At 45.1% G+C, this 144179-nt stretch overlaps 1 protein-coding gene across 2 annotated transcripts; it reads right to left on the reverse strand.

Moving 5' to 3' along the window:
* Nucleotides 1-30632: 30632 nt before the first annotated feature.
* On the reverse strand, nucleotides 30633-111746 carry LOC143928259 (dimethylaniline monooxygenase [N-oxide-forming] 2-like). 2 transcript variants are annotated; one of them, XM_077453021.1, is made up of 9 exons: nucleotides 111592-111746; nucleotides 102735-102872; nucleotides 60953-61141; nucleotides 59382-59544; nucleotides 56280-56422; nucleotides 52944-53143; nucleotides 48877-49229; nucleotides 46411-46483; nucleotides 30633-34284 (listed from the first exon to the last, which is right to left on the reverse strand). In XM_077453021.1, the coding sequence occupies exons 2-9, from the start codon at nucleotides 102858-102860 to the stop codon at nucleotides 33942-33944; spliced, it is 1590 nt and encodes a 529-aa protein (XP_077309147.1). In that variant the 5' UTR covers nucleotides 102861-102872; nucleotides 111592-111746; the 3' UTR covers nucleotides 30633-33941. The 2 variants fall into 2 exon arrangements, with proteins under 2 accessions (XP_077309147.1, XP_077309148.1); XM_077453022.1 differs by having other exon boundaries at nucleotides 102735-102888; nucleotides 111592-111737.
* Nucleotides 111747-144179: the final 32433 nt, after the last annotated feature.

Here is a 144179-nt window from a genome sequence, read left to right on the forward strand (position 1 = left end):
AAATGAAAGTACCCCACATTTTCATCAATTGACAAAAACTATGATGAAAATCAATTCCATTTTCATCAACAAATGAAAACGAGACAAAAATGTAAGGGAGGGATGTTTAGCCATGTGGGCTTCCGGTTTCCTTGGAGCTCCGCCTGTAGAGTCCGTAAGTGCACCATCACAGGCCTTCTCAGATGACTGTCCAGAGCATTGTGCATTACAGGCATCCTCAGACCACCCAAAGCACTATGCGCATTACAAGCTTCTCCTCAGACCACCATCCAGAGCACTGTGCAGCATTACAGGCCTCTCAGATCACCATCCAGTCCAGAGCATTGTCTGTGGAGCATTACGGGCCTCTCAGACCACTGTTTCAGAGCACTGTGCATTACAGGCCTCCTCAGACCACACAGATCACTGTAAGTGTGCACATTATAGGGCCTCCCCTCAGACCACCATCCAGAGCAATGTGCACAGTACTGTCACTACTCCACCATCTGCAGCACAATCTGCTTGGAGCACTGCAATTGCTTACAGTATTCCAATGAATGACTACTACTCCAGTCCAACCTGATTCAATGCTTGCTGATCCAGTCCAATCTGATCCAATGCCTACTGTCTCAACCAGCCTGTTGAGCGTTTCCTGCGATTATTGCCGGTGGCTATAGCCGATAGCAATAATCACTGTTTGGTTTATTTACTAAAGCTAGAGAGTGCAAAATCAGGCATACTTCTGCATAGAAACTAATCAGCTGCTTGGTTTTTTGCCAAAGCTTAAAATGATTGTAAAGGCTTGTTTTTTTTTAATAAATAACAAACATGTTATACTTCCCTCCTCTATGCAGTTGGTTTTTTCACAGAGCAGTTTGGATCCTCCTCTTCTCGTGTCCTTCTTCGCTGCTCCTGGCCCCTCCATCCTTTGAGTGGCCCTCAGCCAGCAGCTTGCTATAGGGGGCACCCACGCTGAGTCAAAGCTCTGTGTATCCATTCATACACGAAGCCCCGACCTGGCCCCGCCCTCTCTCTGCTGATGGTCTGACTGACCTTGATTGACAGCCACGGGAGCCAATGGAACCGCTCAGGCAATCAGGTAGGTAATTAGGGGGGTGCTGGGGGGGCTACCACACACAGAAGGTTTTTTATCTTAATGCATTAATATAAAAAAAACTTCTGCTTTTACAAATCCTTTAATTGAACACGCTGAGGTTAAAAGCTGATTGGCTACCATGCACAGCTATGCCGTGTGTTCTCCTGGCCAGAAAAGCACCTCCGCCAGGGGAAAACCCATGGTTACAGGAAAGAAAATTTTACCAACTATGGGCAGCTTTACCTATTCAATGTGTAGTATTTTAAAATACCAGCTCCTGCCCCCATCACCTCCTGCCCCAACTAGCTCCTGCCACCACCAGCCCCCTCCAGCTCCTGCCACCACTGTCACCTCCTGCCACTGCTAGTTCCTCCTGTCACCTCCTGCCACCATCACCAGCTCCTGCCACAAGCTCCTCCTGCCACCTCCGTCACCTCCTACCCCAACCAGCTCCTGCCACCACTAGCTCCTACCACCACTACCAGCTCCTGCCACAAGCTCCTCCTGCCACCATCAGCTCCTCCTGCCCCCACTAGCTCCTGCCACCAACTCTTCTTGCCCCTACTAGCTCCCACCACCATCAATAGCTCCTGCCACAAGCTCCTCCTGCCCCCATCACTTAATTTAGGTTTTTCACCTTAAAGCAAGGAAGTCTGAGAATGCAATCTTGACCTGAGCTGGTCCTTTTGTGCTGTGGATGCCTGGGCAGCTGCTGGGCTGTTAACGAATTGTCTGGGCAGACCACCGCAGGCACCACGAAGGCAAGACTAATACATTCCGCCTGCTTAGCTACTGTATTTTTAAAGGCTGGCACGCCTGGCGGGATGTGCCATGACATCACACGCATTGCCGGCCAGTAGTGCACCACACAGCTTCTGTCAAATCCACCATGCTGGAATTTTGTAACCTCTATGTAAGTTTATCTATATAAGTTTTTCAATAAAATTGCCTGATTTACACTATATGGCTTCTTCCTTTTTATATATGATCTTTAAACATATGGAGCTCATCCCTGCAAGTGTATCAAGACATGTTGTTTGAAATCTCCACACCTGTGATCATTCTGGCACAAGCGTCCTTGATCTCGGTAATAAGGATCCATCAGATCTGGTAAGAGGCCACTCTCTTTTCTTGTGGATGGAACACTTTGCCATTTTTCTTGAACACTGGTAGTTACAGAGTGGAACATCATTTTTACTTGTCACACTGTTTACTAAGTATATGTGTTCACTTATGGATTTGAATGTTTCAATATAATTAATATTTTTTTTGCATATGGAATTTTTGCATATTGACATTTTGAATAATGCATTTGTTATGATAATCTGTTAATTTGTATCACCAGTTTGTTATTATAATTTGTTCACACACACACACACACACACATTCTATGTTTGAACACTCAGGTAGAATTCTTGATTTATTTACTTTATTTTGTTCATCATCCCATCAGTTCACCATTTAAAGGAACAGCACACCAATAGCCATTTTCTATTACTTTATCCCTTCCAAGATTTGAGTTGCAGCAGTTCCATACCAGACTAGCGCAGAAATATATATTACCTTCACCTTATCTTCATGACATTATATTGTTTCTAATAGACTGCCGTTTTTTCAGTTTTGACTTTTCATTGATAAGGTCTTGCATATATATACATGCATTAATGAATTCATAAATAATATTGTATTCAGTGTCTTTTTTGCATATATATTCATGAGGGTATTATTGGACTAATAAGAACATTCCAATAGATAATTTTAACTTAAATCATTTTATGTTTTATTATAGTCAGGAACAGGTGAATGGCTTATATGTCTATTGGTTGTCTATACATTAACTGTTGTCAGAATCTTTTGCAATTATTAATGATAATTTGTTTCATATTATTTATAACCACATCATGATTTTGCATATTTGCATTAGGATCTTTATTATGTTATATATGTTATATGTTCTTTCATCATTATTCATTATTATTCCATTCCATGCTCATGAATGGACTCTGTATGGGGGGCACATTAAGACAGCAACCATATGTTTCATTTACATTTTTCTTTTATATTGATAGTCTCATTGGACTTCATATATTGGTGTGCTCTCTGTTCCTCCCCCTCCTTTTTTTATCAGGTTTGATCATATGGGGAAGTTCGTTCCAAGACAACTCCATTTTCTGATTGGTTGTTTATTTTTGTTTTTGTTATATATACACATGATCAAACCCTGTTCATTTAGCTATGATTAAGCACCATCACATGGTGTGAAACGCGTTAGCTGCTTCTCCCTGTTTCTTTTGGATATGAAGTGACTGTATTGGATGCCCTCAGGGGTGTGCAGCTGTCCAGGACTTTTTTCTTTCTTCCAAATTTGTGCAGAGCCAGCACCTGCGAGTTCACAATAGGGTGGGTGTTTCTAACGGTCTGGAGCTTTTGGAGCGGCAATCTTTTCATATATTCTCTTTGCTGGATATGGGTCTGTCTCTTTGCTAGATATGGGTCTGTCTCTTTGCTGGATATGAGGGATGTCTCTTTGCTGGATATGAGGGATGTCTCTTTGCTGGATATGAGGGATGTCGCTTTGCTGGATATGGGTCTGTCTCTTTGCTGGATATGGGTCTGTCTCTTTGCTGGATATGAGGGATGTCTCTTTGCTGGATATGAGGGATGTCTCTTTGCTGGATATGAGGGATGTCGCTTTGCTGAATATGGGTCTGTCTCTTTGCTGGATATGGGTCTGTCTCTTTGCTGGATTTGGGTCTGTCTCTTTGCTGGATATGAGGGATGTCTCTTGCTGGATATGCATATGTCTCTTGCAAGGTATGGGGATGTTTTTTCTATTGGATATGGGGCTCTCCCTTTGTGGAATATGGATCTGTCTCTTAGCAGGATATGGGCCTGTTGAAATCACAAGGAAGTGCCTCTAAGCTTACTATGGTAAATGCTGGATATTTGTAATGTTTTGTGTATTTTACTATAATGCTTTTTATTAACAAATTACATACAAATTACTTGTATAGCCCCCTAAATTATACTTGGTTACCTTTTTCTCGAAATGGGGCGGTGCTAGGAGGTGTGTGGGGCTGGGGACAAGGGGTGGTCCTATGGGTGGGTAGGGGGTGGAGATGGGAGTGGCCTAGGGGAGGGGGCGTGAGTTCCTGCACCCTTTCTCAGAGAAAAAAAAGCCCTGCCTACAATTTGTTCAGGGCCCCAATGCAGACTCATGAGCTCACCAACAGACACATTTAGGACTTAAAAAAACAAACTGACTTGCCCACACACAAACGGACTAAAGTCCGTTTGAAAGTCAGTTCGTTTTGAGCGTAATGACGTACAACGGGACTAGAAAAGGAAGTTCAATAGCCAGTAGCCAATAGCTGCCCTTGCATCGTGCTGACAAAGCTTTTCCACATTTCGGCCATGCTAACCCTGCCTTCTGAGGTGCTAGCCATGCCCCGGCTGCGTTGGTGACCTCTTCCTCCTCCTCTGCCTTTGCCTTGTGCTTCCACTGTGCCCCCGCTGTCAGGTGGGAATGCCACCAGCAGCGCGTCTACCAGCATGCACTTGTACTTGCGCATCTTACGATCATGTTCCAGTGAGGGAATTAAGGATGGTACGTTGTCCTTGTAACAGGGATCCAGCAGCGTGGCCACCCAGTAATCAGCACCAGTTAGAATGTGGCCAACTCAGTGGCCGTTGCAGAGACACTGCAGCATGTAATCGCACATGTGTGCCAGGCTGCCCAGAGGCAACGAAAAGCTGTCCTCTGTGGGATGTGTATCGTCTGTGTCCTCTGTATCCCCCCAGCCATGCACTAGTGATGGCCATGAGCTGGTCTGGGTGCCACCCTGCTGTGAACATGGTTCGTCCTCCTCCATTTCCTCCTCCTCATCCTCCACCTCGTCATACTCCAGAACTGTGCCCTTGCTGGACAATTGTGTACCTGGCGTAGGTGCAGGAACCCACCCTCAGAGCCACTTGTGAATGACTGCCCTAAAAGCTTTGGAAATGATCCCTCTTTCTCCTCCTCCTGTGCCACATCCTCTTCCATCATTGCCCGAAGCATTTTTTCAAGGAGGCATAGAACTGGGATAGCAACGCTGAGAACTGCATCATCGGCACTGGCCATGTTTGTGGAGTACTCGAAACAGTGCACCAAGGCACACAGGTCTCGCATGGAGGCCCGTTATTGGTGAAGTGGTGCTGTTCCGCAGAGTGACTCATGTATGTGTGCTGCAGCTGAAACTCCACTATTGCCCGCTGCTGCTTGCACAGTCTGGCCAGCATATGCAAGGTGGAGTTCCACCTTGTGGGCACGACACATATGAGGCGGTGAGCGGGAAGGCCGAAGTTATGCTGCAACACTGACAGGTGAGCAGCAACAGGGTGAGAATGCCGAAAGTGCGCACAGATGGCCCGCACTTTCTGCAGCAGCTCTGGCATATCAGGGTAATTTTTAAGGAACCTCTGCACAACCAAATTCAGCACATGCAGCACATGCACCAGGCAAGGGATATGCATCAAACCGGCTAGGCCCAGAACTGCTATGAGATTTCGCCCATTATCGCACACCACCAGGCCGGGCTTGAGGCTCACTGCCACCAACCACTCATCGTTCTGTTGTTCCATGTCCCTCCACAACTCCTGCGTGGTGTGGGGTTTTTCCCCCAAACAGGAAAGTTTTAAAACTGCCTGCTGTTGTTTACCACTGGCTGTGCTGAAGTTGGTGGTGAAGGTGTTATGCTGACCGGATGAGGAGGCGGTAGAGGATAAGGAAGCGGAGTAGAAGGAGTTAGCAATAGTGATGAACGAACTTCCGACGGGACGTTACGCGAACCGCAAATGCGGCCAAAAGTTTGCGAACCACAATGTTTTCGGCGGACCCCATTGACTTTAATGGCAGGTGAACCTTAAAAACCTACAGGTCATATTTTCAGCCACAAAATACTTACTAGCTGTGCACACATAGTCCCACCACATGGACACTGACATAACAAAAGTATTAAGTGAATCTGGGATCGACAACGACAAGCATTCTTTTTTTATCTATGAAATTTTGACAATTCAGGAGCACATGAAGGCCATGGAGGAGAGGCAAGGTCAGGGCAGGCTATGAAGGGGGTGCAGGAGATGATCAGTGCTACAGTCAGGGCAGCGCAGTCCTGTGCTAGTGTCCCAGTGTGCCAACCTGTGCTTGAGCCCCTCCCTCTGCCCGGCCCTTACCCCCACCTATGCAGGGCTCCACTGAGGAGGTCCGGAGGTGCCAGTCCAGTGCTGATCCTCAGCCATGGTGCTGGCACTGTCTGCTGATTGGCTTCTCTGCTGCTATCTCCCTCACTGTCTGAAACCAGCACCGCGATAGAGACTGAGCACTGACACCAGCACCGTGATAGAGAGCACTGACACCAGCACCGTGATAGAGAGCACTGACACCAGCACCGAGATAGAGAGCACTGACACCAGCACCGAGATAGAGAACACTGACACCAGCACCGTGATAGAGAGCACTGACACCAGCACCAAGATAGAGAGCACTGACACCAGCACCGTGATAGAGAGCACTGACACCAGCACCGAGATAGAGAGCACTGACACCAGCACCATGATAGAGAGCACTGACACCAGCACTGAGATAGAGAGCACTGACACCACACCAGCACCGTGTTAGAGAGCACTGACACCAGCACCATGATAGAGAGCACTGACACCAGCACCATGATAGAGAGCACTGACACCAGCATCGTGATAGAGAGCACTGAGACCACACCAGCACCGTGATAGAGAGCACTGACACCAGAACCGTGATAGAGAGCACTGACACCAGCACCGAGATAGAGAGCACTGACACCAGCACCGTGATAGAGAGCACTGACACCAGCACCGTGATAGAGAGCCCTGACACCACACCAGCACTGTGATAGAGAGCACTGACACCAGCACCGAGATAGAGAGCACTGACACCACACCAGAAAAGAAAGTATATTATACGTGTAGAACCCGTACTACTGTACACCTATACCAGTCCTTAAAAGGACCTTTGTGGACCTAGTAGCTAGTGATTTGCAGACTGTCCCTCAGTCCCTACACTGATAAAAGACAGCTGCAGAATCAATCAGCAGTCAAGTATAATAGGCTTTCTATATTTGAAAGAAAGTATATTATACGTGTACAACCCTATATTCTGTACACCTATACCAGTCCTTTAAAGGACCTGTGTGGACCTAATAGTAATAACTAGTGATTAAACTGACTGTCCCTGCTCCACACAGCGTCCTGTCCCTACACTGACAAAAGACAGCTGCAGAATCGGTCAGCAGTGCACTCAGCTATCAGCAGCACAGCAGTCAGCAGTAGTGCACCAGAACCCTACATACTGTACACCTATAGCAGTCCTTAAAAGACTTTTGTGCACCTAATAGCTAGTGATTTGTGTCACTACAGTCTGTCACTGGTCCACACAGCAACCTCTCCCTATACTGACAAAAGACAGAATGTAAAAGGGCCGCCAGATCAGGTCTATTTATAAGGTAGGGGGAATGTCCAATTGTCCATGTGCTGAAATGTCTCAATTGGCTGTCCTGTACCCCATGATGGATGTGTCATCATGGGTCAAAGTTCTTTCACATTGTAAACGCATATGTCCGCCGCATGAACAGCACCAGAAGTCCGCCGGTTTGGCAAATCGCGAACACGCAAAATTTGCCGCGAACCGACCGCCGGGCGAACCACAAGGCCATCCCTAGTTAGCAACAAGAGGCAAACTGAAGAGCCCTGGAATCCTTGGTGGTGGAAAGACATGCGACAAACTGCCATCTGCCTCAGGTCCAGCTACCACTGCATTTACCCAGTGTGCTGTTAGGGAGATATAATGTCCCTGACCGTGCTTACTGGTCCACGTATCCTTAGTTAGGTGGACCTTGCCACAGATGGCGTTGCGCAATGCACACCTGATTTTGTCCCCCACTTGGTTGTGCAGGGAAGGGATGGCTTGCCTGGAAAAGTAGTGGCGGCTGGGCATGACATACTGTGGGACAGCCAATGCCATCAGGCTTTTAAAACTCTGCGTCTCCACCAGACGGAATGACAGCATTTCAAAGGCCAGGAATTTTGAAATGCTGGAATTCAGGGTCAGGGATCGCGGGTGGGTAGGGGGGTACTTCCTCTTCCGCTCCAGTGTTTGGGAGATAGAGAGCTGAACGCTTCCATGGGACATTGTGGAGATGGTTGGTGACCCAGGTGGTAGTGTTGCTGGCAGATCATATGCTTGTGGGGTGGCAGGTGCCACTGTAACTACAGAGGTGGATGAAGAGGTTGAGACTGCAGCAGAAGAGGAAGCAGGAGGAGCCAGAAACCTTTCTTGGTTTTTGAGGTGTCTACTCCACTGCAGCTCGTGCTTTGCACTTAGATGCCTGGTCATGCAGTTGTGCTCAGGTTGAGAATGTTTATGCCTCGCTTCAGGCTCTGATTGCAAAGCATGCAAACTACTAGTGCCTTGTCATCAGCACATTGTCTGAAGAACTGCCACTCTAGGGAACTCCTTGGACCTGGCTTTGGTGTGCTCGGTCCCTTGCTGCATTAGGCAGTAGTAGGCGTATTGTCTAGGGGACGGACACTACGCTTTGCACCCTGCTCCCTCTTCTGCTGTGCTGGTGGCTCTGTGTGACCAATGCCTCTTCCTCCGAGCTACACAGGTCACCTGCATGACGTTGATTCCATGTGGGGTCGAGGACCTCGTCGTCCTCCACATCATCTTACACCCAGTCTTCACACCTGCCCTCCTTGTTGGTATGCACAATTGCGAAAGCAGCAGCAGTTGGCACCTGTGTTTCGTCATCATCCGAGACATGCTGCGATGGTCCTCCCATGTACTCATCTTGAAACATAAGTGGTTGGGCATCAGTGCACTCAATCTCTTCCACTTCTGGGGCAGGGCTTGGTGGATGGCCCTGGGAAACCATACTAACAGAGTCATCAAAAAGTAGAAGAGACTGCTGCATGATTTGGGGCTCAGACTGCTTGGCTGATTTCCAAGGGGGTGAGGTGAAAGACTGATGGACATCGGCTGCAGGTGCCAACTCTGATTTTTCAGCAGGAGACTGGGTGGGAGACAATGTGAAGGAACTGGAGGCACTGTCAGCAATCCAATCTACTATCGCCTGTACTTGTCCTGGCCTCAACATTTGTAGAGCTGCATTAGGCCCGACCAAATACCGCTGCAGGCTCTGTTGGAGCTCTGTCTGAGGAAGGTGTTTCACTTGTGAGTGTAGCTGGCACAGATCAACCACATCCTCTCCCTGCAACAGGAGCTCCACCAGCAGCACCACCACCGGGGCCACGTCCCTTATTTGACATTCTCCTCATATTTCTCAAATTTAGGATCTTGCCCTAAATGGGTGTTTTTTGAATAGCAGAATAGAACAACAGTATCTAAAGGGTGTATCTCACATGTACAGATATGGAGCAAACGCACCAAAAATGTTTTTTTGACCTAAATTATTATTTTTTGAATAGCAGAATAAAACAACAGTATCTGAAGTTTGTATCTCACACGTACAGATATGCAGGAAACACTGCAAAATATTTTTTTTTGCCCTAAATGGGTGTTTTTAGAATAGCAGAATAGAACAACAGTATCTAAAGGGTGTATCTCGCATGTACAGATATGCAGAAAATGCACAAAATGTTTTTTTTTTGCCATAAATTATTATTATTTTGAATAGCAGAATAGAAGAACAGTATCTAAAGTGTGTATCTATACAGATATGAAGCAAACGCTGCAAAATTATATTTTTTTGCCCTAAATGGGTGTTTTTAGAATAGCAGAATAGAACAACAGTATCTAAAGGGCATATCTCACATGTACAGATACAGACTAGGCCACAATTTAAGATTTTTTACCTAAATGTGTTTTTTTGAATAGCAAAATAGAGCAACAGTATCTAAAGTGTGTATCTCACAGGTACAGATATGCAGAAAACTCACCCAAATTTTTTTTTTGCCCTAAATTATTATTTTTTGAATAGCAGAATAAAACAACAGTATCTAAAGGGTGTACCTCACATGTACAGATACAGAGTAGGCCGCAATTTAAGATTTTTCCCCTAAATGTGTTTTTTTTTGAATAGCAGAATAGAGTAAAAGTATCTAAAGGGTGTATCTCATAGGTACAGATATGCAGAAAACGCACCAAATTTTTTTTTTGCCATAAATTATTATTTTTTTGAATAGCAGAATAGAAGAACAGTATCTAAAGTGTGTATCTCACACGTACAGATATGCAGAAAACGCTGCAAATTATTATTTTTTGCCCTAAATGTGTTTTTTTTTAATACCAGAATAGAGTAGCAGTATCTAAAGGGTGTACCTCACATGTACAGATACAGACTATGCCGCAATTTAAGATTTTTGCCCTAAATGTGTTTTTTTTGAATACCAGAATAGACCAACAGTATCTAAAGGGTGTATCTCACAGGTACAGATATGCAGAAAACTCACCCAAAATTTTTTTTTTTGCCCTAAATTATTATTTTTTGAATAGCAGAATAAAACAACAGTATCTAAAAGGTGTACCTCACATGTACAGATACAGACTAGCCCGCAATTTAAGATTTTTCCCCTAAATGTGTTTTTTTTTTTAATAGCAGAATAGAACAATAGTATCTAAAGGGTGTATCTCACAGGTACCGATATGCAGAAAACTCACCCAAAAAAGTTTTTTTGCCCTAAATTATTATTTTTTGAATAGCAGAATAAAACAACAGTATCTAAAGTGTGTATCTCACACATACAGATATGCAGAAAAAGAACCCAAAAAATGTTTGCCCTAAATTATTATTTTTTGAATAGCAGAATAGAAGAACAGTATCTAAAGTTTGTATCTCACACATACAGGTATGCAGAAAACGTTGTCAAAAAATTTTTTTTGCCCTAAATTTTTTTTTTTTGGAATAGCAGAATAACACAACAGTATCTAAAGTGTGTATCTCACACGTACAGATATGCAGGAAACGCAGAAAAATATTTTTTATAGTTTTTAGAATAGCAGAATGACCAACAGTATCTAAAGGGTGTATCTCACAGTAACATATGCAGTGCTAGCACACTGAACTTGCATAAAATGCCCGCCGACGCCAACCTAACTAACAGACGGGTAAGTTATCTTTTCTCTGGCACTGGGCTCAGGGCAGGGTAAAAAGATTGTGCACTGCACCCACACAACAAAATCAAGGTAGATTGCTCAGTAATTTGATTTCTGAATCAGGACTCCTATCTAATTCTCTCCCTCAAAGCAGCAGCAGCAACCTTTCCCTACACTATCTAAAGCAGAGTGACGTGTTGTGCTATGTGCCTCTAGCTTATAAAGAGGCTGAGTCACATGCTGCACTGGCCAATCACAGCCATGCCATTAGTAGGCATGGCTGTGATGGCTTCTAAGGGCACACAAGTTAAACGAATGTTGATTGGCTGCCATGCAGCATTTTAAAATGCCATTACATTGCCGAACACCGAACTCAAACCCGAACATACAGTAAATTGTTCAGGTTCGGGTCCGGGTACCAAAAACCCAAAAGTCCAGTAAGAACCCAAACTTTACAGTTCGGGTTCCCTCAACCCTAGTAATGATGTGCTATACTCAGGGCTTTTTTTCTCAAACAATAGGTGCTGGAACTCAACCACAACCCCCCAAACCCCCTTCCTAACACACCTTATAAATCACATAAAATAGTGGGTGTGGTCATATTTCACAAACAGTAGAAGGATCTTAAAGGGGCATTAAATATCAGGATTGCATTACACACAGAGTGCAGAGCTGTCACTTGTAAACACAGAAACCAGACTTCTGTGTTTACAAGTGATTGTGGTGAGCAGACACCAAAGGGTCTGAGCCAGAGGTGGTGGAACTGAGTTCCACCAAGTTCCCCCTGAAAAAAAGCCCTGGCTATACTAAGCTAAGTGAACATTTCCTTTTTTTTTTTTAAATGAACAACCTCTAGTCCTTAAAGTGGGGTACCCCCTAAAAAAAAAAAATTAAAAGTCAGCAGCTACAAATACTGCAGCTGCTGGCTTTTAATAATCGGACACTTACCTGTCCCGGGTTCCAGCGATGCGGGGGAACGAAGCCCCCCCCTCGCTCCCCGCTCCGCTTGCGGCGCCGTCATGCATACTGTGGGCACCCGGCTGTGGCTTCACAGCCGGGCACCCACTGCGCATGCGCGAGCGGCGCAGGGCACCGTGATACGCCGTACAGTCACCTGGGACACGTGACAGGTCCCAGGTGAATGTGCGGCGCGAGGGGAAGTGATGTCACCAGCCCGGGCAATGAAGAAGGCAGACTACGAGGGACCCCCTAGCAACCGGTATTTAGAGGTGAGTAAAAATTTTATTTTTTGCCAATTATTTTTTTTTGATTTTTTTTAAGAATTTTAAGTAGTTTTATTTTTTGGGGGGCAACTCCACTTTAAGTAAATAAATTCAAAATGGGGGCGTGGCTTGGTGCCTGAAGAAGATGGACGCTTAACTCTCTTCTCCCGTTCCCAAAGGTCCAGCTATCTTGCGCTACGACTCCCTAACCGCCTAAACATGGGGAGCACACAGCAAAATATTCCCCCGGCGAGCTCCAGACCGTCCAGGGGTCAAGAACTCTCACCGGCTCAGCACATACCGGAGATATTCAGAGCCAGACCCCGTGGCACCGCGCCAGAATCACAGGCCGCAATGCACGAGGCCCCACCAGCAAGCAGGCCCGCACGCAGGTCACGGAGCCGCAGCCCTCCGACTCCCGCCGCCGCTACCCCACCGACCTCTCAGGCTTTGAGTATTGCAGACCTACGAGCAGTGGCGGCTGACATCAAATCCACGCTCTCTGCAGCCATCTCCGAACTCAGAGAAGACCTCCACACGATGGCGATTCGGGTAGAAGAGGTTGAGGAAGCTCAGGCCCGACAAGAATCCGCGCTTTGCCACGTTCAGCAGGTCTCGGAGTCACATGCGGTCCACCTCAGGGACATCAACCGCCACCTGGAGGACCTCGATAACCGAGGGAGACGCCGCAACTTACGGGTGAGAGGCCTCCCCGAATCTTTTGAGGCACAACAGTTGTCCCGCGAAGTGTCCCTCATCCTTAACGATCTGCTCGACAGACCACCGGATACAGTGATTTCTTTTGAACGCATTCACAGAGCACTCCGTCCCAGAGGTAGAGAAGCAGACCCGCCGAGAGACGTGATATGCTGCCTCACGGACTTTCTAGTGAAAGAGGAGATTATGAGAAAAGCAAGGGAGAGAGGTAGAATCTTACACCATGGTGCCGAAATCAAAATCTTTCAGGACTTGTCCGCTATCACGCTCCAACGGAGGCGGGAATTGAAGCCATTACTGGACGTCCTTCGGGCTCGTGCTATACCGTACCGTTGGAAATATCCTTTTTGCTTGTCAGCATCAGCCAACGGCCATACCGTTAATCTTCGTGTACCCGAAGATCTGGATCACTTCTGTACCGTCCTCAACCTGCCCTCAGTGGATGTCTCGGACTGGTACAGTGATTTTCGCTTACCTACCATGCACAGGGCTACCTCCATGGATGGTGTAAATGAAGCTGGCAACTTTAACATCGGCCGCCGCCGAAGAGCACACCCGCTCCCAACCTCTCCACGTCCGTCGGGCAATCTCCGAAACCAAAGCCCTTCGGCCTCTCCAGATTACAGGAGACAAAGGCGTTCGTAGGATGTGTTCGTAAGATGTTGTCGAAGGATTCCGCACATGACGCCTATCTACCTTGCTCTACCTGATCTACAGCTCTCCGGACATTCGTTGATCGTCTCATCAGAACGGATCATCCCCATCCCCTGTTCCGAGGGCCCCCACGACTACTTCCCGCCTGCGAAAACAAAACTTACACGCTGATCAATCGCCTCCCACTTGCACATCAACGTGCTGTCTATCCGATCTATCTTCACAGTGAATTCCACGACGGGATCGGTGAGTAGACGTTTTTCTTGCTCCCCACCAGTATCCTGCCTACCCCGACCGGACCACATATACGCCGAAGAACGTAATATCTATCTAACTATGAACGATCGGACGGCCGTCCGATAGTCGAACTAGACACTTCCGAAAATCTTGGGTATTCATCCATCGATCGCCTGTGGATGCCGGTTCGGTCGGATGTACTGTCGTTTTGACCATCACACTCTACGCTTGACTGTTCCATCCCCATTTTTTTTTTTTTTTTTTTTTTTTTTTTTTTTTTTTTTTTTTTTTTTTTTTGTCTCCAGCCTTGAGGTACTCGGTCTCTCTCCTCTCCACACACTGTTGAACCCGGTGTGTCCTCTAAAACACATATGATTGATCTACCCTCCATTGGGCCATTTGCATTGCCATCAGACGCCCAACACCACAACACTTTCCCCAGGAACCTCAGTTGTCCAGCTCCCTCATTTTGGAGTGAGCCTTAATTTCTCATCCCCCTTCCCCTTACAAGAGACCGACTGCCTCTGAACTACATATTAATCAGGCTGTGTTGAATGCTCCCTTCCCCTTCTCTGCATACACGCGCTTCCTTCATTTTACGAAGCCCTGTCTGTATGTTTACGCCCTCAGTATTGCACAAATGAGAAACAGGTGTGGTGGGCAGATTTCAGTTTCTTGTTACTGTTACTGTTACTGTTACTGTTACTGGTTAATTTCGTTTTTGTTCTTTGCCGTTACTATTCACTAATGTTTTCCTCTGAAGCAGCTTTCACTGTGGGCCCTCGATTGCCTTACTATGCTCAAATTGTTGGTTCCATGACACCCTCCCTTGAGCCTATGGTACAGTATTGCTTTCTGTCCAGCTGCACAACAAACGGGGACATTCCCCCCCCCCCTACACACATTCACATCTTCATCTAACTCACCCGTCTACCCAGAACACATGCTGGCTCTCTGGTCCTGTTGGAACGTTCCCAGATGTGTTTCCCCCTACCGCCATTCCTCCCTCAGCTTTGCTAGCACACTAGAGGCCATTCCCCCCGGTACCCCCTGATGTCTGCAATCTAACAAAGACTTACCGAACTTTAGTACTCTAATCCCCTGATTATTTTTCCCTACTATGGTACAATACTATTTTCCTCACCTCAGCTCTCTCTATAACTGGCTGACAAGATTATCACCAAGTCCTCCTCCATGTTACACACCTGGTTTACATTAGATAGTCACATATATTACCACCTTGACCTCATGGGAACTCGATCACTGAACTGATTCGACTTCGACACCAAACACCCCCCACCCACAAGGCTCTTTCATTAAGAAATCCTTGACCCAACCTGGTATAATATTTCTGTCGGGTGTAGCTAGTCCAGCTACCCCGACCCCAGTTTTTTGTTTCTTTTTCTCCAGCTGTGTACTTCCCCGAGTGCACAGTTGGGACCACTCTAGCTCCCGCGGAGCTCCCTTTTACAACCCTTCCTCTTCCTCCTTCCTCATCTCTCCCTCAACCCCTCCCCTCCCCCCCCTTCAAGCCGCTCGCCGCTGTTCTCCGATACCTTTGGTATACCCACTAATACTGGTGCCCCCCTGTAGAGGTCATCTTTGGCTTTAAACGATGGCCTCTTCCCACACCACCTCCAACCATCCTAAGCTAAAAATAGTCTCTTTAAACATAAAGGGCCTTAATATCCCGGAAAAAAGAAAGCAGACGCTAATCCACATGAAAAGCCTGAAGGCAGATATAGTATTTCTACAGGAGACGCACTTCAGCACCCGAAACACACCGAAATTCTCCAATGATTTCTATCCACATAGCTATCATGCAACAACGCCAAACTCTAAATCTAAAGGCGTATCAATACTACTTTCAAAACATGTCCCCATACAAATCTCGGATACCTTAGTAGATGACCAGGGCAGATTTCTCTTCCTCAAAGGCACGTGGCACACAAAGCCAATAACTTTAGCTAATATTTACAGCCCCAACAAAGCACAAGTGCCTTTCTTTAGAAAGGTCCTCAATACTCTGCTTGACTTTCAGCATGGAATGCTACTGCTAGGAGGAGACTTTAACGCCCCGCTAAACCCACTCGTAGACACGTCCACAGGCACGTCCCACCTCCCATATAGCGCCCTCCGACAAATCAAACTGATTCTCCAAAAACTCTCCTTACATGATACCTGGCGCACTTTACATCCTAAAGAGAAAGACTACACCTTTTTTTCTACCCCCCACAACCGTTACTCGCGACTAGACTACCTCTTTCTGACTCAGCCTGACCTCTCTTACCTGACGACTTCCAGTATAGAACCAATGACACTATCAGACCACCACCCTATCTCAGTCACGCTAACACTCCCAGACTTACAGACGTTCACACGAATCTGGCGTCTGGACCCCTCTCTTCTCACGGACACGATACACGTGACAGAACTTAGGAAGTGTCTAGTAGATTACTTTAAGGAAAATGGCACCCCAGACGTATCGAACATGACCCAATGGGCCGCTCACAAATGCGTAATAAGAGGGAAATTAATCTCGTTGACCGCCAAAATTAGAAAGGGGAAAAAAATTCACCTTCAGAAACTCTTTGACAGATTAGCACTCCTGGAAGCGACCCACAAACGAACTTTAGCTTCACAGACCCTCCAGGAGCTCCTGGATACCAGAGCTTCCATCCAGGAAGCACTGGGCAAATCTATCCGGAAGAACTATATGCTTTCCCAAAAGCAATTCTATGAATTCGGTAACAAAAGCAGTCGCCTCATGGCTAGGGCCCTCCACACTAGACACGCGAAATATACCGTACACAACCTGCACTCCTCCTCTGGTGATGTCTACACACAGAACACGGAGATTGCCAGGGAATTCGAAAAGTTCTACACTAAACTGTACAACCTTGACGGTCCAATTGCTCCTCACCACCCTCCCCAAACCAGGTCCCAAGATATCGCGACCTTCCTACACAAGTACTGTCCTCAACTTCCACCAACAGAAACACTTCAGGAACTTGACGGCCCTATCTCACAACTGGAATGGGATACCGCACTCAAGCAAACTAAATCTGGTAAAAGCCCCGGCCCGGATGGTCTTTCATCGATTTATTACAAAACATTCTCTGACATTCTACAACTCCCTTTTAGGAAAGCCTTCAACTCCCTCTCCAACTCCAGTGTCCTCAATGCTGATATGCTTGAAGCTCACATCGTGGTGATCCCCAAGGAGGATAAAGACCCCACACAAGCGGCCAATTATAGACCGATTTCCCTATTGAATGCAGACATCAAAATTTTTGCGAAAATATTAGCCAATAGACTCCTTCCCCTGTTACCTGTCCTCATTAAAAACGACCAGGTAGGGTTTGTCCCTGGCCGTGAAGCCAGGGACAATACCATCAAAGCCATTAACCTACATCACCACATCTCAAGTTCTAAACAAAAGGGTTTCTTCCTGTCCTTAGATGCGGAGAAGGCATTCGACAGGGTGGCATGGGATTACATGCAGGCTGTCCTTCAAACCATAGGCCTCGGACCTAGATTAACTGCTTTCATTCACTCACTCTACCTCAATCCCACGGCCAAAGTTAGGGTTAATAACACCCTGTCGGATGCCTTCCCTATTCGCAATGGAACCAGACAGGGATGCCCATTATCCCCTATCCTCTTCGTACTGACCTTAGAACCACTTTTAAATAGTATAAGACTAAACCCTGACATAAAAGGTATCCAAAATAAAGTTAAAGAATATAAATTGGCCGCATTTGCTGACGACATCCTCCTATTCCTCACACAACCTCATACCACAATTCCTATCCTCCTGCAAGAATTCCGCAATTTCAACCACTTATCCAATCTTAAAATAAATTTTACCAAGTCATATGCCCTTAATATTTCCCTCCCTCCTGATGACGTCACCCTCTGCAAAGCCAATTTCCCATTTCACTGGCAGGAAGACCACATCACCTACTTAGGTATAAAGATCACAACAGATCTGTCAGATCTTTATGCACGGAACTATTTACCCCTGATTAGACAACTTTCGCTGGACTTGAAACGTTGGGACAAGCCGACGTTTTCCTGGTTTGGTAGAGCCGCAATATTAAAAATGAATGTGCTTCCAAGAATCCTCTACACCCTTCAGGCTTTGCCGATACATCTCCCCCAAACTCTTTTCAAATCCTACAGAAGCATGTGTACCAGATTTCTCTGGAGTTCCCACAAGCCCCGAATCAAGTACGACCAACTGGCCCTACCCAAACACCTTGGCGGCATAGGACTCCCAGATCTATCTAACTACCACAAAGCAGTACATTTGACTAGGATAATAGACTGGAATGTCCACACACATAATAAAGACTGGGTCTCCCTAGAATCCTCATTCACGTCCCTCCCACTTAGATCTTTACCATGGCTTCGGTCCTCTCTTCGTTTCAAAGAAATCAAACTGCACCCCTTACTAGCCCCAACATTACATTGCTTCCGGAAACAGTGTGCACACTCCTCCCTCTCCACCATCCCGGGACCATTAACGCCACTGACCCTGAATCCAGACTTCCTACCGGGATCACATCGAACTTTCCTACAAGCCTATTGGTCACAACCACAAACCCTGATACAACACTTCTACCAGAATGGACACCCGCTGACACGAGACCAAATCGCTAATATTATGCAAAAACCTCGTATCCCAACCTGGACATTTCTACAAATTACCCACTACCTACAGTCGATGAGGAAAAAAATTGACTGCTCCCGCGCACTTACGCCGTTCGAATCCCTATGCTCTTCAACTGCACCCTTAACACATCTTATTTCCCAGACGCATTCCCTGCTATTTCAAGATCATGACATCACGACCTCCAAGTTTTGCTCCTCCTGGGAGAAAGACCTGGATGTCCACCTCACGCCGGCAGACTGGGAAACAGCTTTTTTGAATATCCACAAAGGATCTGTAAACGTTTCCACTCAGGAAAACAGTTACAAAATATTAGCAAGATGGTATAGAACGCCAGACAGACTACACAAATGGGATCCTTCTGTCTCGGACGGCTGTTGGCGATGTCACCAACATAGAGGTACATTTCTTCACGTCTGGTGGTCTTGCCCCCTGCTCCAACCCTTCTGGAGGTCTATCCATAAACTGATTCAGGACATTACAACCTACGAATTACCTTACACTCCGGCCCAATTCCTATTACATCACACTACTCTACCACAGACGTCCTATCGTAAATCAATAATTATCCACTTGATTGATGCTGCTAAACAGTGCATCCCAACCCTCTGGAAATCACAGAAAGTTCCCTCTCTTAAAGACTGGTTCCACAGAATAAACAGAATTTCAGAAATGGAGGAACTGATTCACATAGCAAAAGACACCCCTGCCAAATATAACACGAGATGGGCGTGCTGGAAACACTTCAAAACTACACCGGGTTATAACCACACTCAAAGTCTCTTAGTTTAATTCATCGATCCTTGTTCCACCCTCCTCTGCATATTCGGGCGCTGCCACTGTAGTCCATGCGCTTCTACTCCAACCTGTCTTTCTTGCCCAGATTGATTGCTTTTTGTATCTGTCCTCTATATCTTAGTCGCATATTTGGCCTGACCCTGGGCCACAACAGATACTACAGCTCACATATCACTGTGGGTTTCTAAAAACCCAGTATATGCCATGGAGAACATCGGTGAACGGACTCCACTCCCCCCCTCTCCCTCCCACCCTTACTACCCCTCTGTCTTACCACTTCCCACCCTCCCCATCCCCATCTTTCTTCTGGGTACTACTTTATGCTCCAAGCATTGAACACGGGGGGCTCACCCCCCCCCCTCACCTCAACCTCGGCCCTTACACCTGAGTTCTCCTTATTGAGAACCATCACAAGTAGTCTATCTTTGGTAGCTATTTCTTTTCCCGACTAGCCTTCCTAACACGACCCTGACTGTTTTATCTCATCTATGTGTTGTTGCTCATGCATTAATATATTTCTTCTTGCATTGTTTTGTATCCCAAGTGCTCTTTGTTATATATGGGCCATACGAATTTCTTCTTTGTATTTCCTTGCTTCTTACATGCCTTTATGTATGCTGTTGTTTTTGTACCCTCTTCTTGATTCAATAAAATATTTTGGAAAAAAAAAAAAAAAAAAAAAAAAAAAAAAAATAAATTCAAAATGTTCCAAATGCTCATAAATATACATATGTTTTATCAAACCCTTGGCTGATAAGTAACAGATGACATAGACCAAGAATGACATACAGCAGCTGGTCTCCTCAACTCAGTATTTTCTGTTAAAGCATTGGGACAGCACAATCCCACGGGGGGAATAAAACTATAGGTGCACTCAATGAAAGCAAGGTCATCGTTATAAACCATAGAAACCCTTATTACAGGATATCTTAAAGCAATGTACATATTATTATACTACAATAGATACATTTTTTTCTTATTTTTTAAGAAGTTTAAAAACACAAATTCTTAAAGTAAAAAGGCGCCAATTTTAATTACACGCATATCCAATTAAAAATGTAATAAATTGTTATTAACCCCTTCCCGCTGAGCGTACGCAGATCTGCGTACTCGGCTTCCGGGGGGTATACCGGGATGATGCCCGCACCTGCAGGCATCATCCCGGTACCGTTTTTTACAGCGGGCGATTGGCTTTCCAGCCATAACAACCGATGCGGCTAAAAGCCGCTCGGCTGTTATGCCGGAGGAGCGGGAAGGGACGTCCCCCCCTCCTGCCGCCTCTCGCCGCTGTTACCGGTGCTCCCGCTCGATCGGGAGCACCGATCAGTGGTCCGACGCCTCCGGCTGCTGCGGAGGAACTGGAACGAAGCCGTAATCGGCTTCGTTCCAGTCTCCTCATCGTAAACACGGAAGCGACGTCATGACGTCACTTCCCGTTTACTCGGCTGCCAATGGCGCCGGTTTTAAAAAAATATCCGGTATTCAGAATCGCCGTTTTCGGCGATCTGAATACATTGAAGTGTAAAGGAGGGGTGGGGGGTCTTTTAGACCCCCGATCCCTCCATAAAGAGTACCTGTCACCACCTATTACTGTCACAAGGGATGTTTACATTCCTTGTGACAGCAATAAAAGTGATCAATTTTTTTTTTTTTTAAAACAATTTAGTCGTTTTAAAATAAATAAAATAAATAAAAAAATAAAAATAAAAATTTCAAAGCGCCCGCCGTCCCTGCGAGCTCACGAAGCAAAGAAAACGCATACGGAAGTCGCGCCCGCGTATGTAAACGGTGTTCAAATCACACATGTGAGGTATCGCCGCGATCGTCAGAGCGAGAGCAATAATTCTAGCAGTGGACCTCCTCTGTAACGCTAACCTGGTAACCGTAAATTTTTTATAAAGCGTCGCCTATTGAGATTTTTAGGTACCGTACTTTGTCGTCAATCTACAAGTGCGCGCAATTATAAAGTGTGACATGTTTGGTATCTATTTACTCGGCGTAACATTATCTTTCACATTACGCAAAAAAATTGGGCTAATTTTACTGTTTTGTTTTTTTTTTATTCATGAAAGTGTCCCTTTCCCAAAAAGTTGCGTTTAAAACACCACTGCGCAAATACCGTGTGACATAAAATATTGCAACAATCGTCGTTTTATTCTCTAGAGCCTCTGCTAAAAAAATATATATAATGTTTGGGGGTTCCAAGTAATTTTCTAGCAAAAAATATGGATTTTAAAAATAGGCTTAGTCATGAAAGGGTTAATCGTATAACTGAGTAGTGATGGCCGAACGGTTCGCCCGGCGGTCGTTTCGCGGCGAATTTCCGACATTCGCGGTCCGCACGTTCGAACGCCTTTTTCCGTCGTTCGCCGCGGCGGACTTACGTGTTTAATGTATACAAGAACTTTAACCTTTGGTGACACGTTTATCATGTGATACAGGACAGCCAATTGAGACATGACAGCACATGGACACTTGTACATTCCCCCTAACCTATAAATACACCCGATCCGGTGGCCATTTTACATTCTTTCTTCTGTTACGATAGGGACAGGTTCCTGTGTGGAGTAGGGAGAGATAAACCACTAGCTATTTGGTACACAAAAGTTCTTTTCAGGACTGGTATAGGTGTTAGGTGTTGATAGGTTTGCTGTGCTGCTGATTCTTGCAGCAGCCTGAGTGTCTTTTGTTAGTTTAGAGAAAGGGAAAGGACGGTGTATGCTACAGGGACAGCCAGATTAGTCTTTCATCATCATCATCATCATCATCATCATTAGCTGTTACTATCAAGGTCCACAAAAGAGCTGTTCCAGTAACCACTAATCGTTCTCTTTTTTTGCCAATTTGTATAGGGACAGGAAGGAAGCAGTGTTGTCAGGCAGTGAGGGTAATTTTAAAGACTTGCTGTTATTATTAGTTCCACAAAGGTTCTTTTCAGGACTGGTATCAGTGGTACAGTAATAGGCTTGTACATGTATAATATTCTTTCTTCCAAATATAGAAAGGATATTATACTTGACTGCTGCCCTTCTGCTGCAGTCTGCTAAACATTCACAACTCACTTGTTCCACAAAAGTTCTTATAAGGACTGGTAACTTGGTATAGGGTGCTACGGTACATAGGCTTGAGTGCGGTACAGTCTGCTGTTCTGTAAGGACCGCTATCGGTCCACAATAGATAGGGTTGACGTGCACCACTGCTGACCGCTGCCCTATACTGCAGCAGTCCTTCAGCGGTATAGGGACTGACGTACAGTCTGCTAATCACTAACACACAACCTGCTTGTTCCACAAAAGTTCTTATAAGGACTGGTAACTTGGTATAGGGTGCTACGGTACATAGGCTTGAGTGCGGTACAGTCTGCTGTTCTGTAAGGACCGCTATCGGTCCACAATAGATAGGGTTGACGTGCACCACTGCTGACCGCTGCCCTATACTGCAGCAGTCCTTCAGCGGTATAGGGACTGACGTACAGTCTGCTAAACACTAATACACAACCTGCTTGGTCCACAAAAGTTCTTATAAGGACTGGTAACTTGGTATAGGGTGCTACGGTACATAGGCTTGAGTGCGGTACAGTCTGCTGTTCTGTAAGGACCGCTATCGGTCCACAATAGATAGGGTTGACGTGCACCACTGCTGACCGCTGCCCTATACTGCAGCAGTCCTTCAGCGGTATAGGGACTGACGTACAGTCTGCTAAACACTAATACACAACCTGCTTGGTCCACAAAAGTTCTTATAAGGACTGGTAACTTGGTATAGGGTGCTACGGTACATAGGCTTGAGTGCGGTACAGTCTGCTGTTCTGTAAGGACCGCTATCGGTCCACAATAGATAGGGTTGACGTGCACCACTGCTGACCGCTCACCTATACTGCAGCAGTCCTTCAGCGGTATAGGGACTGACGTACAGTCTGCTAATCACTAACACACAACCTGCTTGTTCCACAAAAGTTCTTATAAGGACTGGTAACTTGGTATAGGGTGCTACGGTACATAGGCTTGAGTGCGGTACAGTCTGCTGTTCTGTAAGGACCGCTATCGGTCCACAATAGATAGGGTTGACGTGCACCACTGCTGACCGCTGCCCTATACTGCAGCAGTCCTTCAGCGGTATAGGGACTGACGTACAGTCTGCTAATCACTAACACACAACCTGCTTGTTCCACAAAAGTTCTTATAAGGACTGGTAACTTGGTATAGGGTGCTACGGTACATAGGCTTGAGTGCGGTACAGTCTGCTGTTCTGTAAGGACCGCTATCGGTCCACAATAGATAGGGTTGACGTGCACCACTGCTGACCGCTGCCCTATACTGCAGCAGTCCTTCAGCGGTATAGGGACTGACGTACAGTCTGCTAAACACTAATACACAACCTGCTTGGTCCACAAAAGTTCTTATAAGGACTGGTAACTTGGTATAGGGTGCTACGGTACATAGGCTTGAGTGCGGTACAGTCTGCTGTTCTGTAAGGACCGCTATAGGTCCACAATAGATAGGGTTGACGTGCACCACTGCTGACCGCTCACCTATACTGCAGCAGTCCTTCAGCGGTATAGGGACTGACGTACAGTCTGCTAATCACTAACACACAACCTGCTTGTTCCACAAAAGTTCTTATAAGGACTGGTAACTTGGTATAGGGTGCTACGGTACATAGGCTTGAGTGCGGTACAGTCTGCTGTTCTGTAAGGACCGCTATCGGTCCACAATAGATAGGGTTGACGTGCACCACTGCTGACCGCTGCCCTATACTGCAGCAGTCCTTCAGCGGTATAGGGACTGACGTACAGTCTGCTAATCACTAACACACAACCTGCTTGTTCCACAAAAGTTCTTATAAGGACTGGTAACTTGGTATAGGGTGCTACGGTACATAGGCTTGAGTGCGGTACAGTCTGCTGTTCTGTAAGGACCGCTATCGGTCCACAATAGATAGGGTTGACGTGCACCACTGCTGACCGCTGCCCTATACTGCAGCAGTCCTTCAGCGGTATAGGGACTGACGTACAGTCTGCTAAACACTAATACACAACCTGCTTGGTCCACAAAAGTTCTTATAAGGACTGGTAACTTGGTATAGGGTGCTACGGTACATAGGCTTGAGTGCGGTACAGTCTGCTGTTCTGTAAGGACCGCTATCGGTCCACAATAGATAGGGTTGACGTGCACCACTGCTGACCGCTGCCCTATACTGCAGCAGTCCTTCAGCGGTATAGGGACTGACGTACAGTCTGCTAATCACTAACACACAACCTGCTTGTTCCACAAAAGTTCTTATAAGGACTGGTAACTTGGTATAGGGTGCTACGGTACATAGGCTTGAGTGCGGTACAGTCTGCTGTTCTGTAAGGACCGCTATAGGTCCACAATAGATAGGGTTGACGTGCACCACTGCTGACCGCTCACCTATACTGCAGCAGTCCTTCAGCGGTATAGGGACTAAGAGTTTTGTCACAGGGTCATTTAAAAAATGACATGCAGAGGAAGAGGCAGGCCCTTCCGCAGGGGTGGTAGGGGTAGGGCAGGAGCAACAGGCTTGAGCCAAAGTGGGAAGTTGCAGAAGGTGCGTTCAATTACTTTAAAGGATGCACCAGACTTGGTTGAGTGGCTCGCTCAGCCTTACTCTTCTGCACCCTCCTCATCCTCTCGATCTGCACCCTCTTCTTCACTCTCTGCTATGTGCACCCCCAAAGACACTACCACCAACAACACGACCACCACCACCACCACCACATACCTTCCGCTTGAGTCACTGGAATTATTTTCCGATCCATATCAAGAGGACATTTCTGATGCGCAGCCACTCTTGGTATTGGATCAGGAAGAGGAGGTAGCAACAAGCGCTACTCAGCAGTCTGACGCCAGTACCCAGATCAGCCCAAGGAGGAGGTTGGTCCCCGGTGTTGCTGCCTACTCCGAGATCTCTACTTATAGCGGTGGGGAAGGTGACGTTGATGATGACGTGTCTAGTGATGTCACGTGGGTGCCCACAAGAGAGGAAGAGGAGGGGAGTTCAGAGGGAGATATGGACCAGCAGATAGGGAGGAGAAGCAGCAATGACTTACATTGCACAGCAGGAACAAAGCAGACTGCAAATGTATCAGGAGCGAGTCATCGACCATGTACGGTCACATCTGGCGCTCCCAGGACACCGGCACATGGCTCCGCAGTGTGGGCTTTTTTTAACGTGTCCGCTGCTGACAATAGCGTTGCCATCTGCAATCTTTGCAGTCAACGCGTTAGTCGCGGTAAGCCCAATACTCACCTAGGGACGACCGCCTTAAGAAGGCACATGAGCAGCCATCACCGAGCCCAGTGGGAGCAACGGAACACACAAAGCCACACTGCAGGCTCTCACCGTCCAGCCTCGTCTTCTACTTCTCCTTCTCCTCTCTCCTCACAATTGTCCTCCACTCCACCTTCCATCACGCCAAGCTCACATTTTTCTGCAAAAAGGCAGGCTTCCGTGGGCCTAATGTTTGAGCGTAAAAAAATGATGATGCCGGATAACCCTCTTGCCCAACGGTTGGCGGCTGGCTTGTCAGAACTCATAGCCCGCCAACTACTGCCATATAAACTGGTGGACTCGGAGGCCTTTCGCAAATTTGTGGCCATTGGAACACCACAATGGAAGGTCCCAGGAAGGAAGTATTTCTCAGAGAAGGGCATCCCAGAGCTATATGGCCATGTTCAGCGGCAAGTGAATGTATCTCTGGCACACAGTGTCGGTGCCAAGATACATCTGACCACAGACACGTGGTCTAGCAAACACGGGCAGGGAAGGTATATCAGTTTTACTGCCCACTGGGTGAACCTTCTGACGGCCGTCAAGCATGTAACCCGTGGCACCCGTGTAGATTTGGTTTTACCGCCACGGATTGCATGCAGGCCTGACTCTTCTTCTCCTCCTCCTACTCCATCCTCCTCCCTCTCCTCCTCAGCTGCCTCCTCCTTTTCCGCTGCTAGCGTCTCTTCCACTGCACCGCCCAAGCTCCCCAGAACCTATTCCACATGCCAGGTGAGACGTTGCCATGCCGTGCTGCGTCTGTTGTGCCTGGAAGCAAAGAGCCACACTGGCCCGGCACTCCTTTCAGCTTTGCGTTCACAGGCAGATGAGTGGCTAACACCGCTCAATTTGACAGTTGGTAAAGTGGTGTGTGACAACGGTGCCAATCTGCTTAGCGCATTGAAACAGGGCAAAATCACGCACGTGCCGTGCATGGCACACGTCTTAAACTTGGTCGTGCAGCGATTCCTTGTCAAATACCCTGGGGTCCAGGACATCTTGCGGCAGGCAAGGAAAATCTCGGCCCATTTCAGAAGATCTTACACGGCCATGGCTCGCCTTGCTGACATTCAGCGGCGACACCATCTGCCGGTCAGACGTCTTATTTGCGATTGCCCGACGCGATGGAACTCAACCTTCTATATGCTTGATAGGCTGCTCCAGCAGAAACGTGCAGTTAACGTCTACCTGTATGAACTCTGCGAAAGAAACGGTTCTGGGGAGCTGGGTTTTTTTTCACCGCGCCAGTGGCTGCTCATGCGCGACACATGCAGACTTCTGCGGCCATTTGAGGAGATCACCAAACTGGTCAGTCGCAGCCATGGCGCCATCAGTGACATGGTACCTTATGCCTTCTTTCTGGAGCGTGCATTGCGTCGTGTCATTGATCAGGCTGTGGAGGAGCAGGAGCGGGAAGATGAGGAAGTCGCAATGCTGGATGAATTCCCAGGGGGGGCTACTCTATCTGAGACAAGTCAACAACAGGAGTCTGATGAGGAGTCAGAGGAGGATGGTGCCGGGGCGGATGAGCAGGAGCAAGAAGAGCATGCTTTAAACCTTTCTGGGATCCCTGTTGTGCGTGGATGGGGAGAGGAGAATGAAGAGGACGACATTATCCTGGATGATGAGCAGGAGCCAGGCCACCACACCGCTTCCACTTTAGTGCAAATGGGGGCCTTCATGCTCCAGTGTTTTAATAGGGACCCCCGTATAAAAAGCATGAGGGTCAAGGACCAGTACTGGGTGGCAACGTACTTAGACCCCCGGTACAAACACAAAATGGCGGAAATGTTACCGCCGTCGCAGAGGGCTGTCAGAATGCAGCACTTCCAGGCCTTGCTTCGAGAAATGCTGCATTCTGCTTTTGCGTGCGCTGGCAGAGGAGCAATTCCCACTCCCAGAGAAGGATTTGCGGGTACCAATCCAACAGCGCCTGCAAGAAGAGGCCGGTTTGAAGATGTGTTGGTGACTTCGGATATGAGGTCATTCTTTCAGCCGACCCATCGACAGGTGTCATCCGGATCCAGCATCAGGGAACGCCTAGACCGTCAGGTGTCCGACTACATTGGGTTAACGGCCGATGTGGACGCTCTGAGGAGTGATGAACCCCTAGACTACTGGGTGGGCAGGCTTGACCTCTGGCCAGAGCTTGCCCAATTTGCAATCGAACTGTTGGCTTGCCCCTCATCCAGTGTCCTGTCCGAAAGGACGTTCAGCGCAGCAGGGGGGATTGTGACCGATAAGCGTACTCGCCTAGCTCACCACAGTGTTAACTACCTCACATTTCTAAAAATGAATGAGGCATGGATCTCGGAGGAATTCAACACATGTGACCAGTAGACCATGTATATGTCTATAAACTATTTTTTTAATCAAGCACACAGACCTTCTTAATTCATTTGGCTCACTTCCTTGACCCAAAAAAGCACACCGTACTATATGCCCCTACCCTCCTCTTTGAAGAGGTTGAGCGGTGTCATATTTCTACTGGGGCTGCTTATGATATCCCTGTGCTGTGCTGACTTCCTCCTGGGGGTTCTTATTATGAAGGGATCACACTATCCCTGTGCTGTGCTGACTTCCTCCTGGGGGTTCTTATTATGAGGGGATCACACCATCCCTGTGCTGTGCTGACTTCCTCCTGGGGCTGCTTACGGTGCTGCTGTCAGTGCTGTATGTCACGGTGCTGCTGTCAGCGCTGTATGTCACGGTGCTGCTGTCAGCGCTGTATGTCACGGTGCTGCTGTCAGCGCTGTATGTCACGGTGCTGCTGTCAGCGCTGTATGTCACGGTGCTGCTGTCAGCGCTGTATGTCACGGTGCTGCTGTCAGCGCTGTATGTCACGGTGCTGCTGTCAGCGCTGTATGTCACGGTGCTGCTGTCAGCGCTGTATGTCACGGTGCTGCTGTCAGCGCTGTATGTCACGGTGCTGCTGTCAGCGCTGTATGTCACGGTGCTGCTGTCAGCGCTGTATGTCACGGTGCTGCTGTCAGTGCTCTGTATTACGGTGCTGCTGTCAGATGCCTCTATCACGGTGCATGTGTCATTCCGGTATGTCACGCTGCTGGTGATCATCTCCTGCACCCTCTTCTTTGCCTACCCTGGTCCCTGACCTTCCCTCTCCTCCATTGCCTTCATTAGCTCCATAGTCCTGAATTGTTAGAACAATTTCCCAAATAAAATAAAAATGCTTGTAGTTATCGATCCCAAATTCACCTCATACATGTATTATGTCATTGTCCAGATGGTGGGACTACGTTTTACCCCCTAATAATTACCACGTGGCCGCAAATTCGACATGAAGGTTTGCAAAGTTCGCCTCCCATTGAAGTCAATGGGGCCCGCGGCGAACGTTCTGTTTCGCGAACGTTTGGGTCCGTTCGCATTTCGCGTTCGCGAAACGTCCCGTCGGAAGTTCGTCCATCACTATAACTGAGCTTCACATATTAGATTCCTAAAAAATGTTTCAGCTTAAAATATGCTATTTGTATTTGCTGCCTGAAAACTTTCCTTTGTCTAAGCAGCATCACTATCTCACCCATCTATATTCAGCCTCTGGGAGCAACCCTTTCACAATGACAGGTATTGAATATACTAGACGGTAGGGGCCCAGCTTAATGGAGGCATTTATTGCGGGTGAATAGAAGAATTAGGCATATGAACACAATTCTCAGAGCTGCCATATCTCAGACAATTTTTTTTTCCCAATTTTTTTATTGAGGTTTTTCAAAGAGAAAAGGTTTACAAACAGTCAGATAGGACCACCGAACACCTCTATTGGGTGTAAACTGTGTCCGGGTGGGGGCAGTGCCAACTCTAAAAGAGACTATTTCAATGGGTCATGTTTTTCATTCCTGTCCACTTGGTTTTTGTATCAGAGAGTGAGTTGCTCCTGTCATAGATATGCACTCATCACTCTGTGCATCCAAAAACTGTTTGTATCAGGAAACCTGAGCCTTGAACTGGATGGACAATGTAACCTAAGTTCTGATTTCAGTTTGTCAGGCATGGTTGCATTTAATGGAAACTGCAGTGTCTGGTCCCCCTGAACAGAAATGAGCAGTTAAACAATTACTTCTCAGTCATTTCTGATGAAGTAAGCTCTCTAAGAAGAGGCTTTCTGAAGGTAGATCAACCCTAAATGATTTTGCACACCTGTTATTTATTCATTGTGTAGTATTTTAAAACGACAATACTTCAGTTGCTAAATTGTTGCCTTAAAAATCTGTTACTGCACAGTTGTTCAGGGCCCCAGCAGATAAACTCATTGGTGGTCAGTGTAAGGAATGTAGCACAATCACTGGTGGGTGATTTGAGGAATGTAGCCCCATCAGGGTTACGAACTGTCAGTAAATGTATGAACAGTTAGTAAAACTGGTAATCATTGCCACTGTCCACGAATATCCATCGTGGACAGCAGTCTGCCTGTCCATAACGGACATTCACGGACAGATGCAAAAATTATGAATTTTACAAACTATTTGTACATTTACTGACAGTTGCTAACCCTGAGCCCCATCGTTAATGGTCAGTGTAAGGAATGTAGCACAGTCACCGATGGTTGTTGTAAAGAATGTAGCCCCATCATTGATGGTCAGTAGGAATAATGTAGCCCCAACATTTGTGTTCAGTGGCACCTACCTTGCAAACTCCATGTCCTGCACTGCTCCTCATGATGACATCACAGTCAACAGTATGCTGTAACCTGCCCAAATGTTGTAGTTTGGGGAACACTATTTTAGAGTGACCAGATGATTACAATATGTACTATAGGTATGTGACATCAATAACGGATGCATTTTTTTTCATATTTAAAAGAATAAATGGCAGTTCTTTAAACAAATTTTAACATGTTGTTTTATTATACAGTAATAATATCACAGCATGGATGTACATAAAAAAAAATAGAGGTACTTAGACAATGTATAGATTCAGAGTTATGAGTTATACCTGATCTGAAAGATTCTAAATAATAATTGATATAAGTATAGTATATAAGTATATATATATATATATCTATATATAAGTATATATATTGGTATATGTTATAACTGTTGTTAAAATGTAATGCATGATGTAATGCAATAGATTACATTAGATCTAGATGACAGGAGTTGTACAATTAGTTACAGTCCAGTATTAGTTACAGTCCAGACAGCTCCCAAACTAAAATATGAAAGCAAGATAAAGTAACATGTCATCAAAACTGATTTATACCTATATATTTTTAGAACGTTTATGTGTAAATCTATTCTTCGCACAAGCTATTATTGATAATTCTATCTAAGTACATAGGCACGTTTTATTCCTTATTTATTATTTTTAATACAATACAGAGCTTTTAACTCTCCTAAAAAGTTTAATAAACTACAATAACATGTAAATATGCTATTTTTTCTTTGAGTGCTTAATAACATGTGGAACCTTCTACTTGCGTATCCTTCATATTGTTCTATTATAGTTTTTGCATACTATACTTAAATATAAGCAACGTATATATTTTGTCCTTTCAGATTTGAATATCTTTTTTTGTTCATTTTGTTATGCTTTATAGCAGTGGACATCAACCCTGTCCTCAGGGCCCACTAACAGGCCAGGTTTTATGTATTACCTTGGGGAGATGCCAACTAGAATACTACAATCACTGAACAGCAAATGAGATCACCTGTGATGTATTGGTGAGGACAGGGTTGATGACCACTGCTTTATGGTACAACTATTGATATCCGTTACTTAACAAAACTGGATGCTGTTATATGCATTTATTATTTTTGATAAAATCAATAAAAACCTTAAAGTTTAAAAAAGAAAAGATAGAATTAAAAAAATATATTTTTACTTTTAGTACATTTAACACTTATAGGGGGGGGGTTTACTAAAACTGATGTGTACAAAATCTGGTGCAGCTCTGCATAGATACCAATTAGCATCCAGGATTTATTGTCAAAGCTTAAGTGCTCCAGTTTTAGCAAATCTCCCCCTTAGTCTTGGTTCACATTGAGGCGGCTTCAAAGTCACCCGACTCTAAAGCCGCCCCGAACAGTGTGACTTCAGAGTGGCTTTCAAAAGACTTCTTTAATAGAAGTCAATGCAAGGCGCTCCGAAGTCGCCCCCAAGTAGTGAAGGAACCTTTTTCTAAGACAGAGTAACTTGAGTAGCTCAGATTAGAACGGTTTCATTGCACTGAATGTAACGCATATTCTAAGATGGCTAAGTTGCCTGAACCGGCACTCAGTTTTTTTAAAATAGTCATAATTTATAATCATTAGGATTCTATTTTTCCCAACAAACAAGTTTATGAAAATGTGGTATAGAATGTTTTAAAAATATCTTCTTGATCAGCCTGTAACTGATGGAATGCCTGAATGGATACACCAATCCCACACTCCCCAACCACAGGTCAATACTTACTGAGATCCAATGCCCTTGGCCTTTGGGGATTGTTTACATCCAGAGGGCTTACTGCCAACCAGCACCACAGACCACGGGAAATGGAGCTTGGTAAGCCTATATCTGTAGTGGGGGATGGTGGGTTAAGTGAAGGCAAAGGTGCAAAAAAGAATAAGCGTACTTTATCTGAAAGAATGAGACTGAAGATCATACTACACATGCAAATTCGAGCAATCACGCTGTGATTTGTCCAATCACAGTGTGATCTGCTGTGAGAGCCTTAGCCAATCAAGTCCACACCCCACACTATATAAGGCTGCTTACACAGCAGCCGTGTATAGTGTGATAATAATGTGGAGAAGAGAACTTGAGCTAGATTAGGTAGGTTAGTGGCGTGCAGGCAGTTTAGTATATATATGTACTGTATGTATGCCCTTTGGGTCTGGTATAGATTTTAAGGGGAACTCCATGGCAATTTTTTTTTAAAAAGTCCAAAATCCATACCAGACCTTTATCCGAGCAAGCAGTCTGGCAGACCAGGATGAGCGAGGGCTGCTCCCTTCCTGAACCTCAAAAAGTAAAAAGCACAATAGACAGTTTTTGACAATTCCTTTATTTAAAAAAAAGGAAAAAAGTGTCCCACAATATTCATCCATCTTCAATCACGGCGCCTGATGGCCCTGCCCCTGCCTATATAACAGCTGTCACAGCCAAAAGACAGCAGTCGCCGGGAGGGCGAGTTTTTACTTTTATATTTTTGTGTCTGTCGGCAGGTGTGATTGAAGATGGATGGACATTGTGGGACATTTTTTATTTCATTTTTTATTTTTTAATAAAGGAATTGTCAAAAACTGTCTATTGTGGTTTTTACTTTTTGACACTTTTTTGGTGAATGGGTAGGGGTACAATGTACCCCATACCCATTCATATAGGGGGGCCAGGATTTGGGGGCCCCCTTGTTAAAGGGGGCTTCCAGATTCTGAACCCCCCACCCACAGATCCCCGCAACCACCAGGTCAAGGTTGTGGGGATGAGGCCCTTGTCCCCAGCAAAATTGGAACAAGGTGCTTTGGGGTAGGGCCCCAAAGCACCCTCCCTACATTGAGGGCAAGCAGCCTGGTATAGTTCAGGAGGGGGGCTGCTCACTCGCCCCCCCCTCTTGGCCTGCCAGGCTGCTTGCTCAGATAAAGGTCTGGTATGGATTTTGGGGGGACCCCACACCAATTTAAAAAAAAATTTGGGAGTGGAGATCCCCTTTATCTATGCCAGACCCAAAGGGCCTTGTATAGATTTTGGGGGGGACCCTGTGCCTTTTTTGGTTTTGATGTGGCCTGGTATGGACTGGGAAGGACCCACGCCAATTTAATTTATTCCTTGATTTTTCATCTATATTGCTGGGAGCCAGCAATACATTACAGCCGCGAGGAAGTTGGAGCCCTGGTTCACACTGGTGTGATTTGACATGTCAAATCAGCGACAATTGCCAGCAATGGCACCATCCTAATCAATGTGGCACCACATTTGCGGCACCGCACCAATTTAAAAAGTAGTTTCTGTACTACTTTTTGCGATTTCAGCTTCCAATTTCCATTGACTACTGTGTAGAAACCCACACAGATGTCTGTGAAATTGCCGCTGAAATTGGAACTGACATGAGGGAGTGAAATCGTGCGAGTTCGGGCTTTGCATATTAAGGGTATTGCTTCATGATTCATTCATTTCATTGTCATTTTCCACTATCTCGCAATTCTAATTTTTGTACATAGCCAAAGCTAAGAGCAGGGCAAGAATACACAGTGCACACAGTCCGTAAACTATTGACAATTTCTCTTTGTGGGTCCGAACCACGCGGGTCTTAGTAGGTTTTAGGATCCGATCAAATGTAGTCATAATCTGCTTCCTGGCCATTGGCCATTTCCCTGGACCTATCAAACGGTACTGTGCTGGCGTGCATGGTCCAAAGACTACTTTTAATGCTAGAAAAGGATCTGTCACAAGCAGTCCTAGAATATTTGGTTTACAGCCTATCTCCTGGGCTAGTTCATCCAGATATTCAATGTAATCCATCTGAAGACTGTATTCTTTGCCAAACCTGTAATAAGCAAAAATTTACAAGATCATTGATTATATTTTTACATTACAGACCAATTAAAGTAACATTAAAACCAGCAGTTAAAAAAAAAATCTCACCACTCTCTTTCTCCTGCCTGCCCATGGAGGGAGCATCAGGAGCCATTAGCTTCTGCTGCTGGCAATCACAGCCTGTGAGGAGAGAGTGGGGGCGGCACAGATCGGAGTTGTGTATGTCAATATACACACATATTGTGGCTTGGGATTGAGCCCACATTAGCGCCCCCATAGCAAACAGTTTGCTATGGAGGCATTCAGCAGGGGGGGGGAGCCAGGAGTGCCAACAGGAGACCCCAGGAGAGGAGGATCTGGGCTGGTTTGTGAAAAAAATCCATTGCAGAAAGTAGGTATCAGATCCTTTGGTATGGACGTTGCCACCTGTACGCATACTTGTTTTTCTGTGAGCATGAAAGCTGTTCACTTTCTAGGTAGTCCTGATCTAGGCTGACAATGTGACTAAAGAGTCACCATTGTGGGCATTTGCTTAATGATGAGTCATAAGCCCCTCACTCCCACCTTCATGCCTTTTATAATAACTAGCAGTGGGGATCTAACAGGGAATGAGTAATGGGGGCATTATCTCCCTGTAAGCCCCCTCCCCCGCATACATAATCGAATACTAGCGATACTTCCACAGATATTTCCCTGGGGACAGGAACATGCAGGGAAAGAATACGTGATCATTTTAGTACAAGAATAAAATAAGGTGTTTCGATTTTTTTTTTTCAATTGGGTGCTGTACAAACAATCTATGCCACCCAACCCTGTCTTTAATATCACGTTAAGAGATATGAGTAGAGTTCCACTTTCCTCCTCATTTTCTATAAACTTGAAATCAGTCAATGTTAACCATGATAGTGAAATGTTTGCATAGACACAGCATTTCCCACAGATCAAAGAGGAAATGTCAATCTCAAGCACAAAAATAATAATTCCTGTTTGCAGGCTATACAATTGCACTGCCATGTTGTGTTTTTTTTTCACACTAAAGGGTTAATTTAATAAATCTGACAACTAGAGTATCTGTGTTTAAGTCAAACACCCAATCAGGCTAAAGCTAAGACTTGTTTTTTTTTCCTTTTGGCATAAATTAATAAATTAATAAAAATTGATCTTTGTAAGCACCCCTGTCAGTGTTAAATGGTTTGTGCCAACCTCTTAGCTGACACTTTTGCTGGACAGCTTGGTCTGTTAAATGAAGTTGAATAACAAATATATTGACTGGATCATACAGTTTAAAATAAAGGAAAATGGCCTCAAAAAAGGAAACTAATTCAGCTAAGAATTGGTAAGTGATGAGAGTTTAATACCGCCTAAAGTGGGCATTAAGTAGAATACAGAAAAGCTGTTATGGTTACATAGTTACATAGGAGGTGGGGTTGAAAAAAGACACAAGTCCATCAAGTCCAACCTATGTGTGTGATTATATGTCAGTATTAACTTGTATATCCCTGTATGTTGCGGTCGTTCAGGTGCTCATCTAATAGTTTTTCGAAACTATCAGTGCCCTCCGCCGAGACCACCGCCTGTGGAAGGGAATTCCACATCCTTGCCGCTCTTACAGTAAAGAACCCTCTACATAGTTTAAGGTTAAACTTCTTTCCTTCTAATTTTAATGATTGGCCAATGGCCAAGTGTCTTATAAAACTCTGCAAAAAAGTTTTATCCCTATTGTGGGGTCACCAGTACGGTAAATTTAAATCATATCCTCTCTCAAGGGTCTCTTCTCCAGAGAGGATAAGTTCAATGCTCGCTACCTTTCTTCTTAAGTAATTTTCTCCAGACCCTTTATTGGCTTTGTTGCCCTTCTTTGTACTGGCTCCATTTCCAGTACATCCTTCCTGAAGACTGGTGCCCAGAACTGGACAGCATACTCCAGGTGAGGCCGGACCAGAGTCTTGTAGAGTGGGAGCATTATCGCTTTATCTCTGGAGTTAATCCCCTTTTTAATGCATGCCAATATTCTGTTTGCTTTGTTGCTTTGTCTACTAGGACCTCTAAGTCCTGTTCCATCCTAGATTCCCCCCAGAGGTTCAATCCCTAGTGAGTAGATTGCATTTATATTTTTGCCACCCAAATGCATTATTCTACATTTTTCTACATTAACCACTTCAGCTCCGGACCAATAAACACCTTAAGGACCAGAGGTCTTTTTGCAATTTCGCACTGCGCTGTTTTAACTGGTAATTGCGCGGTCATGCAATATTGCACCCAAACGAAATTTGCGTCCTTTTCTTCCCACAAATAGAGCTTTCTTTTGATGGTATTTGATTGCCTCTGCGATTTTTTTTTTTTTGCGATATAAATGGAAAAAGAGCGAAAATTTTGAAAAAAAAAGATATTTTCTTCTTTTTGTTATAAGAAAAATCGAATAAACTAAATTTTAGTCATACATTGAGGGCAAAATTTATTCAGCCACATGTCTTTAGTAAAAAAAATGTCAATAAGCGTATATTTTTTGGTTTGCGCAAAAGTTATAGCGTCTACAAACTAGAGTACATTTTCTGGAATTTACACAGCTTTTAATTTATGACTGCCGATCTCATTTCTTGAGGTGCTAAAATGGCAGGGCAGTACAAATCCCCCCCAAATGACCCCATTTTGGAAAGTAGACACCCCAAGGAAATTGCTGATGGGTATGTTGAGCCCATTGAATATTTATTTTTTTTGTCCTAAGGGATTGAATAATGACAAAAAAAATAAAAAAAATTTTTTTTTACAAAAAGTTGTCACTAAATGATATATTGCTCACACATGCCATGGTTATATGTGGAATTGCACCCCAAAATATATATACTTCTCCCGAGTATGGCGATACCACGTGTGTGGGACTTTTTGGGAGTCTAGTCGCGCACGGCACCCCGAAAACCAATCACCACCTTCAGGATTTCTAAGGGTGCAAATTTTTGATTTAACTCCTCACTACCTATCACAGTTTCGAAGGCCATAAAATGCCAAAATAGCACAAAACCCCCCAAAATGACCCCATTTTGGAAAGTAGACACCCCAAGCTATTTACTGAGAGGCATGTTGAGTCCATGGAATATTTTATATTTTGCCACAAGTTGCGGGAATATTACAAACTTTTTTTTTTTTGCACCAAGTTGTCACTAAATGATATATTGCTCACACATGCTATGGGCATATGTGAAATGACACCCCAAAATACATTCTGCTGCTTCTCCCGAGTACGGGGATACCACATGTGTGGGACTTTTTGGGAGTCTAGTCGCGCACGGCACCCCGAAAACCAATCACCACCTTCAGGATTTCTAAGGGTGCAAATTTTTGATTTAACTCCTCACTACCTATCACAGTTTCGAAGGCCATAAAATGCCAAAATAGCACAAAACCCCCCCAAATGACCCCATTTTGGAAAGTAGACACCCCAAGTTATTTACTGAGAGGCATGTTGAGTCCATGGAATATTTTATATTTTGCCAAAAGTTGCGGGAATATTACAAACTTTTTTTTTTTGCACAAAGTTGTCACTAAATGATATATTGCTCACACATGCTATGGGCAGAAGTCAAATTACACCCCAAAATAAATTCTGCTGCTTCTCCCGAGTACGGGGATACCACATGTGGGGGACTTTTTGGGAGCCTAGCCACGTACGGGACCCCGAAAACCAAGCACTGCCTTCCGGATTTGAATATAAAATGCTATAAAAAACAAACTAACCAGAGTCACCCGTAACACTTATACGGTGATCAGTGGTGAAAGGGTTAACTAGGGGCAATCAGGGGGTTCAAATTTTTATTAGGTAGTATATGGGGGTCCCTGGCGCTATATAAAAACCTGACGGGGAACCTAAATAACTAACTGGCTAACCAGCGTCACCAGTGACACTTATACTGTGATCGCTGGTGAAAGGGGGTGAAAGGGTTAACTAGCAGCAATCAGGGGGTTAAAACCATTATTGGGTAGTATATCGGGGTACCTAGCGCTATAAAAACCTGGCGGTGAACCTAAAAAAATAACTAGCTACCTAGCGACACTAGCGACACTGATGCAGCGTTCAGAAAAATTATCGCTTAGTGACACTGGCAAAAGGGGGTGAAAGGGTTAACTAGCGGAAATCAGGGGGTTAAAACCATTATTGGGTAGTATATCGGGGTACCTAGCGCTATAAAAACCTGGCGGTGAACCTAAAAAAATAACTAGCTACCTAGCGACTGTAGCGACACTAATGCAGCGATCAGAAAAACGATCGCTTAGTGACACTGGCAAAAGGGGGTGAAAGGGTTAACTAGCGGCAATCAGGGGGTTAAAACCATTATTGGGTAGTATATCGGGGTACCTAGCGATATAAAAACCTGGCGGTGAACCTAAAAAAATAACTAGCTACCTAGCGACACATGCAGCGATCAGAAAAATGATCGCTTAGTGACACTGGCAAAAGGGGGTGAAAGGGTTAACTAGCGGCAATCAGGGGGTTAAAAACATTATTGGGTAGTATATCGGGGTACCTAGCGCTATAAAAACCTGGCGGTGAACCTAAAAAAATAACTAGCTACCTAGCGACTGTAGCGACACTAATGCAGCGATCAGAAAAACGATCGCTTAGTGACACTGGCAAAAGGGGGTGAAAGGGTTAACTAGCGGCAATCAGGGGGTTAAAAACATTATTGGGTAGTATATCGGGGTACCTAGCGATATAAAAACCTGGCGGTGAACCTAAAAAAATAACTAGCTACCTAGCGACACTAGCGACACATGCAGCGATCAGAAAAATGATCGCTTAGTGACACTGGCAAAAGGGGGTGAAAGGGTTAACTCTAGGGGCAATCAGGGGGTTAAATCTTTATTGGGGGGTGATAGGGGGCTACCCTGGACTTAACACTAACTGTCCTGACAGTTTTTACTGTCACAACTGACACTGAATGCATTGATCAGTAAAGAAATGATCAATGCAATCAGTGACACTGTGACTGGGGGGGGAGGGGGGGCGGGGGGGGGGATCGGGGGGCGATCGGGGGGGGGGGATCGGGGGGGGTTTGTGTGCCTGTGTGTACCTACATGTCAGTGTAGTGTTGGTGCACACTTACTTTTACTCTTCTCCTCGTAGTCCGGTCAAAAAGACCGCCCCGAGGAGAATGACATCACTTCCTCCTTCCTGTGTAAACAATACACAGGGGAGGAAGCTTCTCATTGGCCAGGAGCGATCCAGAGGGGGTGGCCGAAAACCAACGGCCATCCCCTCATCACGGAGCGCTCCTGGACCGAATCGAACCGCCGTAAACAGCGGGAGGGGGTCCGATCGGACCCCCCACCCGCTGGAAGGCAATCACGTAGATGTACGTGATTGTGCCTGCCTGTGCCATTGTGCTGACGTACAATGGCAATACGGCGGTCCTCAAGTGGTTAAACCTCATTTGCCATGTAGTTGCCCACACCATTCATTTGTTCAGATCTGCTTCCAAGGTTTCCACATCCTACAGAGACGTTATTGCCCTGCTTAGCGTCATTCACAAATACAGAGATTGAACTGTTTACCCCATCCTCCAGGTCTTTTATGAACAAATTAAACAGGATTGGTCCCAGCACAGAACCCTGGGGGACCCTCTTGCCACCCCTACTCATTCCAAGTATTCCCTATTTATTAGCACCCTCTGAACTCGCCCTTATAGTCAGTTTTCAATCCATGTACTCACCCTATTGTTCATGCCAACGGATCTCACTTTGTACAGTAAATGTTTATGGGGAACTGTGCCAAATGCTTTTGCAAAATCCAGATACACCACGTCTACGGGCCTTCATTTATCTAGATGGCAGTTCCCCTCCTCATAGAAGGTTAATAGATTGGTTTGGCAAGAACGATTCTTCATGAATCCAAGCTGATTACTGCTAATGATACAGTTTTCATTACAAAAATTGTGTATATAGTGCCTTATCATCTCCTCCAAGAGCTTGCATATTATTGATGTTAGGCTAACTGGTCTGTAGTTCCCAGAAATGTATGTTGGCCTTTTTTAAATATTGGTGCTGCATTGGCTTTTCTCCAATCAGTTGGTACCATTCCAGTCAGTAGACTGTCAGTAAAAATTAGGAACAATGGTCTGGCAATTGACTGAGGTCCCTAAGTACCCTCGGGGGCAAACCATCTGGTCTTGATGATTTATTAATATTAAGTTTCCCAAGTCTACTTCTAATTCTGTCCTCTGTTAGCCATGACGATGCTTCCTGTGATGTGTCATGAGGACAAACACTGCAGTTTTGGTTAGTGAAAACCCCAGATTCCTTCGTAAAGACTGAGGAGAATTCAATACCTTCGCCATCTCCTCATCCTTTGTAACCAAATGTCTTTCCTCATTCTTTATGTGGCCAGTATGGTCTGTCCTCCCTTTTTTACTGTTTATATACTTAAAGAATTCCTTGGGATTTTTTTTGCTCTACTCCGCTATGTGTCTTTCGTGTTCTATCTTAGCTGTCTTAATTACACCCTTACATATCTTTTTGCATTCTTTGTAAAGTCTGAATGCTGATGATGATGTCTCAGCCTTGTATTTTTTGAAGGTCTCCTTCTGTATTTTATATGCATTTTTACATTGAAGTTAAGCCATCCAGGACTTTTGATTGCTCTTTTAAATTTACTTCCCAATGGGATGCACTGACTAATTCCCTTATTTAATATGCTCTTAAAGCAAACCCATCTCTCCTCTGGGTTCTTTGTTTCTAAGATTTTATTCCAATTTATATCTTGTAGCAAGATTTATAGTTTAGGGAAGATTGCTCTTTTGAATTTCATGCCTTTGTGTTCCCCTTGTGTTTTCTATTTGTGTGATTTATACTGAAGCCAATTGACCTGTGATCGCTGTTTCCTAAATTGCCCCACATTTCCACATCCGTTATCAGGTCTGTATGGTTGGTAATCAGTGGATCTAGTATCTCCTTGTTTCTAGTTGGTGCGTCTACCATCTGACCCATGAAATTGTCGTGTTAGGAACTGTCCATTTAGCTAGTTAACTGGCACGCCTAAGCCCTTGTACACGCGGTCGGAGATTCCGACGGAATGTGTCCGATCGGACCATATTGTCGGATAATCCGACTGTGTGTGGTCTCCATCGGACTGTTTCCGTCGGAATATCCGACGGACCAAGTTTTCCAACTTGTCTATAAAATTTTCCGACAACATGCTCCGATCGGACATACTCCGATCATGTGTAGCCTACTCCGACGGACAAAGTGCCATGCATGCTCAGATCAAATTCCTAGACCAAAGCTATTGGCTACTAGCCTGAACGTAGTGCCGTCGTAACGAAATAACGTCATCACGTTATGTACAATCGGATTTTCCGACAACTTTGTCTGACCGTGTGTATGCAACAGTTTCAGACAAAATCCGTCGGACAAAATCCAACGGATTTGGTTGTCAGAATGTCCGACCGAGTGTACAAAGGCTTAGACAAATGTGTGGTTCCCTCCGCCCAGTCTATGTCTGGATAATTAAAATCCCTCATTATGATAACACTTCCCATCCTTGCTGCTAATCCAAATTGTGATAGAAGGTCCATCTCCCCCTTCTCCCTCAGGTAAGGGGGCCTATAGCATACTCCCAGTATTATTTTCCCCTTAGCTTCATTCCTTTGGAGCTCTACCCATAAGAAATCCACCTCCTCCCTAGCTCCCTTATTGATGTCATCGCTCACATTCACTTGTGCATTATTCTTGATATATAGTCATACCCCCCCCCCCCCCCCTTTATTACCCTCTTGATCCCTGTGATAAAGGAAATACTCTTGAATGGTTGTCAGCCAATCATGAGAGCTGTTGAACTAGGTCTTTGAAATTCCCACAAAATCTAAATCCTCCTCGTTCAACCGTATCTCTAGTTCACCCATCTTATCCACCAGGCTCCTGACATTGGTGAATATGCCACATAATTTAGATCGCTCACATACTGTCCTCTTATTGGGTTTTCCGAGATTGCAAATATGACTTGTTACTATACATACCTTGGGTTTATGTGCTTTAGTCAACCCACTATTAATGCCCCCAATACTACCCCCTGGAATATGTTCATTGCTGACTATCTCTATCTCTGGACCCTCCCCCCAGTCACCTAGTTTAAAAACCCCTCTAATTTTTTGGCCATCTTCACTCCTAGCAGATCTGCACCCTCCTAATTTAGGTGCTGTCCTTCCCTTCTATAGAACTGGTGACCGACTGAGAAGTCGGCCCAGTTCTCCAGGATCCCAAACCCCTCTTTACTACACCAGTTCCTTAATCCACTTGTTTACTTCCCTAATCTCCCTCTGCCTTTCTGGTGCGGCTCGAGGTACCGGTAGTATTCCTGAGAATACTACCTTGGAGGTCTTTCTTCACAAGACACAGTCAGTTTTTTTAATGTTAACTGGTTATGACTGTTCTGCTCAATCTCCCATGCAATCTGACACTTGCAGGGCTTGTCAGTGTCTAAGGCCACCCCTACGGTTTCAATAATATTACTAACAGGATATTTCAGATGCTACTTACTTGATGACTCCTGTTATAACCTCCTGCTTCCAACTCTGGTTTTTAACTCACCACTTAGTCCAGTTCCACTTGGTCTAAGTTCCAGCAAGCAAAAAGGTGGCAAGCTCAAAGATGAGCGGGCTCAAAATGAGTTCTACAGAAAGTTATATAGGCCTCAAGCAACTTTGACCAATTAACCACTCCCCTTAATTAGTAGGCCGAAGGAAGGAAAAAAAAAAAAAACTGGCTGTTTAAAAAGTGACAGAAAAGGTGTTAAAAAAGCTGCAAGGAAAAACCCCAAAAAGAATCTAAAACTGCAACACAGAAATCACCAGCAGTCAAAAGCAAAACTTGTTCACACTCTCCACTCAAGGTTCACACTGTTCAGCTTCCAACCAGAAAGTCTGGTAATCTTTATTAAAGCTAAAGTTATTTTAACCTATTACCATATAACATTTTGCTTGTGTAATATATTAAATAGGTATTCTGATATTTGGGTATATATTTAAATCATTGAGTGTGTTTTTGTCCATTATACTACTCCCAGCTAGGGATGGGCAAGCACCTCCCCCTCCCTCCCAATAATGTATGAGAGGACAACAAGGAGAGGCAGATGTTCCCTTGGCACTGTAAGGGGGCCAGCAACAAATGTGTCCATAGGCAAAGTGGTGTTTAGTGAGTTTGCCTGTGCTATCCAGTCACAGAATTCAGAGGAGGTGGTGGACTAAACCTTCTTCATTCTCCTCATCCTCTGTCACGCAAGCAGAGACAAGTGTGCAGTCCCCTGCAGTTGGCAGAGTGGATAAACCTGCCTCCTTCTCCACATCTATTCCTGCCAAAACCCCAACATCAGACATTGAGGAGTTATTTGACCACAGCATCAACCACTTGCTCCTTGATGATGCCCAGCCATTACTGGATTCAGATGTTAGTTCTGAGGCTTAGGATGACAGGAACATGAGCCTAGAGAGAGGGAGGAACACTAGTAGACAAATTGGCATGCATGTTCCCCAAGCCGCATCGTATTGCCATGTTGTCTCCAATGGAAATGATGAAGATGGAGGAGATGATGATGATGATGAGATCACTGATGCGACTTGGGTGCCAGATAGAGAAGAGGAGGAAATTGAAGGTAAAGAGGCCGACATCAAGAAAGGTTAGAGAGCAGCCACCCTATTCCATCACATTCTGCAGCTGTTATCTCCTAGCCCACTCCCCAAAGCTCAGCTGTCTGGGCCTTTTTTTAGCACATCTGCAGCAGATCGCACTGTTGCTATCTGCAAACTGTGTCTCAGACACATCAAACGTGGCAAAAACACCAACCAGATGCATATCATTGCAATTTTTTTGCCTTCATCAAGAGCACCTCTATAGGGTTATGGTGGGAAGGTGCCCCTGACACCCAAAGAGTATTTTTTCTGCACCTGTTTGACAGGTGCATATCATTGCAATTTTTTACAGCAAGGCCAATTCAAGAGTTATAGTGGGAAGGCACCACCGACACCCAAAGACCAATTTTTACGCACCCATTACTTCTATACAAAGTCAAAGTGATGCCAGAATGTATCCAAAAATATATAACCTTGTTCCCAGTGCACTACATTGTGGTCTCATCATACACACTGGTTCCCCAGCTGTTGCTGAGCAAAATGAAGTTAGCTTGCAGGGAAAATTTCATTTTTTTGACTTGATAAATGCAATTATTGCTGCAGCAGATTGTAGACATGGTACAGATCTGCCACTTTACAGGTAGACTAAGGGGACCCCCAGGCACTAAATTGGAAGGAATTTTTCATTTTTAGGCTTTTACTTTAAAAATCAGAAAATAATTTCTTATTTAAAAATTACGTTTTTCACAAACTTTTTTGTTTATTGATACATGTCCCCCAGGGCAGGACCCCTATAACCATTGTATGCCCAATTACTTGCATATAAGCCTTCAAAATGGGCACTTTTGATTTTTGGCGTTCGGGTCCCATTGACTTTAATGGGGTTCGTCATTTTGGGTCCGAACTTTTTGGGTGTTTGAAAGATCTGGTGCGAATCGAACAGGGTCCGTTCGGCCCATCCTTACTCCCAGCTTCCCAATTGGTGTTACTGTGAATATTTCTACCTCAAAGACCTTGCCATTATTTTTCCTTATCTTATCTCACATGGATTGTAAACAGCAGTTTTATTTGAAACCCCCAATCAGGCTGGGCCAAATATACATTTTCTAGGTTTAGTGAACAAGTAGGATGCATTATACTAGCCACTGTACAGAAAGGAGAAGGAGATATAATGAATTGTTTACAAGTTAAACTTAAGTCCCATACACAAGGGCCGAATGCCAGATGACATAGGCCGTTTCAATAAAAACCGACCAACATGTGGCCCGCGTGTATGGCAGCTGGTCTGACAGAAGAATGGCTTCTGTCGGACAAGCATCCTAGAAAACCAGCAGCCAACTGGTTACCAATCAATGCTCTCGGCAAATAGCTGAAAGCACTGACTAAAGTGTTCTGGCGGGGGGGCTGTGCCTCAGCAGCTCCGACCTGAGCTGACAGTTTTTTTTTCGTTCAACTCGCTGGCCCCTCCCTCCTGTCGAGTTCCCCCATGGCAAACAGCTTGCTATGGGGGCACCCGAGCCAAGCCGCTGCTCCGTGTGTCCATTCAGACATGGAACCGCAGTTCGGCCTTGCCCACTCTCTTTCCTCATTGGCTCGCTAACTGTGACAGCAGAAGGAGCCAATGGTGCCCCGCTATTGTCTCGGTCAATGAGGAGGGAGAGTTCCTGTCAGCTGAGTCTCTCATGCAAGATCACTGGATCGAGATGGGCTCTGGTAAGTATTAGGGGGCTTCTACACGCAGAAGGTTTTTATTGTAATGCACAGAATGCATTACGATAAAAACTTTCTGACTTTAGATCCACTTAAACTCCTTCCTTGTACTTTACATTGTATTGAAAATATGTTTTTTTGTGTAAATGTAAATATCATGTAACACAATATACTTATACCTTACATTATGTTGTAAATCCTATTTAGTGTGCTATTTGTAAATATTATATAACCCTATCAATAAATGTATACTGCAAATGTAATTACTGTACTTTTTTTGTCTAAGAATCCTCAGATCTAGCAGTGTATATGTAAATACTCTTACACGGATTGGAGTGCACTCATATATACACTTAAGCTAGTTAACATAACATCCCCCTCTATCAAGCCCCTCACATGCCTTTTATCCAAGGGTTAGTTAGCCAGTCCTCCTTTTTCCTCCTGAGGTGGTGGAGGACAGTCTTAGCAGTGCACTGAATAGCACTCACGTAGTGACTGGTGGGTCTCGTTCAATGCAATATTTTTCTTAGCCAGGCTGTGTGATGATCTTTCTCCAGGGGACGGGTCCATGACAGTCTGGGCTCAGAGGAAGTGGATTGAATGAAGCTGGCCATCATTCAGCCCAAAATACTAAGAACATCTAGTGGTGGAAGGAATTACTGCAGGGGACAGCTGATTTATGATGGCCAGTATTACCTTATGACCATACTCAGTGAAAGATTATTTTTTTTATATTATTTGCCTATTTTTTTTTTTTTAAGCTGCAGTTCAGATTCAAATTAACATTGAATCCAGAAAGTATGAAGGCATACCTTGTTAATAAGATTTTCTGTTTCAGTTCAATGTCCTTCTGGATTTCATCTTGTGATGGAAATTTGCACAAACCTAAAAAGAATTAACATTAACAACGTAAAACTTTTGAATATAAGCTAGACATGTGCATGATGAAAAAATGTGCTTTATTAGGAATTCGTTCTAGTTCGATCTAGTTATTTAGTTTAGTAAAATTTGGTTGATTTGTTCAATTCGTATTTGGAATTCTTTGAATTCATAAATTTTCTTCCATTAGAAACATTCAAATCAATAAATTTGGAATCGGTCGAATTGAATTCTTTAGGTTTTTTCCAATTTGAATGTGGCAAAGTGAACAAACAAAAGAAAAATCTTCATTAAATGATTACAATGACTTTTTAAATGATCATTGGCTTAACTAAAACAGCATTATTTCAAAACGGTACTAATAACATACACAGTCTTTGATTTCAGCAATATGTGTACAGTTAGAATTTGACTGGAGTTCAATGTAAAATTTCATTCAAATTTCAGTCCGAATTTCCGAAATTCAGACAAATTTAATTTCATTCGGAGTTCAGTAAAATGAGTTTATATTGTAATTCGGGATTATGGATATATCCGAATCTCGAAATAACAAAAAAGTTGTCTGAATATTATTCAGAACAAAATGAACCAAAAATGTCTAATGTAAGCAAACATTGAATTTTCCATGCTATGTTTCACTGAGATAATATAGAAAAAAATATCTGTTTGGGTTTATTTACACCACTGTCCTGCATTTTCATATGGTACATGTTATAGGGTGTGATGCATGGCCATTCATTCTGAATTGCACCTAAGTGCACCATGCCATTGTTCTTGCATTGCAACACAACACAATACATGACAACCCACTAACAGGCACTGTGCATTGGCCTACTTCACCTTAAGTAGCCACCTTTTGAGGGTGCCTTATGTGTTTGCCTTGTTCATTGGGTGCCTCCAGACACTTAAATGCCAGATTATCTGGTCTTAAAAAGAGGGCACTCTTTGGAAAGGGCACAATAGAAACCATAGCGTTGTCAATGTGAACAGCTGATGGCCATTGCAGAGAACAACTAAAGCTGAACATTTCAATTCAGCAGGATCAGAGATGATAGGTTTAAGAAGGTAACAGAGTCTAGACAGACTTTAGGAAGGTAACAGAATATAGACAAACTGAGAGAAGACAAGAACTAGGAGTAAAACAAGCTAGGAGACAAATTCAAAGTTACAGAACCATGGCAATTAAACAGTACTAAGAATGCCCTGAAGGCAGCCTAAATACTGCATAGTAAAACCAGCCCATGATTACAGGGAAATAGAACACACACAACCTAATGGCAATAATCTGAATGCTGCAACAGGAAATTAGAGCATAGACTAAAAAGGGTATGGACCAATCAGGATGCATGACAACCTAACTTATAAAAGTGGGGTTTAGTGGTGGAAATTAGGTACTTAAAGGGTAAGCGCAGTTTTATATAAATAAGCTTATCAATTAGTTTATAAAGATAAGAATAACACATTAAAACAATTTTTGAAAATATTGGTTTATAACTCACTAACCTACAGCACTTTACTAATAACCAAATAACGCTCTTTCCAACCACTACAGTGTGATCTTCTGGCTCACATTGATCCCTAAATCATGAATTAAATGATGACATCCTGAGTCTTGGAGAAGAGCATCATTATCACATGTTGTGCACTAGACATGGGCCACCTAAGTGGCACAGAGGCCACACAGGAGACTGATGGTGACAGTGTGGTATTTTTAATCTTTATACCTTGCTTAGTAAGCTTATTTATTTGACCAAATATCAATGCCTTTCAGGCAAAAAGATCCCATATTTTGGATAGGAAAGTACATAACAATCTTTAATTTATTGTGCCTAAATATATTGTTGTTGATGACCAGGTACTGTTTGTCAGCCAACATGAAATTTTGTTAACATGCCAGGCAGGTAAAGAAACAGCACAGAATTGTGCATCTATTTCTCAGACCATACTATTAAAGGGTACCCATATGTGTGGAGAAAAATCACTCACATTGCCTCATCCGTAGATAGTTATGGAAATACAAAAAAGGAGAGTCCCAAAAGGTGACCAGTGTCTGATTTTAAAGGCACAGTAAACAATGGGGATATGGAAAAATAGTAATATTTATCGAGACATAGATATATACATGGTATGAAAAGGCAGTATTTTAACTAGCAGGAACACCTGAAATAACCTTTCCTGACATAAACACAAATGCAAATGCTAGCTTTGGACCAAAGCAATCTAGCTTTGAAGTCTCCAAAATTATAAGCAAGTATTCAGAATTACAAGCAGGTCAAGAAGATCGAATTTGGCCCTGAATTTATTTTGCTTGTCTACAAATTAGAACCTTTCCTTCGTGAGCTCATAGGCCAAGCACGATTATTAGCTTCTACTTTTCCAGTATAGTCATAAAATCTTACCTTTGAAGACTCTTGTTATCCACCGAGCTTGCATTTCTGAAGTTGCCATAATTGGACCAAGGGGCTGAATAAGACCAACAACACCCAGTGTGGCCTTCTCTAAGTTTTTAGGGAAGACACTTTTGTACAAATTTATTTGGTTTTCAACCTTTAAAATGGATTCATCGAGGAATGGAAACGAGTAGCGATATCCCGTAGCAAAGACAACAACATCAATATTTTCCTCAATGGTCCCATCATCGAACTTCACAGATGTTTCAGTGAACTCCGTCAGATTGGGTTTCACTATAACATATCCGCAGATGATACGACTTGGTAGTTCATCATTAAACAAAGGTTCTTTAAATTGAGTACTATGAAAAAATTGAGCCAAGACATGCTTAGTATAAAAAACAAAAGAGGTAAGACACTTTTTTGGGAAATGTAAGAATAATTTAGATCAATCACAATTTATCTCATCAAATCCAAACTAAACTTAAAAAATCATGTTTTGAAAATAAATTAAAGGGGTTGTAAAGGTAAATGTTTTTTCACATCTGACAGTGCCTGCGTCCCCAGCCCCCCGTTTTACTTACCTCACCCCTCGAAAGTTCTGCGCTCGTCCCCCGACGTCCTTTCCACCGTTCAGCCTGGCTGCTGTTTGGCTGGAGTGGATGGATGGAAAGCAGCGCAGCCATTGGCTTGCGCTGCTGTCAATCACATCCACTGACGCGGAGCGCCGGGGGGCGGGGCCGTGTGATACAGCCAGCGGCTATAGCCGCTGGCTGTATCACGGGAGCGCGCCCGCAGATGCTTCTCACCATGCGAGGGAGCTCGCATGAACGTGAGAAGCATCTGCGGGAGGAAGCAGAGACAGTCACCGAGGGACCCCAGAAGAGCAGGTTCGGGGTCACTCTGTGCAAAACAAGCTGCACAGTGGAGGTAAGTATAACATGTTTGTCATTTTAAATAAAAAAATAAATAATTCACTTTACAATCCCTTTAAGCAAAATACAATGAAAAAAATTATGTTTTACCGAGTGTGAATAGTAGGTAACATCTTTAAAATTAAAAGAGTACAATTGTAGTTTAATCCTTTTTTTTTGCCACAGACATATGCATACAGTACATGTTGGCCAGGACAGTATGCCTTAAGCCAGTTGCATCCAACCTGCTATAAGCTCATGGTTGAATTGCAATAAAGCATGGCAATAAACTGTATAGCTGCATAATTTTATCAAAATGCACACCAATGTGATTGGACATTAGCACAATGCATAGGTGGGAAGCCAACCTTAAAATTGCTTATTTGCAAAAAAGCACACTTTAAATTATCTTATATTTGTGAGCAGTAATAATGATTTGAGTGTATTTTTTATTAAAAAATATGATAAAATGTGCACAACTATCACAGGACCTACAAAATTAATGGCACCTCCCCCCCCACCCCCCACCCCCCAGTTCTCTGCGTTCAGAAAACACGTGGTTTGGAGGGTCTTTTACAAACTTTGAAAGCTGTAAGTGAAAAATAATAACCTCCAAATGCTTAGCATAAGTTGCTCATTTAGAAATTTAGCATACCTTTGAGTTTCACAGTTTGCTAAAAAGGGACAATGAAAAATGTTTGTTATTAACTCGATACAGTTTTACCTTTCATCTTTAGTAGAGATTTTCCATTTATGCTGTGTTTGTAAGCCCTAATAATTATTTTAGTATATTTTTATCGAAAATATCCTTGTTTGATAAACATCTGCATAATTATCATGGGACCTAAAAATCAGCTTTTAATTCTACCAGTCTTATGCTTTCAGAAAATGTATGATTTGGTGGGGGAGTCTTTTACAGACTCTGAAAGCTGTACGTTAAAAATAAATAACACTGAAACCTTGCAAGAATGGTCTGGCTACATGAGGTTTAAAGTGGAGAGGAGGGACTTGCAGTGAAAGGGTTAATGTACTAAAGTGCTAACTAGTTAATCAGTATGAAAAAGTCCATCTGAAACCTATAATTCTTTCCTTTATGAAATATAAATTAGTATTTGCAATACAAGGTATCATGGTAATTGTCTTAAAAGAAATGTAATTTATCTCCTTTTTAATGGTAAATGTAGATGGTAAAGCTGGATTTTCCACACCCTGCTAGATAATTCTGGAGGGGAGGGAGGGACTAACCAGGGTATTTACATAATTTTTCTATGTCCCTGCAGACTGTAAAGCCTAGTACACAAGATCAGATAATCATATGAAAAATACTGCTTTTGAATCGATCATACGACAATCTGATCATTAGTACACAGTTTTACTGAGCTGATAAAGGACAGGTCGTGAAAAAATTATCTGATGGGACATGCATTAAAGTTTTTATTGCACAATTCCGGATTATATGATTTCCATTTAATCGGTACAGTTTTCGTCCGAAAAATACAATACAATTACAATACATTACATAACTTCCAATTTATAATTCTTTTGTATGAGAATTTTTGTAACTTTAATAACCTCTTCTTTTTTGATATGGAGACTGACATGGTAGCCAGGCACTAAAGCATTGTGTATAAGTCCTGGGGGCAACCAATTACCTGTAGGCCTGCTTATCTTATAAGAAAGGGGGCTGTTTTAGATGAAAAACACAGTAGTCAGCTATAGTGTCTGACTACCTGCATTGGGGTTGACGTGACAAATATACACTGAACTGTGCAAAAATTTCAATTCCCAAGCTGCTGGATAATATTACCCCCTAGAAAAAATCAACATGCATTTTTATACACTTTCTCACTATCTCTGCGGTACTTAATTCTAGAAAACTTACCATTCATACATATTTTACAATGTGATAAATCTCTAAATAAAATACAGCAAATTGCCAAGTGAATCAGAATTTCTCATCACAAGTAAGTTGTTTACCTTTTCGTATTTCAATAAAGCGCTTTATATGTTATGCTATGAAGATATTCTTGGGTTTGATACATGGCATATGGTGTTAAGCTGAGGAATGTTCATGCAAGCTGGAGACAAGGACTATAGGGGAAAGCTTTGAGTGGTGTTAAATAAGCATTTAAAGAGGAAGTAAACCCTGATGGGTTTACTTCCTCTTTGATTCTCTGCAAAGGTAAAACATAATGGACTACTATGCATCGCATAGTAGCCCATTATGTGTCACTTACCTGACACAGGAGCCAGCGAAGTCACCGCTGTCCCCTGTAGTTCTGAGCGTCCATCTTCTTGGTGGGTCTCGCTGCTCCGGTGCTGTGATTCGCTGGAGCAGCGATGACGTCAATCCTGCGCATGCGCACAGGAGCCGACACTTGCGGCATATCGCCACGATCTGCGGCTTGCCCAGTGCGCCTGCGCGCGCTGTCTACGGCGCATGCGCCGTAGACAGCGGTGGCTGTCTTCAGGTAAATAAACCTAAATTTATAGGTTTAGGAGATATTTCTTGGACCTGCAGGTAAGCCTTAATCTAGGCTTACCTGTAGGTCAAAGTGGTTTGTAAGGGTTTACAACCACTTTAATGACATTAAGATAAGTGGCCTTGAGAATCTGATAAGTGAGCTGTACTGCAAGCACAGTTTGGCACAGAGGTAGATTGTGGGATTGTGTTGTGAAGAGAATTGCAGCTTGAATGACACATTGAGGGTAAATGGTTCTATTGGCATGATCAACAGGCATTGCCAAATGTTCAAAGGGGTAATACCAAGGGGAAACACAGAGAGCCCAATATTACTGTAAAGGACAGCCCTCATCACATGTGATTGTATAGTTTAACAGTAAAGTTCTTATTTAAAATTGTACAGATTGTTTTTACATTATCTAATGTGTATGCATATCTTTTGTTTTGTCTGCATGGAAAATTGTTTGTGTACACTCCTGTTTTGCTGTGTCAAAATATACATAAAATGAAAATGATGTATTTGTGCTCAGTTAATAGCTTTCTTCTCATATCTATGCTTGGGTTTCTCTGTTGGCCCAACTAAGCTAAATCATTGAGAAATCTAGTAATTGAGCCCATAACAACTATAATATAAATGAAATATAGTTTTAGGACCTCAATAAATCACCAGTAAATAAGCATAACTAGCAAAATCATACCTGTCTCTAGGCTGAAGACCATAGTGAGCATGGTCAAACCACTCATTCATTTTCTTCTCAGTCAGCCATGTGACAATAGGGGTTGGCAGTGTGTTCCTCAACAGATTCTGAAACCGTGTGTCAAAACAGATATCCCATGGATAACCTTGGTCAAATACTCTGCTCATAACCCAGCAGCCTCTCCGAGTGCTAAGATATACCTGCAAAGGGTAAAATTCTTATTATCTGTCCCTTTGCTTTTGCTTCTTTTGACCTTTGCATTTTTTTTTTATAAATTCTTTAACCACTTGCTTACTGGGCACTTAAACCCCCCTCAGTCCCAGACCAATTTTCAGCTTTCAGCGCTGATGCACTTTGAGTGACAATTACGCGGTCATACAACACTGTACCCAAATGAAATTTTTATCATTTTTTTCCCACAAATAGAGCTTTCTTTTGGTGGTATTTAGTTACAGCTCGGAGTTTTATTTTTTGCTAAACAAACAAAAAAAGATGCAAAAAAAAAAAAAAAAAAAATCATGTTTTAATAGTTTGTTATAAAATTTTGCAAACGGGTCATTTTTCTCCTTCATTGAAGTGCGCTCATTAGGCGGCACTGATAGGCTGCATTGGTGGGCACTGATGGGCTGCATTGGTGGGCACTGATGGGCTGCATTGGTGGGCACTGATAGGCTGCACTGGTGGGCACTGATAGGCATAGTTAAGGCGGCACTAATAGGCACAGATAAGGCGGCACCGATGGGCACAGATAAGGCGGCACTGATGGGCAAAGATGGGCACAGATAAGATGGCACGGATGGGTGGCACGGATAAGTGGCACGGATGGGTGGCACGGATGGGCACTGATAGGTACCACAGATAGATGGGACTGATGGGCACTGATAGGTGGCACTGATAGGTGGCTCTGATAGGTGGCACTGCTGGGCACTGATGGGCGGCACTGCTGGGCACTGATGGGCGGCACTGCTGGGCACTGATGGGCGGCACTGGGGTGCAGCACCTGAGGCAGATTTTGGGTGGCACTGTGGGTGGCACTGCTGGGTGGCACTGTGGGTGGCACTGTGGGCACTGCTGGGTGGCACTGTGGGCACTGCTGGGTGGCACTGTGGGCACTATGGGCACTGCTGGGTGGCACTGACAGGGGGGCACTTACTTTATTTCAGGATGGCACTGCGGGTGGCAGGTGGGCACTGGCAGGGGGCAGGTGTCCTTTTAAATTACTGGCCGTGATCGGGACTGATGTCCCGAACACGGCCGCCGGCGATCGGCTTTTTTTTTTTCTCCTCGCGCTGTCAGCGCGAGGAGGAATACTAGCCGATTACCGGCTCCGTTTTATCACATGATCAGCTGTCATTGGCTGACAGCTGATCACGTGATAAGGGGTCGGGATCGACCCCTTACACGGATCGGTGATCAGGCGAGTCTCACGGACTCGCCGATCACAGAGCACGCCGCGCGCGCCCCTCAGGGGGCGCGCAGGCCGCTCGTAACCGGGACTACGTCAATAGACGTAGTCCCGAAAATGTGGGTCCGCGCTATTGCCGTCATTTTGCAATAGCGCGGATCCCAAGTGGTTAAAATAAGTTTTAATATAAGTACAAAACATACCCGTTTTGGCTTAAAGTACAATAAAGGTAAACAATTACACCATGCAAGGTCACAAAATATTCAAATTCTTGGTACATTGTATTCACATCTTGCATGGAGGGACATATAAAAGGCAATCCCGCTCTAACTCACACTCACTTACTATAAATAAATATACCTCCCCTTCCAATATGGAGACCACATTTTTTCAGTACTGATTTCAATATCTGTCATCAGTGTGCAGTGATGCCTCAAGATTCATTAGTAAAATTGTAGGTGAGCCAGGCATCCCATAATTTGGTAAATTTGTTGGGGCAACCTCTGGATTCATACATGGTCTTTTATATACCAAAATCACTGAGTTTACAAGAGATTTCCAGAAATCAAGGGTGGGAGCCACAACTGACTTCCATTTCAATGACCTTTACATTTTAAACAAAATCTTTCCTCCATGTTACCTTGTCTAGGAAAATACATTATTTTTTTCATTGTGGTTTTTGTAACTAATATTTCTGGGGGCAAAGCATTTTCTGACAAATTTGAGTAGGCTAGGGTCAGACCAATGCATTAGATGATTTGACTCAGGAATGTTGGCAAGTGTTAAATCTCTCTATATTTTACTTAAAGTAGTTGTAAACCCCAGTCATGAAATCTGAACAGAGCACATATATCTGTATTGTTTACTTGTCTCCAAAGCTCTGAGTGTCGATTCTCTCTGATGCTTCATTCCTCTGTTATCAGCATAAATCACTTCTGCCAAGTTCTCCTGACACATGAGATAACATTTGTGACAGGGAGGGAGATAAGCACACAGCTTGTCTTTTCAGATTACAGCTCTGCATGTATTTACTTGCAGAGCTGTATTCTTTGTTACTTTGCCTATGTGGGTGGGTGGGGGGGGGGGGTAGTCCCTTTCTTCCAATCAGTTCTCACACAGTGTATAAGAGTTGTAAATGCAGCTCTCCATCCCCTCCTCTGCACTCCTCACAGATGCAGAAGGATTTTTATCACAAATCTGCACTTGTGAAAGGTTGTAGACACGAGAGGACTGCAGATAAACAAGTACAACATATTTTGGAGGATTTGTTTCATCTCCGTGTATCATCTGAGGCCAGTCACTTCACTGGGTATATGTAAGGGTTTACAATTACTTTAAAGCTGAACTCCAGCCACAGAAAATAATAATGTTCAACACTTTAACCATGCCTAGCCAATCAATAACTTTGTTTTACATAATGTTCCTTAGACCCAGGTATACTTACCTTCATCCAGGGTCTCATGATCTTCTGATGCACGTATTCCAATGAAGACACCCGATCAGCTGCAGCTGCTCTGTATGCAGCGATCTGTTTTGTTGCTGCTTCCCTCACACCAATGTCATCATGCACCGTAATCAGTTCAGTACCATTTGAATGACATATTTTTCCAGCAAATGAACAGTGTCTATGTCACCAGGTTGAGGTAACGGCCTTCCCAGTAGTACCAATTTTGCAGCACTGAAGACTAGAGGGCTGAGACACTGGACAGTGGATAAGGTAGGTATAGATTGATCATAGAAAACATGTAAACAATTGGCTGCCAGTGGGATGAGGGCCAAACACTAGTGTTTTTTTCCCTAGACTTGGTTCAGCTTTTATTCACACTTATACAAATAAAAAGGTTTAGAGAGGAAGTTACTGCAATCAACAAATATAATATTTCTTTGCAGTGTTGTCATTCATTTGATACATAGATTTTTTTTTTTCATACCTGAGATGCAGTACGACTTAGTTCTACAGCTATATCTGTTCCTGTGTTTCCCATTCCTACAACAAGAACCCGTTTCCCTTTAAATCCTTTGGTGCTTTTATACTCTCTACTGTGGAAGTATTGACCTTTAAATTTGTCCAGTCCTACAAGATAATCAAATTGACAATAGTAACCTGAAATGCAAATAAAACCGTGTCTTGTATCTATACAGGATAAGTTGATAGACTCTAGTAAAATCTAGTAAAATTTATTGTTTATGTTTGTTTGGCCTCCACCTTGTGATACAAATAGATGTTCCTTCCAGATGCTACCAATTGAAGCTATAATTCACATACAGTGATCAGATGCACTACTAAATCAATTTGCCTGACCTCAGATTCAAACTGGATTAGGCTAATGTGTTGGATGTAAAAACAAGGGACATTTCGGGCAATTTACATCTCAACAATTTACACTGTTTTCTTTTACAGGTTCACATTTTCTGTGGTTGACAAAGCTTCCAGAATGACTCAGATGCAATGCAAACCTCTACAAAAGCTATTCCAGTGTAGTGATGCTTAGACATCACCCATGACTGTAAGACAAGCTTCAGGTGCCATTTTAAGTATATTGCAAGGAAACAGAGTGGGGGTTTCTTTTTTTGCTGTCACCAATTATTCTCCCATGTGATGGGCCTCTATTTGCATGCATTGATATATGGATGCTTAATATAATATGGCTTCATGTAGATAAGGAACCATTTTAATTAGATCAAGTAGATGCACCCTTTTCAGGGGAGGGGGGATATCTGGGTTTTATTGAAACAACAAATGGCCATGAGCTATCCTATACAGTTTCTAACAGCCTGAAGCCAGTGGTGTACCTAATGTGGTGCAGCCCACAGTGGGTACTACAAGTCTGAGTGTGTCGCAGTCGGTTGATTACCTTACAGTAAATGCCACCTCAGTTTTGCTAGCGCTGGTGCTGCAGGTGCTCACATTACACTTCACACTGGCAACAAGGCTACAGTAGCTGCAGTGAACAGTTGCTAGGAGGAGAAGAGTGATTCAGCACGGATGCGCTGTGATGTCCCTGTCCTGCTTTATAATATCATACATCCAGGCACAATAGGTCATCTGCATAAGTTGCACCCCCACAGCATCACACACACACAATCTCCAGGTAAGGCACCACCAGTACCTTACATTGGCAAGGGAAATGCTGCCTGAAAGCCCTCAATTATGGGAGGGGGTGATGTGAAGAAGGTCCCTCATCTAGGAGTAGGGGGTTGTTTAAAGAAGTACCTGGACTAGGAGAGGTTGGTTGTATGGAAAAGGTCCTGGAATAGTAGAGGGGGTGTATGGAGGAGGTCCTGGACTAGGATGGGGGTTATGAAAAGGAGGCCCTGGACTAGGAGCAGGGGGTATGGGGAGGAGGCCCAGGACTAAGAGAGGGGGATGTGGAGCGGAGTGCATGGATTAGGAGAGTGGGTGAGCAAAGAAGGACTTGGAATAGGAGAGGGGTGCCACTGAATCATCGTGTGGATTTGACTAGGGGTGCTGTGTGCTGACATTTCTTTTTTGAATTGTACAGCGCTGCATCACTATCTCTACTACCACATTGCCATTTTCTTTTTTTTGGTGGCCTCGCATGAAAGCTGTATCGCCTGGATGTAAGTAGGAAGTGTCCGAATGCCACCATGACCAGCGTGGAATGCAAGATGGCGCCGGGCCAGATGCAATGTCCCACGGAGGGTGTGTAGGGCATGCTGATGTGAAGTTGGCGGTAACATGTTCCGAAGCAAAAAAGAATTCTGTGGTCCCGTGTCCTCTTACATTCCCTGAGACTGAATAGTTTTTTCTTATGCTGAGATCACCATTACAGTATTTGTAATTCACCATCATGCCCCCTCTCAAGCGTTGATAAATTTAGTGCTTGTAGTCGTTCCTCATAATTGATATCATCCAGTCTCCTTATTCATTTTGTTGCCCTTCTTTGGACTGTCTCTAGTTCCACACATCCCTTCTGAGGACTGGTTACCAGAAATGGACAAAATACTCCAGATGTGGCCTAACCAGAGTTTTATAAAGTGGCAGGATATCGTTTTATCCCTGGAGTATATCCCCTTTTTTATACATGCTAAAACTCTGCCAGCTTCTGCCAGGTAGCTGCAGCTTGACATTGTATGCTATTACTCAGTCTGTCGTCCACTAGGACCCCCACCCAGATCTTTCTCCATCCTTGATTCCCCCAGTGGTTCTCCCCATAGTGTGTAGTGGGCATTTTATGTTTTTTTGCCCCCCAGTAAATTACTTTACATTTCTCCACATTATACCTAATTTGCCATGTTGCCCGCTCCATTATTTTCAGGTCTTTCTGTGAAATTTCTATATCCTGATGTGAAGTTATTGCTTTGTTTATTTTTGTGTCGTTCTCAAAAACTGAGATTGAACGATTTATCCTCTCTGAATAAGTTGAATAAAATTGGTCCCAAGACAGAACCTTGGGGTACCCCACTTACCACTCCAGACCAGTCTGAGTACACTTTAATTATCACCACCCTTTGGACATGCCCCTATAACCAGTTTTTTACCCAAGAACAAACCTTATGGTCCATGCCTGCAGACTTCAGCATGTCAATTAAGCATTTATGGGGAACTTTATCAAATGCTTTTGCAAAATCCAGATACAATACATCCACAGGCCTCCCCCTGTCTAGATGGCAGCTCACTTCCTCGTAGAATGTTAGCAGATTGGTCTGGCAGGAGTGACCCTTCGTAAATCCATGCTGATTATTACTAATGAAACTTTTTTCTTCAGTAAATTTTTGGATATAGTCCCTTATCCCCTTTAATAATTTACCTACTATTGATGTTAAGCTGACTGCTTGTAGTTTCCAGGGATTTGTCTCTGCCCTTTTTTGAACAATGGTACCACTTTTCTCCAATCAGCTTGTACAAATCCTGTCAGTATGCTATCCACAAAGATTAGGAACAATGGTCTGGCTATAACCTGACTGTTCTCTGAGGACTCTCGGGTGCAAGCCTTCCGGTCCTTGTGATTTATGTGTATTTAAATGATTGCACAGTCATTCATAATTTAAGATTTACTGTCAGTACTCACCAGGAAAACTTTCCAGTGGATAGTATGGGTCTGTATGGTGACCGTTGCAGACCATAACAGCATCAAAAATGCTAGTCTCTTTCTTTCCATCTTTTTCTGTTGTGACTTCCCACTGACCAGTCGTGGAAAAATTCTGATGCTTTTTCAGACTGCAAACCAATGTCTAAAGGTAATCACAAAATGTAAGTTTTTATTAAAGGAGAATGACAATAGTTTATTCAATTTTTTTGTTCTGGTGATTATTCCAAACCCACCCACAAGGAATTTAACCTAAAGTCTTTCCCTAGTCTGCTTTTTTCATTTCTCCCACACTTATGGCTCAACTGAACATTAACCTACATTGGCTCATATCCACGCTCTCTAGGCTTAGGCCAACTGCATAATATCTTGATTTTCTCCAGAGCTGGAGGTCTACATTGGTCAGGACAATATGTTCAGGCAGAGCCTGTAACTGGCTAGATGGCTCATTGTTAGAATAGAGGAAGTTATTACAAAGATAAAAACAAAATTTCGGGGCAACGTTAGAGTAACTTTTAATAAACAGCATACTGTCTGCATTATATGATTTCATAAATATCTGCATTATCTGTCAGTCAAAATCCACATGATGCCTCATAATAAATTAGAGCCCCTGTTACATTTTCACTACTTGAGGAAAGTGGAAAGCTAGAGCTGAACCCGTAGGGTTATCATGCTGTTATCTTAATCTTAGGGTATTAATGTTGGTGTAAATTATCCTATTCCTAGGCAGGCGGCTTTAACACCTCAGAGGATCACCACAGGCTCCTTGGCTTGTATTGTAACATAACGAGAATTGAAATTGAGGCACCACACCACTTCTAAGAGGTCCAGAAACAACTTTATTCCATTAAAGGCAGGAGTACAATCCAAAAAGTATCCAATGTGTTGGATACCAAACAACCTGCTGAAAAAAACCTGTGCTTAGAATTTGCACTAGAAAATTTACCATTATAGGTCCAGTTCAAGTCTGGATTGTTCACATTGTAATCAGTCAAGCCCTGATGAAAGGGATGCTTTTAGACCCCTGAAACACATTGGCAACTTTTTGGATTGTACCTATGACTTTTAATGGATTAAAGTTGTATCTGGACCTCCTAGCAGTAGTGTGGCTCTTGAATTTCAATTCTCATTACAGTAACACTACTGTCTACAGTGCCCCTGTTAGGAAGATTTGCCCTAGTGACCTTTGTCACTGGACCTGAAAGTCACAGAAAATTCAAAATTATTAGATGTGGCCAAAACAGGAATAGAAAATCTTCTAATAGTGAAGCCTTCTGGTGACAGCTATCAAAGAGGGCATTTCCCATACTTTGGAGATTTTTCCCTTCACTTTCTGCTGTGTCCACAAGACAAATATGAAAAGAAATCCCCCCCCAGCGGGACACAGATGGCAAAAAAACAATTGCATCCACTCTCTACACGATTAAAAAAAAGGCTTTAGATATACTTATTTTCTCTTCATTGAAAGGGTTTAAGATGCATATCTGAAGTAGAAAACAGTATAGTTTGCAATTGCAATTATTTTATGTTTTAAATGTGTATTTACTTACATTAAACTGGATATATTTTAGCAGGCCAAACCGCTCACTGTATTGTTTGTAGTACTCCATCATTTTGGTGTTGTGCAAAAAGTTGGGATAGTCTTCTGGAATGGGGAAATCGCTGTAGCACATCATTTCTTTACTGGTGTTGGTAACAACAGACTCATAAATGCTGGCTCTACCACCTTCTACCTCTGGCTAAAGAACAAATAAAATATAACAAAGATGTGTAAACTGCGCTCAGCAATATCAAAATGGCTGCCCACAAAACATTTTTTTACCAAGAATCTTTAAAAAGCAACATTTTTATAATAAACCATAAGTATGGACAGATATATGTGTGTCAAATGCCAGATATACAGTGCCTTGAAAAAGTATTCATACCCCTTGAAATGTTCCACATTTTGTTATGTTACAACCAAAAACATAAATGTATTTTATTGGGATAGACCAAAAGGGGCACATACTGTAATTGTGAAGTGGAATGGAAAATGGTAAATGTTTTTTCAACATTTTTTACAAATAAATATGTGAAAGTGTGGAGTGCATTTGTATTCAGCCCCCCTGAGACAATACTTTGTAGAGCCACCTTTCGTTGCAATTACAGCTGCAAGTCTTTTTTAGTCTCTACCAGCTTTGCACACCTAGAGAGTGACATTTTTGCCCATTCTTCTTTGCAAAATAGCTCAAGCTCTGTCAACTTGCATGAAGAGTGTCTGTGAACAGCAATTTTCAAGTCTTGTCACAGATTCTCAATTGGATTTAGGTCTGGACTTTGACTGGGCCATTCTAACACATGAATATACTTTGATCTAGATCATTCCATTGTAGCTCTGGCTGTATATTTAGGGTCGTTGTCCTGCTGGAAGGTGAACCAACGCCCCAGTCTCAAGTCTTTTGCAGACTCTTAACAGGTTTTCTTCTAAGATTGCTCTGTATTTTGCTCCATCCATCTTCCCATCAACTCTAACCAGATTCCTTGTCCCTGCTGAAGAAAAGCATCCCCACAGGGGATGTGCAGTGCTAGTTTTCCACCACACATAGCATTTTGCTTTTAGGCCAAAAAGTTCAATTTTGGTCCCATCTGACCAGAGCACCTTCTTCCATGTGTTTGCTGTGTCCCCCACATGGCTTTTTGAAAACAGGACTTCCTATGGCTTTCTTTCAACAATTACTTTTTTTTCTTGCCACTCTTCCATAAAGACCAGATTTGTGGAGTGCACGACTAATAGTTGTCCTGTGGACATATACTCCCACCTCTTGGCTGCTTCTCTGATTAATGCTCTCCTTGCTGAGCCTGTCAGTTTAGGTGGATGGCCATGTCTTGGTAGGTATGCAATTGTGCCATACTCTTTCCATTTTCTGATGATGGATTGAACAGTGCTCCTTGAGATGTTCAAAGCTTGGGATATTTTTTTATAACCTAACCCTGCTTTAAACTTCTCCACAACTTAGCCATGACCTGTCTGGTGTGTTCCTTGGCCTACACAAGACTGTTGTTAACTAAGGTTCTCTAACAAACCCCTGAAGGCTTCACAGAACAGCTATGTGAACATACTGAGATTAAATTACACACGGGTGGACTCTATTTACTAATTAGGTGACTCCTGAAGGCAACTGGTTCTACTAGATTTTAGTTAGGGGTATCAGAGTAAAGGGGGGCTGAAAACAAATGCACATGTCACTTTTCAGCTATTTATTTGTAAAAGAAAATTCTAAAACATTCATCATTTCCTTTCACTTCACAACAGGAATGGGCCGCATGACCCCCAGTTCGGTTTGCTCCGGGGGGGTTGACACTATAGTACAGGCCTGAATATATACATAGCACTGCGGGTAGGAATAAGGATATGTGGCTGGATGGAAAAGCCGAAGGTGACACAGCGCAGACAAATATGGATGGGGCCACTGGATACTGCAAGAGCTCCCACTGACTGAATGTGGTTTCAGTTCAGTAAATGATCGGCTGAGATATGCAGCTTATTATATATCTGGTAGCAAAAGAGATGTAGAAAAATATGTAAGGAGATGTATTTGAGGCTATATAAAGCTGTGTGCATAAGGTAATAAGCAATGTCTAAGCCAAAAACGCTCACCTAGATGGAAGTTGCAGAGAGTATCCAAGCAGCATGAACCACACAGTGTAGATCACTCTGCAGGCGCCAGCTTTAAAAAGCTGGTGAGGCTATTGGAAAACAGCTGAGAATAGGTGCCATTGGCAGCCTCCTCAGCTGTGGCCGATGAGACGGACTGTTGCGCCATTGGCTGCAATCAGTCCATCTGGGAGATCTCTGGCGGAGCGGGGAAAGGTCTCGCCCAAAGGGGTGGGGCCACGTCCCACATCACAGTGCCACGGCACATGGAACGCCCACCCATTTGCGCTCCAGCCTGGAGCGCAAACATGAAGGAGCACAGCAATACATCCGAGCTCAACAGGGCATGAGACCACGGGACCCCGGAACATGGCAGAGGCCACGTAGGTCTCCCGTGCGCCGGGCAGTGTCAGTGCCCCAAATGTCCGGCTGCAAAAAACAAGTTGTAAAATAAAATAATTCCCGCAGTGCGACACAGGCTGAGATGGAGCACAAAAGTAAAAATAAAAAATTAGCCCCTTAGTGTTGGAAAATGGAAAGCGCAGGCCAGAGTATAAGCATGGAAAAATCTGAAATGACAAAACTGAAGACATATAAAAGAAATTAATTGCATGATCAGGCAACAGTAGGTGGAGACACAAATACATAGATATGCATAAATATATGCAATGAAATGTAGAGAGTAAATATAGGCAAAATAGGAATAATACATCAACTGGGAAGATTACATACAATGAGACCACAATAAGAGATCAAGTTCACATACTCCAGATTGAAAACCTAGAAAATAGGGATGAGCTTCGTGTTCGAGTCGAACATACGTTCGACTCGAACATTGGCTGTTCGCCCGTTCGGCGAATTCCGAACATTGTGGGCCGTTCGCGCCAAATTCGTGTGGCGCTCACGGCCCACAATGCACTGCATCATCGCAGTGCATTGCTGGCTCATGATTGGCCAAGCATGCACTGTGACCCCGCATGCTTGGCCAATCACAGCGCCAGCAGCTAGGAGAGCCATGATTGGCCACAGGCAGGATGCCTGTGGCCAATCATAGCTCAGGCTGTGTAGTACACGCCCCACACTATATAAGACTGCCAGCGCGGCGGCCTTGTGTAGTGTGTTGGCGTCTGAAGCAGTTAGTGGGTGTTCTGTGTACCTTCAACACAGTATACACCAATCGTTATCGTCCGATTTTCGATCTTGCTCTTCTGTAGTGGTTGTTGTCTGCGTGCCCTGACCGCAGTATACACCGCTATATTCACCTCACCTATATAGCTAGTGATCTATCTATTATAATAGAGCTTGCAGTCAGTAGTGTTAGGAGCTTGTGCGTGCTGTCTGCGTGCTCTGTACCCAGTACACACCGCTATATCCACCTACATAGCTCTTCTCTATTTGAGCCATCTGCCATCTGCAGGAGTTATTGGAAGTTGTGTGTGCCTCCAGCACAGCACAGTATACATCTGTATATACCCCTTTATCTCTGGTGTTCTATAATAAAGGCATCTGCAGGAGTTAGTGGGTGTTTTGTGCCTCCAGCACAATATACACCTGTATCTACCCTTTATTGCTGTTCTCTAATAGAGCCATCTGCAGGGCTTAGTGGGTGTTGTGTGCCTCCAGTACAGTATACCCCTTTATCTCTGGTGTTCTATAATAAAGGCATCTGCAGGAGTTAGTGAGTGTTGTGTGCCTCCAGCACAATATACACCTGTATCTACCCTTTATTGCTGTTCTCTAATATAGCCATCTGCAGGGTTTAGTGGGTGTTTTGTGCCTCCAGTACAGTATACCCCTTTATCTCTGGTGTTCTATAATAAAGGCATCTGCAGGAGTTAGTGGGTGTTGTGTGCCTCCAGCACAATATACACTACCCAACTGCTGTTTTACCCAACTCCCTTCAGGCCATTACCATGTCTGGAAGGCCAGCAAGGAGAGGCAGACAGGCGCAAGCCGATAAAAGAGGGCAAGCAGGCTCTGTGTCTAGAGACAACAGTGCTGGTCGTGGATGCGGTGCATTGTCATCAGCACGTGGCCATGGGACACGCTTGTCCTTCTTTTCAGCAGCTGGACATGTTGAACCGCAACATGCCAACAACTTGGTAGAGTGGATGACCAAGCCCTCTTCATCCTCCTCATCCTCTCTCACCCAGTCTCAGGGTACTAGCAAAGCAGCTGCCAATGCATCGTCTTCCCTCGTCTCAATGTCATCATCAGTGACTCCTTCCCTAGACCCACCACGTCCTCCTGAGGAGTCTCCTGAACTCTTTGAGCACAGTGTTGGGTACATGCTCCAGGAGGATGCCCAGTGTTTTGTAGGCTCTGATGATCACACTCAGCTAGAGGAAGGCAGTAGCGTGAATGCAGAGAGAGGGGATGCTCAAGAAGGACAGCAATCTGGCAGTCATGTTCCACAAGCTGCAGCATATTGCCAGGTTTGCTACAGCGATGAAGAGGGAGGGGATGATGAGGGCACTGACTCCATGTGGGTGCCTGGTGGGAGAGAGGAGGAGGAGGAGGAGGAGGCACATGTCCAACGAGGCAGGATGCCCTCGGGGGGCCAGCTTAGGGGCAGCACACCGAATGAATCACACAGCAGAGCTCTGCCTGTGCAGGGCGCTGCCTCTGCGCGTTATTCTAAAAGTTCTTTGGTGTGGGCCTTTTTTGAGACGAGTGCATCAGATCGCACCGCTGCTATTTGCAACATATGTCTCAAGCGTATCTCGCGTGGCCAAAACATCAGCCGCTTGGGCACCACATGCTTGACCAGACATATGTTGACCTGCCATGCAGCTCGTTGGCAAGCGTACCTCAAAGACCTACACCAAAGAACAAAGCAGACCTCTCCTTGCTCCTCATCAGCTGGCATCTCCAACCCCACTAGACCTTCAGTCCTCTCTGAAACCTGCTCTGAGAGGAATGAAGGTGTAGAATTAGGTGTGTCACAGCCAAGTGCTTACGGGCACTTTGCTAGCAGTACACCCACGTCCGATTATAGCAGGCAAATGTCCCTGCCCCAGCTGCTGGACCGGCGAAAGAAGTTCACTCCCAGCCATCCACATGCCCAGCAGTTGAATGCTAGCTTGGCTAAATTGCTAGCACTTCAACTGCTGCCTTTTCAGTTGGTAGACTCGGCCCCCTTCCGTGAGTTTGTACAATGTGCGGTTCCTCAGTGGCAGGTCCCTAAATGCCACTTTTTCTCACGGAAGGCGATTCCGGCTCTCTACTGGCATGTGGAAGGCAATGTCCTTGCCTCGCTGGACAGGGCGGTCAGCGGTAAGGTGCATATTACCGCTGACTCATGGTCCAGCAGGCATGGACAGGGACGTTACCTGTCTTTCACGGCCCATTGGGTCACTCTTCTGGCAGCTGGGAAGGATGCAGGACAAGGTGCAGTAGTGTTGGAGGTTGTTCCGCCACCACGCCTCCAAAATGCTACTATTGGTTGTGACACACTTCTTTCCTCCACCCCCTCCTCTTCTTCTTCCTCCATGGCCTCTTCCAGTGCTCTGTCCTCAGAACCAGCGGTGCTCCGTAGGTGTTCCAGAGGCTACGCAAGTACGCAGGAAAAACGATGCCATGCCGTGCTTGCGCTGGTTTGTTTGGGGGACAGGAGCCACACTGGGGCGGATGTTTTGTCAGCTCTGCAGGGGCAGGCCGAGAGGTGGTTGACACCACGCCAGCTTAAGCCAGGAATGGTGGTTTGCGACAATGGCACCAACCTCCTCTCCACCCTCCGTCAGGGACAACTGACCCATGTGCCCTGTGTAGCTCACATCCTTAACCTGGTGGTGCAGCGGTTCTTGGGCAAGTACCCGGGCTTACAGGATGTCCTGAAGCAGGCCAGTAAAGTCTCTGTGCATTTCCGCCAATTTTTTAATGCCTGTGCTCGGCTGGCTGAGCTCCAAAAGGAGTTGAACCTGCCAAGAACCGCCTTACATGTGACATGCCCACCAGGTGGAACTCAATGTTGGCCATGCTGCAGCGGCTGCACACGCAGCAGAGGGCCATCAATGAGTACCTGTGCAACTACGGCACCAGGACAGGGTCAGGGGAGCTCGGTTTTTTCTCACCACGCCAGTGGGGCATGATCAGGGATGCATGCACTGTCCTGTCACCGTTTGAGGAGGCCACAAGGATGGTGAGCAGTGACAGTGCATGCATCAGTGACACTGTACCTCTTGTCCACCTCTTGGAGCATACGCTGCGTGGAATAATGGACAGGGCACTTGAGGCGGAACAGAAGCAGGAAGAGGAGGACTTCCTTGCCTCTCAAGGCCCCCTTTATCCAGACAGTGTTCCTGCTGTGCCACCCATCACACAGGAAGAGGATGAGGAGGAGGAAGAGGAGGAGGAGGATGATTGTGTCTAGTGATGGACGAACTTCCGACGGGACGTTTCGCGAACGCGAAACGCGAACGGACACAAACGTTCGCGAAAACGACCGTTCGCCGCGGGCTCCATTGACTTCAATGGGAGGCGAATTTCGCAAACCTTTAGGTCGAATTTGCGGCCACGGGGTAATTATTAGGGGGTAGCACGTAGTCCCACCACCTGGACAATAGCATAATACATGTATGAGGTGAATTTGGGATCGATAACTACAAGCATTTTTTTTTTATTTGGGAAATTGTTCTGACAATTCAGGACTATGGAGCTAATGAAGGCAATGGAGGAGAGGGAAGGTCAGGGACCAGGGTAGGCAAACAAGAGGGTGCAGGAGATACAGAGCACTGACAGCAGCACCGTAATACAGAGCACTGACATCAGCACCGTGACATACAGCGCTGACAGCAGCTCCGTGACATACAGCGCTGACAGCAGCTCCGTGACATACAGCGCTGACAGCAGCTCCGTGACATACAGCGCTGACAGCAGCTCCGTGACATACAGCGCTGACAGCAGCTCCGTGACATACAGCGCTGACAGCAGCACCGTGACATACAGCGCTGACAGCAGCTCCGTGACATACAGCGCTGACAGCAGCTCCGTGACATACAGCGCTGACAGCAGCTCCGTGACATACAGCACTGACAGCAGCTCCGTGACATACAGCGCTGACAGCAGCTCCGTGACATACAGCGCTGACAGCAGCACCGTGACATACAGCGCTGACAGCAGCTCCGTGACATACAGCGCTGACAGCAGCTCCGTGACATACAGCGCTGACAGCAGCTCCGTGACATACAGCGCTGACAGCAGCTCCGTGACATACAGCGCTGACAGCAGCTCCGTGACATACAGCGCTGACAGCAGCTCCGTGACATACAGCGCTGACAGCAGCTCCGTGACATACAGCGCTGACAGCAGCTCCGTGACATACAGCGCTGACAGCAGCTCCGTGACATACAGCGCTGACAGCAGCTCCGTGACATACAGCGCTGACAGCAGCACCGTAAGCAGCCCCAGGAGGAAGTCAGCACAGCACAGGGATGGTGTGATCCCCTCATAATAAGAACCCCCAGGAGGAAGTCAGCACAGCACAGGGATGGTGGGAGCCCCTCATAATAAGAACACCCAGGAGGAAGTCAGCACAGCACAGGGATGGTGGGAACCCCTCATAATAAGCAGCCCCAGTAGAAATATGACACCGCTCAACCTCTTCAAAGAGGAGGGTAGGGGCATATAGTACGGTGTGCTTTTTTGGGTCAGGGAAGTGAGCCAAATGAATTAAGAAGGTCTGTGTGCTTGATTCCAAAAATTGTTTATAGACATATACATGGTCTACTGATCACATGTGTTGAATTCCTCCGAGATCCATGCCTCATTCATTTTTAGAAATGTGAGGTAGTTAACACTGTGGTGAGCTAGGCGAGTACGCTTATCGGTCACAATCCCCCCTGCTGCGCTGAACGTCCTTTCGGACAGGACACTGGATGAGGGGCAAGCCAACAGTTCGATTGCAAATTGGGCAAGCTCTGGCCAGAGGTCAAGCCTGCCCACCCAGTAGTCTAGGGGTTCATCACTCCTCAGAGCGTCCACATCGGCCGTTAACCCAATGTAGTCGGACACCTGACGGTCTAGGCGTTCCCTGATGCTGGATCCGGATGACACCTGTCGATGGGTCGGCTGAAAGAATGACCTCATATCCGAAGTCACCAACACATCTTCAAACCGGCCTCTTCTTGCAGGCGCTGTTGGATTGGTACCCGCAAATCCTTCTCTGGGAGTGGGAATTGCTCCTCTGCCAGCGCACGCAAAAGCAGAATGCAGCATTTCTCGAAGCAAGGCCTGGAAGTGCTGCATTCTGACAGCCCTCTGCGACGGCGGTAACATTTCCGCCATTTTGTGTTTGTACCGGGGGTCTAAGTACGTTGCCACCCAGTACTGGTCCTTGACCCTCATGCTTTTTATACGGGGGTCCCTATTAAAACACTGGAGCATGAAGGCCCCCATTTGCACTAAAGTGGAAGCGGTGTGGTGGCCTGGCTCCTGCTCATCATCCAGGATAATGTCGTCCTCTTCATTCTCCTCTCCCCATCCTCGCACAACAGGGATCCCAGAAAGGTTTAAAGCATGCTCTTCTTGCTCCTGCTCATCCGCCCCGGCACCATCCTCCTCTGACTCCTCATCAGACTCCTGTTGTTGACTTGTCTCAGATAGAGTAGCCCCCCCTGGGAATTCATCCAGCATTGCGACTTCCTCATCTTCCCGCTCCTGCTCCTCCACAGCCTGATCAATGACACGACGCAATGCACGCTCCAGAAAGAAGGCATAAGGTACCATGTCACTGATGGCGCCATGGCTGCGACTGACCAGTTTGGTGATCTCCTCAAATGGCCGCAGAAGTCTGCATGTGTCGCGCATGAGCAGCCACTGGCGCGGTGAAAAAAAACCCAGCTCCCCAGAACCGTTTCTTTCGCAGAGTTCATACAGGTAGACGTTAACTGCACGTTTCTGCTGGAGCAGCCTATCAAGCATATAGAAGGTTGAGTTCCATCGCGTCGGGCAATCGCAAATAAGACGTCTGACCGGCAGATGGTGTCGCCGCTGAATGTCAGCAAGGCGAGCCATGGCCGTGTAAGATCTTCTGAAATGGGCCGAGATTTTCCTTGCCTGCCGCAAGATGTCCTGGACCCCAGGGTATTTGACAAGGAATCGCTGCACGACCAAGTTTAAGACGTGTGCCATGCACGGCACGTGCGTGATTTTGCCCTGTTTCAATGCGCTAAGCAGATTGGCACCGTTGTCACACACCACTTTACCAACTGTCAAATTGAGCGGTGTTAGCCACTCATCTGCCTGTGAACGCAAAGCTGAAAGGAGTGCCGGGCCAGTGTGGCTCTTTGCTTCCAGGCACAACAGACGCAGCACGGCATGGCAACGTCTCACCTGGCATGTGGAATAGGTTCTGGGGAGCTTGGGCGGTGCAGTGGAAGAGACGCTAGCAGCGGAAAAGGAGGAGGCAGCTGAGGAGGAGAGGGAGGAGGATGGAGTAGGAGGAGGAGAAGAAGAGTCAGGCCTGCATGCAATCCGTGGCGGTAAAACCAAATCTACACGGGTGCCACGGGTTACATGCTTGACGGCCGTCAGAAGGTTCACCCAGTGGGCAGTAAAACTGATATACCTTCCCTGCCCGTGTTTGCTAGACCACGTGTCTGTGGTCAGATGTATCTTGGCACCGACACTGTGTGCCAGAGATACATTCACTTGCCGCTGAACATGGCCATATAGCTCTGGGATGCCCTTCTCTGAGAAATACTTCCTTCCTGGGACCTTCCATTGTGGTGTTCCAATGGCCACAAATTTGCGAAAGGCCTCCGAGTCCACCAGTTTATATGGCAGTAGTTGGCGGGCTATGAGTTCTGACAAGCCAGCCGCCAACCGTTGGGCAAGAGGGTTATCCGGCGTCATCATTTTTTTACGCTCAAACATTAGGCCCACGGAAGCCTGCCTTTTTGCAGAAAAATGTGAGCTTGGCGTGATGGAAGGTGGAGTGGAGGACAATTGTGAGGAGAGAGGAGAAGGAGAAGTAGAAGACGAGGCTGGACGGTGAGAGCCTGCAGTGTGGCTTTGTGTGTTCCGTTGCTCCCACTGGGCTCGGTGATGGCTGCTCATGTGCCTTCTTAAGGCGGTCGTCCCTAGGTGAGTATTGGGCTTACCGCGACTAACGCGTTGACTGCAAAGATTGCAGATGGCAACGCTATTGTCAGCAGCGGACACGTTAAAAAAAGCCCACACTGCGGAGCCATGTGCCGGTGTCCTGGGAGCGCCAGATGTGACCGTACATGGTCGATGACTCGCTCCTGATACATTTGCAGTCTGCTTTGTCCCTGCTGTGCAATGTAAGTCATTGCTGCTTCTCCTCCCTATCTGCTGGTCCATATCTCCCTCTGAACTCCCCTCCTCTTCCTCTCTTGTGGGCACCCACGTGACATCACTAGACACGTCATCATCAACGTCACCTTCCCCACCGCTATAAGTAGAGTAGGCAGCAACACCGGGGACCAACCTCCTCCTTGGGCTGATCTGGGTACTGGCGTCAGACTGCTGAGTAGCGCTTGTTGCTACCTCCTCTTCCTGATCCAATACCAAGAGTGGCTGCGCATCAGAAATGTCCTCTTGATATGGATCGGAAAATAATTCCAGTGACTCAAGCGGAAGGTATGTGGTGGTGGTGGTGGTGGTCGTGTTGTTGGTGGTAGTGTCTTTGGGGGTGCACATAGCAGAGAGTGAAGAAGAGGGTGCAGATCGAGAGGATGAGGAGGGTGCAGAAGAGTAAGGCTGAGCGAGCCACTCAACCAAGTCTGGTGCATCCTTTAAAGTAATTGAACGCACCTTCTGCAACTTCCCACTTTGGCTCAAGCCTGTTGCTCCTGCCCTACCCCTACCACCCCTGCGGAAGGGCCTGCCTCTTCCTCTGCATGTCATTTTTTAAATGACCCTGTGACAAAACTCTTAGTCCCTATACCGCTGAAGGACTGCTGCAGTATAGGTGAGCGGTCAGCAGTGGTGCACGTCAACCCTATCTATTGTGGACCTATAGCGGTCCTTACAGAACAGCAGACTGTACCGCACTCAAGCCTATGTACCGTAGCACCCTATACCAAGTTACCAGTCCTTATAAGAACTTTTGTGGACCAAGCAGGTTGTGTATTAGTGTTTAGCAGACTGTACGTCAGTCCCTATACCGCTGAAGGACTGCTGCAGTATAGGGCAGCGGTCAGCAGTGGTGCACGTCAACCCTATCTATTGTGGACCGATAGCGGTCCTTACAGAACAGCAGACTGTACCGCACTCAAGCCTATGTACCGTAGCACCCTATACCAAGTTACCAGTCCTTATAAGAACTTTTGTGGACCAAGCAGGTTGTGTGTTAGTGTTTAGCAGACTGTGCGTCAGTCCCTATACCGCTGAAGGACTGCTGCAGTATAGGGCAGCGGTCAGCAGTAGTGCACGGCAACCCTATGTATTGTGGACCGATAGCGGTCCTTACAGAACAGCAGACTGTAACGCACTCAGGCCTATGTACCGTAGCACCCTATACCAAGTTACCAGTCCTTATAAGAACTTTTGTGGACCAAGCAGGTTGTGTGTTAGTGATTAGCAGACTGTACGTCAGTCCCTATACCAATGAAGGACTGCTGCAGTATAGGGCAGCGGTCAGCAGTAGTGCACGGCAACCCTATGTATTGTGGACCGATAGCGGTCCTTACAGAACAGCAGACTGTAACGCACTCAGGCCTATGTACCGTAGCACCCTATACCAAGTTACCAGTCCTTATAAAAACTTTTGTGGACCAAGCAGGTTGTGTGTTAGTGTTTAGCAGACTGTGCGTCAGTCCCTATACCGCTGAAGGACTGCTGCAGTATAGGGCAGCGGTCAGCAGTGGTGCACGTCAACCCTATCTATTGTGGACCGATAGCGGTCCTTACAGAACAGCAGACTGTACCGCACTCAAGCCTATGTACCGTAGCACCCTATACCAAGTTACCAGTCCTTATAAGAACTTTTGTGGACCAAGCAGGTTGTGTATTAGTGTTTAGCAGACTGTACGTCAGTCCCTATACCGCTGAAGGACTGCTGCAGTATAGGGCAGCGGTCAGCAGTGGTGCACGTCAACCCTATCTATTGTGGACCGATAGCGGTCCTTACAGAACAGCAGACTGTACCGCACTCAAGCCTATGTACCGTAGCACCCTATACCAAGTTACCAGTCCTTATAAGAACTTTTGTGGAACAAGCAGGTTGTGTGTTAGTGATTAGCAGACTGTACGTCAGTCCCTATACCAATGAAGGACTGCTGCAGTATAGGGCAGCGGTCAGCAGTAGTGCACGGCAACCCTATGTATTGTGGACCGATAGCGGTCCTTACAGAACAGCAGACTGTACTGCACTCAGGCCTATGTACCGTAGCACCCTATACCAAGTTACCAGTCCTTATAAGAACTTTTGTGGACCAAGCAGGTTGTGTGTTAGTGTTTAGCAGACTGTGCGTCAGTCCCTATACCGCTGAAGGACTGCTGCAGTATAGGGCAGCGGTCAGCAGTAGTGCACGGCAACCCTATGTATTGTGGACCGATAGCGGTCCTTACAGAACAGCAGACTGTAACGCACTCAGGCCTATGTACCGTAGCACCCTATACCAAGTTACCAGTCCTTATAAGAACTTTTGTGGACCAAGCAGGTTGTGTGTTAGTGATTAGCAGACTGTACGTCAGTCCCTATACCAATGAAGGACTGCTGCAGTATAGGGCAGCGGTCAGCAGTAGTGCACGGCAACCCTATGTATTGTGGACCGATAGCGGTCCTTACAGAACAGCAGACTGTAACGCACTCAGGCCTATGTACCGTAGCACCCTATACCAAGTTACCAGTCCTTATAAAAACTTTTGTGGACCAAGCAGGTTGTGTGTTAGTGTTTAGCAGACTGTGCGTCAGTCCCTATACCGCTGAAGGACTGCTGCAGTATAGGGCAGCGGTCAGCAGTGGTGCACGTCAACCCTATCTATTGTGGACCGATAGCGGTCCTTACAGAACAGCAGACTGTACCGCACTCAAGCCTATGTACCGTAGCACCCTATACCAAGTTACCAGTCCTTATAAGAACTTTTGTGGACCAAGCAGGTTGTGTATTAGTGTTTAGCAGACTGTACGTCAGTCCCTATACCGCTGAAGGACTGCTGCAGTATAGGGCAGCGGTCAGCAGTGGTGCACGTCAACCCTATCTATTGTGGACCGATAGCGGTCCTTACAGAACAGCAGACTGTACCGCACTCAAGCCTATGTACCGTAGCACCCTATACCAAGTTACCAGTCCTTATAAGAACTTTTGTGGAACAAGCAGGTTGTGTGTTAGTGATTAGCAGACTGTACGTCAGTCCCTATACCAATGAAGGACTGCTGCAGTATAGGGCAGCGGTCAGCAGTAGTGCACGGCAACCCTATGTATTGTGGACCGATAGCGGTCCTTACAGAACAGCAGACTGTAACGCACTCAGGCCTATGTACCGTAGCACCCTATACCAAGTTACCAGTCCTTATAAGAACTTTTGTGGACCAAGCAGGTTGTGTGTTAGTGATTAGCAGACTGTACGTCAGTCCCTATACCAATGAAGGACTGCTGCAGTATAGGGCAGCGGTCAGCAGTAGTGCACGGCAACCCTATGTATTGTGGACCGATAGCGGTCCTTACAGAACAGCAGACTGTACTGCACTCAGGCCTATGTACCGTAGCACCCTATACCAAGTTACCAGTCCTTATAAAAACTTTTGTGGACCAAGCAGGTTGTGTGTTAGTGTTTAGCAGACTGTGCGTCAGTCCCTATACCGCTGAAGGACTGCTGCAGTATAGGGCAGCGGTCAGCAGTAGTGCACGGCAACCCTATGTATTGTGGACCGATAGCGGTCCTTACAGAACAGCAGACTGTAACGCACTCAGGCCTATGTACCGTAGCACCCTATACCAAGTTACCAGTCCTTATAAGAACTTTTGTGGACCAAGCAGGTTGTGTGTTAGTGATTAGCAGACTGTACGTCAGTCCCTATACCAATGAAGGACTGCTGCAGTATAGGGCAGCGGTCAGCAGTAGTGCACGGCAACCCTATGTATTGTGGACCGATAGCGGTCCTTACAGAACAGCAGACTGTACCGCACCCAAGCCTATGTACCGTAGCACCCTAGACAGACCAAGTTACCAGTCCTGATAAAGAGCTTTGTGGAACAAGTGAGTTGTGAATGATTAGCAGACTGCAGCAGAAGGGCAGCAGTCAAGTATAATATTCTTTCTATATTTGGAAGAAAGAATATTATACGTGTACAAGCCTATTACCGTACCACTGATACCAGTCCTGAAAAGAACCTTTGTGGAACTAATAGTAACAGCAAGTCTTTAAAATTATCCTCACTGCCTGACACACTGCTTCCTGCCTGTCCCTATACAAATTGGCAAAAAAGAGTAGGCTGGAACGATTAGCTGGAACAGCTCTTTTGTGGACCTGATAGTAACAGCTAATGATGATGATGATGATGATGATGAAGAAAGACTAATCTGGCTGAGCTGTCCCTAAAATAGCAGCATACAGCGCTCTGTCCCTTTATCTAAACTGACAAAAGAAACTCAGGCTGCTGACCTAACACCTATACCAGTCCTGAAAAGAACTTTTGTGTACCAAATAGCTAGCGTTTTCTCTGTCCCTACTCCACACAGGATCCTTTCCCTACAGTGACAGAAGAAAGAATGTAAAATGGCCACCGGATCGGGTGTATTTATAGGTTAGGGGGAATGTCCAAGTGTCCATGAGCTGTCATGTCTCAATTGGTTGTCCTGTAACACATGATAAACGTGTCACGAAAGGTTAAAGTTCTTGTATACATTAAACACGTAAGTCCGCCGGGGCGAACGACGGAAAAAGGCGTTCGAACCCGCGGACGGCGAAAGTCGGAAATTCGCCGCGAAACGACCGCCGGGCGAACCGTTCGGCCATCACTAATTGTGTCAGCATGGAGGTGGAGGCTGGCACTCAGCATCAGCAGCAGCAGCAGTCTTGTAGGGATGTTTTACATTCCCAAGAAACACGTGGACTTGTACGTGGCTGGGAGGAGGTAGCTGCGGACCATGTTGTCCTTAGAGACCCAGAGGACTCCGGACAGAATGCCTCAGCTAACCTACGCTGCATGGCCTCCCTGATCCTGCAAAGCCTGCGGAAGGATCCTTGTATTCTTCGGATCAAGGAGAGGGACCATTACTGGCTGGCCACTCTCCTTGATCCACGGTACAAGGGTAAGGTTGCTGACCTTATCTTGCCATCGCAGAGGGAGCAGAGGATGAGACATCTCTGGGAGGCCTTGCAGAAAGGTCTTTGCAAAGCATTCCCAAAGACTGGGAGGTTACAAACTCCTGGTCCTGGTCAACGTGTTGCTGAGGCATCGGTCAGAAGGAGCGGTGGAGAAGGTGGCCGTCTGACTGAAGCTTTAAGACAATTTTTTAGTCCGCAGCCCCAAGGTATGATCGGTTCCAGCAACCATCGCCAGAGTCTGATTTACATGTGGCAGGAATACCTAGGGGCAAGGTCAGACTTGGACACCTTTCCCACCGAAAATCCTCTGGCTTACTGGGTCTTGAGGATGGATCACTGGCAAGAGCTTGCACAGTATGCAATTGAGCTACTGGCCTGTCCTGCATCCAGCGTTCTTTCGGAATGCACCTTCAGTGCTGCTGGTGGCTTTGTTACCGATCACAGGGTGCGCCTGTCCACCGAATCAGTTGATCGACTGACCTTCATCAAGATGAATCAGTCTTGGATCACCCACAGCTACCAAGCACCTGAAGCTGATGTAACCGAATAATTTTTTTTGAAATATCACATCCCTTCAAGACTGCCTATGCTGATGCTGAGTTACTGTCCTGTTATGTTGATTGTCTATCCTCTTCCTCCTCCGCTGATATGTTGGAAGAACATTTCTGGTTCTGGGTGATGCCATCAGCCCAATTTTTCTGCCCCTGTTTAACAGGGGCGTTTAATTACAATTTTTGATGCAATGCTTTGCAGCAGGGCTAATTCTTGTAATAAAAATAGAGTATATGGGAGAGGTTGCAGTGTCGTGGCACCAGCACCAGTGCCTAAGGCCCAATTTTTCTGCCCTTGTTTAACAGGGGCGTTTAATTACAATTTTTGATGCAATGCTTTGCAGCAGGGCTAATTCCTGCAATAAAACTAGAGTATATGGGAGAGGTTGCAGTGTGGTGGCACCAGCACCAGTGCCTAAGGCCCAATTTTTCTGCCCCTGTTTAACAGGGGCGTTTAATTACAATTTTTGATGCAATGCTTTGCAGCAGGGCTAATTCCTGCAATAAAACCAGAGTATATGGGAGAGGTTGCAGTGTCGTGGCACCAGTGCCTAAGGCCCAATTTTTCTGCCCCTGTTTAACAGGGACATGTAATTACAATTCTTGATATAATATTTCACAGGAGGGCCCGTTCCTGTGCCCACCCAGAGTAACTGTGAGGACTTATAGTGTTGTGGCACCAGCACCACAACCACCAAAGGTCAATTTTTCTACCACTGTTCAACAATGGCATGTAATTACAATTCTTGATATAATCGTCCACAGCAGGGTGCTCCAGCGCCCACCAAGAGCCACTTTGAGGGCTTACAATGTTGTGGCAAAACCAACACCTTGTTCTGCCATTTCTGCAGAGCATATAGGGCAGGCCCCTACTTTCAAACATCCAACTTACAAACATCTCCTACTTGCAAACTGAAGGAGACAACAGCAAGTGAGATGAAAAAAGATGTACGACAAAACAAATTATACAGGGGTGATAACCCTTCCCTATGTTTTCCAAAAAGCTTAAAAATCGTTTTTTTAACTGGAGCTACACTTTAAAAATGTACCAGTTGAAAATTACAAACATATTCAACTTAACACAACAAACCTAAACAGTCCCTGTCTTGTTTGCACCGCCTGTATACTGCTGTTCTGAGTATATAGGGCCTGGGGGCCACACGCATTTTCTTTTTTTAATATGGGTACTGGGTTCCCCTTAATATGTGTACAAGACCCAAAGGGGCTGGTAATGGGCAGGGAGGGCTACCCATGCCATTTTTCTCAATGATTTTCAACCATATTGCAGGAACCAGATATAACATTAAAACCGCAAGCAGTTTTAAATGATGTTATTTCCGTTTAATTTCATTTTATGCAGGGACTGTTCTAAACACGGGAAACACGTGGCACTTCACAGGCATACTACAGACACCCCCCAGGCACCATATTTAAAGGAATATTTTTTTTTTTTTTCACTTTAATCGTCATTAAAATCAGTGCTCCCGCCAAAACGGCCATTTTTAAAAACATTTTAGGCATTGACCCATGTCCCCTGAGGCAGGAGCCAGGTCCCCAAACCCTTTTTAGGACAGTATCTTGCATATTAGCCATTAAAATGAGCACTTTTAATTTCGAACGTTCGAGTCCCATAGACTTCAATGGGGTTCTAAAGTTCGTACGAATTTGGGGTCCGTTTGAAAGTTCTGGTGCGAACCGAACCGGGGGGTGTTCGGCTCATCCCTATTCCCTACATAGAAGCAACTGCACTCACATTGCAAGAGATATACCAGCCCTGCAGTGCGGCAGTTAACACAGTATCAAGGACGGAAATTCTCTCCATTGGGTAAGATTACATTTTTAGTGATGTCCATGTATTTACAATACTCACAATTCCCACAACGATAGGTACCCAAAAATTTGGTATTTTTGGATGTATTAGTAGTGTACTCACTCTTAAATAATTTGTCCCGTAAAGAAGGGGCTCTCCTGTAGGTAAGACGTGGTTGAACGGGCACAAAAGGTGCCAATGTGTTATCAGTGCTGAGTATATGCCAATATTTGGACAACACGTCCCTGATTTGTTGATGTTGTTGGCAGTAAGTAGTTATAATGCTTAGTGGGGAACATTTGTCCTCATGATTTTTGGAAACAGAAGGTCCCGCCTAGGTCTAGCTTTGGCCTTTTTATATGTGTTTTTTAGGACACTATTGGCATACCCTCGGGCACGGAGTATGTCTCTAAGTAGGGAGCGGCCTCTTGATCAAAAAGAATGTCGGTTGAACAATTCCGTCTAGCCCTGAGGTATTGGGCAAAAGGGATTGATGCAAGTAAAGGTTTAGGATGAAAACTTGATGCTGCCAAGTATGATCGGTTCCAGCAACCATCGCCAGAGTCTGATTTACATGGTGCAGGAATACCTAGGGGCAAGGTCAGACTTGGACACCTTTCCCACCAAAAATCCTCTGGCTTACTGGGTCTTGAGGATGGATCACTGGCCAGAGCTTGCACAGTATGCAATTCAGCTACTGGCCTGTCCTGCATCCAGCATTCTTTCGGAATGCACCTTCAGTGCTGCTGGTGGCTTTGTTACCGATCACAGGGTGCGCCTGTCCACCGAATCAGTTGATCGACTGACCTTCATCAAGATGAATCAGTCTTGGATCACCCACAGCTACCAAGCACCTGAAGCTGATGTAACCAAATTATTATTTTTTAAATATCACATCCCTTCAAGACTGCCTATGCTGATGCTGAGTGACTGTCCTGTTATGTTGATTGTCTATCCTATTCCTCCTCCGCTGATATGTTGGAAGAACATTTCTGGTTCTGGGTGATGCCATCAGCCCAATTTTTCTGCCCCTGTTTAACAGGGGCGTTTAATTACAATTTTTGATGCAATGCTTTGCAGCAGGGCTAACTCCTGCAATAAAACTAGAGTATATGGGAGAGGTTGCAGTGTGGTGGCACCAGCACCAGTGCCTAAGGCCCAATTTTTCTGCCCCTGTTTAACAGGGGCGTTTAATTACAATTTTTGATGCAATGCTTTGCAGCAGGGCTAATTCCTGCAATAAAACTAGAGTATATGGGAGAGGTTGCAGTGTCGTGGCACCAGTGCCTAAGGCCCAATTTTTCTGCCCCTGTTTAACAGGGACATGTAATTACAATTCTTGATATAATATTTCACAGGAGGGCCCGTTCCTGTGCCCATCCAGAGTAACTGTGAAGACTTATAGTGTTGTGGCACCAGCACCACAACCACCAAAGGTCAATTTTTCTACCACTGTTCAACAATGGCATGTAATTACAATTCTTGATATAATCGTTCACAGCAGGGTGCTCCAGCGCCCACCAAGAGTCACTTTGAGGGCTTACAATGTTGTGGCAAAACCAACACCTTGTTCTGCCATTTCTGCAGAGCATATAGGGCAGGCCCCTACTTTCAAACATCCAACTTACAAACATCTCCTACTTGCAAACTGAAGGAGACAACAGCAAGTGAGATGAAAAAAGATGTACGACAAAACAAATTATACAGGGGTGATAACCCTTCCCTATGTTTTCCAAAAAGCTTAAAAATAGTTTTTTTAACTGGAGCTACACTTTAAAAATGTACCAGTTGAAAATTACAAACAGATTCAACTTAACACAACAAACCTACACAGTCCCTGTCTTGTTTGCACCGCCTGTATACTGCTGTTCTGAGTATATAGGGCCTGGGGGCCACACGCATTTCCTTTTTTTAATATGGGTACTGGGTTCCCCTTAATATGTGTACAAGACCCAAAGGGGCTGGTAATGGGCAGGGAGGGCTACCCATGCCATTTTTCTCAATGATTTTCAACCATATTGCAGGAACCAGATATAACATTAAAACCGCAAGCAGTTTTAAATGATGTTATTTCCGTTTAATTTCATTTTATGCAGGGACTGTTCTAAACACGGGAAACACGTGGCACTTCACAGGCATACTACAGACACCCCCCAGGCACCATATTTAAAGGAATATTTTTTTTTTTTTTCACTTTAATCGTCATTAAAATCAGTGCTCCCGCCAAAACGGCCATTTTTAAAAACATTTTAGGCATTGACCCATGTCCCCTGAGGCAGGAGCCAGGTCCCCAAACCCTTTTTAGGACATTATCTTGCATATTAGCTGTTAAAATTAGCACTTTTAATTTCGAACATTCGAGTCCCATAGACTTCAATGGGGTTCTAAAGTTCGTACGAATTTGGGGTCCGTTCGAAAGTTCTGGTGCGAACCGAACCGGGGGGTGTTCGGCTCATCCCTATTCCCTACATAGAAGCAACCGCACTTACATTGCAAGAGATATACCACCCCTGCAGTGCGGCAGTTAACACAGTGTCAAGGACGGAAATTCTCTCCATTGGGTAAGATTACATTTTTAGTGATGTCCATGTATTTACAATACTCACAATTCCCACAACGATAGGTACCCAAAAATTTGGTATTTTTGGATGTATTAGTAGTGTACTCACTCTTAAATAATTTGTCCCGTAAAGAAGGGGCTCTCCTGTAGGTAAGACGTGGTTGAATGGGCACAAAAGGTGCCAATGTGTTATCAGTGCTGAGTATATGCCAATATTTGGACAACACGTCCCTGATTTGTTGATGTTGTTGGCAGTAAGTAGTTATAATGCTTAGTGGGGGACATTTGTCCTCATGATTTTTGGAAACAGAAGGTCCCACCTAGGTCTAGCTTTGGCCTTTTTATATGTGTTTTTTAGGACACTATTGGCATACCCTCGGGCACGGAGTATGTCTCTAAGTAGGGAGCGGCCTCTTGATCAAAAAGAATGTCGGTTGAACAATTCCGTCTAGCCCTGAGGTATTGGGCAAAAGGGATTGATGCAAGTAAAGGTTTAGGATGAAAACTTGATGCTGCCAGGATGGTGTTTCCTGCCGTCGATTTCCTGTAAAGTTCACTTTGCAGGTGTCCCTCGCTATCCTTAATGATAGTTAAATCCAAAAAGGATATGGTCGAGGGGTTAAATGTCATGGTAAGTTTGAGATTGAATGCATTGTTAGAACTAAGATAATGAAGAAATTGGTGGAGCAAATCCAAAGGGTCGTCCCAAGCATGATCATATCATCAATGTAGTGACGCCATGTCGTGACATGATGAATAAACATGCTTGCATCAGTATCCAAAAAAGTAATCATTCCCACTCCCCCAGGTACAGATTGGCGTATGCCGGGTCACAACAAGTGCCCATGGCAACGCCCTGTACCTGGAGGTAGTGGGACCCGTTAAACGAAAATAAATTGTGTCTAAGAATGAATTCTAAGGCCTCGAAAATGAAACAGGACAATTGTTCAGAGTGCAAGTGTGAAGCTAGTAAAATATGACGGATAGCCAAGAGGCCTAGTTCATGTGGGATGGAACTATATAGTGCCTCGATGTCAGTGGCGACCAAAATGGTGTCATTATTATCGTGGAGGCAATCCAAGATCCGTAACAGGTGGGTAGTGTCTCGAATGTAGGATGGCAGTGTTACAACAAGGGGTTGCAATAATTTGTCAATATATTTACTAAGATTGTCAGTGAGACAATCTTAGTCCACCAGAGATCTCCCAGACGGACTGATTGCAGCCAATGGCGCAACAGTCCGTCTCATCGGCCACAGCTGAGGAGGCTGCCAATGGCGCCTATCCTCAGCTGTTTTCCAACAGCCTCACCAGCTATTTAAAGCTTGTAACTGCAGTGTTATCTACACTGTGTGGTGCATGCCGCTTGGATACTCTCTGAAATTTCCATCTAGGTGAGCGTTTTACTTTTGGCTTAGACATTGCTTATGAACACAGCTTTATATAGCCTCAAATGCATCTCCTTACATATTTTTCTACATCTCTTTTGCTACCAGATATGTAATAAGCTGCACATCTCAGCCGATCATTTACTGAACTGAAACCACATTCAGTCAGTGGGAGCTCTTGCAGTATCCAGTGGCCCCATCCATATTTGTCTGCGCTGTGTCACCTTTGGCTTTTCCATCCAGCCGCATATCCTTATTCCTAACCGCAATGCTACGTATATATATATTCAGGCCTGTACTATAGTGTCAACCCCCCTCTGTTGTGCACAGTGGAAAGCTAGGGCATGTGAGTATTCATTCTGTGGCTATATTTATTAGCAATTTTTTTTGAGCTGTATATCAATATTCTTTTGTTACAATTGTACTAATATCAATATGTTTACATTGCAGAACATGTATAGATGAGACGACTTTAATGCCTGTGAAAAAGGATGTATAGTCTGAAACATGTTGGCGTCATCCTCTGCGAAATACCTGTTTTAGGCCCTCCTGCGGGCTGATAATATGCTATACATGCCGATATATTGATTGTTTGGTTTTATAATGTATCTTTACATACATATATATTTTATGGACTTTTTTCAATAACATTTATATATTTTAAATACTTACTGGCCTGTCTAATAAACATCCTAAGGGGTGTTTGCTGTACATTTTGCACTAGGCCTTTTTTCTATATTGTTTAAGTGGATGAGACAGACAAGTTTTCTACACACCGTCACTCTACACAATTTTTATCTTTTGCAGTTTAAGAGTTAAGCGTGCAGTAACGCACAGAAACGTACTGTGTTAAACGACGCGTAACAAACTGAAATATGTGGCGTTAAACTTGCAGTAACGCAATGAAATATACTGTGTTAAATGGTCACTACACTCACACTGTCTGAATTATCCCTACATTCACACTAATGTAAAGATAAATGGTGGTTGCACTGCACTCAGACTGTCTGAACTATCAATGCATTCACACGAATGTAAAGATGAATGGGGACACTACACTCACACTGACTGAACTATCCCTACATTCACACTAATTTAAAGATGAATGGTCGCACTAAACTCACACTAAAATTGTATTCTACACTGACAATAGAATCAGAATAACACACTATAGCACACGGTCTAATAGCACTGAACAGAGCCCTGTTCTATCTCTCTGCACACTGATATCAAACTGAAAATGGCCGCTATTGAAAGAATACTTTTAAAGTGTGGGGCGGGACTAACAACAATGAGCCATGATTGGATAGAGTCATCATGACAGCGCCCAATCATGGCTCTGACAGTGCTCTGTGCCCTGACTGGGCAAAGCTTTCAATGATTCAGCCAATCAGGGCTTTCAATGCATTGTGCGGCTGCACAGTGCATTGTGGTCATTCAGTGGACCGAACAAATCAAGCGCCCTGATAATTCGGTTGTTCTGCAAATAGCCAATGTTGGGCCCAAACTCATGCTCGGGCTGAACCATTCACCCATCACTACTTCACAATTATTTGCCACTTTGTGTTCTATCAAATAAAATACATTTACGTTTTTGGTTCTAACATGACAAAATGTGGAAAATTTCAAGGGGTATGAATACTTTTTCAAGGCACTGTATATTATATTTTAATAGGTTCAGTATAATGACAGCTTTGCTTTAAAGCTGAACCTGGTTGAAATTTCTCTCCTTCATATTTTGTGTAGCTACTTTGTAACAAAAATCCTTAAGTGTTTCAAAGGAAAACATTCACCCAATATTTACCCTACGTTGACACCTATGCACTTTTTTTCACATTCTCCATTTTGCAGAAAGGCACTACAGTCCATTTAACATGGTTTCCTATGGTACACGTTCACATCTATGCGTTTTCCAGCTGGTTTGTTTTTGGAAAGGGGACATTTTTCCCACAGCAGATTGTATTTTGCATGTAATAGACTTCAATGGAGCTATACAAGAAATCAAGTGTTGAGTTGGTGCCAATTTTAAATCAGGGCAATGCTGCAACTAGACTAGCAATGTTGCAAAGGCACTGGGCAAGGCTGCACTGGGCAAGGCTGCACTGGGCAAGGCTGCAAAGGCACTGGGCAAGGCTGCAGATGGATACTGGACAAGACTGCAATGGACACTGGACAAGGCTGCAATGATGGACAAGGCTGCAGATGGACACAGATAAGGCTGCATTGATGGGCATTTAAATGTAAGTTTTTTTCCTTAAACTTAATATTCCCTCCTAAACTTGGGGTGGGTGTTATACGCCAGCGTGTTTAATACGCCGAAAAATACGGCAGTTATTACATATAATAGTACAGATTTTTTTATTTTTTTTTATTTTCTAATTTTTTCATTTCCAAATTTTCGAATTCCAAAAATTCTGAAATTCAAAACTTTGAAATGTAAAAATTCCAAATTTTGAAAATTTTGAATTTGAAAATTCAAAATCCAAAAATTCAAAATTCGAAAATTCGGAAATCCGAAAATTCAAAAATCCGAAAATTTGAAATTTAGAAATTCGGAAATTTGAAAATCCGAATTTTTGGATTTCCGAAAAAAGCAAAAAAATGAATGAGATGAAAACAAAATTTTTTTTTGTCAGTGCACATGTCTAGTGTCTGCTGAGAGGCAGGTCTGGCTGTGCAGTGCCCAATTAGGAAGATGTCCAGAGAAGCAATGACCATACACTTTCCCTCTTCATTAGGAACCTTTCCCTTACGCTAATACTGTCCCTCACAGACGTGGCACCTGTCCCTACTCTCTACTAGGGATGAGCCGAACACCCCCCGGTTCGGTTCGCACCAGAACTTGCGAACGACCCCCGCGTTCGGTACGAACGTTAGAACCCCATTGAAGTCTATGGGACTCGAACGTTCGAATTGGAAAGTGCTAATTTTAACGGCTAATATGCAAGATAGTGTCCTAAAAAGGGTTTGGCGACCTGCCTCCTGCCTCAGGGGACATGGGTCACTGCAAAAAAAAGTTTTAAAAACTACCGTTTTGGTGGGAGCACTGATTTTAATGACGATTAAAGTGAAAAAAAAAAAGTGAAATATTCCGTTAAATATGGTGCCTGGTGGGTGTCTGTAGTATGCCTGTGAAGTGCCACGTGTTTCCCGTGTTTAGAACAGTCCCTGCACAAAATTACATTAAGCGGAAATAACACCATTTAAAACTGCTTGCGGTTTTAATGTTATATCTGGTTCCTGCAATATGGTTGAAAATCATTCAGAAAAATGGCATGGGTAGCCCTCCCTGCCCATTACCAGCCTATTTGGGTCTTGTACGCATATTAAGGGGAACCCTGTACCCATATTAAAAAAAGGAAATGCGTGTGGCCCCCAGGCCCTATATACTCAGAACAGCAGTATACAGGCGGTGCAAACAAGACAGGGACTGTGTAGGTTTGTTGTGTTAAGTTGAATCTGTTTGTAATTTTCAACTGGTACATTTTTAAAGTGTAGCTCCAGTCAAAAAAACTATTTTTAAGCTTTTTGGAAAACATAGGGAAGGGTTATCACCCCTGTATAATTTGTTTTGTCGTCCATCTTTTTTCATCTCACTTGCTGTTGTCTCCTTCCGTTTGCAAGTAGGAGATGTTTGTAAATTGGATGTTTGAAAGTAGGGGCCTGCCCTATATGCTCTGCAGAAATGGCGGAACAAGGTGTTGGTTTTGCAACAACATTGTAAGCCCTCAAAGTGACTCTTGGTGGGCGCTGGAGCGCCCTGCTGTGAACGATTATATCAAGAATTGTAATTACATGCCATTGTTGAACAGTGGTAGAAAAATTGACCTTTGGTGGTTGTGGTGCTGGTGCCACAACACTATAAGTCCTCACAGTTACTCTGGGTGGGCACAGGAAGGGGCCCTCCTGTGAAATATTATATCAAGAATTGTAATTACATGTCCCTGTTAAACAGGGGCAGAAAAATTGGGCCTTAGGCACTGGTGCCATCACACTGCAACCTCTGCCATACACTCTAGTTTTATTGCAGGAATTAGCCCTGCTGCAAAGCATTGCATCAAAAATTGTACTTAAACGCCCCTGTTAAACAGGGGCAGAAAAATTGGGCCTTAGGCACTGGTGCCATCACACTGCAACCTCTGCCATACACTCTAGTTTTATTGCAGGAATTAGCCCTGCTGCAAAGCATTGCATCAAAAATTGTACTTAAACGCCCCTGTTAAACAGGGGCAGAAAAATTGGGCCTTAGGCACTGGTGCCATCACACTGCAACCTCTGCCATACACTCTAGTTTTATTGCAGGAATTAGCCCTGCTGCAAAGCATTGCATCAAAAATTGTACTTAAACGCCCCTGTTAAACAGGGGCAGAAAAATTGGGCTGCTGGCATCACCCAGAACCAAAAATGTTCTTCCAACATATCAGCGGAGGAGGAAGAGGATAGACAATCAACATAACAGGACAGTCACTCAGCATCAGCATAGGCAGTCTTGAAGGGATGTGGTATTTCAAAAAAAATTATTCGGTTACATCAGCTTCAGGTGCTTGGTAGCTGTGGGTGATCCAAGACTGATTCATCTTGATGAAGGTCAGTCGATCAACTGATTCGGTGGACAGGCGCACCCTGTGATCGGTAACGAAGCCACCAGCAGCACTGAAGGTGCGTTCCGAAAGAACGCTGGATGCAGGACAGGCCAGTAGCTCAATTGCATACTGTGCAAGCTCTGGCCAGTGATCCATCCTCAAGACCCAGTAAGCCAGAGGATTTTCAGTGGGAAAGGTGTCCAAGTCTGACCTTGCCCCTAGGTATTCCTGCACCATGTAAATTAGACGCTGGCGATGGGTGCTGGAACCAATCATACCTTGGGGCTGCGGACTAAAAAATTGTCTGAAAGCATCAGTCAGACGGCCACCTTCTCCACCGCTCCTTCTGACTGATGCCTCAGCAACACGTTGTCCAGGACCAGGAGTTTGTGACCTCCCAGTCTCTGGGAACGCGTTGCACAGAGCTTTCTGCAAGGCCTCCCGGAGATGTCTCATCCTCTGCTCCCTCTGCGATGGCAAGATAAGGTCGGCAACCTTACCCTTGTACCGTGGATCAAGGAGAGTGGCCAGCCAGTAATGGTCCCTCTCCTTGATCCGAAGAATACGAGGATCCTTCCGCAGGCTTTGCAGGATCAGGGAGGCCATGCAGCGTAGGTTAGCTGAGGCATTCGGTCCGGAGTCCTCTGGGTCACTAAGGACAACATGATCCGCAGCTACCTCCTCCCAGCCACGTACAAGTCCACGTGTTTCTTGGGACTGTAAATCATCCCTATAAGACTGCTGCTGCTGATGCTGAGTGCCAGCCTCCACCTCCATGCTGACACAATCATCCTCCTCCTCCTCTTCCTCCTCCTCACCCTCTTCCTGTGTGATGGGTGGCACAGCAGGAACACTGTCTGGATAAAGGGGGCCTTGAGAGGCAAGGAAGTCCTCCTCTTCCTGCCTCTGTTCTGCCTCAAGTGCCCTGTCCATTATTCCACGCAGCGTATGCTCCAAGAGGTGGACAAGAGGTATAGTGTCACTGATGCATGCACTGTCACTGCTCACCATCCTTGTGGCCTCCTCAAACGGTGACAGGACAGTGCATGCATCCCTGATCATGCCCCACTGGCGTGGTGAGAAAAAACCAAGCTCCCCTGACCCTGTCCTGGTGCCGTAGTCGCACAGGTACTCATTGATGGCCCTCTGCTGCGTGTGCAGCCGCTGCAGCATGGCCAATGTTGAGTTCCATCTGGTGGGCATGTCACATATAAGGCGGTTCTTGGGCAGGTTCAACTCCTTTTGGAGCTCAGCCAGCCGAGCACAGGCATTAAATGATCGGCGGAAATGCACACAGACTCTCCTGGCCTGTTTCAGGACATCCTGTAAGCCGGGGTACCTGCCCAAGAACCGCTGCACCACCAGGTTAAGGACGTGAGCTACACAGGGCACATGGGTCAGTTGTCCCTGTCGGAGGGCGGAGAGGAGGTTGGTGCCATTGTCGCAAACCACCATTCCTGGCTTAAGCTGGCGTGGCGTCAACCACCTCTCGGCCTGCCCCTGCAGAGCTGACAAAACATCCGCCCCAGTGTGGCTCCTGTCCCCCAAACAAACCAGCGCAAGCACGGCATGGCATCGTTTTGCCTGCGTACTTGCGTAGCCCCTGCAACGCCTACGGAGCACCGCTGGTTCTGAGGACAGAGCACTGGAAGAGGCCATGGAGGAAGAAGAAGAGGAGGGGGTGGAGGAGAGAGGTGTGTCACAACCAATAGTAGCATTTTGGAGGCGTGGTGGCGGAACAACCTCCAACACTACTGCACCTTGTCCTGCATCCTTCCCAGCAGCCAGGAGAGTGACCCAATGGGCCGTGAAAGACAGGTAACGTCCCTGTCCATGCCTGCTGGACCATGAGTCAGCGGTAATATGCACCTTACCGCTGACCGCCCTGTCCAGCGAGGCAAGGACATTGCCTTCCACATGCCGGTAGAGAGCCGGAATCGCCTTCCGTGAGAAAAAGTGGCGTTTGGGGACCTGCCACTGAGGAACCGCACATTGTACAAACTCACGGAAGGGGGCCGAGTCTACCAACTGAAAAGGCAGCAGTTGAAGTGCTAGCAATTTAGCCAAGCTAGCATTCAACCGCTGGGCATGTGGATGGCTGGGAGTAAATTTCTTCCGCCGGTCCAGCAGCTGGGGCAGGGACATTTGTCTGCTATAATCGGACGTGGATGTACCACTAGCAGAGTTCCCAGAAGCACTTGGCTGTGACACACCTAATTCTACACCTTCATTCCTCTCAGAGCAGGTTTCAGAGAGGACTGAAGGTCTAGTGGGGTTGGAGATGCCAGCTGATGAGGAGCAAGGAGAGGTCCGCTTTGTTCTTTGGTGTGGGTCTTTGAGGTATGCTTGCCAACGAGCTGCATGGCAGGTCAACATATGTCTGGTCAAGCATGTGGTGCCCAAGCGGCTGATGTTTTGGCCACGTGAGATACGCTTGAGACATATGTTGCAAATAGCAGCGGTGCGATCTGATGCACTCGTCTCAAAAAAGGCCCACACCAAAGAACTTTTAGAATAACGCGCAGAGGAAGTGCTCTGCGCAGAGGAAGCGCTCTGCGCAGGCGGAGCTCTGCGGTGTGATTCAGTCGGTGTGCTGCCCCTAAGCTGGCCCCCGGAGGGCATCCTGCCTCGTTGGACATGTGCCTCCTCCTCCTCCTCCTCCTCCTCCCTCCTTCCAGGCACCCACGTGGAGTCAGTGCCCTCATCATCCCCTCCCTCTTCATCGCTGTAGCAAACCTGGCAGTATGCTGCAGCTTGTGGAACATGACTGCCAGATTCCTGTCCTTCTTGAGCATCCCCTCTCTCTGTGCTCACGCTACTGCCTTCCTCTAGCTGAGTGTCATCATCAGAGCCCACCAAACACTGGGCATCCTCCTGGAGCATGTACCCAACACTGTGCTCAAAGAGTTCAGGAGACTCCTCAGGAGGACGTGGTGGGTCTAGGGAAGGAGTCACTGATGATGACATTGAGAGGAGGGAAGACGATGTGTTGGCAGCTGCTTTTCTACTACCCTGAGACTGGGTGAGAGAGGATGAGGAGGATGAAGAGGGCTTGGTCATCCACTCTACCAAGTCGTTGGCATGTTGCGGTTCAACATGTCCAGCTGCAGAAAAGAAGGACAAGCATGTCCCATGGCCACGTGCTGATGACAATGCACCGCGTCCACGACCAGCACTGTTGTCTCTAGACACAGAGCCTGCTTGCCCTCTTTTATCGGCTCGCGCCTGTCTGCCTCTCCTTGCTGGCCTTCCAGACATGGTAATGGCCTGAAGGGAGTCGGGTAAAACAGTAGTTGGGTAGTTTATATTGTGCTGGAGGCACACAACACCCACTAACTCCTGCAGATGCCTTTTTTATAAAACAGCAGAGTTAAAGGGGTATATACAGATGTATACTGTGCTGTGCTGGAGGCACACACAACTTCCAATAACTCCCGCAGATGCCAATCGGGCCCAAATAGAGAACAGCTATGTAGGTGGATAATAGCGGTATGTACTGGGTACAGAGCAGGCACACAGCACGCACTATCTCCTGAGTGACACTACTGACTGCAAGCTCTATTGTTAAAGATGGACCACTAGCTATATAGGTGAGGTGAATATCACGGTGTATACTGCGGTCAGGGCACGCAGACAATAACCAGAAAACAGCAGAGTTAAAGGGGTATATACAGATGTATACTGTGCTGTGCTGGAGGCACACACAACTTCCAATAACTCCAGCAAATGACAATCGGGCTCAAATAGAGAACAGCTATGTAGGTGTATATAGTGGTATGTACTGGGTACAGAGCACGCAGACAGCACGCACTAACACTACTGACTGCAAGCTCTATTATTAAAGCTAGATCACTAGCTATATAGGTGAGGTGAATATAGTGGTGTATACTGCGGTCAGGGCACAGACAGTAACCACTACACAAGAGCAAAATAGTAAATCAGCCAAAAACGATTGGTGTGTAACTGTGTTGAAGGTACACAGAACACCCACTGCTTCAGATGCTAACAAACACTACACGAGGCCGCCTGAAAGGCAGCTTTATATAGTGTGGGGCGTGCACTACACAGCCTGAGCTATGATTGGCCACAGGCAGGATGCCTGTGGCCAACCATTGCTCTCCTCGCTACTGGCGCTGCGATTGGCCAAGCATGCGGGGTCACAGTGCATGCTTGGCCAATCGTGAGACAGCAATGCATTGCGCCATCGCAATGCATTGTGGGCCACACAAATTTTGCCGCGAACGGCCCAAACGTTCGGAATTCGGCGAACGCACGAACGACCGATGTTCGAGTCGAACATGCGTTCGACTCGAACACGAAGCTCATCCCTACTCTCTACTAACGAAATGCATGCAAAACCCAGGAGCAAGAGCATTAGGTAGGCTCTGCCTGACCCAAAATGGCTGCTTAAATCACATGGCAACATCCGATAGCTTCCCCGGTGACCCAGGAAACCATAGAGGAACCTTGTTCCTCCCGACTTCCTCTCCAGGAATGGTGCTGATGCACAGAGCGCCAACACACTGCCTCTTGCCCTCTCCACCATAATACTATTCTCTCACTATGTAGAACCTTCTGTGAATAGAGGAGGGTCAGATGAATAATGCAATCTCCTCCTCTCCATTGAAAAGCATTGTTGAAGAATATTAGTATGAAGACTCTGTATAGCTGAGAGGGCAGAAGGGGGTGGATGAATGGTACAATTCTTCACACTAGCAGTGGTTGCTGTTAACCCAGACAGCACTTGAAGATAACCACTTGAGATAATATCCAATGAAGAATGGGGCATGACTAGGGATGAGCTTCGTGTTCGAGTCGAACGTACGTTCGACTCGAACATTGGCTGTTCGGGCGTTCGGCGAAATCCGAACTCTTGGTCCGTTCGCGTCAAAATTCGTGCGGACCACAATGCACTGCGGTGGCGCAGTGCATTGCTGGCTCGTGATTGGCCAAGCATGCACTGTGACCCCGCATGCTTGGCCAATCGCAGCGCCAGCAGCGAGGAGAGCCATGATTGGCCACAGGCATCCTGCCTGTGGCCAATCATAGCTCAGGCTATGTAGTGCACGCCCCACACTATATAAGGCCACCTTTGAGGCGGCCTCGTGTAGTGTGTTGGCATCTGAAGCAGTGGGTGTTCTGTGTACCTTCAACACAGTTACACACCAATCGTTTTTGGCTGATTTCCTATCTTGCTCTTGTGTAGTGGTTATTGTCTGTGCCCTGACCGCAGTATACACCACTATATTCACCTCACCTATATAGCTAGTGATCTAGCTTTAATAATAGAGCTTGCAGTCAGTAGTGTTAGGAGATAGTGCGTGCTGTCTGCGTGCTCTGTACCCAGTACATACCGCTATAATCCACCTACATAGCTGTTCTCTATTTGGGCCCAATTGTCATCTGCAGGAGTTATTGGAAGTTGTGTGTGCTTCCAGCACAGCACAGTATACATCTGTATATACCCCTTTAACTCTGCTGTTTTCTGGTTATTGTCTGCGTGCCCTGACCGCAGTATACACCGTGATATTCACCTCACCTATATAGCTAGTGGTCCATCTTTAATAATAGAGCTTGCAGTCAGTAGTGTCAGGAGATAGTGCGTGCTGTCTGCGTGCTCTGTACCCAGTAAATACCGCTATAGTCCACCTACATAGCTGTTCTCTATTTGGGCCCAATTGCCATCTGCAGGAGTTATTGGAAGTTGTGTGTGCTTCCAGCACAGCACAGTATACATCTGTATATACCCCTTTATCTCTGCTGTTCTATAAAAAAGGCATCTGCAGGAGTTAGTGGGTGTTGTGTGCCTCCAGCACAATATAAACTACCCAACTACTGTTTCACCCAACTCCCTTCAGGCCATTACCATGTCTGGAAGGCCAGCAAGGAGAGGCAGACAGGCGCGAGCCGATAAAAGAGGGCAAGCAGGCTCTGTGTCTAGAGACAACAGTGCTGGTCGTGGACGCGGTGCATTGTCATCAGCACGTGGCCATGGGACATGCTTGTCCTTCTTTTCTGCAGCTGGACATGTTGAACCGCAACATGCCAACGACTTGGTAGAGTGGATGACCAAGCCCTCTTCATCCTCCTCATCCTCTCTCACCCAGTCTCAGGGTAGTAGCAAAGCAGCTGCCAACACATCGTCTTCCCTCCTCTCAATGTCATCATCAGTGACTCCTTCCCTAGACCCACCACGTCCTCCTGAGGAGTCTCCTGAACTCTTTGAGCACAGTGTTGGGTACATGCTCCAGGAGGATGCCCAGTGTTTGGTGGGCTCTGATGATGACACTCAGCTAGAGGAAGGCAGTAGCGTGAGCGCAGAGAGAGGGGATGCTCAAGAAGGACAGCAATCTGGCAGTCATGTTCCACAAGCTGCAGCATACTGCCAGGTTTGCTACAGCAATGAAGAGGGAGGGGATGATGAGGGCACTGACTCCACGTGGGTGCCTGGAAGGAGGGAGGAGGAGGAGGAGGAGGAGGAGGAGGCACATGTCCAACGAGGCAGGATGCCCTCCGGGGGCCAGCTTAGGGGCAGCACACCGACTGAATCACACCGCAGAGCTCCGCCTGCGCAGAGCGCTTCCTCTGCGTGTTATTCTAAAAGTTCTTTGGTGTGGGCCTTTTTTGAGACAAGTGCATCAGATCGCACCGCTGCTATTTGCAACATATGTCTCAAGCGTATCTCACGTGGCCAAAACATCAGCCGCTTGGGCACCACATGCTTGACCAGACATATGTTGACCTGCCATGCAGCTCGTTGGCAAGCGTACCTCAAAGACCCACACCAAAGAACAAAGCGGACCTCTTCTTGCTCCTCATCAGCTGGCATCTCCAACCCCACTAGACCTTCAGTCCTCTCTGAAACCTGCTCTGAGAGGAATGAAGGTGTAGAATTAGGTGTGTCACAGCCAAGTGCTTCCGGGAACTCTGCTAGTGGTACATCCACATCCGATTATAGCAGGCAAATGTCCCTGCCCCAGCTGCTGGACCGGCGGAAGAAGTTTACTCCCAGCCATCCACATGCCCAGCGGTTGAATGCTAGCTTGGCTAAATTGCTAGCACTTCAACTGCTGCCTTTTCAGTTGGTAGACTCGGCCCCCTTCCGTGAGTTTGTACAATGTGCGGTTCCTCAGTGGCAGGTCCCCAAACGCCACTTTTTCTCACGGAAGGCGATTCCGGCTCTCTACCGGCATGTGGAAGGCAATGTCCTTGCCTCGCTGGACAGGGCGGTCAGCGGTAAGGTGCATATTACCGCTGACTCATGGTCCAACAGGCATGGACAGGGACGTTACCTGTCTTTCGCGGCCCATTGGGTCACTCTTCTGGCTGCTGGGAAGGATGCAGGACAAGGTGCAGTAGTGTTGGAGGTTGTTCCGCCACCACGCCTCCAAAATGCTACTATTGGTTGTGACACACCTCTCTCCTCCACCCCCTCCTCTTCTTCTTCCTCCATGGCCTCTTCCAGTGCTCTGTCCTCAGAACCAGCGGTGCTCCGTAGGCGTTCCAGGGGCTACGCAAGTGCGCAGGCAAAACTATGCCATGCCGTGCTTGCGCTGGTTTGTTTGGGGGACAGGAGCCACACTGGGGCGGATGTTTTGTCAGCTCTGCAGGGGCAGGCCGAGAGGTGGTTAACGCCACGCCAGCTTAAGCCAGGAATGGTGGTTTGCGACAATGGCACCAACCTCCTCTCTGCCCTCCGACAGGGACAACTGACCCATGTGCCCTGTGTAGCTCACGTCCTTAACCTGGTGGTGCAGCGGTTCTTGGGCAGGTACCCCGGCTTACATGATGTCCTGAAGCAGGCCAGGAAAGTCTGTGTGCATTTCCGCCGATCATTTAATGCCTGTGCTCGGCTGGCTGAGCTCCAAAAGGAGTTGAACCTGCCCAAGAGCCGCCTTATATGTGACATGCCCACCAGATGGAACTCAACATTGGCCATGCTGCAGCGGCTGCACACGCAGCAGAGGGCCATCAATGAGTACCTGTGCGACTACGGCACCAGGACAGGGTCAGGGGAGCTTGGTTTTTTCTCACCACGCCAGTGGGGCATGATCAGGGATGCATGCACTGTCCTGTCACCGTTTGAGGAGGCCACAAGGATGGTGAGCAGTGACAGTGCATGCATCAGTGACACTGTACCACTTGTCCACCTCTTGGAGCATACGCTGCGTGGAATAATGGACAGGGCACTTGAGGCAGAACAGAGGCAGGAAGAGGAGGACTTCCTTGCCTCTCAAGGCCCCCTTTATCCAGACAGTGTTCCTGCTGTGCCACCCATCACACAGGAAGAGGGTGAGGAGGAGGATGATTGTGTCAGCATGGAGGTGGAGGCTGGCACTCAGCATCAGCATCAACAGCAGCAGTCTTATAGGGATGATTTACAGTCCCAAGAAACACGTGGACTTGTACGTGGCTGGGAGGAGGTAGCTGCGGATCATGTTGTCCTTAGTGACCCAGAGGACTCCGGACCGAATGCCTCAGCTAACCTACGCTGCATGGCCTCCCTGATCCTGCAAAGCCTGCGGAAGGATCCTCGTATTCTTTGGATCAAGGAGAGGGACCATTACTGGCTGGCCACTCTCCTTGATCCACGGTACAAGGGTAAGGTTGCCGACCTTATCTTGCCATCGCAGAGGGAGCAGAGGATGAGACATCTCCGGGAGGCCTTGCAGAAAGCTCTGTGCAACGCGTTCCCAGAGACTGGGAGGTCACAAACTCCTGGTCCTGGACAACGTGTTGCTGAGGCATCAGTCAGAAGGAGCGGTGGAGAAGGTGGCCGTCTGACTGATGCTTTCAGACAATTTTTTAGGCCGCAGCCCCAAGGTATGATTGGTTCCAGCACCCATCGCCAGCGTCTAATTTACATGGTGCAGGAATACCTAGGGGCAAGGTCAGACTTGGACACCTTTCCCACCGAAAATCCTCTGGCTTACTGGGTCTTGAGGATGGATCACTGGCCAGAGCTTGCACAGTATGCAATTGAGCTACTGGCCTGTCCTGCATCCAGCGTTCTTTCGGAACGCACCTTCAGTGCTGCTGGTGGCTTTGTTACCAATCACAGGGTGCGCCTGTCCACCGAATCAGTTGATCGACTGACCTTCATCAAGATGAATCAGTCTTGGATCACCCACAGCTACCAAGCACCTGAAGCTGATGTAACCGACTAATTTTTTTTGAAATACCACATCCCTTCAAGACTGCCTATGCTGATGCTGAGTGACTGTCCTGTTATGTTGATTGTCTATCCTCTTCCTCCTCCGCTGATATGTTGGAAGAACATTTTTGGTTCTGGGTGATGCCAGCAGCCCAATTTTTCTGCCCCTGTGTAACAGGGGCGTTTAATTACAATTTTTGATGCAATGCTTTGCAGCAGGGCTAATTCCTGCAATAAAACTAGAGTATATGGCAGAGGTTGGAGTGTGGTGGCACCAACACCAGTGCCTAAGGCCCAATTTTTCTGCCCCTGTTTAACAGGGGCTTTTAAGTACAATTTTTGATGCAATGCTTTGCAGCAGGGCTAATTCCTGCAATAAAACTAGAGTATATGGGAGAGGTTGCAGTGTCGTAACACCAGTGCCAGCGGCCCAATTTTTCTGCCCCTGTTTAACAGGGACATGTAATTACAATTCTTGATATAATATTTCACAGGAAGGCCCGCTCCTGTACCCACCCAGAGTAATTGTGAGGACTTATAGTGTTGTGGCACCAGCACCACAACCACCAAAGGTCAATTTTTCTACCACTGTTCAACAATGGCATGTAATTACAATTCTTGATATAATCGTTCACAGCAGAGCGCTCCAGCGCCCACCAAGAGTAACTTTGAGGGCTTACAATGTTGTGGCAAAACCAACACCTTGTTCCGCCATTTCTGCAGAGCATATAGGGCAGGCCCCTACTTTCAAACATCCAATTTACAAACATCTCCTACTTGCAAACGGAAGGAGACAACAGCAAGTGAGATGAAAAAAGATGGACGCGGCCCCACAAAAATCCTACGCCAGGATAGATCATATTTTTCTTTGCGGTACTAATGTGTCGTTAGCTACAAAGTCCAAAATCAGAGATTCCCCTATTTCAGACCATTCCATGGTTACACTTTATCTCCGCAATTCTTCTACAGCAAACAAGGAATTTAAGTGGCGTCTCAATGAGTCTGTGCTTAGTCACCCGGCACACTGCTCCATGCTTGAAAGGGATTTGAATGAATACTTTATAGCTAACGATACTGAAGAAATTTCCCCTGCAACGTTGTGGGCTGCCCATAAGGCGGTAATGAGGGGCAAAATTATGCAATTTTCATCCCAATTGAAGAAGGCACATAGAGCTGAAATAACCAAACTCTCCAATGACTTTCAAGCGGCCTGTAAACGTAACAAGCGAGAACGTACACAATCTTCCCGGGAAGACTTGGAATCTTCCAGGATCAGGCTCAACTTGGCCCTCACCACCGAGGCTGAAAAACATCTTCGCTGGTCTGGAGCCAGGTTTTATATGCATAAGGATAAAATAGGCTCCAAATTAGCCACCAAATTGTCTCCCAAATCACGACTTATGGCCTTCCCCAAAATAAAGTTACCAACCGGCACCCTGACACAAAATCCACAGAGCATTCTAGAATGCTTCCAAGATTTCTACGCCTCTCTATATAAAGATGACAAACCCAGATCTCCCCCAAATATTGAGGAGTTCCTAGATTCCATTCCCCTGCCTAAACTCTCCGGAGCTCATGCGGAGCTACTAGATTTACCTATTACGGAGTCGGAGGTCCTGGAGACTATACGCAAGCTCAAATTAGGTTCTGCCCCTGGCCCTGATGGCTTCTCAGCTGGCTACTACAAAAAAATTTCCAATATCTTAGCGCCTTACTTAGCTAGATTTTTCAATTCTCTTAGTCATGGTACTCCCCTGGATAAAGCCTCCAACCTGGCATACATTTCGGTCATTCCGAAACCCGGAAAGGACCCGTCCTTAGTAAGCAATTATCGCCCGATCTCTTTGATCAATAATGATCTCAAGCTTTTAACAAAAATAATGGCTAACCGTTTATCATCTTTTATTGCTCAGTATGTTCACAGGGACCAGGCAGGCTTTATCCCGGGGAGACAAGGCCCGGACCAAATCAGACGAGCTATTGATATAGTGTCTCTCCTTAACTCTCAATGGGATGGAGGACCCAAGCAAGAGGGGTTCCTCCTTTCCGTTGACTTACAAAAAGCATTTGACACGGTCACCTGGCCCTATATCTTTGCGGTCCTTGGGAGGTGGGGCATGGGTCCCAATTTTATAGGCACTATGAAGTCACTCTACTCTACTCCCAATGCCCAAGTACGTCTGCAGGGCAGGTACTCGGACACGTTCACTATTGAGAAAGGCACTAGACAGGGGTGTCCGTTATCCCCCCTGATTTTTGCTATAGCCATTGAGTCCCTAGCCATAGCCATACGCACAAACCCAGACATAAGAGGAGTTTCCTGTGGTGCTCAGGAACATAAATGTGCCCTCTTTGCTGACGACCTTCTCCTCTTCATCACATCACCCCTTATCTCTACTCCCAACATCCTTAAACTCTTGGAGCAATTTAGTAGAGCCTCTGGTCTTAAAGTCAACGTAGCTAAATCTGCAGCTCTAAACATATCTATTTCTCCAAACCTTCTCATAAACCTCCAAAATCACTTCCCGTTCACCTGGAACTCATCAGCTATTCCCTACCTAGGAATAAACCTGACTTCTAGTTATGATAAACTATTTTCCAGTAACTTCCCCCCCATGTTCAAAAAACTAGAAGCCGACATGGCGACATGGTCAAAATATGATCTATCCTGGATGGGCCGTGTAAATTCTATTAAAATGACTCTATTGCCCCGCTTACTTTATCTTTTCCGCTCTCTGCCAATTCCTATCAGGAAAGCCCAAATCATGCGCTTCCAATCCTCCATCCTGAAATTTATTTGGGGTTCCAAGGGTAGGAGATGTTCCAAAGACATTCTCTATAGACTCAAGTCCCAAGGAGGCCTAGCTTTGCCCAATATCTGGTGGTACTACCAAGCTGCGCAGATAGCCCAAATATCAACAGTACACTCTCAAAACCCCAAACCAGATTGGCTTCTCTTGGAAAGGATGGCGACACCCAAACACACAATTGACTACCTACTCTGGTCTGAACCGCGTTTGCGGCCAGCGATATTGGCCCCCACCCTCTCTCACTCTATGTCATTGTGGGATAGGCTCCGAATGCACTCAGCCCTAGTCTCCCCCATGCGGCCACTTGCCCATCTCTTTAATAACCCAGAATTTCCGCCCGGACAAAATATTACAGCATTCAGGTGGTGGGTAGACAAAGGCTTGTATAGGATCGGACATTTCCTGCATACTACAGGACCTCTCACACCGGCGTACTGTGTGAGCAAATTAGAAATGCCCCCCACTGAGCGTTATAGACTGTTACAAATTTCTCACTTCCTTCGATCCAAATGGCCTCTAAACTCTACACCCCCTCTACCGACCCCTTATGAAATATGGTGTGGCAACATGCTGGATCAGAGGGGGGGTATCTCCATCATTTACAACTCACTTGCCAAGAATACCACCAAGCCATTATATGCCCGACTTTGGGAACAAGATCTGGCAGTAGAGTGGGACCTACCCAAATGGTATTCTCAATTTCACAGATCATTCAAAAATATTATGAATATTTCTCTAATGGAAGCTAGTATTAAACTCATGGTACGCTGTTATCTCGTACCGACCACACTGGCTAAGATTTTCCCGGACGCTTCCCCTTTATGTTTTAGGGGTTGCGAGCTTACTGGCTCCCTATTTCATATATGGTGGACCTGCCCCAGGATACGGAAATTCTGGAACAATTTTTTCCATCTGTTGAGGAAAATTACGGGTACACCTATTCCACAGCTACCCGAGATAGCACTTCTTAATGCCAGTATGGTCGGTACTCCCAAACACACCCAAGCCTTAATTTTCTATATGCTATTAGGTGCTAGAATTACTATAGCTAAACACTGGAAAAGACCCACGGTACCCATGCACGACATGAAAAGGAAAATTTCTTGGATCATGGCCCAGGAAAAAATTGTTGCTACACTACTGGATACAACTCACAAATTCCAATTGATATGGGAACCATGGGCGAATTATGTCGGAATCTCCATAATTCCTGGGACATAGATTTCTTAAGCCGCAACTATCTGATTGGATGACCTTCTATCCTTATCCTTCCCTCTTCTCCTACTTCTTTTGGACCTGCTATTCCTCTCTTACTTCCCTACCTCCTCTCTCTTTCTGATCCTGTTCCTTTTCCCTCTCTCTCTGGTTCCGATGGTTTGTTCCAGTGTTTTGATTTTTTGTATCCAGATGCGACAGCAGGCAGAAGCCCCCTGGCACGGCCAGGTTTCCGCGCGCTCGCACCAAGTTCGCCTAGGACTTTCAGTTCAGCATTCCTGCTACAGGTGTAGGTTCCTCTCTGTCTCCTACACACAGCGATTGATTAGTCGACTGTCCTTGGGTTCAATTACATGCTTGATTTAAGAGATAGACAGCCCAATGAGGCACTGGCTCTTGCGAGCCATTCGGGGATGGGGTTGGAGAGTGAGGCCGTCCCCACAGTGTGCTCCCCTTGGGGTGGGGTACGGCCTCCCCCCAGCATGCCATCTTCCTGTCAGAAACAGGTTTAGCCTGAGTCTTCTTTAATGCATATTCCTCATAGATGCCTTTCTGGATTGTCACTACCATTACAATGTTAATGTAATTGTGATTGTTTTCTATTCTATGTAACGCCTGTTAAACACTGGTATGTTAATATGCACTCCCTGATTTTTTAAAAGGGGGGGTGCTATCTATAGCTTGTTTTGTATTCTTCTTTTGAAAACCTTAATAAAAATTATTGAAAGAAAAAAGATGGACGACAAAACAAATTATACAGGGGTGATAACCCTTCCCTATGTTTTCCAAAAAGCTTAAAAATTGTTTTTTTGACTAGAGCTACACTTTAAAAATGTACAAGTTGAAAATTACAAACAAATTCAACTTAACACAACAAACCTACACAGTCCCTGTCTTGTTTGCACCGCCTGTATACTGCTGTTCTGAGCATATAGGGCCTGGGGGCCACACGCATTTCCTTTTTTTAATATGGGTACGGGGTTCCCCTTAATATGCGTACAAGACCCAAATAGGCTGGTAATGGGCAGGGAGGGCTACCCATGCCATTTTTCTGAATGATTTTCAACCATATTGCAGGAACCAGATATAAGATTAAAACCGCAAGCAGTTTTAAATGGTGTTATTTCCGTTTAATGTCATTTTGTGCAGGGACTGTTCTAAACACTGGAAACACGTGGCACTTCACAGGCATACTACAGACACCCCCCAGGCACCATATTTAAAGGAATATTTCCCTTTTTTTTCACTTTAATCGTCATTAAAATCAGTGCTCCCGCAAAAACGGCCATTTTTAAAAACATTTTAGGCATTGACCCATGTCCCCTGGGGCAGGAGCCAGGTCCCCAAACCCTTTTTAGGACAGTATCTTGCATATTAGCCGTTAAAATTAGCACTTTCTATTTCGAACGTTCGAGTCCCTTAGACTTCAATGGGGTTCTAACGTTCGTAACGAACGTGGGGTCCGTTCGAAAGTTCTGGTGCGAACCGAACCGGGGGGTGTTCGGCTCATCCCTAGGCATGACGCATCAGCCTCCATGACAAGGAATACACACCATAACATGTAACTTGTGTGTTTGGTTCTGTATCCCAAAAAATGACTAAAAATGACTAAACTTCAGCTATAACTAGTATGACAACAGTAAAATGAAATGCATTTGCTTGCCATACATGCTTATAAATTCTTCTTAAAATGCTTTATTAGCCCTTGTACACACGGTCGGACATTCCGACAACAAAATCCGTCGGATTTTGTGCGACGGATTTTGTCCGAAACTTGTGTTGCATACACACGGTCAGACAAAGTTGTCGGAAAATCTGATCGTTCAGAACGTGGTGACGTTATTTAGTTACGACGGGACTACGTTCAGGCTAGTAGCCAATAGCTTTGGTCTAGGAATTTGATATGAGCATGCGTGGCACTTTGTCCAATCGGAATTCTCTACAAACGATAGGACAAAGTCCCATCGGACCATATTGTCGGAAAATTTTATAGCCCAGCTCTAAAACTTTGTCGGTCGGATATTCCTGGCGGAAACAGTCCGATGGAGCCCACACATGGTCGGATTATCCAACAACACGGTCCGATCGGACATTTTCCGTCGGAATGTCTGACTGTGTGTACAAGGGCTTAAAGAAGTCTAATCACATCCAACACATACAAAATTCCATCCAAAGAGTCAACAATGAAGATCAAGTTGTTACTTGAATGGGGAGATGATAGAGAAATATTTCTATTTATAACAAGTCTACATCAGATGAAATAAATTAGAAAAGCAAAGAAACAAACATTACATTTATTAAAATATTACTGTTTTTCTGCTGCATAGAAGTAAAAATGTTTTTTATAACAAACATCTTTTGATTTGTCTTACTAACATTGAAACTTACTATGTAATTCCAAAGGCCTCCAATGTCATTTGTTTTCTCGAAACAAACAGGTTCCAGTCCTTCATCCAAGCAGCATTTAACGGATGTCAGTCCACTTTCCCCTGCTCCAATCACAGCAACCTTCATGTTGATGTTTAACTGTAACAGTAGAAAACTTTGCTCCATTAACCACTATATAACATTCTTTGAGGTAGTAATCTGTAATTTGGATAAAAGACGACCTCTGGACATTGTATATCTGTTACAATATCCCATTAATGCTTAAAGTGGAGTTCCACCCCCCAAAAAAAATGTATTAATGTGCTTAAAAAAAAAAAATGCGAGAAATTTTATTTTTACTCACCTCTAAATGTCTGTTGCTAGGGGGTCCCTTGTGGTCTGCCTCCTTCAGCGCCTGGGCTCCTGACGTCACTTCCCTTGGCGCAGGAAGGAAGATTGCCTCTCCCCTTCCTCTTGTCAATCATCTGGGACACGTGACTGGTCCCAGTTGATTGCTCAGCCGGTGACGCAATGTGGCTCACTCGTGCACAGTGGGTGCCCGGCTGTGAAGCCACAGTCGGGCGCCCACAGTTAAAATGCCAGCGCTGCCACGTGAAAGGGGGGGCGAGCGGGGCTTCGCATCACTGGACCCTGGGACAGGTAAATGTCCGATTATTAAAAGTCAGCAGCTGCAGTATTTGTAGCTGCTGACTTAAAAATTTTTTTTTTTAAGTGGGAACCCCGCTTACAACTTGGGGACTGTTGGGATTGACGATGTGCAAGTGCATATACCTGTATTGAAAACTGCTCATCCAAAGGGTGCTGATAAATAGCTCATCTTCAGAAAGGTCTGGAGTTGTGAACGAGGTGCCTGAGGGTTCTGTCCTGGGACCAATTCTGTTTAATTTGTACATAAATGATATGAAGGTTTGAATAAAAAGCTCAAGCTAAGTGTTTGCTGATGACACAAAGCTAAGCAGGGAAATTCTTTACAAGAAGGCTTCGATAAAATAAAGGGGTAGATAACTATATGGCAAATGAGGTTTAACCACTCGCCAGCCGCTGCACACCGAAATACGTCGGCACAATGGCAGCGCTGGGCAAATGGTCGTACCTGTACGTCCCCTTTAACTGGCGCATACAGTGTGACCGTGCCTGTGGGACCTGCAGACTCAATGTCGACCTAACCCCTTGATCGCCCCCTAGTGTTTAACCCCTTCCCTGCCAGTGTCATTTATACAGTAATCAGTGCATTTTTATAGCACTGATAGCTGTATAAATGACAATGGTCCCAAAATAGTGTCAAAAGTGTCTCATGTGTCCGCCATAATGTAGCAGTCACAATAAAAATTGCAGAATGCTGCCATTACTAATAAAAAAAATATTATACATTTTGTGGATGCTATAACTTTTGCACAAACCAATCAATATAAGCTTATTGCAATTTTTTTTTTTTTAATCTTATATCTTTTATCTTTTTTTATTTTATTTTAAATATGTAGAAGAGTAGATATATTATGGTCTAAACTGAGGAAAAAATTGTGTTTTTTAAATATATTTTTGGGGGATATTTATTATAGCAAAAAGTAAAAATATTGCTTTTTTTTCAAAATTGTCATTCTTTTTTTGTTTATAGCGCAAAAAATAAAAACCACAGAGGTTGGAAAAAAAGTACGGTTTTGTTTGGGTGCAACGTCGTGCGACCGTGCAATTGTCAGTTAAGGCGACGCAGTGCCAAATCGCAAAAAGTACTCTGGTCAGGAAGGGGGTAAAACCTTCACGGGGCTGAAGTGGTTAATATTGATAAATCTAAAGTAATGCACTTGGCGGCAATAAATATGAATGCAAGTTACTCCCTGTGGGGAGAACCTCTGGGGGAATCAAGGATGAAAAAGGATCTTGGAGTTCCAATAGATCACAGGCTCTGCATTTACATGCAATGTCAAGCTGCAGCAAGCAATGCCAGCAGACTATTACATGCATTAAAAATTGTATTTATTCAAGAGACAAGACTACACAGTATTTCCACCACTTTACAAATGTGTAGAGAGAGTCTAGAGAAAGGCAACAAAGCTAATAAGGGGACTGGTGTACCTCAGTTATGAGGAATGACTACAAACATTAAGCGTATTCCCCCTGGAGAGGAGACTCATAGATATAATAGCGATAACAAATACCTAAATGTTAATTCTAGCATAAGGAGGAAACTATTCAGTCTCAGGTTGCTTAAAAAGGCAAGTGGCCACTCAATGAAGTTGGATGAGAAGTGGTTTAACCTGTGTAAGGGGTTCTATATTAGAGCGGTAAGGATGTGGAACTCCCTTCCACAATTGGTGGTATTAGTGGGGAGTGTCAATGATTAAAAAAAAACATTTAGATGGGCCGATGCAATATTCAGGGAAATGATGGAGACATAAATACTGAAATACATACATACACATACACCCACACAGCCAGAGGCTCTAATAGGCTTCAAAAAAGGGTGGGCTCGGGGAATAGAGCACTGTGCCCCGATCCCACCCAGTTGTGTGACGATGCCAAATGAATATTCGCTATTTTCACACTAAATCTCTGCCCCACTGTTTCCCGATTGGCCAGAACATCAGCTGATCCTATTGGACCCCTAGCACCTTGGAGGAGGAGAGAGGAGATGCATGGCGTCTTGCAAGGCAGAAGCCGCCATGCTGGAGGGGAGAACACCCAACCAGCTGCCACCCGCCACCTAAATGGGGTCCGTCATGTTCGAGGACATCGGAGCCAATGCTTGCAGCCTGCCATCGCCACCTAGATGGGGTAAGTGCCGAACCAACCGGCAAGCAGGTGGGGGGTAGAGCTACCGCCCCCCCCCACCAAAAAAACACCAGGCGCCACTGGTGGTCAATCTGTTGTCGGTGCTCCCTCCGCTCCCATGCATTCACACTGGCTGACGCAGGGAAGATCCGGTCCGGACTGGAGTGGGCTGAATATAGGTAAGTGTACAGATCTTTCTTATACAGGTTAGCTAATAGCTAATATAGTAGTTAGGACGAGGTAGCTGAAAGCTTTAAAGCCTTGTACACATGGTCGGAGAATCTGTCGGAATGTGTCCTATCGGACCGTGTCGTCGGATAATCCGACTGTGTGTGGTATGCATCGGACTGATTCCGTCCGAATCTCCGTCGGACCCAATTTTCCAACATGTTGGAAATATTTCCTGACCAACTGGGCCGGTCGGACCTAATCCGATCATGTGTAGAGCATTTTGATCGGACCAAGTGTCACGCATGCTCAGATCAAATTCCTACATCAAAGCTATTGGCTACTAGCCTGAATGTAGTCCCATCGTAATGAAATTACGTCATCACGTTCTGAAAGATCTGATTTTTCGCCAACTTTGTCCGACCGTGTGTATGCAACAGTTTCGGACAAGATCCGACGGGCAGAATCCGATGGATTTGGTTGTGGAAATCTCCGACCGTGTGTACGTGGGCTAAGAGTGGTTAAGTTTAAGCCCGGAAATTTCAATGAAGGTTTATTGGATGAAAAAAAATTATTAGGCTGCTAGAGTGCAAAAATCTGAAAAATTTAACCTCTCATTGTGACATGAAATGCTCGCTTAGAAATAGGCCGCTACAACCATGGCAATGTGTTCTAAGCTTCAGTGAATTCACATGCACTTTGAGACAGGGTGGGGTTAGGGGCGGATTCCAAGGGGGGGGGAACGGGGCAATTGCTCCCCCCCAGGAAAATATTATACACTCTGAGGCCGAGCACGCCCCAGGTAATCACAGCCGCGGTCGGGACAACTCCCAGCCATTCTCAGCATGAATTACTGTTCATTCACATCTGGACTGCACTATCTGCCCCCTGTACCTCCCCCAGCAGTTTGTCAGCCTCTCTCCTGTAGACTGCTGCTTCAGTGGGCGAGTTCGGGATGTGCCTGTACCCCAAGATCATGCCCGTCTGGAAGAGAAAGGTGTAAACAGCTGAGCAGACATTGTGGATTCATTTACAGGCACCTCTATGCTGAGTCTGCTGAGATACTGCAAATGAGATTACATATCCTTTTCATGTAGACCAGTGAGAAATTGAACTCATTAAAGCATTATGACTTCCCCCTGGTGTATGCCCTCCCTTTCCCCCCAGTGTATGCCCTCCCTTTCCCCCCAGTGTATGCCCTCCCAATCCCCCCCAGTGTGTGCTGCTCTGACCTCCCAGCGTGTGCCATTCTGACCCCCCCCTCAGCGTGTGCCGTTCTGACCCCCCCGGTGACACATAGTCCTTTGCTCTACTGTTCCCTGTACACTGCCCAACATACTACTGACCTCTGTACACTGCCCTACATATTACTGACCTCTGTACACTGCCCTGCATACTACTGACCTCTGTACGCTGCCCTACATACTACTGACCTCTATAAGCTGCCCTATATACTACTGACCTCTGTACACTGCCCTACATACTACTGACTAGGGATGAGCCGAACTGCCCCCTGTTCAGTTCGCACCAGAACATACCGAACAGGCAAAAGAACACACAAACACCGTTAAAGTCTATGAGGCACGAACATGAAAAATCAAAAGTGCTAATTTTAAAGACTAAGGCCGCGTACACACGCGGGGACTGTTCGCCCAACTTTGTCCGTCAAACAGTTTCAGCAAACAGTCCGCTCAAAATTAGCATGGACGGACATGGCCACACACGACGAACGAACAGTTTGCTGAAACCGTGCGCGATGACGTGAACGGCACGTACGACGGGACGAAAAATACTACGTCCTATACACTGCATTATAACTTTCGACGTGTAAATCCTTTCTGAGCATGCGCGGAACTTAGTTTGACGAACAAGCCTACACACGAGGGGACTGTTCGCTGAAACAAAGTTTCAGGGGACAGTTTTTCGGAATTTCCGAAAAACCTTGTTCAGCGGACTGTTCGCTGAAACTGTCCGCTGAAAGCCCACACACGAGCGGACTGTCCGCCGAAACACTGTTCAGCGGACAAAGTTGGGCGAACAGTCCCCGCGTGTGTACGCGGCCTTATACGCAAGTTATTGTCATAAAAAGTATGGGGACCTGGGTCCTGCCCCAGGGGACATGTATCAATGCAATTTTTTTTTAAAAACAGATGTTTTTTTCGGGAGCGGTGATTTTTTTGTAATGCTTAACCACTTAAGCCCCGGACCAATTTGCAGCCAAAGGACCAGGGCCCTTTTTGCGGTTCGGCACTGCGTCGCTTTAACTAACAATTGCACGGTCGTGCGATGCGGCTCCCAAACAAAGCTCCCAAAGCGTCCTTTTTTCCCACAAGTAGAGCTTTCTTTTGGTGGTATTTAATCACCTCTGCGTTTTTTATTTTTTGCGCTATAGACAAAAATAGAGCGACAATTTTGAAAAAAATGCAATATTTTTTGCTATAATAAATATCCCCAAAAAATATATAAAACATTTTTTTCTTCTACATATTTTTGGTAAAAAAAAATCACAATTAGCGATTATTGATTGGTTTGCGCAAAAGTAATAGCGTTTATAAAATAGAGTATAGTTTTATAGCATTTTTATTAATATTTTTTTTTTTACTAGTAATGGCGGCGATCATTTTTATTGTGACTGCGACATTATAGCAGACACATCGGACATTTTTGACACATTTTTGGGACCATTGTCATTTATACAGCAATCAGTGCTATTTAAATGCACAGTGAAGGAGTTAACAACTAGGGGGTAGTGTAGGGGTTATGTGTGACGTTATGTGTTTCTTTTTTTATTGTAGGGGTGCGTGGCCTGGCATGTGATGTCACTGATCGTCTTTCCCTATAAAAGGGAACAGACGATCCGTGACAGCCATACTAGGAAGCACGGGGAGAGGTTTGTTTACACAGACCTCTCCTCATTCTACAGCTCTGTGACCCGATCGGGGGACACCAGCGGCGATCGGGTTCACTGGTCCCACGGCCACAGTGCTCAGGACTGGGTCGGGAGCGTGCCCCTGCCAGCGCGCTCCCGATCCACAGTTGGGCACTTGAAGAGCCACGTACAGGTACATGATTGTGCCCAGCCGTGCCATTCTGCTGAGGTATATCAGCGTGAAGCGGTCCTTAAGTGGTTAAAGTAAAATAATAAAAATTAAATATTCCTTTAAATATCGTGCCTGGGAGGTGTCTATAGTATGCCTGTAAAATGACACATGTTTCCCATGTTTAGAACAGTACCACAGAAAAATGACATTTCTAAAAGGAAAAATTGTCATTTAAAACTGATCACAGCTTAGTGTCCCATAGACTTTAACGGTGCTCCGGCGGCTTTTGAATTTGCCCCGAACACCGCATATTGTTCGTGTTCGCAGAACATCCGAACAACCAAACTTTGGCCCAAACTTATGCTCGAGCCGAACCGTTCGCCCATCCCTACTACTGACCTCTGTACACTGTATTATACATTAAATCCAGTTTCGTAAGCAACACCTTATTTTCTGGCAGTGTCCCTCCCGGGACTAGACTCTGGATCTGCCCCTGGGTGGGGTAGCCTTGATATAGTGCCAAAAATCAAAGTCAGTAACATTAACAATTGACTCATTGTTTGAACATGTTTTAAATAAACTATATGAATTATTTAAACATTAAAAAATTAAAATATAATTTGGGACGCTACGCTCACACGCTCTGCACATATGCAATCGCCATCACACACTGGTGTGATTTTATCTGACTGGAATTCAAACTTTTTACTTGACCGTTCGAGTGACCCGTTTGTGGGTCATTTCGTTTTTATGCAGTAGTGCATTTCCCCTCAATAAAGCACTCTTTGCAGCATTTTTGCACTATTGGAGTTTTTCCTTTTTTTCTTTTATATTCACTTGCACTTTTGACTGTGGATTGGAGTGGAGTATCGCCAAGTATCATCTGGAGGTGAGCGCTCAGCACATTGGATGATCGTTCCAGGCCTCTGGAGGTGAGAGCTCAGCACATTGCCTGATTGTTCCAGGCTTCAATCGTGTCTCCAAACGGATCACAGGTCCAACAAGCCTTATATGACCCCCCCCCCCCAAATAAGGGGGGGTTACTGTCTTTCTGGTAAGCCTCCTGTTTTACCTTTGGTGGTGTCACGAGATCAAGTGTTCTTATTTCACTATTTGTGAATGATTCATCTTACAACACACCAAGATTCTTTATGAACTGATGTCACTTATTTAAATATATCATCATATGAATATTTTGTGCATTATTAATATACTGGATTTTTTTTTCAATGAATTATTGTCATTGATTTGTACGGTTCACTATTTTGGATTTTTGCACCAATGCACTTTAGCCACTTAAGGACCGAGCCTCTTTTTCAGACTCGTTGTTTACATGTTTAAAACAGTTTTATTTACTAGAAAATTACTTAGAACCCCCAAACATTATACATTGTTTTTTTTCTAACTCCCTAGAGAATAAAATGGCGGTTATTGCAATACTTTTTTGTCAAACCGTATTTGCGCAGCGGTCTTACAAGAGCACTTTTTTTTGGAAAAAATGCACTTTTTTGAATAAAAAAATAAGACAACAGTAAAATTAGCCCATTTTTTTTTTATATTGTAAAAGATAATGTTATGCTGAGTAAATTGATACCCAACATATCATGCTTCAAAATTGCGCCCGCTCGTGGAATGGCGTCAAACTTTTACCCACAAAAATCTCCATAAGTGACATTTAAAAAATTCTACATGTTGCATGTTTTGCGTTACAGAGGAGGTCTAGGGCTAAAATTATTGTTCTCACTCTACCGATCGCAGCGATACCTCACATGTGTGGTTTGACTACCGTTTTCATATGCGGGCGCTACTCACGTATGCGTTCACTTCTGCGCGTGAGCTCGTCGGGACTGGGTATGAGAAATTAGAAAAAATAGGAATAGAAATAGAAAATAGAAAAAAAGCATGACAGGTCCTCTTAAATATGAGATCGGGTCAAAAAGTCCTCAGATCTCATATTTGGACTTAAATGCAATAATAAAAAAAAACGTCATTTGAAAAAATGACATTGAAAAAAGGTTTCTTTAAGAGGTATAAGCAGAGGTGACGTTTTGACGTTGCTTCCGCCCTCCTATGGTATAGAGACGAGTGGGGGTCATCTTAGCCTCACTCGTCTCCAAAGCCAACATAGTAAAGGACCTGATCGCCTCCGCTGCTACCGACGGCTCTGGTAAGCGGCGGGAGGGGGGGTGGCACCTCTCCCACCGCCGATAACGGTGATCTCGCAGTGAACCCGCCACAGAGACCACTATTATCGTACACATGACCGGCGCCTGAAGAGATGGATATCTCGGTTGTGGAAGCAGCTGCTGCCATTACCGAGATATCCCTCTTCAAAAAATAGACGTACATCGTATATAATGATATATTAATTATCACTTTTTATTATCATTCGTTTATTTCGATAGCGCTGCACTTTTTTGTTATATATTTGCCTTTTGCCTACTATCTGGGTTATAGTGCATAGCTGCTGTATGTTATTGTGGTTTGTTTATAGCACAGATATTTATTTTATTTTTTAAATTAATATATACATTATACATACATTTATACACACAGCGCTACTATGTTTTAGCAACAACATACATTACAAAGGACATTCATGTTTTAAATATATAAGCAAACAGGATCGGATTTTTATCTTAACTATTTTCTAGCAAATTAATTTGTTTTAGACTTCCATATATTGACAAAATATAAAATACATAAATACTAAATGACAAGTTTTAGCAAAATACTGGGCATATAAAAGTAATATAAAATGATTCAGCTAAATCATACCAATGTTTATAGCACTGTAAAATAACATTAAATATTACAATAATAATTACATATAGTTTCTCTTATAGTTTGCTAACTGGATATGTGCTACAGAGACTTACTTGATGCAGCTGTAGATGTCACTTTAATGCAGATGCCAGCCAGGTCAGGATCACTGAAGTGAAGTTTAACAATTCTCATTTGAATGTCTTCTTCTGCTCCTCCCTCCCACCCTTCTCTGGACTCACTCCTGTTCCAGCACATCCCTCCTGAGGACTGGTGCTCAGAACTCCCTGAAATATGGGTGTGCTGAAAAAGACAGGAGGAGAGGGCAGTAAATCAGTATCTAATGTGGTTTTAAATCTGTAATGTTTTACTAATTTCTTAAAGTTTAGATTTATTCTTAACCACTTGAGGACCGCCGTATTGCCAATGTACGTCAGCACAATGGCACAGGCAGGCACAATCACGTACATCTACGTGATTGCCTTCCAGCGGGGGGGGGTCCGATCGGACCCCCTCCCGCTGGTTACGGCGGTCCGATTCGGTCCAGGAGCGCTCCGTGATGAGGGGATGGCCGTTGGTTTTCGGCCACCCCCTCTGGATCGCTCCTGGCCAATGAGAAGCTTCCTCCCCTGTGTATTGTTTACACAGGAAGGAGGAAGTGATGTCATTCTCCTCGGGGCGGTCTTTTTGACCGGACTACGAGGAGAACAGTAAAAGTAAGTGTGCACCAACACTACACTGACATGTAGGTACACACAGGCACACAAACCCCCCCCGATCCCCCCCCGCCGATCGCCCCCCGATCCCCCCCGCCCCCCCTCCCCCCCCAGTCACAGTGTCACTGATTGCATTGATCATTTCTTTACTGATCAATGCATTCAGTGTTAGTTGTGACAGTAAAAACTGTCAGGACAGTTAGTGTTAGGTCCAGGGTAGCCCCCTATCACCCCCCAATAAAGATTTAACCCCCTGATTGCCCCTAGAGTTAACCCTTTCACCCCCTTTTGCCAGTGTCACTAAGCGATCATTTTTCTGATCGCTGCATGTGTCGCTAGTGTCGCTAGGTAGCTAGTTATTTTTTTAGGTTCACCGCCAGGTTTTTATAGCGCTAGGTACCCCGATATACTACCCAATAATGTTTTTAACCCCCTGATTGCCGCTAGTTAACCCTTTCACCCCCTTTTGCCAGTGTCACTAAGCGATCGTTTTTCTGATCGCTGCATTAGTGTCGCTACAGTCGCTAGGTAGCTAGTTATTTTTTTAGGTTCACCGCCAGGTTTTTATAGCGCTAGGTACCCCGATATACTACCCAATAATGTTTTTAACCCCCTGATTGCCGCTAGTTAACCCTTTCACCCCCTTTTGCCAGTGTCACTAAGCGATCGTTTTTCTGATCGCTGCATTAGTGTCGCTACAGTCGCTAGGTAGCTAGTTATTTTTTTAGGTTCACCGCCAGGTTTTTATAGCGCTAGGTACCCCGATATACTACCCAATAATGTTTTTAACCCCCTGATTGCCGCTAGTTAACCCTTTCACACCCTTTTGCCAGTGTCACTAAGCGATCATTTTTCTGATCGCTGCATGTGTCGCTAGGTAGCTAGTTATTTTTTTAGGTTCACCGCCAGGTTTTTATATCGCTAGGTACCCCGATATACTACCCAATAATGGTTTTAACCCCCTGATTGCCGCTAGTTAACCCTTTCACCCCCTTTTGCCAGTGTCACTAAGCGATCGTTTTTCTGATCGCTGCATTAGTGTCGCTACAGTCGCTAGGTAGCTAGTTATTTTTTTAGGTTCACCGCCAGGTTTTTATAGCGCTAGGTACCCCGATATACTACCCAATAATGGTTTTAACCCCCTGATTTCCGCTAGTTAACCCTTTCACCCCCTTTTGCCAGTGTCACTAAGCGATAATTTTTCTGAACGCTGCATCAGTGTCGCTAGTGTCGCTAGGTAGCTAGTTATTTTTTTAGGTTCACCGCCAGGTTTTTATAGCGCTAGGTACCCCGATATACTACCCAATAATGGTTTTAACCCCCTGATTGCTGCTAGTTAACCCTTTCACCCCCTTTCACCAGCGATCACAGTATAAGTGTCACTGGTGACGCTGGTTAGCCAGTTAGTTATTTAGGTTCCCCGTCAGGTTTTTATATAGCGCCAGGGACCCCCATATACTACCTAATAAAAATTTGAACCCCCTGATTGCCCCTAGTTAACCCTTTCACCACTGATCACCGTATAAGTGTTACGGGTGACTCTGGTTAGTTTGTTTTTTATAGCATTTTATATTCAAATCCGGAAGGCAGTGCTTGGTTTTCGGGGTCCCGTACGTGGCTAGGCTCCCAAAAAGTCCCCCACATGTGGTATCCCCGTACTCGGGAGAAGCAGCAGAATTTATTTTGGGGTGTAATTTGACTTCTGCACATAGCATGTGTGAGCAATATATCATTTAGTGACAACTTTGTGCAAAAAAAAAAAAAGTTTGTAATATTCCCGCAACTTTTGGCAAAATATAAAATATTCCATGGACTCAACATGCCTCTCAGTAAATAGCTTGGGGTGTCTACTTTCCAAAATGGGGTCATTTGGGGGGGTTTTGTGCTATTTTGGCATTTTATGGCCTTCGAAACTGTGATAGGTAGTGAGGAGTTAAATCAAAAATTTGCACCCTTAGAAATCCTGAAGGTGGTGATTGGTTTTCGGGGTGCCGTGCGCGACTAGACTCCCAAAAAGTCCCACACATGTGGTATCCCCGTACTCGGGAGAAGCAGCAGAATGTATTTTGGGGTGTCATTTCACATATGCCCATAGCATGTGTGAGCAATATATCATTTAGTGACAACTTGGTGCAAAAAAAAAAAAGTTTGTAATATTCCCGCAACTTGTGGCAAAATATAAAATATTCCATGGACTCAACATGCCTCTCAGTAAATAGCTTGGGGTGTCTACTTTCCAAAATGGGGTCATTTTGGGGGGTTTTGTGCTATTTTGGCATTTTATGGCCTTCGAAACTGTGATAGGTAGTGAGGAGTTAAATCAAAAATTTGCACCCTTAGAAATCCTGAAGGTGGTGATTGGTTTTCGGGGTGCCCTGCGCGACTAGACTCCCAAAAAGTCCCACACACGTGGTATCGCCATACTCGGGAGAAGTAGCGGAATATATTTTGGGGTGCAATTCCACATATAACCATGGCATGTGTGAGCAATATATCATTTAGTGACAACTTTTTGTAAAAAAAATTTTTTTTTTTTTTTTTTGTCATTATTCAATCCCTTAGGACAAAAAAAATAAATATTCAATGGGCTCAACATACCCATCAGCAATTTCCTTGGGGTGTCTACTTTCCAAAATGGGGTCATTTGGGGGGGATTTGTACTGCCCTGCCATTTTAGCACCTCAAGAAATGAGATCGGCAGTCATAAATTAAAAGCTGTGTAAATTCCAGAAAATGTACTCTAGTTTGTAGACGCTATAACTTTTGCGCAAACCAAAAAATATACGCTTATTGACATTTTTTTTACTAAAGACATGTGGCTAAATAAATTTTGCCCTCAATGTATGACTAAAATTTCGTTTATTCGATTTTTCTTATAACAAAAAGAAGAAAATATCTTTTTTTTTCAAAATTTTCGCTCTTTTTCCATTTATATCGCAAAAAAAAAAAATCGCAGAGGCAATCAAATACCATCAAAAGAAAGCTCTATTTGTGGGAAGAAAAGGACCCAAATTTCGTTTGGGTGCAATATTGCATGACCGCGCAATTACCAGTTAAAGCAGCGCAGTGCGAAATTGCAAAAAGACCTCTGGTCCTTAAGGTGTTTATTGGTCCGGAGCTGAAGTGGTTAATTGCTAAAGTCCAAGTGTTTTGCTAATCAATGCCACTTACAAACAGCAATCAAAAGTCCAATACAAATATTTCTTATTGATGAGAAGGGTTAAAGCACGGGTCTTCAAACTATGGCCTTCCAGTTGTTCAGGAACTACAATTCCCATCATGCCTAGTCATGTCTGTGAATGTCAGAGTTTTACAATGCCTCATGGTATGTGTAGTTTCATAACAGCTGGAGGGCCGTAGTTTGAGGATCCCTGGAAAGAATCAGTCCACTATGAGGAACAACTGGGAATGCCACCAACAACAAAAAAGGGAGAGCCTTATCAACAGAAAAGCTGTGATCTGCTTTAAAAAAAAGTCTATAATGCCACGTACACACGCGCGGACTTCTCGTTGGACTGAACTTTGAAGGGCTTTTCAACGGAGTTCCGACCGAAACTGACTTGCCTACACACGATCACACCAAAGTCCGATCATTTAGAACGCAATGACGTACACCGGGACTAGAAAAAGGAATTTCAATAGCCAGTAGCCAATAGCTGCCCTTGCGTTTTTGGTCCGTCGGAACAGCATACAGATGAGCGGTTTTCTCGATAGGAACTGGTTCCGGCGGAAAGATTCAATACATGTTCTATTTCTAGGTCTATCAGAATTTTAGAAAGAAAAAGTCAGATGAAGCCCACACACGATCGGAATGTCCGACAGAATGATTCCGTTGGACCTTTTCTGCTGGAAAGTCCGCTCATGTGTACAGGACATAAGTGTTTTTTAACTAGTTGCTGACCGCCGGCTGTCAAATGACAGCCAGGCGGCACATCTCTTGTGGAGGGAGGGTGTCATATGATGTCCTCCCGTTTAAACAGGAAATGTGCACGATCGTGCACACGCATCCCTGTTCCATCGGTGGTGGAGTGTCACGGAGACACCGCTCGCCACCGAGGGGGGTGAACAGCTATTGCGCATAGCTGTTTACCACGTGATAGGCCATGATGAATTCACGGCCGATCACAGATGGTTACACCCCCACTGTGCACGGCGCGTGCGCGCAATCACGAGCGCGCTGCGCGCGCATGTCAGTGGCGACGTGTTCCTGGGAACACTGCTCGTCACCGACGCTGGTAAACAGCCATTGGCCGGCTGTTTACCCACGTGATCGGCTGTGATCCTTTCACAGCCAATCACTAAATGTAAACAAACTGCGGTAACAAGATGTTACTGGGTTCTCGTTACCGCTTACAGTGTACACCAATCACACTGATTGCACCCCCCCCCAATAAAGAGGACCTGTCACCACCCATCATAGTACCTGTCACTCACAGTCCATCAGAATACCCAAGTACTTGTCACAGTCCATCAGATTACAGAGTACCTGTCACAGTCCATCATAGTACCCGAGTACCTGTCACAGCCCATCAAAGTACCCGAGTACCTGTCACAGCCCATCAGAGTACCCGAGTACCTGTCACAATCCATCCGAGTACCTGTCACAATCCATCCAAGTACCTGCCACAGTCCATCTGAGTATCCGAGTACCTGTCACAGCCCATCAAAGTACCCGAGTACCTGTCCCAGTCCATCTGAGTACCCGAGTACCTGTCACAGCCCATCAGAGTACCCGAGTATCTGTCACCATCCATCCGAGTACCCGAGTACCTGTCACCATCCATCCGAGTACCCGAGTACCTGTCACAGTCCATCCGAGTACCCGAGTACCTGTCACAGCCCATCAGAGTACCCGAGTACCTGTCACAGCCCATCAGAGCACCCGAGTACCTGTCCCAGTCCATCTGAGTACCCGAGTACCTGTCACAGTTCATCTGAGTACCTGAGTACCTGTTCCAGTCTATCTGAGTACCCAGGTACCTGTCCCAGTTCATCTGAGTACCTGAATACCTGTCACAGTTCATGTGAATACCTGAGTACCTGTCACAGTCCATATGAGTACCTGAGTACCTATCACCACCCTTCAGAGTACCCAAATACCAGTCACTAGGCCATCAGAGAACCTGTCACCAGGCCATCAGAGTACCCGAGCACCTGTCACCAGGCCATCAGAGTACCCCGGTACCTGTCACCAGGCCATCAGAGTATGCAAGTACTTGTCACCAGGCCATCAGAGTACTCAAGTACCTGTCACCAGCCCATCAGAGAACCTGTCACCAGGCCATCAGAGTACCCAAGTACCTGTCACCAGGCCATCAGAGTACCAGAGTACCTGTCACCAGGCCATCAGAGTACTCAAGTTCTTGTCACCAGCCCATCAGAGTACCAGAGTACCTATCTGCAGCCCATCAGAGTACCCGAGTACCTATTTTCAGCCCATGTCTCATAGAATATACGTTGGGGTGTTTGCTTGCCAAAATGGGGTCATTTTGTGGGTAATTTCACTGTCCTGGTGCTCCAGGACCTTCAAAAGTGTGATGGGTAGGAATGAAATGAGATGTGTCATTTATGCTCCTAGAACGCCTGAAGGCACTACTTCAATGTCCGGCCTCTGTATGTGGCCAGACTGTGTAAAAGTCCACACATGTGGTATCGCCATACTCGGGAGAAGTAGCAGAATGTGTTTTGGGGTGAAATTTTTGCTATATACATGCTATGTGTTAGAAATATCTTATAAATTGGCAGCTTTGTGTAAAAAAAAAAATGCGTTTTAATTTTTTTCCACATTTTCCAAACACTTCTGGAAAAAAATAAACCATTCAAAAGACTCATTATGCCTCACAGATTATACGTTGGGGTGTTAGCTTTCCAAAATGGGGTCATTTTATGGGCAATTCCATTGTCCTGGTACTCCAGGGCTTTCAAAAGTGTAATAGGTGGCTGTGAAATGAGATGTGTCATTTTTGCTCATAGAACGTCTGAAAGTGCCACTTCAATGTTGTTGCTCCGTATGTGGCCATGCTGTGTAAAAGTCTCACACATGTGGTATCGCCATACTCGGGAAGAGTAGAAGAATGTATTTTGGGGTGTAATTTGTTGTATGCATATGCTGTGTGTGAGAAATAACCTGATAATATGACAATTTTGTAAAAAAAAAAAAAAATAATAATAAAAAAAAATCTTCATTTTGCAAAGAATCGTGGGAAAAAATGACAACTTAAAAAAACTCACCATGCTACTTACTTAATACCTTGGAATGTTTACTTTCTAAAAAGGGGTCATTTGGGGGGTATTTGTACTTTCCTGACTTGTTAGTGTCTCAAGAAATGAGGTACACCTGATGTACTGAAGGCCTGATCAGATGTGATTAATTTTCAGTGATTGGCACCAGTTTGTAGACTCTATAACTTTCACAAAGACCAAATAATATAAACTAATGTGGGTTATTTTTACCAAAGATATGTAGCAGTATAAATTTTGGCCAAAATTTATGAAGAAAAATTACTAATTAGCAAAGTTTTATGACAGAAACAAAGAAAAAGGCATTTATTTTCACAAAATGTACGTTTTTTTTTTTATTTATAGCACAAAAAATAAAAAACCCACTAGTGATTGATTAAATACTACTAAAAGAAAGCTCTATTTGTGTGGAAAAAAGGACGCAAGTTTCATATGGGTACAGTGTTGCATGACTAGTAATTGTCATTCAAATAGTGAGAGCGCTGAAAGCTGAAAATTGGTCTGGTCAGGAAGGGGGTGTAACTGCACTGTATTGAGGTGGTTAATCAAATGACTGTTTTGGCATCATAGAGGGCAATGTATTTGATAGTTTACACCTGATTGATAAAATTACATAATTACTTCAAAGAACAGATACAAACTATTAGAGTATGACAAGGAGGCTGATTTACTAATGAATATTATCCAGTCACGTAAAACGCAAATTACTGTTTACATATTTAATCTAGTCTTTGGACAATCCAAGTGAATCTTCACACAAATTTTTCTCTCTGGACTGATCTCGTGTGAATTGGTAAACTGATTCCTCCAACTGATACATTTCTTCCAAATCTGATGTACATAATCCCCAAACTTATTTACCTCTGCCCTGCCTCACAAACCCCTCGCCGGTCTCCCTGGTAGGCTCAACCTTTCTTCAGTTTCAACATACCAATTAAAAATTTTGTGTAGTATATTAAAATAATATTCTGTTTGGTAATATAACAATTTACACACTATTGAAAAGTGATTACAATATAGACACACCGCTCTGAGCCCTTGTACACACGGTCGGAGAATCTGTCGGAATGAGTCTTATCGGACCGTGTCGTCAGATAATCCGACTGTGTGTGGTATGCATCGGACTGATTCCGTCCGAATCTCTGTCCGACCCAATTTTCCAACATGTTGGAAATATTTCCCGACTAACTGGGCCGGACGGACCTAATCCAATCATGTGTAGAGCATTTTCCTCGGACCAAGTGCCACGCATGCTCAGATCAAATTCCTACATCAAAGCTATTGGCTACTAGCCTGAATGTAGTCCCATCATAACGAAATTACATCATCACGTTCTGAAAGATCTGATTTTTCGCCAACTTGGCCCGACCGTGTGTATGCAACAGTTTCGGACACAATCCGTCGGACTAAATCCGACGGGCAAAATCCGACGGATTTGGTTGGCAAAATCTCTGACCGTGTGTACGTGGGCTAAGGAAGCTATGATAAAACTTGTTAGAACACATGTGGTGTCATGTACTGCATCCTATCTGCTCCTCCATCACACACTCACTGAACCAAGATAGCTCCCAGGACCTTCCAGTTGGCAACAAGGATCTATTGGCCATACGGACACTTGAGGACTTCTATGCCAGAAGTGGCCTACTTAGTACTACTGTATGTTTGAGATTACCCTTGTGTTCACACAAAACCACTCCATACTATATATGAAAGACATGATGTAAATGAGACTATTGTGATTCAAGGTGACCATCTAATATTTTTTTGAAACTATCGACGCTCCCTGCTAATACCACTGCTTGTGGAAGAGAATTCCTCATCCTTACTGCTCCAACATCAAAGAACCCTCTACACAGTTTAGGGTTAAACCGCTTCTCTTCCAAATTCAGTGAATGGCTGTGTGTCTTTTTAAATCCCCTTTCCCTATGCTAGGGTCACCAGTACACAGTGGCGGTTGGTGAAGTTTTAGGATGGGGGGCAAGACCCCGCCCCTCCAAAGTTGGCCCATCCCACTTCTCATAAGCCCCACCCCTTATAGAATCCACATCATATGCCAGGCTGCACATTATACACTGGGCTCTGCACATAATATACCAGGCTGCACATTATACACAGGGCTCTGCACATCATATACCAGGCTGCACATTATACACAGAGCTCTGCACTTCATATACCAGGCTGCACATTATACACAGGGCTCTGCATATCATATACAAGGCTGCACATTATACACAAGGCTCTGCACATAATATACCCCGGGCTGCACGTTATACACCATCTCTGCACATCATATACCAGGCTGCACATTATACACAGGGCTCTGCACATCATATACCAGGCTGCACATTATACACAGGGCTCTACTCATCATATACCAGGCTGCACATTATACAAAGGGCTCTGCACATCATATACCAGGCTGCACATTATACACCGGGCTCTGCACATCATATACCAGGCTGCACATTATACAAAGGGCTCTACTAAAGCAACCTGTAAATCGCACATATCTGCCTTCTGCAACCTGTAAATCATTCATATCTGCATTCGCGATCGACCGCGCCACAGATCGTGTTTTTGTGGGGCAAATGAAGCACCTCGTCTGCAATCTTGTGATTGCATAGGCGTGGCGCTTCCAATATTGCACTGTGCCCAGCGTCGGGACACAGTGCACATAAGGACCTTTTTTTCCTTTTGGAAGGAGGTCTGCCAGTCAATCAGTCATCCCTGTTCTTGAAACTACAATATTACATGTTAGAAAAATAGTGTAAGAGGAATGGGATTATGGCGGTGCTGATCAATTTAGCAAAATAGGAGAGATTTAAATAGATGAAAGATAGCATAACATATACAAAGATTGTTTGAGAAAAACAAGCTTAAGCGTGGACGCTCATATGGGGAAACTCTCACAACAAGGGATTGTCTAGCCAAACACTGCGTTCAGTGCTGTACTCTACACTGTGCCCAGCCGTCCTCCTGGACACTCGGCGATCACCTTTATAGGTATAATTTTATATACTTCTAACCCTTGCTCAGGGATAGGCTGGCTGATACCACAACCTCTGGGTCCTTTTGTTCACAACAGTGACGCCTTGTCTTGTTAAAAGTTTGCTACAGCAGATTCATTTTGTCACTTGTGGCAGTATTTAAGGCCGGACTGCTTTTGCCTCGGGAAGATCACTATCTGTCACGCTGTAGGGTGTGAGCCAGGGTCTACTTCGTTGTCTCCTCTTGGGTCGAATATTGGTTCCCCTGAAGAAGCCATTGTAATGGCGAAACATGTTGGGATACTTTTTTCCAGCTAACAGATCTCGACCAAATAGATTGAACAGACGTGTATTTTACTTCACATATTGTATATTTTGGTCTATGTATCTCTTGACCATTGTTTTTATGGTACTTAATAAATAAACAAAAATTGTTTTTCTTTTAAGCTTGTTTTTCTCAAACAATCTTTGTATATGTTATGCTATCATTCATCTGTTTAAATCTCTCCTAATCCCATTCCTCTTACACTATTTTTCTAAGCTATACATTTCGGGATGAGGTGCTCTATTATGTTTGCTTTCTCCACCTGATCCCCCCCTTTTTTTCTTTTTGCAATATTACATGTCTTCTGCAGCATTCTACATCAATAAACGGTGGTCTGCAGTCTATCCTTCAATCTCCACATGTCTTACAAAAAAAAAAAAAAACATATGGTCAGCTGTATTCAATTTAGACGAGATACATTCATCCATAGGAATTAATTTAATTGTGCGCAATTAGTGGCAGCTATGTGCTTTAAAAAATGTTCCCAGAGCATGGTTTACAGTAAATATGTGTAGGAATCTGTTCATGGTCATTAACATAAAGGGTCACAACACAAAAAAATAAGAATTCTCTTTGATAAAAACTAGCTTTAAAATATGTGGTGTAGGATTTCAGACTTGTCAGGAAATAGTACACATTCTGTATGGTGCAGCTGTAAAACTAAAGTTGATAAGCACGGGGGGGTTTGTGCTGCCGTTTGCCTACCACAAAGTTGATAAGCAGGAGGGGGTTTGGCGTCCGATCAAAGTAAATACGTTCGCATAACGCAGAGTTGATTAGCGGGGGGGGGTGCCGTCCGAACACCGAAAAGATGAAGATCAAAAGTCCTGTGCTGTTTGATCTTCTGCACTTACCTGCTGAGCAGAGGAGTGGACATGGGCTAAGCAGCCGAGTGGAAACATCACTTCCTTGAGTGACGTCGGAAGCCCCACCCATGTCATAACTCACACTCGTCCGGCCACTCCATTGCGCCGGAAGCTGTGGCACGCTCGACCGCGCCACAGAGCAAATTTTTTTGGGGCAAATTAAATGCCTCTTCTGTTCAATGCACCCCTCAGTCCAGGGCATCCTCTGCACCCCCCCACCCAGGATGGGGGGTGGCGACCAGGTGCCCCTAATGGATGGGTTGCCCCTGGAGAAGTATATGAATATGAGTCAGAACCTTGTGAGCAGATATGCAAAACTACTTAGTGCTGCACTCATTTGTTATTTGTTCACCCCTGGAGAAGGCCCTGGATTAGAAAAGGGTTGGTGTGGCAAAGACCCTGAATTAGGAGAGGGGGAGTGCAGACAAGGCTCTGGACTAGGAGGGGAGTGCAGGCAAGGCCCTGGACTAGGTGGGGAGTACACAGGAGGTCCTGGACTATGGGGTGCAGAGGAGGCCCTGGACTAGAAGGGGAGTATACAGGAGGTCCTGGACTGGGGGGTGCAGAGGAGGCCCTGAACTGGGGAATGCAGAGGGGGACCTGGTCTAGGAGGCGAGTAAACCGGAGGCCCTGGGCTCAGGGTGTAGAGGAGGTCTTGGACTTGAAAAGTGGGGTTGATGTGGTAAAGGACCTGGATTCAGAGAGCGGGGTGCAGAGGAGGTTCTGAACTTGGGGTGGGCTGTAGAGGAGGCCTTGGACTAGGGGTGGAGTACAAGGAGGCCCTGGACTAGGAGGGGAGTGCAGATGAGGCCCTGGATTAGGTGGGGAGTACACAGAAGGCCCTGGACCAGGTGGGGCATACACAGAAGGCCCTGGACTAGGGGGTGCAGAGGAGGCCCTGGACTAGCAGCTGAGTGCAGACGAGGCCTTGGACTAGGGGACACAGAGGAGGCCCTGGACTAGGAGGGGAGTACACAGAAGATCCTGGGCTGGGGGGTGCAGAGGAGGCCCTGAACTGGGGAATGCAGAGGAGAACCTGGACTAGGAGGGGGTACACAGAAGGTCCTGGACTGGGGAGTGCAGAGGAGGACCTGAACTGGGGAATGCAGAGGAGGATCTGGTCTAAGAGGGGAGTACACCGGATTCAGAGAAAAGGGTGCAGAGGACTCTCTGAACTTGGGGTGGGCTGTGGAAGAGGCCTTGGACTAGGAGCGAAGTGCAAGGATTCCCTGGACTGGGAGGGTGCATTATAGGTACTGGATTGGGGGGTGCAGAGGAGGCCCTGGACTGGAGGTGCAGAGGAGGCCCTGGACTGGGGAGGGTGCAGAAGAGGCCCTGGGCTGGGGGGTTGCAGAGAAGGCCAGTGGCAGCTGGTGTTTTTTTTGGGGGGGGCAGCAAACAACCCACCCAGGCCACCAGTGGAGCGGTACTACACCCCTCCTCACGGCACTAACCCAGCCCCCCCACCACCACATGCTGTCCATACCCTGGATGCGGGCAGTGAGAGTGTGGCGGGCTTGGAGAAAGCTGCTTCGGTGTCTTCTACTGAAGCAGCTTCCGCAGTTTCTCCTCTCTCATCTCCCCGGTGCTACGCCTTCAAAAGGATCGCCTGATGTGTTGGCGAATCGGGAAACAGGTTTCATACCTGCTTCCCGATTGGCCCGTAGGAGGATCAGTGACGCAACAGCGAATATTTATTCGCTGTGCAACACACCTGGGTGGGCTCCAGACGCAATGCTCTACATTCGAGTCCACCCTATTTTAACCACTTCAATACCGGGCCATAGTCATGACGGCCACAGATGGGATCTCCCATCCTGGGTGGACGTCATATGACGGCTTCGGTATTTCGCCGCTCCTACAGGCCCCCGGGGGCCCGCAGCGCGGCGATCATGGATGAGGTGTGTCCCTCGGACACAGACCATCCCCGATCTGTGGGATTTTCCTCCTCACTCACCCCCCCCGATACATGTGACCGGCCGTGTCCAATCACAGCCGGTCACATGTACTGTGCCGTTAGAGGGCTTGTGCACGCGCCTAGGGCGCGTGCAGAGCGGCGATCGGGAATGTGGCTTATCACCCTGACACAGCCCAACCCCGATCTCAGTAAAGAGCCAATGAAATTGGCTCTTTACCACGTGACCGGCTGTGTCCAATCACAGCCGGCCACAGAATGTAAACAAAACGCGGTTACCGGGTTCTCCTCCTCACACACTGATCGTGTCACAGAATGTAAACAAACCGCTGTAATGAGATGTTACCGGGTTCTCCTCCTCACACACTGATCGTGTGTGAGGAGGAGATTGCGGTAACATCTCGTTACCGCCTAGTGTACACAAATCACACACTGATCAACCCCCCCATTAAAGAGGACCTGTCACCACCCATCAAAGTACCTGTCATCACCCATCACAGCCCATCTGAGTACCTGAGTACCTGTCAGCCCATCTGAGTACACATGTACCTGAGTACCTGTCACCAGCCCATCTGAGTACCCGAGTACCTGTCACCAGCCCACCTGAGTACCTGTCCCAGCCCATCTGAGTACCCGAGTACCTGAGTACCTGTCAGCCCATCTGAGTACCCGAGTACCTGTCCCAGCCCATCTGAGTACCCGAGTACCTGAGTACCTGTCAGCCCATCTGAGTACCTGAGTAACTGTCCCAGCCCATCTGAGTACCAGAGTACCTGTCCCAGCCCATCTGAGTACCCGAGTATCTGTCAGCCCATCTGAGTACCCACGTACCTGAGTACCTGTCCCAGCCCATCTGAGTACCTGAGTACCTGTCAGCCCATCTGAGTACCTGAGTACCCGTCAGCCCATCTGATTACCCGAGTACCTGAGTACCTCTTAGCCCATCTGAGTACCTGTCAGCCCATCTGATTACCCAAGTACCCGTCAGCCCATCTGAGTACCCAAGTACCTGAGTACCTGTCACAGCCCATCTGAATACCTGAGTACCTGTCACAGTTCATCTGAGTACCCGAGTACCTGTCACCAGCCTGGAGTACCCGAGTACCTGTCACCAGCCCGTCGGAGTACCCATGTACCTGTCACCAGCCCGTCGGAGTACCCGAGTACCTGTCACCAGTCCGTCGAAGTACCCGAGTACCTGTCACCAGCCCGCCGGAGTAACAGAGTACCTGTCACCAGCCTGTCAGAGTACTCAAGTACCTGTCACCAGCCTGTCGGAGTACCCGAGTACCTATTTGCAGCCCATGCCTCATAGAATACACATTGGGGTGTTTGCTTTCCAAAATGGGGTCATTTTGTGGGTAATTTCACTGTCCTGGTGCTCCAGGACCTTCAAAAGTGTGATAGGTAGGAACGAAATGAGATGTGTCATTTATGCTCCTAGGACGCCTGAAGGTACCACTTCCATGTTGGACCTTTGTATATGGCCAGGCTGTGCAAAAGTCTCACACATGTGGTATCGCAATACTCAGGAGGAGGAGCAGAATGTGTTTTGGGGTGTAATTTTTGCTATATACATGCTATGTGTTAGAAATATCTTATAAATGGACAACTTTGTTTAAAAAAAAAAAAAAGATTTTAATTTTCTTTCCACGTTTTCTGAAGACTTGTGTAAAAATATTAACTGTTCAAAATACTCATAATGCTTCATAGACTATACTTTGGGGTGTTTGTTTTCCAAAATGGGGTCATTTTCTTTCCACGTTTTCTGAAGACTTGTGTAAAAAAATTAACCGTTCAAAATACTCATAATGCTTCATAGACTATACTTTGGGGTGTTTGTTTTCCAAAATGGGGTCATTTTGTGGGTAATTCCATTGTCCTGGTGCTCCAGGGCCTTCACAAATGTAATAGGTTGTTAGGAAATTAGAGGTGTCATTTATGCTCCTAGAACACCTGACGGTGCTCCCTGCATGTTGGGCCTCTGTATGTGGGCAGGCTGTGTAAAAGTCACACACATGTGGTATCGCCATACTCAGGATAAGTAGCAGAATGTATTTTGGGGTGTAATTTTTGCTATGTACATGCTTTGAGTTAGAAATATCTTATAAACTGACCACTTTATGTAAAAAAAAATATGTTTTCATTTTCTTTCCACGTTTTCTGAAGACTTGTGGAAAAAAATGAACTGTTCAAAAGACTCATTATGCCTCATAGAATATACGTTGGGGTGTCTGATTTCCAAAATGGGGTCATTTTGTGGGTAATTCTACTGTCCTGGTGCTCCAGGGCCTTCACAAATGTAATAGGTCATTAGGAAATTAGAGGTGTCATTTATGCTCCTAGAACCCCTTACGGTGCTCCCTGCATGTTGGACCTCTCTGTGTGGCCAGCCTGTGTAAAAGTCCCACACATGTGGTATCGCCATACTCGGGAAGAGTTGCAGAATGTATTTTGGGGTGTAATTGGAAGTATGCATATGCTGTGTAAGAGAAATAACTTGATATTATGACAATTTCGTAAAAAAAAAAAAAAAAAAAAAAAACATTCTTCTTGTTCCCAAGAATCGTGGGAAAAAATTACAACTTAAAAAAACTCACCATGCCTCTTACTAAATACCTTGGACTGTCTACTTTTCAAAAAGGGGTCATTTGGGGGGTATTTGTACTTTCTGGACATTTCAGAGCCTCAAGAAATGAGATAGGCTGTCAGTACATCAGGTGTGATCAGATGTGATCAATTTTCAATTATTTGCACCATAGATTGTAAACTCTATAACTTTCAAAGAGACTAAATAATATCCACTAATTTGGTTTATTTTTAGCAAAGAGATGTAGCCGTATAAATTTTGGCCCAAATTTATGAACACAAATTACTTATTTGCAAAATGTTATAGAAACTAAAAAAAAGTGGGTTTTTTTTCAAAATTTTCGCTCTTTTTCCACTTATGTCTCAAAAAATAAAAAACCCAGTGGTGATTAAATACCACCAAAATAAAGCTCTAGTTGTATGAAAAAAAATGATAAAAATGTTGTTTGGGTACAGTGTTGCATGACTGAGTAACTGGCATTCAAAGTGTGAGAGTGCTGAAAGCTAAAAATTGGTCTGGTAAGGAAGGTGTATAAATGCCCTGTATTAAAGTGGTTAAAGCCTATTAGAGCCTATGGCTCTAATCAGGTTCTTCACAAAAAAAAAACCTGGCCGCTCTAATTCATATGCCCGGTGACCCAAAAGGGGCTGGACAAATGAATAGGGGGCAGCTGCGGTGACCGTAGGTAGATTCATATGCTATTCATGCATCTATTCACTGCATATAGGGGGTGGCGAGGATGGGGGGGTGGCACCCGGGAGCCCCTAATGGATGTGTTGCCTCTGGATAAGTATATGAATATGTGTCAGAACCTCGAGAGCAGCTATGCAAAACTACTTAGTGCTGCACTCATTTGTTATTTGTTCGCCCCTGGAGAAGGCACTGGATTAGAAAAGGGTTGGTTTGGCAAAGACCCTGGATTAGGAGAGGGGAATGTGGACGAGGCCCTGAACTAGGAGGGGAGTGCAGGGGAGGCCCTGGACTAGGTGGGGAGTACACAGAAGGCCCTGGACTAGGGGGTGCAGAGGAGGCCCTGGACTAGAAGGGGAGTGCAGAGGAGGCCTTGGACTAGGGGATGCAGAAAAGGTCCTGGACTAGGAGGGGAGTATACAGAAGGACTGGACTGGGGGGGTGCAGAGGAGACCCTGAACTGGGGAATGCAGAGGAGAACCTGGTCTAGGAGGCGAGTACACCAGACTCGGGGTGTAGAGGAGGTCCTGGACTTGAAAAGTGGGGTTGAGGTGGTAAAGAACCTGGATTCAGAGAGCAGGGTGCAGAGGAGGCTCTGAACTTTGGGTGGGCTGTAAAGGAGGCCTTGGACTAGGAGCGGAGTACAAGGAGGCCCTGGACTAGGAGGGGAGTGCAGATGAGGCCCTGGACTAGGTGGGCAGTACACAGGAGGCCCTGGACTAGGTGGTGCATACACAGGAGGCCCTGGACTAGCAGCTGAGTGCAGAGGAGGCCTTGGACTAGGGGACACAGAGGAGGCCCTGGTCTAGGAGGGGAGTACACCGGAGACCCTAGACTCAGGGTGTAGAGGAGGTCCTGGACTTGAAAAGTGGGGTTGATGTGATAAAGGACCTGGATTCAGAGAACAGGGTGCAGAGGACTCTCTGAACTTGGGGTGGGCTGTGACCCATTTTCAGATGACAGCAGGTCTAAGCCCATTCTCGGCTGATGTCACAGAGTGGGTCCAGGCAAGGGAAAGATCGCAACAATATGTTTAGGATCCACCCACATGCCTGCATCGGCACCCAGCTCAGCGAGCCGCTGAGAGCATTAGCCGGCCTCTCCAGCCCCGTGTTTCACTGAGCACAGAGGCGGGCAGAGCAGAGAGCCAGAGACTGACAGCCGCCAGCTCTCTGTTTAAGGAGCACCGAGAACTGAGTGATCGGTGGTGTTTGATTACTCGGTTCTCAGTCTTAGAGCCGGTGGGGGACAGATGCAGCATCTACAGTGGATATAAAAAGTCTACACACCCCTGTTAAAAAGTCAGGTTTCTGTGATGTAAAAAAAAGGAGACAAAGATAAATCATTTTAGAACTTTTTCCACCTTTAATGTGACCTATAAACTGTGAAATTCAGTTGAACAACAAATTGAAATATTTTAGGTGGAGGAAGGAAAGATAAAAAATAAAATAATATGGTTGCATAAGTGTGAACACCCTTAAACTAAAACTTTGTTGAAGCACCTTTTTATTTTATTACAGCACTTAGTCTTTTTGGGTATGAGTCTATCAGCATGGCACATCTTGAGTTGGCATTATTTGCCCACTCTTCTTTGCAAAAACACTCCAAATCTGTCAGATTGTGAGGGCATCTCCTGTGCACAGCCCTCTTCAGATCACTCCACAGATTTTCAATGGAATTCAGGTCTGGGCTCTGGCTGGGCTTTTCTGCTTCTGGTGAAGCCATTCCTTTGTTGATTTGGATGTATGCTTTGGGTCACTGTCATACTAAAAGATGAAGTTCCTCTTCGTGTTCAGCTTTCTAGCAGAAGCCTAAAGGTTTTGTGCCAATATTGACTGGTATTTGGAACTGTTCATAATTCCCTCTACCTTGACTAAGGCCCCTGTTCCAGCTCAAGAAAAACAGCCCAAAAGCATGATGCTGCCACCACCATGCTTCACTGTGGGTATGGTGTTCTTTTGATGATGTAGAGTGTTGATTTTGTGCCAAACATATCTTTTGGAATTATGGCCAAAAAGTTCAACCTTGGTTTCATCAGACCATAACACATTTTCCCACATGCTTTTGTGAGACTTTAGATGTTTTTTTGCAATGTTTAGCCGGGTTTGGATGTTTTACTTTGTTAGGCTCGATTCACATCTATGCATGTTGCTTTTGAGCATTTCTGCAGTGCTTTTTGAGGTGCTTGCCGCATTTTTGGGCATGCATTTTTACAGCAATGTGCTTTTTCCCTTTTTTTTGTTACACTGTATATAGCTGGTTGCTAAGGAGGGGACTTGGAAGCTGGCTGCCGCGCCCTTAATACCCAGTGAGTCATTGATGTCGGGCTGCTTCCCGCTGAATGTAAAAAAAAAGAGAAAGGGTGGCCTGGGGTCCCCCCCAGGTCCATACCAGACGCTCGGGTGTAGTATGGATTCGGGGGATACCACCGTGCCAAAATGTAAAAAAAAAATGGCGTGGGGGTCCCCTCAAAATCCCAGACCTTTATCCGAGCATGCAGCCCTGCAGGTCAGGAAAGGGAGGGGACGAGATGATATAATCCAATTGCCATGCCCCCATCGTTATTTAAGAAATGCAGGACATTGGCGCCGACAGGTCAGTGGGACTCAGCATCGGAGGAGGGTCGACGGTGGGAGCGGCAGAAGAGGAAGAGCGGAAGAAGACAGGAGGATGAAGATGCGGGAGAAGATGGAGGAAGACCGGAGTAAGAAGCGGAGAAGATTTTTAAATAAAAGACTGATAAAAAACTGTCTACTGTAATTTTTAACACTACACTACTTTTTTTCCAGGTGAATGGATAGGGGTACAATGTAACCCATACTCATTCACATAGGGGGGGAACAGGATCTGGGGGCCCCCCTTGTTAAAGGGGGCTTCCAGATTCCGATAAGCCTCCCGGCCGCAGACCCCGACAACCACCGGGCAAGGGTTGTCAGGAAGAGGCCCTTGTCCCCATCAACATGAGGGCAAGGTGTTTGGGGTGCAGGGCTCAGAGCCCCCCTGCCCCAAAGCACCCACTCCCCCATGTTGAGGGCATGCGGTCTGGTATGGTTTAGGAGGGGGGTGCTCACTCGTCCCCCCTCCCTTTCCTGACCTGCAGAGCCGCATGCTCAGATAAGGGTCTGGTATGGATTTTGGGGGGGTCCCCTCCGAATCCATACTAGACCCAAGGGCCTGGTATGAACCTGGGGGGGACCCCAAGCAGTTTTTTTCATGATTTTTTTTTAGCTGACATTTTTTTTTTTTTACATTCAGTGGGAAGCCATCTGACAGCTGATGACTCATGGGTTGTTAAGGACGCGGTGGCCGGCTTCCTGGCCCCCTCCTTAGCAACCAGCTATATACAGTGTAAAAAAAAAGAAATAAAAAAAAAACGCACAATGCAAATTGGGACAAAATCACTATAAAAACGCGGTACTTCCGCTTTGGATGCAGGTCCATTGAATTCTATTACATGCAAAACGCTGCATTTTGTGGGAAAAAAGTCCCAAACCCTTTCCAAAAACGCAGAGGCTCAAAAATGCATTGATGTGAACAGGTTCCATAGGAACCAATGTTAAAAAATGTCCCTGCATTTCTGCAAAATGCATCAAAAAACGCATTAGTGTGAATCGAGCCTAAGAAAAGGCGTCTGTCTTGCCAATCTACCCCATAGCCCAGGCATATGAAGAATACGGGAGATTGTTGTCACATGTGCCACACAGCTAGTACTTGCCAGATATTCCTGCAGGCCATTTAATGTTGTTGTAGGCCTCTTGGCAACCTCCCTGACCAGTTTTCTTCTTGTCTTTTCATCAATTTTAGAGGAACGTCCAGTTCTTGGTAACTTCACTGTTGTGCCATATTTTCTCCACTTGATGATGGCTGTCTTCACTGTGTCACATGGTATATCTAATGCCTTGGAAATTGTTTTGCTCTCTGCGATCATGGCTTTTGCTGTAGTGTGCGACTAAGAAAATTTCAGGAAAGACCTAGAACAGCTGAACTTTATTTTGGGTTAATCAGAGACACTTTAAATGATGGCAGGTATATACTGACTAAAATTTAACATGAGTTTGAATGTGATTGCTTAAAGCGGTTGTATACCTTTTTTTTCACTTTGACCTACAGGTAAGGCTTAGGCCGCGTACACACGGGCGGACTGTTCGCCCAACTTTGTCCGCTGAACAGTGTTTCAGCGGACAGTCCGCTCGTGTGTGGGCTTCAGCGGACAGTTTCAGCGGACAGTCTGACGAACAAAGTTTTTCGGAATTCCCGTAAGACAGTCCGCTGAAACTTGGTTTCAGCGGACAGTCCGCTCGTGTGTAGGCTCGTTCGACAGACTAAGTTTCGCGCATGCCCAGAAAGGATTTACAGGGCGGACAGGGCGGAAGCGCTCGGTCTTGTAAAACTAGTGTTCGTATTGAAGCTAGCATATTCGTCATGCTGCTAATTTTGTGGTTTTTTAATATAGCCCGTTCTTTTCTTCTTCGTAATGCAAGAAAAGTGAAGTAGCTTTGCTGCTTATATTCACACAGAGTTATACCACATGTTTTTATTCATCCTCATCCTATGATTAATCTTCCAATTATCGAAAAAATATATTCAAATTTTTTTTAAAACCCCCAAAAAATTAAAAAAATAAAAAAAATTATATATATATATATATATATATATATATATATATATATATATATTTATTTATAAAAAAATATATAGAATTTATCTATTACTATATATTTTTGGAACTACTATTGTCATTTTTTTTTTTTTTTTTTTGTGGGGGGGGGGGGGGGGGGGGGGGGTTGAAACAAGATGGACTTGCATTTTTTTTGGCCAAGCAGGACTATGCAAGTAGAGATAGATAGATAGATAGATAGATAGATAGATAGATAGATAGATAGATAGATAGATAGATAGATAGATACCCAAACCAGCATTTTAGCTTACACATGATTGCATGTTCAAAATCAGCAGAGCTTCCCCTCATTTCAAATGTTAAGCCTCAAATTTACAGCGACTGCACTTCCAAGTGCACTTGCAGTGCTTTAAAAATTGCACTTGAAGTTAGCATATTTACATGAACGTGTGTTTTGTAAATAACCCCCAGAGTCTTTTGACATGTATCTGCCTACTCACAAATAAACTTTGTTTTTTAAGCCAAAATAAAAAAAAAAAAAAAAATAATACAATATTTTTTTGAAATAATAAAGTTTTATTTTTCCTCAGAACAAAACTAAATCAAGAGGGAGGCAACACTGGAGACAATTTTGACGTTTGTGAAGCCTTTTGTCCCCCAGGCACACATCAAGTGAGTGGCCACCAAAATTCCGAACCTGTGTAGCATGTAAATAGGGAGCACAACCAGGTCCTAGAATCCCAAAGACCAGGAACAGCAGCAGATGAGATCTATGTCCCCAGACTGTGGTACTACAACAGCCTGCGTCTTCTTTCAGAGCAGACTGAAGCCAGGCAGTCACTTGCGACTCTGCCGTCTAGCCTTCCCTCCACGCGTCGCTGGAGGCTGTGCCTCTGGTGGTGGACTTGTGGTAGGAGGAGGAGGAGGAGGAGGAGGAGGAGGAGCAGTAGGGTCTGCGTTATAAAGCTTGGTGGTGGGTGTGAGCTCACCCTTCAGACCCCGTTGGATGGCATCAAAAAATATTGCTTCACACAAGTTGCGCTGTGGTTTGTCCATTTCAAGTAGCTTACCAGCCAGATAAGTGCCATAGGTCTCCTCCGGATTGGGGGGTTTGGACAGAACTTGTGTGGCTTGGCGTATAAGCGCCAAGGACTCCTCCTCTGTACGGGTCATCCTCCTGGGCCTTTTGCTGGCTAGGCGGAGGGGAGGGACCTGGCTTTCAGTCCGACTCCTGCTGGGCCCAGCTAGCTCTTGTGTGTGGCTGGTCCCGGCCTTCTCCTCCATACCACTGGTCCCGGCCTCCTCCTGGGTGAGCTCATCCTGTGTAAAAAACAAAGAAATCAATAAATAAAATATGTCTATATTTTGAAATCATCAATCACTAACAATTTTACAGTTCTCACTTGCAAATACATTTGTCTTGAAATACAAAAGGCTATCATTTTGACACCATCATTTTTCCATTTGTGTAAACTACTGTATCCTTCTATCTAATTTAATTTGTGATGAAATCCTAGATTTGGAAGCTATTCAAACATTGAACTTTACATCATTAATATTTGAGCAATCCAAACTTTAGAAACTAAAATATACCTGGCTCCAGCTGGGCGCATCAACTTCGTCCAGCAAGGAAGGGTCTGGATCTTCCAGGGATGGCTCACCTGAGGTGGAGGGAAGGGTGGAGGGACGGGTAGACGGAAGAGTCCAAAGTGACTGCCTGGCTTCTGACGTGTCATCCAGAAAACGCAGCCTGTCATAATACCACAGCTTAGGTACATAGACCTGACCTGCTGCTGATCCTGATGTTTGGGACTCTAGGATCTTTCTGCGCTCCCGCCTATACCCGCTACTCAGGTTCTTAATTTTGGTGTTCACAAAGTCAGTGTCTGCCTGGGGGAGTCGGGTTTTCACAAACGTCAAAACTGTCTCCAGTGTCTTCTTCCGGGCAGCACGGCTTGAATATTGGGGGTGTTTTGAATCCCAAAGACTACTGTGCGACTCAATTAAATCCAGAAATGTTGAGAGGAAGGCCTCCTCCTTAAAGGGGTCTGGGGTATACCTTTGCATTTTCTGAAAAACAAAAAAAATAAATAAATAAAAAATACCAAAAAAAAAAGTCAGACCAAATGCACACTATATTGTGACAATGTAGGCGAGACACACACTACCACACATGCTACCCCCCCACACACACACTACCCCACACACACACACTACCCCTCCCACACACACACTACCCCTCCCACACACACACACAAACACTACCCCCGCCCTCCCCACACACACACACACACACACACACACACACACACACACACACACTACCCCCCCCCACACACACACTACCCCCCCCCCCCCCACACACACACACACACACACTACACACACTACTGCCCCATACACACACACACACACACTACCCCTCCCACACACACAAACACTACCCCCCCACACACACACTACCCCCCCCCCCCCCCACACACACACACACACACACACACACACACTACACACACTACTGCCCCATACACACACTACCCCTCCCACACACACAAACACTACCCCCCACACACACACACACTACCCCCCCCCCCACACACACACACACACTACTGCCCCATACACACACACACACACACACTACCCCTCCCACACACACAAACACTACCCCCCCCTCGTGTAGGTATTGTATGTAAATCTGGCGGATTTGATCGTAATCGTTCGTGTAGGTATTGTATGTAAATCTAGCGGATTTGTTCGTAATCGTTCGTGTAGGTATTGTATGTAAATCTGGCGGATTTGATCGTAATCGTTCGTGTAGGTATTGTATGTAAATCTGGCGGATTTGATCGTAATCGTTCGTGTAGGTATTGCATGTAAATCTGGCGGATTTGATCGTAATCGTTCGTGTAGGTATTGTATGTAAATCTGGCAGATTTGATCGTTCGTGTAGTTAATAGTTCATGTAATGAGCGCATATGGTTGTTCGTATATGTGGGCGTAAATAGCATGAATTTGTATATGGTGTAAATGTATCTGGTGTTGGATTAGATTTTAATTAGTTATAAATTTTTTTGTATTGTTCATGATAAACTGAATTATCACGCTCAGTTTATAGGATATAAGTTTTTAATAAAGTTTCATAAATTTATTCAGTGCAATGTAGACTCAATAAAAAAAATGAGATAGATAGATAGATAGATAAAATGCTGGTTCAACATCTGGACTGGGAAACATTTAAGTGTAGTTTGGGACATCATAGAACATTTTTTGACATAATCACACACAGGTACTCCAGGGGATGATTCGAGTGTGTCCGTCTGTGAAACTTGGACAAAAGATATAAAGTATCACAGTTTGGTTAAAGGCTAGGTTCACATTGCTGCAATGTGCGAGATCAAATGTGATTTGCACCGCACTGCAGTGCAAATCACATGTGATCTCTGTGTGATGCGATTTCAGCCATACATATAGTATGGCTGAATTCGCATCGCATCCGGCCCAAACTTGTACATGGCCCTTTTTTTAGTCCACAGCCGAATCGGATCACATGGGTGTTCACACCATGTGGTCCGATTCCTGTCCGAGTTTAAAGATTGCACTGTGAAATGAGAACTAATTTGGAGGTGTCAATAAAACTTTACACTGATACTCCCAGCAGGTCACATAGGGCAGTGCGAACTGCACATGCGATGCGTGAAACCACAGTCGATTTGCAGCGTTCACACATCGCAGCAGTCTGAACACAGCCTAACTAAAAAAAAGTCATTTTAAGGATGTATTAAACTAGGAGCTTGTAATAACCAGCTAATAATTGTACACCACTTCAAACCAATGTTTCATATTCAAATTTCTGAACTCAAATATCACTATGCTTAAAAGTATCCTTTTTTTTTTTTTTCATTCTCATAGGGGAACAAAGACTCAGACAAGAGGCGGAGCAGCCCATGACCCCCAGACCTCGCCAGCCTGATTGGGCACTTAGCCCCAGCCCCGCGTCGGTATTGGAGCTGCCCAGCCCTGTGTCCGAGAGGGAGCAGCCAAGCTCCGTATCCTCCGCTGGACCAAGCTCCGTAGCTCCTCTGGATCAGCCGAGCCCAGGGCTAGATGTGGAGGAGGAAGAGGTGGTGGAGATACACACCCCACAAAGTGAGTGTCTGACAACCCAGCTTAAGGTAAACAATTAATGGCTGTATATGTTAACCAATTTTTTATCTACACATGTTTTTAGGTGATGATCTGGTTGTGGAAGGACAACAAGCTGCAGAGCCATTTACCTCTGACAGTGCCCAGAGGCTGATTGGGCAGATCATGGCCTGGAATGGCAGGATTGATTTCATGGAGAACAACATCCAGGCAATGCAACACCAAATCCATGCCATACAACAGCAACTGGTCATTATGAGGCAGGAAATGAAGAACATGATCGATGTTTTAGGGAGAATCTAAGCCCCTTTTCCCTAAAACACAATCGATCATGTTCTTCATTTCCTTGCCAAAAAGTTTTTAATGTTTTTAGAACATAGTTTTTAGAGGCCAAATATTGAAGATGCACACGGTGTGTCAACATGTGCTATGTGCCATCAGAGGATCGCAATGGACGCATTTGGTGTTGCAAACCCTTCCTCATTCTTGTATGTGAGAGGAAGGGATTGCACACACCAAACACGTCCATTGATCACTCATGATGGTACATAGCACATGTTGACATTACCAATTTTTGGTGTGCATCTTCAAAATTTGGCTTTACCCCTTGTTTTATGTAAATAGTTAAAAAGATGCTTTTATTTTTTTTATTTTTGTGATAATTGTATTTTAGATATATCTATATATTTCTATGTTTACAAAAAAAGAAAAAAAAAAAAATTAACAATTCCCAAAAAAAATAAAAAAATAAAACACAAAAAGAAAAATATCTAAAAAAGAGGCACTGGTTGGAATGTGCACTATTAAAAAATCAAAAAAAAGATGTGTGTGTGTGTGTGTCTACTTCTTTCAATACTCAATACCAGTTTGGGAAGTCATTTTGTGTTTTCTGTCACAAAGGGCCTTATTTCCTATTGTCAAAAACCACTTTGCTATACAAATGCACTAGGACAGGAATATGCAATTAGTGGAAATCCAGCTGTTGCAGAACTACAAGTCCCATGAAGCATAGCAAGACTGACAGCCACAAGCATGAGACCCAGAGGCATGATTGACTTGTAGTTTTGCACCAGCTGGAGGTTGGCCAATTGCATATCCCTGAATTAGGACAATATGTAGGAGACAAGCAACGTGAAAAGCAAACAAGAACCCAACTTAAAAATTTGAACAGACAATACATATTTCAAGAAAAATACATTTTTATTGCTCAGCTGGCATTGGAATAGCCCCCCTACCATTAAAATAGCTGACATAGCGGTCACGCACCTCACGTGCTGTTTGGGGGGCTAAGCCAGGAAGGGCATGATCCAGCCCTGTCAGTTCTGGAAATATTAGTCCGGCCTCAGGCCCAATAGGCTGCAGGTACTGGTTACCTGAAAATTTCCGTAGAAAATTGTGCAGAATGCAGCAGCACAGAATCACATAGTTCAGTTTATATTCTGCAAGGTTGATGGCTGTCAGTAACAGACGGAACCGGCTGGCCATAATGCCAAAGGCACTCTCCACAACCCTTCTTGCTCTGGCCAGCCAGTAATTAAAAACCCTCCTCTCCGGGGTGAGGGTCCTTTGGGGGAAGGGTCTCATAAGATGTTCACTCAGACCGAACGCTTCATCAGCCAGAAAAACAAACGGTAGCCCCTCCACATTCTCGGCATCTGGTGGCAAGTCCAGGCCACCAGTGATAAGACGGTGGCAGAACTCGGTCTGCCTAAAGACTCCTCCGTCAGACATCCGGCCGTTCTTCCCCACATCCACATAAAGAAAGTCACATTGTGCCGACACCACCGCCATTAGCACCACACTATGGAACCCCTTATAATTCCAATAGTAGGACCCCGAATGGGGTGGGGGCACAATCCTCACATGTTTCCCGTCGATCGCCCCTCCGCAGTTGGGGAAGTCCCAACGGGCAGCGAACTGGGAAGCCACAGTCTGCCATTCCTGTGGCGTGGAAGGACACTGGGGAGTCAAACACAGGAAAAAAAAATTAGTCATTAAATAAAAACAATTCATAACAAATAAAACTCAAAAACATTTTGGAACAACAGTTAAACAGAAATATTGCAAATTTGTTTTCTGCCAAAAAAAAAAAAAAGTAGGCGGACCAATTCACAGATTAATCAGCCCTCTGATAGACCAGGGGACATAAATTAGGTGGGTAAGTGGGGTGGGGGACTAATTAATGAGTATCCAACACCTGCAAGCAATTTGAGTGGGGGGACTAATTAATGAGTTGACAATCCATATATATTTATCTATATCTATATCTATATATCTATCTATATCTATATCTATATATCTATCTATATCTATATCTATATATCTATCTATATCTATATCTATATATCTATCTATATCTATATATCTATCTATATCTATCTCTATATATCTATCTATATCTATCTCTATATATCTATCTCTATATCTATCTATCTATCTATCTATCTATCTATCTATCTATCTATCTATCTATCTATCTATCTATCTATCTATCTATCTATCTCTATCTATCTATCTACACACACACACAGGGTGTATACAAAGAGTATACAAAGGGTGGGGGGGGGGGGGGGCAAGTAAAATAGTACAATGGAGCTGACAATATGAATTATGGGTGTATATGGGGCCCAGGATTGAATGCTGAGGACATTAATGAAAGCAAATATGCACGTGGGACACAAAAAGGTAAAAAGCTCAAAAAAAATGAGATAGATAGATAGATAGATTAAATGCTGGTTCAACATCTGGACTGGGAAACATTTAAGTGTAGTTTGGGACATCATAGAACATTTTTTGACATAATCACACACAGGTACTCCAGGGGATGATTCGAGTGTGTCCGTCTGTGAAACTTGGACAAAAGATATAAAGTATCACAGTTTGGTTAAAGGCTAGGTTCACATTGCTGCAATGTGCGAGATCAAATGTGATTTGCACCGCACTGCAGTGCAAATCACATGTGATCTCTGTGTGATGCGATTTCAGCCATACATATAGTATGGCTGAATTTGCATCGCATCCGGCCCAAACTTGTACATGGCCCTTTTTTTAGTCCACAGCCGAATAGGATCACATGGGTGTTCACACCATGTGGTCCGATTCCTGTCCGAGTTTAAAGATTGCACTGTGAAATGAGAACTAATTTGGAGGTGTCAATAAAACTTTACACTGATACTCCCAGCAGGTCACATAGGGCAGTGCGAACTGCACATGCGATGCGTGAAACCACAGTCGATTTGCAGCGTTCACACATCGCAGCAGTCTGAACACAGCCTAACTAAAAAAAAGTCATTTTAAGGATGTATTAAACTAGGAGCTTGTAATAACCAGCTAATAATTGTACACCACTTCAAACCAATGTTTCATATTCAAATTTCTGAACTCAAATATCACTATGCTTAAAAGTATCCTTTTTTTTTTTTTTCATTCTCATAGGGGAACAAAGACTCAGACAAGAGGCGGAGCAGCCCATGACCCCCAGACCTCGCCAGCCTGATTGGGCACTTAGCCCCAGCCCCGCGTCGGTATTGGAGCTGCCCAGCCCTGTGTCCGAGAGGGAGCAGCCAAGCTCCGTATCCTCCGCTGGACCAAGCTCCGTAGCTCCTCTGGATCAGCCGAGCCCAGGGCTAGATGTGGAGGAGGAAGAGGTGGTGGAGATACACACCCCACAAAGTGAGTGTCTGACAACCCAGCTTAAGGTAAACAATTAATGGCTGTATATGTTAACCAATTTTTTATCTACACATGTTTTTAGGTGATGATCTGGTTGTGGAAGGACAACAAGCTGCAGAGCCATTTACCTCTGACAGTGCCCAGAGGCTGATTGGGCAGATCATGGCCTGGAATGGCAGGATTGATTTCATGGAGAACAACATCCAGGCAATGCAACACCAAATCCATGCCATACAACAGCAACTGGTCATTATGAGGCAGGAAATGAAGAACATGATCGATGTTTTAGGGAGAATCTAAGCCCCTTTTCCCTAAAACACAATCGATCATGTTCTTCATTTCCTTGCCAAAAAGTTTTTAATGTTTTTAGAACATAGTTTTTAGAGGCCAAATATTGAAGATGCACACGGTGTGTCAACATGTGCTATGTGCCATCAGAGGATTGCAATGGACGCATTTGGTGTTGCAAACCCTTCCTCATTCTAGTATGTGAGAGGAAGGGATTGCACACACCAAACACGTCCATTGATCACTCATGATGGTACATAGCACATGTTGACATTACCAATTTTTGGTGTGCATCTTCAAAATTTGGCTTTACCCCTTGTTTTATGTAAATAGTTAAAAAGATGCTTTTATTTTTTTTATTTTTGTGATAATTGTATTTTAGATATATCTATATATTTCTATGTTTACAAAAAAAGAAAAAAAAAAAAAATTAACAATTCCCAAAAAAAATAAAAAAATAAAACACAAAAAGAAAAATATCTAAAAAAGAGGCACTGGTTGGAATGTGCACTATTAAAAAATCAAAAAAAAGATGTGTGTGTGTGTGTGTCTACTTCTTTCAATACTCAATACCAGTTTGGGAAGTCATTTTGTGTTATCTGTCACAAAGGGCCTTATTTCCTATTGTCAAAAACCACTTTGCTATACAAATGCACTAGGACAGGAATATGCAATTAGTGGAAATCCAGCTGTTGCAGAACTACAAGTCCCATGAAGCATAGCAAGACTGACAGCCACAAGCATGAGACCCAGAGGCATGATTGACTTGTAGTTTTGCACCAGCTGGAGGTTGGCCAATTGCATATCCCTGAATTAGGACAATATGTAGGAGACAAGCAACGTGAAAAGCAAACAAGAACCCAACTTAAAAATTTGAACAGACAATACATATTTCAAGAAAAATACATTTTTATTGCTCAGCTGGCATTGGAATAGCCCCCCTACCATTAAAATAGCTGACATAGCGGTCACGCACCTCACGTGCTGTTTGGGGGGCTAAGCCAGGAAGGGCATGATCCAGCCCTGTCAGTTCTGGAAATATTAGTCCGGCCTCAGGCCCAATAGGCTGCAGGTACTGGTTACCTGAAAATTTCCGTAGAAAATTGTGCAGAATGCAGCAGCACAGAATCACATAGTTCAGTTTATATTCTGCAAGGTTGATGGCTGTCAGTAACAGACGGAACCGGCTGGCCATAATGCCAAAGGCACTCTCCACAACCCTTCTTGCTCTGGCCAGCCGGTAATTAAAAACCCTCCTCTCCGGGGTGAGGGTCCTTTGGGGGAAGGGTCTCATAAGATGTTCACTCAGACCGAACGCTTCATCAGCCAGAAAAACAAACGGTAGCCCCTCCACATTCTCGGCATCTGGTGGCAAGTCCAGGCCACCAGTGATAAGACGGTGGCAGAACTCGGTCTGCCTAAAGACTCCTCCGTCAGACATCCGGCCGTTCTTCCCCACATCCACATAAAGAAAGTCACATTGTGCCGACACCACCGCCATTAGCACCACACTATGGAACCCCTTATAATTCCAATAGTAGGACCCCGAATGGGGTGGGGGCACAATCCTCACATGTTTCCCGTCGATCGCCCCTCCGCAGTTGGGGAAGTCCCAACGGGCAGCGAACTGGGAAGCCACAGTCTGCCATTCCTGTGGCGTGGAAGGACACTGGGGAGTCAAACACAGGAAAAAAAAAATTAGTCATTAAATAAAAACAATTCATAACAAATAAAACTCAAAAACATTTTGGAACAACAGTTAAACAGAAATATTGCAAATTTGTTTTCTGCCAAAAAAAAAAAAAAAGTAGGCGGACCAATTCACAGATTAATCAGCCCTCTGATAGACCAGGGGACATAAATTAGGTGGGTAAGTGGGGTGGGGGACTAATTAATGAGTATCCAACACCTGCAAGCAATTTGAGTGGGGGGACTAATTAATGAGTTGACAATCCATATATATTTATCTATATCTATATCTATATATCTATCTATATCTATATCTATATCTATATCTATATATCTATCTATATCTATATCTATATATCTATCTATATCTATATCTATATATCTATCTATATCTATATATCTATCTATATCTATCTCTATATATCTATCTATATCTATCTCTATATATCTATCTCTATATCTATCTATCTATCTATCTATCTATCTATCTATCTATCTATCTATCTATCTATCTATCTATCTCTATCTATCTATCTACACACACACACAGGGTGTATACAAAGAGTATACAAAGGGTGGGGGGGGGGGGCAAGTAAAATAGTACAATGGAGCTGACAATATGAATTATGGGTGTATATGGGGCCCAGGATTGAATGCTGAGGACATTAATGAAAGCAAATATGCACGTGGGACACAAAAAGGTAAAAAGCTCAAAAAAAATGACACAAAAAAAATAAAAAATAAAAATAATTTAAACAAAAAAAAAAATGGGTGGACCAATTCACAGATTAATCAGCCCTCTGATGGACCAGGGGACATAAATTAGGTGGGTAAGTGGGGTGGGGGGGACTAATTAATGAGTATCCAACACCTGCAAGCAATTTGAGTGGGGTGGGGGGACTAATTAATAAGTATCCAACACCTGCAAGCAATTTGAGTGGGGTGGGGGGACTAATTAATAAGTATCCAACACCTGCAAGCAATTTGAGTGGGGTGGGGGGACTAATTAATAAGTATCCAACACCTGCAAGCAATTTGAGTGGGGTGGGGGGACTAATTAATGAGTATCCAACACCTGCAAACAATTTGAGTGGGGGGAATAATTAATGAGTTGACAATCCATATCTATATATCTATATATCTATATCTATATCTCTATATCTCTATATCTATATCTATATCTATCTATCTATCTATCTATCTATCTATCTATCTATCTCTCTCTCTCTCTCTCTCTCTCTATCTATCTATCTATCTATCTATCTATCTATCTATCTATCTATCTCTCTCTCTCTCTATCTATCTATCTATCTATCTATCTATCTATCTACACACACAGGGTGTATACAAAGAGTATACAAAGAGTATACAAAGGGTGGGGGGCGGGGGTGGGGGGGGCAAGTAAAATAGTACAATGGAGCTGACAATATGAATTATAGAGAAAAACAGTCTCGGCTGTGGGTGTATATGGGGCCCAGGATTGAATGCTGAGGACGTTAATGAAAGCAAATATGCACGTGGGACACAAAAAGGTAAAAAGCTCAAAAAAAATGACACAAAAAAAATAAAAAATAAAAAAAAATACATTTAAAAAAAATAAATAAAAATGCATGCATTCATATAAAGGGGACATTCACATCATATTCCTGTCATGGATATTAAAAGTCATGATGAAATGAATACAAACATACAATGCATATAATGCATATAATGCAATATTAAAAGAACAAACTTACCTTCATATATTCCTTCTGCAGGACCCGAATAATGGCAGAACAGGTCTCTGGAATAATGATCCCCAGAGCCTGGGGGGAGATGCCTGTCGAGTACTTGAGGTCCTGAAGGCTTCTCCCTGTCGCCAAGTAGCGCAACGTGGCGACGAGCCTCTGCTCCGGAGTGATGGCTTGCCGCATGCAGGTATCCTGCCTGCTGATATAAGGGGTCAGCAAAGCCAGCAGACGG

Source organism: Lithobates pipiens, unplaced genomic scaffold (genome assembly GCF_037356315.1).
Source record: "Lithobates pipiens isolate NorthernLeopardFrog02 unplaced genomic scaffold, aLitPip1_a1.2 Scaffold_23, whole genome shotgun sequence".
In the NCBI taxonomy this organism is placed as follows: Eukaryota; Metazoa; Chordata; class Amphibia; order Anura; family Ranidae; genus Lithobates; species Lithobates pipiens.

What these genes read in the sequence shown, in the direction of transcription:
- LOC143928259 (XM_077453021.1), bottom strand. Translation starts at nt 102,860, where the DNA reads ATGAAGGTTGCTGTGATTGGAGCAGGGGAAAGTGGACTGACATCCGTT. An exon ending in GAGGCCTTTGGAATTACATA is followed by an intron (nt 61,142 to 102,734) that starts GTAAGTTTCAAT and finishes TTTGTTCTTTAG; the next exon opens with CCAGAGGTAGAAGGTGGTAG. An exon ending in CAGAAAATCTTATTAACAAG is followed by an intron (nt 34,285 to 46,410) that starts GTATGCCTTCAT and finishes TGCTTATTACAG; the next exon opens with GTTTGGCAAAGAATACAGTC.